Source organism: Amblyomma maculatum, chromosome 1 (genome assembly GCF_055883805.1).
Source record: "Amblyomma maculatum isolate TAMU_Amacu chromosome 1, ASM5588380v1, whole genome shotgun sequence".
In the NCBI taxonomy this organism is placed as follows: domain Eukaryota; kingdom Metazoa; phylum Arthropoda; class Arachnida; order Ixodida; family Ixodidae; genus Amblyomma; species Amblyomma maculatum.
In genome coordinates this window covers 419,301,175-419,445,353 of record NC_139344.1, presented here as the reverse complement: position 1 = coordinate 419,445,353, position 144,179 = coordinate 419,301,175, and the positions used below count along the sequence as shown (strand labels likewise).

The following is a 144,179-nucleotide window of genomic DNA, read 5'->3' as shown; positions in this document are numbered from 1 at the left end:
CCCTCGCTCTCGTGCGTGCGCGTAATTAAATACAAGTGCGGTGTGCATATTATAGCGATGTGCGTAACGTTCAGGCACGAGAGCGAGAGAAAAACCTGTCGTCATTGTGCATACCTTCGCAGCAGCAGCGCGAAGTGCCGCGCTGCACCCCACAGCCGCTGCGCCAGCCAAAGTCGTGGGCCGCATATTTTTGACCGCGACTGTGCAGCAACTTTCAGGCTTTCGTATTTTTCCACTGCAGATTCTGCAGTGCTCTCGAAATTTTTGATAAAACGAAACGGTTTATAGTGACGTAGTCTGGCAGCTTCCAGTGTGTATTGTAAGACGCATTGTACACTGCCGCGTCTTTATTGTAAACAATAAAAACAAAAACACATTCAGCTGGCATGTAGGGAGCCTAGGCTCTAGAGTCTAAAGGAAAAACCTGTTTAGTGCAGTAGTTTCTGTTCCTCGTCATAAATTACCGGCTTTGGATCTTGTCTGAAAATTTATCCAGTTAAAGATTGGTATAGAAGACGTCTAAGAGTTTGCTAGTATTAGCGAACATAGCTGCAAGCAATGAGCTAGTTTCAGAACGCAGCTCTTCGGCGCCCGTTCCTGGGTTTCGCGCCGGCGTCGGCCGCGTCGGCCTCGTGAACAGCACCGCCCCCCTTTTCATTCCCTCAGTTCGAGCCGGCGCTTCAGCAACCGGAGCCTCGCCGATGGGGGCAGGAGCGCGCGCAGCAACCGGAGAACATGAGGAAAGGAAGGGGGGGGGGGAGGGGTTCGCCGGAGGCAGCGCCAGCAGCGACTGGATGATGCCGCTGACGACGCAAGCGAGTCAAGGCAACGTGACTGTGTAGAACACCATCGCCGCCATGCAGAAAAAGGAGGAGGGGGTCCCCCCTCTCCCTGCGTGGCGGCGAGGGTGCTCTCAGGTTGCCGAAACGCCTGCACGCTATCAGCGGATCACGGTGCGTGCATCCCATTCTCACTCGCTTCACTCGCTAGTGGCGTCAGCGGCATGTCAGTCGCTGCTATCTGTTCGTCGCGCAACGTTCCCATGGGCCCACGCGCTGCCTCCCGCACCCTCCCGATAACATAGTTTCTCTCTTCATTTATCCGACTACAAAGCTTCTTTTATGACAGCCAAGAACGGTTAGTGAAGTGTCTCTTGAAGGAATACGTGTGAAAAATTAAAAAAGTTGTTTATAATTGTACCTACATCTCTTGCTCGATATCTCTGCCTCAGTCTGTCGAAAAGGTGAAACTGCTGATGAGCTGTGCTCAAATATCGCATTAGGAAGTAACCTAATCGTGGGCAATTTTTCTTTCTTCTCAATTTTCTCTTCTGTCTGCACGAGGCAGCGGAGGTGGCTCAGCTACAGAGCCAGTAGCAAGCTCGTGTATTTTATTTCCTTCTTCCTACAGCCACAACAACTGCAGCGGAGGTGGCTCAGCTACAGAGCCAGTAGCAGGCCAATTTCCTCCTCTAGGTGGCGTTGAGCAGGCCGTGCATTTTAACGCGATAGCGTTAAGGAGCTCGTGTCGCAGAAAAGCCGGTGTCGTCGGCATCGGCGGCGTTGGCTGTGAGCGATAAATCCCGGCATGAACTTCATAAATAAAAAGAAACTTCGAAGATGGGCTGGGTGGGAATCAAACCAGGGTCTCCGGAGTGTGAGACGGAGACACTACCACTCAGCCACGAGTTTGATGCTTGAAAGCGGTACAAAAGCGCTTCTAGTGAATGCGGTGTTGCCTTAGAAACGTGCCGTAGAACGTTATACTGCGGTGTATATCGGTAATTATGAGCATGTTACTTACAGAAGTCGCAGTTACACGAGCAGCGAAGTACGTTTCCGCTACATTTCTGCGCTCTGCGCACATGCAGAGCCATCTTGCGGCAAGCACAGAAGAACCCCTCCTCGCAATGTGCGGCGCTGCCCCGACACGTGGCGCGCCACTCGCCCCTGACGTTTTGCCGTGCACTCTCAAGGGTTGTAGAATTAAGCATATTTCCTTTCTTTCGATCACTATCTTCGCTCACACGCTTCTCCCCTTCGGGCCGCGCGGGTACCGGTGCGAGGATGCCCCAATACCCTTCCGTTTAATAAGTTTTCTCGCTCTCTCCCCTTCCAACATCCAGCGTGCGTCACTCGAACAGTGGTGTTTAGGCGACGCGGCTCCTCTTTCCGCTCACCGCGATTGCTAGGTGCAGCGTCTGATGCCGGACGCCTCTGACGTGATCGCTGCGCCGTAGCGCTTCTGCTGGGAAAGCGTCCCCTGCGATGTGTGCCGAGCTGCTTCCGAGGAATCATGCTTCTGAGTGGTGCTCCCAAGCGAGATAGAGGACGATCCCATCAAGGCGTCAGCCCCATGATCGCGTCCGCCTTCATGGCGCATCACTGCCCGGCTTTCTCCCTCCGAGACACCGAGCTCTTTGGTTGGTTTCGCTTGCTCAGGCGCACGTTTCGTTGCCGCGCCGAACGCTGCGTTGCTCGGCGCTCACCGCGTGATTCGTGAGTGCAAAGTCCGACGCGGGGCGCCTCATCAGTGATTGCTGCGCCGTAGCGCAGGTCGACGGGTGTTGTATTGCAGGGCCTTGCGCGCTCGCTCTTGAGACGCGTGTGATGGAAGCGGCGCCGTGTATGTGTGTGCTGACTGACCGACATACTCAGTGCGTGTGAACGCTAAAGGAACACGGGAGCAAAAAACGTTGTAGTGTGCACAACACAGTGCGATAATGTAGATTGTGAAAAGCGCTTGTTTGAACAAATAATTATAAAAAAGTTGTACAGTGCACTTAGAAGTGTTGAGTATGAAAACTATGTCTTTGTGTAACTCAAGAGCATACCGAGCGAGTGAGTGGGCGGCGCGAACGAGGTGCAATAACGCTATCACCTTCCACTCTTGAAGGCGAAGCTTAAGCGTCCTCAAAATTTTTCTTTTGCTTTTTCCTACAGCCACAACAACACTTTATATCCCTGCATGCCCTCGAAATTAATCTGAAGCCCTCCACTATGGCTCCTCTTTCTACTTTCACTGCCACGTTCTTCCCTATCCTTAAGGCTCGGGCCAGGTGTCCATAGAACAAGTGCGAAAGATATGGCGCCTTTCCTTTCCTGTGAAGCAATTATAAATTTTTTTAAAATATAGACCTCTACTTATCTTATTCACTTATCCAGATTCAAATCTTCAGAGTATTGCAATTTCTTCATAAAAATGGGCCTTGTTTTGCATCTTGTGATGACAACTATGTAGACTGATAGAACGAACTTGGGAACTTCATATTCTGGCTTCGCTAGGAAGAAATATTATTTCGCGGCACGATGTCAAATAGCGATTACTGCTTAAAAGTCAGCGTGTTTGGCGGCCTATTGTACAGGCACCTTAGCGTTAGTAGCGAGTTTTCTTATGTAGTGAGTTGCCTTGTTGCGCATGAAGAATGGGGATAAAACGGAAAATCTCACTAGAAGACTATCTCGCGTTACTCTTCGACCCACTGGGGTGGTGCGGACGGGGTGCATATACACTGCGACCCCGCCCCGGTGGGAACAGGCCGGATTGCATGAGCCCGTTGGCTGGGAAAAGCCCGCTCCCCGAAACAAAAAAACGGCATTGCCGGTGGTAGCCGTAGGATGATGATGGTCGCAGGTTAAGGTCTGTACCCTCACTGGAGGATCGCACCTAGTGCATCCTTCCTTCCATCTAACAAGGCAATACTTGGCCATTTGCAGATTATTTTTCCCCTGGAATAGCCTGTACAAGATGTACATAAAAAAACGTAAGTGCAATCAGCAAGTACCATCACTGAGGGTTTAGCGTCCCTGCGTGTTTTATGTTGGGGCGTCTCGTGGGTTTGTCACCATGGCACCTTTAACGCCGTGGAATCCTTCGAAGACTCTGGTCTTCGACATAGTCGTCCCTGCAGGGACAAGTCCCGAGACCGTCGTCGACGCCGCGGCCTCGATAGTGGGTTTACCCGAAGTTTACTGCGTTCAGCATATCGGCGCCCAGTCTTTTCAAGTTACAGTGAGGAGCATGGCATCCATGTCTCTAATCGTTGACGCCGGCTGCCTCGTCATCGGCAGCGAGCGTGTACCAATCGTCACTGTTGGGCCTCAAGTTACCACTGTGGCCTGCCTTTTCCTGCCGTCTTACGTTTCAAATGAAGCACTCCTCCAGGTACTGAGCCAGCATGGTAAAGTCCTGTCCGTCACTGTGGGCCAGATGAGCTCCCGTAAGGGTGTTCTCACTGGGACACAGTATGTGTGGATGGAGATGTCTGCGTCGTCACCAGTACCCAACTACGTGTCGCTGGGAAACACGTAACTTTTGACTATAAAGGTATGCAGCGTGTTTACCGGCGATGTGGATACTCGGATCACTTTCGGGTACACTGTTCAGCGCCTTTTTGTGGACGCTGCGGTATCCACTGTCATCAAGGTGAAGGCTACACTCTGCCCTGCCGACGCTGCAGTGATGACCACCCGACGGTGACGTGCCCGGTGCGCCGTTCCTACTCGGACGCAGCGGCAAGTGCGTTTCCTCCGCTTACACCCATGTAGCCTACAGGGCCGGCCCCATCTTCCAAGCCAGCTGAGTCGGCTAAAGGCAAAGAGGAAGTGCAAATGGACTCTATAGAGGGCGTGAGATCAAAAACGTTGACGAATTCGTCTACTGGTACAATGCCGGAAGGAACGGCCAGCAGTGATGAAGTGCCGTTGGACAAGCATACGACTGGTCCATCCCAGCCTGAGATTGCTTGCGCGACGGCGGCTGACGTCGTGGTGGCCCCCGGATCGTCGTGTGAGCCTACTGCTACCCAGGCAGCTCCTGCCACATCGTCATCGGAGCCTCCGTGCACGGCTAAAGTTCAAGGCTAAAGGCCAAGCATGGAGTTCGCGGAAAGAAGATGGAGTCGGTATCTAAGGCTTTGACTCCACCAAAAACCCGCGCTGCGCTCAGAACGCAGACTGGTCGTATTATGAAGCTGGCGGCGACGCCGGCCACTGCTGGTGTTACTAAGATTCGTGGAGCCCTGGAAAAGCAAACGGAGCGCGTGAAGAAGCTGCGGGATTACGAAAGGATTTAAAAAAGTCATCTGAGGCTGTGAGCCAAAAACAGGATGTGGATGATTGCAGCAGCTCTTTCAGCCTTGGTGTCGGACCCTCCCCGTCGCTTTCACCGCTCAGTGAATGTGTTATAGACGTCGAGCTCCAGCGAGAAGGGAATACGCGCTGCGTTTCATCGCCGACCTGAGGATCGGATGCGGCACAAGAAGGTTGCCAGGAGGAACACCCTCCCATAAAGTCCCGTCCTTCTTCAGGAGGGCCGCCAAACTCCGCCTAATGTGAGTGCAAAGCACTTTCGTGGAGCCACCTCAGGGCGCGCATCTGCCTTAGTGGCGTTCCAAATTCGACACCCGATATGGCATTAGGACTGAATATTCTTCTTTAAATGCTCAGGGGTTTCGTAATACGCGAAAACAGACAGAAATAGTAGATTTGGCATTTAGAACAAACTGTGATATCTCGTGTCTTCAGGAAAAAAATTTTACTAGTATTTCTGATGTATTGGCCTTTAAGCGTGATTTTAATTCGAAGTGCTTCTTTTCTTTCGCCACTTCGCGCTCGAGTGGCGTAGGAATTGGTTGGTTGGTTGGTTTGTGGGGTTTAACGTCCCAAAGCGACTCAGGCTATGAGAGACGCCGTAGTGGCGGACTCCGGAAATTTCGACCACCTGGGGTTCTTTAACGTGCACTGACATCGCACAGCACACGGGCGCCTTGCTTTTCGCCTCCATCGAAAAGCGGCCGCCGAGGCCGGGATTCGATCCCGCATCCTTGGGAACAGTAGGGAACAGGAATTGTCGTGCTAAACAGATCCCTTTTGCGCGATCATCACTTCAATTATGACGGGTTTGTGCGTATGCTGGCGTTCGATTGCTTATTTTCGGTTGTGAGCTTGCGCATCTTGTGCATTTATGCTCCGGCGGACTCCAGCCTTAGTAATAACTTCTTTAAAGGGTTGGATGTTTACTATTTAGACGACCGCCATGTAATAGCAGTGGGCGATTTTAATTGTGTCATAGATTCACAAGGCCCTGGTCGAGGGCGATCGACTTGGAACGCACGTGAGCTGCAGCGCCTGGTTCAGCATTTTGCGCTTCTTGATGCGCACAAACTCATACATGGGTCACTTCCGTGCTTGACATGGCGTCGCAGTTCATCTGCGAGCAGCCTAGACCACGCATATGTGTCGCAGTCCCTTTCTACGAATATGTCGGCTATGGATTTTGTAATCTTGCCTCAGATGCACATTCATATTTCTGACCACCGGCCAGTCATGCTCAGTCTGTCCTTTCCTAGCGCTGGCTCATTTCATCCGTGGTGTTTTGATTTGCGCATATTGCACGATTCGAGTACACGTGAGAGCTTGCCGCGAGCTTTACGCGTCTCCCTTTCTTACAGTGCTGAAAATGTATGGGGCACGCTCAAATCAGTTTGGCGCATACAGACTTAGTAGAAGGTCGTGCACTACGTCGTCGCGTGTTTCAGAAGCTGGTAGACACGGCTGCGAATATCCGCATCGCACACAGAGCGGGTTATCATACCCCTCTGATGCGCGCCTGGTGCGAAGAGTTACATAGCCGATATCAGTGTCTTAACTAGAGCCTCGTCCCTTTCGGCGGCGGCCTGGTGTGGAAGACGTAGTCCATCTGCACATCTTGAGGTGCTTCCATTTGCGCGGAGAACTTACATCCATAGCTCAGCATTGAGCGGAGCGCCCCACTCTGCGTACCATCAAACTAGGGATTGTATGCGTTTCTTGACGCACTTCAAGAGCATGGCGTCTTAGACGCATCCAATGTTAGCTGGGTTGGCGCTGGTCAGCCTAGAGATGCATGATGTGCTTTGTGCACTTCCCTCTTTAGAAGAGGTAAAGACAGCTTTAGAATCAATGAAACGCGGGTCAGCGCCTGGGCCTGATGGGCTTCCTGTGGAATTTTATTTGGGCTTCTGGGACGTCGCCGGTCCAGAACTGATTCCTTCGACAGTGCTTTGAGCATTCAGGTTCTACGACCGGTTTTCGAAAAGTGAGAATAATTTTGATCCCAAAACATGATCCTGGGCCACCTCGTCCAGAAGAGTGGAGGCCGATCACCCTTCTAAACGTAGACTACAAAGCTCTCGCAGCCATCGTGGTTCGGCGCTTGAGGGGTGTGATGGCCTCCCTCATTGGTTGTAATCAGGTGTGCTCAGTTCCTGGAAATACATAGGTTGTCGTATGCCACTCGAGACATAATTGATTACACACACAGACGCTTAGCTAGTAGTACCCTTGTTTCTTTAGATCAAGATAAAGGTTTTGACCGGCTAGAACATGGCTACATATTCGGCGTTTTGAATGCTTTTCAGTTTCCGCAAAATTTCATACGTTTAAATAAAAGCATGTATGATGGCATTCAAAGCACACTGGCGATGAATATGTGGGAAAGTGCCCCTTTCCCCGTGGCCCGCGGTGTCAGGCAAGGTTGTCCCCTCTCGCCTCTTTTGTTTGCTCTCAGCTTAGAGCCTTATTTGAGGGCAATAATTACAGACCAAAGTATCCGTGGCCTCCCTCTCCCAGGCTGTCAGACGCTGCGTGTGACTGCTTACGCGGATGATATTACGTTGTACCTACGTGATGAAGCGAGCCTGCTGCGCTGCCTTTATCTTTTTGACAGATACGGCAAGATGTCTGGGGCTGCTCTGAATTTTGAAAAAAGGAAATATCTTTTAATTGACAGGCCAGAAGCGCGTCTTAATGGTGCCCTACCAACTACGCACAGTGACATCATCCGCATACTTGGCATTGATTATGAGGAACGTGGGATAGCAGCTTCGGTGTGGACTACTGTCTTAAACGAGGTGCTCAGCAAGGTGACTACAGCCAGTGCCTTTGAACTACCCATGTTGGAGAAACGCTACCTTGTCCACACTGTTTTCTGCCGGCGAATATGGTACCTCGCACATGTATCGCATCCACCTCTCAGAATTTTACGTTCTCTTCAGGCCCTTATAAGTTCATTTTTTGGGCAGGTCGCACGGAACTAGTATGCCGTGCTGCACTCGGCCAGCCACGTTCGAAGGGTGGGTTTGCCTTCTCTTGTTTGTCAGTCTGCTGTGGGCTGCTGGCTCTACGCAACCTTCTTCGTTTGTTGCAGGGTGATGAGTGCCCAGCACGGGTGCTTGCTTTCTATTTTTTAGGCGCAAGTGTAAGGGAGCTTTTCCCTGACATACCACTCAGCAGGGGCCCTCAGGCTTTCCGGATGCCTGTTTTTTATTCGTGTATAGTGTCATTTCGTCGCCACGCCCCCCACGTGAGCCCTGACTTACACATCACGGCGAACAGAGTAGTGGAGTCAATGGGAACGTTACTACTTCCGCTGGTGCCTGCGAAACGTAGGCGAAGGGCGGACTCCACTTGTTACTTACCACTCACAGCGTCGTTTCTGTCAGGGTATTTACGTGACTTTATGTGGTATTTGGAGTGGGGGGTTTTGCCTACACGAAATCGGCAGCAACGATGAGTCATTGTGCGGACGCGCAGTGCCCCAACTGCCCACTTCAGGAATCCAATCGTCACATGGCCCAGCAATGCGTCGTTGCTCGTGTTTTTTGGAGGGCAGTTCATGCCAGTTTCAGAAGTCTAGGTATTAACCGATTTCAGATAAATGGTAGATGTTTTCGCGGTCGCTTTGCACGATTGCTGATTGTAGCTGGCGCTTTCAGGTTATGGCGCAATCGTTGTGAGGCTGTCGCATCGAGCCGGCGCCGACGTGCGCTTTTTTCTGTCCTGGCGCGTCAACTAAAGGAGACTTTCTGGCTGAGGAACTTTTCTACTATGGAGAGCGAGAGTTTCTTCGTCAATGGTCATGCCTTTTTGTTTCCGTGTCGGATGGACGTGTCCGGGTGGTTTTTAACCCACCTTAGTACCTGTAATATAATGTAAATATTTATGTTCACATCGCAACCCACATGTGCAATACATACTGTACATGCGATTGCTGTATATATTTATATCCATTTTATTTGGCAAATAATTCTACACTGCTTATACCTTCATGTATTTATTTTGCCATTCATGGTTGTATATGTCATCGTCACGGACTGCCAAATTTTATTCTGAATGTAAATACTAATTTGTGATGTATTTGTTCCTTAGGGTGTATCTTATGTGTACTTTCATTTGTTGTTAATCATGTGTATTTCCTGTTTGGGCTGAAACCCGGTTTTGGCTAAAAACCGCTCTGATTCGCGAGCGTAGGTGGTGGGATACTGCCGGCAACCATTCGCGGCCATCAACCCTGTAGTTGCGGTGATAGGTCGGCCGCTTCCATTGGGACCTTCCATTACCCAGAATGTAAATCTGGGGAGAAAAATTCAGCCCCTTGCCAACAGTCCAGCGCGTCGTTTGTTCGCGGAAGAGCATAGACGTCTGTCTTCGTAATCTCACAAAGTCGGCGGTAATCCACACAAAAGCGGATGGAGCCATTCTGCTTTTTAACGAGCACTACAGGTGAAGCCCAAGGGCTGTTTGAGAGCAGAGTGATGCCGTTCTGGGGCGTCAGGTCTAGTTGCTCTTCAAAACCTGGCACTCAGTTGCAGCAACACAGTAGGGTCGCTATCGAAGTGGTGCGTGGGCTCCAGTGTCGATCCGATGAGTGGCAGTTGAACTTTGGTCAAGGTAATTTTTATTGGAGTTAAACGAGGAGGGGAACTGTTGAAGTAGGGCGAGAAGTTGCGCTCGCTGAAGCGCAGGAAGACTGCCGTCGATGGAGTGGTGGAAAAGGTCTGTGGAAGAGGGAGCTGGTAGAGAAAGTGGAGGGCCGAGCGCAGTCATGGCGATGTGCGGCACGCCGTCGGTTTCTTCACGGAGAAGAGATGCGATGGGTTGTAGGCTCCCGAGACATTCACCGCGTCGCAAAGCAGGGTGGTAGTTAAACGGGGTAGAGACCCAGAGCGCAGAGGAGCCAGCGGAAATAGTGAGTAGAGCATAGGGCAACGGAAGGCACTTTCGGCGCAGAATTATATGTGCTGCCTTAAAGAGGAAACTTTGATCCCACACGGAGCCAACTGATATTTACAAGCGGGGAAATAAAGGAAGGAATGTCGATGTCTTCGGCGAAAAGGGCTTAAGAGCATAGACTAGAAGGAACGTTGTCTGACACGGGATTTGCCAGCGCAGAAACCCGACTTCAGTGCGAGCACAATCGATTACAACGGTGTGACACGACAGGAAATTCAAGCCTAAAATATCGGCATGTGAGCAACTTGGCAGCACGACGACTGCAGTTGTATAAAGGCAATTCTGGATCACTATTCGAGCGTAGCGCGCAGCCAAAGGCTTGATTTGCTGAGCGCTAGCCGTTCACAATGAAAGTTCTTTAATTGGCGTCTTCATTTTATTTAAACAGCTGCAACATTTTTCGTCCATTACCGAAACCGCGGAACCAGTATCATTTAGGCCCCGCCGGGGTGGTGCAGTGGTAAGACGCCCGACTACTGTGCCGGAGTTCCCGGGATCGAATCCCGGCCTCGGCGGCTGCGTTTCGATGGAGGCGAAACGAAGTGGCGTCCGTGTGCTGTGCGATGTCAGCGCACGTTAAAGATCCCCAGGTGGTCGAAATTACTCCGTAGCCCTCCACTACGGCTCCCCTTTCTCTCTATCCACTTTCACTCCCACCTTCATCCCTTCCCTTACGGCGCGGTTCAGGTGTCCACAGAGCAAGTGTGACAGATACTGCGCCTTTCCCTTCCTATGAACCAACCAACCAACCAGTATCATTTAGGGCCATGACAGAAACACCCTCGACCAAAATTTCAATAAAGTTGGCTGGCGATAGACGAGGACTAGGGAAGTTCGACGGGGTCGAAGTTCTCGCCTCAGGAACAGCGGCTTCTAGTTTTCCTCACGTGGAGCGTTAGGTCGACGTCACATCGGAGAGATAGAGCGGCGTCGCGGCGACGGTAAACGGCGGTCGGAGATGGCTGAGTGGTCTGGTGACAAATGACGGCTTGCTAGAGGCTCAGTAGACGCGGAATACTGAGGCGTCGAACACCAGTGGCCAGAACCTTGGATAGGTGGTGCTGATACTGGGAGATGGTTTCAGCAATGGCGGGAAATATGCCCGGCCAGCCCCCAAGTGTAGCAAATTGGCCGGTTATCTGTAATGCGCCAGGAATTGCACGGTCTTGGAGCCGGTCGAAAATAGAGTACTGGCCCTTGCACAGGCACTGACGGTAGAGTGTACGTTGGCTGCCGAGGTAATGCAACGATGTCGGCGTAAGTCAAGGGATCCGCGAACCGGCGACAGGCCTTGGGATGACATCATCATAGGTCATAGGAGTGGCGACAGGTTTTGGAACAGTGTCGGCGTTAGTCAAAGAAGCAGCAGCGACAAATGATGGCGGATGAACAGATGAAAGTGCCTCAGCAACCTGCTCCTGAATAGCCAGACCCAATGCCGGGACCAAATGGTGTGGCTGCTCTTTAAGGCAAGGAAGCAGAGACAGCGGACGCGCCACCTCTTCATGAATAAATGCTTTAATTTGCTGCAGGAACGATGGGTTGTTGGCTACAGGCGTCTGTCTGGCAAGCGAGTCAACCTGTGCTTGGGGCTGACGCGTCAACACCCTTTGCTTGCGCAGCTCCTCGAAGCTCTGGCAAAGTGTGGAGACTTCAGTGACGGCACGCAAGTCGCATGCTGCCAACATCTGGAAGGCTTAATCATCAATACCCTTCAAGATGTGTTTGATCTTTGCAGTATCTGACATGTTGGCGCCCACACGTTTACACAGGTCGTTGACTTCTTTTATACAGCTTGTAAAGCTTTTGCCGACCTGCTCCGACCGTTCACGCCAGCGCTGCTCGGCGTGCAATTTCCTGAAAGCCGGAAGACCAATGACCAAAGGCCAAACTGGAGCATGCTTGAATGAGCGCCTGGGGCAACAACGCACAACTTTGGGCACTGGCACAGGCAGCAATTTAGCCTTGCATGTAGGACTGCAAATGTTCTAGTTTTCACACTACGAGCATTATCGGTCGGGGGAAACCTAAACGTGAGTTTTCCTGATCACAAAGAATAAGCAGAAAGGCGTCAGTGAGCCATCCGTGATTATCACCGAAAAGGAGTGCAAGTTTTTATCATTATAGTAGCCATTTCACCATGCAGTGCGCGAAGTATATTGTCTGTAGGGTGTGTGCGCAGGCAGGAAGTTATTTTAAAATGAGCAATTCTTCATTGGAGTAAATCAGTTGCTAGTCCAGCGTTGTGGTGTGCGCCTTCTTTTTTCTTGTCTTGCGTCTATATTCACTGGTCTCCTTTCTATGCGAAACCAATGACTTCTGTGAGCGTTGTCTTCAATTCAGCCCACGCACAAAAGTCGCTTTCATGGTTGCGGCACCACAAGTTTTCCACGCCGGTGAGATAAAACATTACGTTGTTCAATTTCATCTCGTCGTCCCATTTATTGTAGGGGCTCACCCGTTCGTAACAAATGAGCCAATATTCGACATGATGCTCATCGGTTCCACTGAAGATAGCCTGGTCCCGCTGGTGAAGGGAGTCTGCGCAAGTGACAGTTGGACCCGCCTACATGCCTTGATGTTGGACGTTGTCTGGCATTGTAGGGGCAGGAAGAGTGCAGCTACGGAGCTCCAGGATTGACGTTTCTAACCCGCGACTCCAACAAAATGTAGGATGGGGGTTTATTAGAGGTACTGGGACTCAGTCTAGAAGCACGGCAGGAACCGCCCGCGTACAAGCAGGTCCAGCGCACACCGACAGGGATGTCACTGAAGACAGCGCACGAAAGCTTCTTCTTCCCCTTCGCACGTACACCTGTGCGCAAACGTGGATGAGACCACGCGTTTTGACAAAACTACAAGCCAGCTGTTATTTTCAAGTTATGCATAGGGTGGCCTCACTAATATGCTTGCCATCTCGCCCAAGAAAATTTGTCAGGTGCATTGTTTTTATACAGAAAAATGTTAATTGCAGTGATTCGCGTGGTCTCTCTACTTTTGCGGAGGGGTGTACATTTTCATATCTACCACAGTTATCAGTTTCATGTTTAGAGTGGGGCGAGTCGGGCTAGTTGATGCAAGTTCATTTTTTGTAAGTCGCTAAAACAGCACGAACAGAGAAAGAACAGACAAGAGCAAGTGTTATATACAACTACTTTATTCCGTGAAAGCGCTGGTGCTTTTTACATGTTCACAGCACTCATATGACAACATAGAGGTGGAACGAGGGAGTGTAGATATGTACCAAGCACTTTCGTTCTCACAAACAAAAAATCTGGTTGGAACTACTTCCGATCCTTGTCTTTTTTTTCTAAGTACATGCTATTTTAGCGCTTTGGAAAAATTACATTAGTGTTCTATGCGCATGATTCAGAAGACCACTTTGCAAGATTATGTCTGTAGGTTTACTATAAAGTGTTTCACTGATGATTAATTGCATTACCTACCAGTTGTGTGTTTTGCTGGCCGCAGATAAGGAATGTTCGGGAAATAGTGGCTTTTTTGCCTGTTCACTGGTAGTACTTGTATGAGCAGCACACGCAACCTGTCATAATTTTATGTTGTGGCTCTATCCCAAAACAGCCTTCCGTAAATTCCTAGAGTCTGTATCTTTTGTAGCGAAAGCACACTGCACTAGGTTTTCAAGCCATCGGCGTCACACCAGGGCATCTTGCCACGTGACCGTGTTGCCTAGCAACTGTCACGGTATAGGCTTCCAAAGCACCGTCGAGCGGCGCTGCTGCTCCTGACAGGAAGCGCCATCTCTGACAGAAAAATATAAACTGGGGATACACGCGGCGGCACCACCTATTATAGGCATCCCGTGCAAGTTTTCTCCTTTCGCTCGCTCGCTTCCGCGCACGTGCATACGTCTCGCGTTGCTTTGTGAGTGAGTGAATAAACTTTATTCAATTAAGACAAAAACAAAGCTAACGTAAGTGGGCCCTTAGTCCAGAGCCACAAAAAAACGATTCACACTGGATGCCGCCGGGTCAGCTCGCTGTCTTCACGGCGTGCGCCGCGCGCGCTCTCTCCCGCACGAGCACGCGCCTTGACGCGCCCCCGCAGGCGCACCGCGACATGCCACCTGCATTCCGTCTTGATTGAGCAATCTGACGTGTATTTTCATGAAGGATACTTAATTATAGGCGGGAAACTTTTTATTCACGTCTGTAGTGTAGAGCAGACAACAAACGGGGATGAGTAAATATTGATTGTGAATGCGTCCCACGTTAGCAAAAACGTAGGAAGTGTATCTCGAGGTACGTCCGCTGTGTAATTATATTGTAGTTTATAATATGTTTAAAAACTGCTAAAGTATCATCAGTACTGTGAAATAAAGTGGCCCGATCGTTGACCATCGTTTTGGCCTGTAGCATGCGATCTATATACGGATTTGTTTTTTGTTATTACGGCGTTACCAAAAGGGTAATCTTGCAGTAGAAGAATAAGTATATAGTCCGAAGGAGGTGTTTCTTCAAAGACAAGAACGCTAGCAATCTCATAAGTACATGCGTGCTCCGTGCGCTGCACGCGACATAACCGGCTCACTGGCTCGGAAGGCAGGTGAAATCCAAGCTTGTACTACATAGTCTTTTATTTCGGTTCTTATTAAATGGTCGTGCTTCATTTATGATATTTGGTTTGCACTCACGAACCCTGTGACGCGAATGGGGTGCTCCGTGCGAGTAGGGTCAGTCGAACCATAGCTTGGATCACTTTTTACTGCACTTCCGACATATCTTTGTTAATAATAATAATAATAATAATAATAATAATAATAATAATAATAATAATAATAATAATAATAATAATAATAATAATAATAATAATAATAATAATAATAATAATAATAATAATAATTGGTTCACTTATTGGCCAATTTGCGAAAATCTGTAAAAGCGCCTCAGCGAGGCTTGTTTTCCAACACCGCCCCCACCCCCGAAAAAAAAAAGACCGCGTTCCTAGATATATTCTCGGTCAATCTAAAAATGAAAAGGCAGCTGTGGACACTTAGGGCACTTTCACACATCAGTCTCGATCGCTGACGTCGCTTCTGTTGATTTGGTTGCTTTCGGAGCACTCACAAAGCAGGGAGAGAGCACAAAAAATCGGCAAAACTAGACACGCGGGGAGCGAAGAGCAGGATAATCCTCCATCCTCTTCACATGCATGGTGTTAAACCACTGTACTTTTTTGATGCCTCTCCGAGCCGTCTTTGTCAACTGTCAACATTTCTGAGTTTACGAATAAAGGGGAAATTGGCTCTTTTCGTTTCCAAAAAGAACGCGAGACTTCTCAGAACGCTGTCATGCGGTTGGAAAACAGGTCTTGCAGGGACGCTTCTGCAAAGTTTCACACGTGAGCCTCGTCTTTTGGTGCTTCGCCTGCTATTGTGGCTTACCATAACACAATGCTACTTAGTACATCCGTTTCGTACCAGCGGAAGCGTTTTTGTATTGCCAAATAACCGCCAGGCGGAACGCGATCGCCGCTCGTACACAGGAAGCTAGCGGAGCGTCTGCTCCGGCGAAGCCCCATCATTTCACATTTCGCCACCACGCCAGGAATGCGGCGCTGCCATCGCGCGGCAAAACTTGAGCTTGGGCTTCCTATAGACCGAGAGCTCGGCCAGGTGTTGGCGGAGGAAAGAAGAAAAAGAAGAATAAGGAGAATGATAAGGAAAAGAAAAAGAAGAAAGAAACGAAACAAGAAGAGAAAGATGAAAAAGAAGGCGCACTAGGTTCAAGACATGCTTAAACACCCCCAATTTTTTTAATGAGACATTTCTGAGCGTAATTCTTAACCTGCTGTTTAAAATCACTTTAACATTCAATATATTTACAGAATTTCCCTGGGTAGGCCTTCGGTTTTTAGTAATGATTTCCACAAACGCACTCCATTGATTTTCCTTGTAGGTTCGCTTACTTGTTGTTAGGGCAGGAAGAACTTCATACGCGCCGTGATCTTAGACTCTTTTTGTCAATAGGATCCTAATAGTATCTCAAAATATTCCATAGTTACCTCAAATATGTTTCGAAAATATCGTCCATTTTTTTCTATGCCAGATTAAACTATTTACTCTGAGTGTAAGAAGAGCTTCAATGGCAACTTTTTCCTATGCATCGACAGCTTAGAGTTAACCATCAACACGTGCCCTGGTTTTCTTGTTGGCTTTTCCTATTGTTCAGTTTCATTTCTCTTCTTTATTTTACAGTACTTCTTATGTTGCATTTGATATTTTCTCTTTCTGTCTTATATTTTTGCATGATAGGTTTCGATGTGTATACTGTGTTTTTAGATTATTTTTAGCTGGCAGTTCATTTTAATCTTTCTGCGTTTCGTTGGTGTCTAATGTTATGCATACGTTTACCGTTTTTACCTCCCCATCCACTACTCTACGCTCCAAACTGGGGTCTGTAAGGTATTTTTAATATTTAACTTACGATACACAATATTCCGCAGTTCCCTCATAATTAAATGATTTTTCACAGTTCTAGAATTGAGTAGTGTTGTGTCTGTTCCGGTATAGGCGATGCGCAAAACGCCGACAACGCCGCCTGTCGCCTAAGCCGCAAAGCGTAGGCGGGCTCGGTCGGGCGCTGTTCATGTCAGCCTCTATGCGCGCGCGTCGCGTTTTCGTCTTTGGTCGTGGTTTAACTGATATAACGCCGCTGTCAATCTTTAGCAATGTCCGGGAAGAATTGCTGCGTAGTTGATTTTTCAAACAGACATAAAACCTTGCCAGGAACACGTTTGTATAAGTTTCCAGTGATGCTTCACGAGAACGACGGTGGCCGTGAATCGTGGTTTTTCGAAGCAGAAAGCAAGCAATCGCACCGAATGACATTTGTTCAGGTTAATGCCATTTTTTTTCGACGCGCTGCTACACGACCAAAGCTAATGCCATTTCCAAAGTATGGTAACTGCGATTGACATGCAAATGTTGGTGCGCCTTCAATATGTTGCGAAGATCACTGCGCTGTAAACGAAAGCAGCCTTTAAATTGACATTCCTGTCTTGCATGCCTTGGAACCAACCTGTTGATTAGGACTATCAATTACGAAGTCAGCGGCAATGTCGGCGGCGTTTGTTTACGAAAGGGCACGGAAGGTGCACACGTCTGCGCTCGACTGCGAAACGCGTACGAGTTTCAACAACGCGTACACTTTGCGCACTAAAGCAAGTGTCAAGATCAACACGTAAAATAGGCAGTATCTAGTGTACTCTCCGAAGGCGCTTCTATAGAACCTTCGAGTATCGCCCTATGGCGCAGCATACTACAGCCCCGTTGACTCCCGTACGTTTTCGCCAGATCGTTCGCTCGGCGTATTAAGGCCCGTCGAAAAATGCCCTAGCTTGTCCTCATCAAGAAAACATATGGCAAATTCGTAACGATTGCCACATCGGATACCGCGAGCTTACCGCAACGACGCTTCCCGCGAAAGCAGCCGACGACGGCGCTCTGGCCGCGTGCTAGGCCCTAGTCGTCGCTATGCCTAAACGCCTAAACGGTTTCACATCAAAGCCGTAGCTGGAAGCGCTTTGGAAATAGTAATTTTTTTTATTCCTTCATGAAATTAGGCGCTTATTATCCATAATCAACAGAGCATGCGTTTCTGAAGGTGGCGAAAGAAATTCGCCGTGTCGGCAACTCGGCGCCGACAGACCGCGGCAGCAGGAGCGACCTGTTCCGCCCACGCTGGGTGCGGTGGCTACGGATTGGCTGGCAGCAATGGGTGCCAGTTTTTTCTTTTTTTTTTACGATGGCATTTGGCATATTTCACAAACATGACAAGCTGCACAATTATAGGAGCACAGTAGAATTTATTGCAGGTGGCATGTTTGTAGTTTATTTTGGGTGTATCTTCTCATCGAGTCTCTGGCGTCGAGATAACACATTTCCTCGTTGATCGCATTCGGATGAGTACCTCAAACTCATTCGATACCTAAGGTCGTTTTCATCGAATGTCATTTTATTTTCTCGGGTAGCAGCAAACAAATATCATTTTGAACGAACGTCATTCGATGGAAAAGGTATTAAATTTACCGTGTGGCTGAGTGATAACTATTGATAACTATGTTTTTAGTGTTTTCTGCTTGTCATTGCACCTTCCATGAACACTTCTTGTTTAAATTTGGTTGACTCCGCTACCGGGAATATACAATACGCATTAGATTTGTTAAATGCTTAGCCAGACAATCTTTAGCGTGCATTGACATCGCACAGCACACGGTTACATTTTGCGTTTCGCCTCCACTTAAACGCGGACGGCGCGGTCGACTTCGGTCCTGATAACTCGATCTTCCTCAGTAGCCTGAGCCGCTGCGGCAGGTTATTGAACAGACATTTTCCAATATGCGTTTTGAGACTTGCCATGCAATTACTTTGAAGACCAGAGCCAGTGTTCTTGTTGGCTGGCAAGATTACGAAAACATAACATGTCGCTGTACTTGATATTCAATCTAAATGTTCTAGAGCTTGTTATAAAGCGCGCTGTAATTCTGCAGTTGGGCGCGAGGGTGATACAAATGAAATCAACATGATATTACAATAATAAAATAGGATATAAAGTTTAAATCTAATATGCTCTTGGCTAACCTGTGATGCGGCTTGTCTGATATGCTGATATCTCATTCCCCCATGAAATTATCTACCCGATCTGCCTTTTTGACGACGGAATACGTGAAATCCATGCCGTACAGGCAGTGGTAAAGCGCAAGCATGAAAAATCTGAACTCTTGCTACAGGAGCCCAATATGCGCTATTTATCTGATGCTCAGAATTTGCAAGCTCGCTGGCTTTTCCTGCGGTCGCACCGCTACGAAACCGCTCGCAGTTTCGAAGACGCTACCTAGTTTTCTGTAGCAATTTATTGCATGTAAACGAAGCAAGCGTGTACCATGAAGCAAAGAAAGAGCATTCGTTCATAGGTCAAGGAATGAACGAATTAGGGTGGCGTTATAATGAAAGCGGGGCACCCAAAATGAGCTGCACTTCGTATATATACGCAACCTTGTTTACGCCAGTCTGCAGGAGACACTTGATGCATATGGAGGCGATGCAGTTTCAGACGGCCGTGATATCAAACACATGTCCGCTATTATAAAGGGCGATCCCCTTGCGCACACTGTCACCGCGGAAGTGCCCGCGAGACGCGCACAAACGGCAGATCGCACACGCGCACCACGGCCAGGCTTGCCGCATGAGGCCCGCCTCGGGTTCCGACGGCCGCCGCTAGGCGGCTTTCAGTGGCGCCCCTATAGGCGCTGCGCATGGCGTATATGTAGTGAGCAAAGAAATGCGCAGTCTCCGTCAAAATTATAGGGCCAAAAATGTCACCCAGAACGGTTTCGAATGAAATCCTCTGGGGTACTCACCTCCACAAAAGACCGAGCAGTTTCCAAGCTTTCTTACCAGACTGAACGCAATCAACAATTTGCTCCTGCACATTTCGCTCATTGCGGCGCAGAAACAAAACGATCCGCCTTTATCACAAGGCCGCTCTGCGCATGCGCTGCTCTCCCCTGGTTGAAAACCAACCACCAGCCCAAGCTGCACATGCGCAGTTCCTGGCCTCCGTGATCGACGCAGCCGTAACTTATCACGGAGGCCATGTGTAGTTAATATTCGTGACTGGCGTATGCGACAGATGGCGGTAGCTGTCTAGAACACACACCGTCATTTCTCTGGCGCCAAGGACGTTTTCAACCAGTAGCAGAGGAATTTTTAACCACTCCCAGAGGGCGCCACATTTTGTGAAGGTGGATTGTGTACTGGTGGAAAACCCTGACTACAACGTGTTTCTGTTTTTTATTTGTTTTTTTCGCAGAACGAAGTCTCGTCACTGGAACTCAAGCGGCTGATGTCAGAGGAGAAATAAAGATATGTACCTGGCTACACCCCGTTTCAAATATCTGCGCCAACAAACTTCGATTGCCTGCGCCGCTGAAGAGATGCTGGTTGCGTTGAATTGCTGCAAAGCTGCGCTGAACGCAGCAAACATTTTCAGTAAACAGCACCGCGCTTTTGAAAAGCGATAAATTGTTTACAATATCGACTAGCATGTTTTGAAAACAGCGCGTCAAGTGCGGTTAGGTGAAAGAAATAGGACTAACATACTGAAACAATTGTTCTAATACAACTTAAAAAGCAGCAACTATAGCATTATTTGATGTCGACTTCGGACCAAATAAAAGTTAGAGGCTTTAGACTCGCGTCGCTGGTTCCCTGTTTCAGCGTCTGTAAATTATCTGTTGAACAATTATCGAATTTTTCGCATACTTCAATAGATATATGCCTTTGTTGTCAAACGCAAATGGCCGCATTAAAAGGCTTTTTTTTTTCAGAGCATGTATAATATTTCATAGGTTACGTCATAGAGGCTGCTAGCTGCAATCCTTGAATCTGTAGTGATAACGCTGCTGCTTTCGCTCACCATTCTATATCCCAATACCAACAAAGACACAGTGGCATCGTTTGCTTGGTCATCCTTTCTAAGTCACCATACACTATCAGATATTTTCAAGAAGACGGGAAGCAAGATTTGGAACACAAGAAGAGCAAGTCAGGTGAAAGGACGAAGCGGAAGGGTGGGGCGCATGCGCAGTTGAGGCCTGCGCCCGGCACGCTGACCTTGGCTTTACACGGCGTAGTGAAGCTTTCACTTCAAAATTGCAAAACCCAAAAGCGTGAGGGAAATTCGACGGATTGATTTGTGACCAAACTGTCTGAACGTCTACGTGTGAATTATATGTAGCAGAAAAATGCTTCAGCCCCGAGTAAGATTCAAAATACTGGCAATGCAAAAAGCGCTGTTCTGTTTTCAGCTACTACCTCTGTTTCGGCCACCACCGCATCATATTTTTACGACAGCGCATACATTGTTACAACTAAATAATTAACTAAGCTTTTTTGAAGAGGTAGAACGAGGAGAAGAAGATGGCTTACACGGTATGAAAAAGCACTGAGCAAAAGTAGAGGGGAGGGGGGGGGGGAGCCTCAGTTCGCAGGTCAGGCCAACGTTTCGACGAATGGACTTGTCTTCGTCTGGACAGTGATGATCGTCCAGTGCTAATCGCTTTGCCCAGACAAAAACAAGTCCACTTGTAGAAACGTTGGCTCAACCTGCAAACTGGAGCTCCACTTCCCTCCCCTCAACCCTTGTGCAGTGCTCTTTCACACTTTTATTAAGAGGCATGTAATACTTTTCAGTAAGAGCTCTGTAGCGGTGTTAAGGCTGAGGATACCACTGTGAAGGAGTTCTTCTCCGGTTTAGTCTGTCTCGTAAGATGTTCCATGCCGTCATTAACCATTTGCCAGAAAATAGATATCTATTACACAACTGCGCGAATCCGTTGTTAGTTTTCCTAAAGGTGCATACATCAGGAAATCAAAGAGGTTCATCAACAGACTTCTCAGCGTCGAGACGACAGCACAGACGATGTAAACCTCACTTATTTCTGCAACGTAAAAGGAATATTTCACCAAAACAAAAACGTCCCTTTCTTCTGTAGCCCTGTCTTTACGAGCAATGTCTTCTGGCGTAGTCTACAGAAGAAAGTACTGACGCATGGTAAAAGTAAGACTTTTCGTATCGTGCAACTATAGTCATCACCGCAATGTACGCACCATGCAATAAATATTTGGTGTGGCTTAGATTGTGATCAAACCTGGAGTTACACGAGAGCTATATCTGCATGACTACGCTTAGGTTCGGCTTGAAAGAAGGCATGGCTTTTGCACATATAATAGTTTACTCTATGATTTCAGCTTTATTTATGTCATAAGGGGCATTTTTGACCGCTACAGTGCGATGAGGCGAAAGCATCGGTTGCGCGGTGGTCTGAAGCACTCCACTACGGCGCCTTTTTCTCTCTGTTTTTACTCCCACCGTCGTGATGACGCGATCGAGAACGTAAGCTACCAGTCAACATATAAAGCCGTGCTTTAAACAAGCCTTATAAACGTGCCTGCGTGGTCTAGGGATAACTGAATGCAAAGGTTTTGGGTAGCTATGTGATATCACCCTCCCACATGAAAGTAGAGGCTCGAATTGGCAGCTCCTGTCGAAACCAGTCCTGCCTACGTCCAGTTAGTGCTCGGTTACGCCAGCTGCCAGCTACCGCCTCCCTCTTCTTCCTCTTCTTTTTCTTTTCCTTCTTCTTTTCCTTCTCCTTTCTCTTCTTCTTTTGCTTCTTCTTTTTCTTCTCCTATTCCTTCTTCGTTCTCTTCTTTTTCTTTTCCTTCTTCTTTTCCTTCTCCTTTCTCTTCTTCTTTTTCTTCTTCTTTTTCTTCTCCTATTCCTTCTTCGTTCTCTTCTTTTTCTTCTTCTTCTTCTTTCTTTCTCTTCTTCCTCTTCTTTTTCTTCTTCTTTTCCTTCTTCATTTTCTTCTTTTTCTTCCTCTTCTTTTTCTTCTTCTCTTTCTTCTTCTCTTCTTCTTCTTCTTCTAGTTAACCCCTTCAAAGATGCGACCACAACAAAAGTGCGATCGCGGCGAAAAGCTAAGTGGCTACCGTAGTGTAGCTCTCGCTTCAAAAGCAGATTATAAATCACCCTACCGTTTTGGGATAACGCGCTTGTGTCCACATTTCGTTCGAGGTCTATGTGACTCAATGTCTGTTCAAACATTGGAATAGGGGGACCCAACGCTTGGGGCCCCCCAAGGAAATAGCGCGCGGCAGCGCAACGTGCTAGCCGAGCGCCGAGTTTTAGAATAGGGGTTTCCCCGACGCAGCGCAGCCGGGCTTGCGTTCCTCGATTGCAGCGCCAGGACGGTAGCCAAGGAAAAGCATTTTAATATATAAAAGCCAACAACGCTATCATATTCATCAAAAAGCACTATTATTCTGCAAACACTATCTAAAGACTACCGGTTATATAAACCGTTTTCGTCAGACAAGACGAAATCGGCCAATTGTCAATCCAGGCCGAGACCGGGAAACCTCATTTGAACCTTCCGCGCTTTCCGCCGTCTGGTCCCCATGGCAACCAAAGGAGGCGAACTCGCTAAGCCTATCAGCTCGGTAAATCCGGAAGCAATCTGAAAATATAGCGCGTTCTATCGCTAAAAGTTGGTGGTGCGGGCATCATGAGACATAGCATAAGCTTCGTTGGCCTTTCGTTTTCCATGAACGCGTGACACCATGGAGCGGTGACGACGAATGTGTGCCGAGGCGAGCGGCCCCGCTTGGCCGAACGCCGCCGCGTTGGTGAGAGTTTCGTAGCGGGCCGCGCATGCATGCATGTGTCGTAGTGATTCATGCTGTTGACAGGTGGCGCGCGTGTAGCGTCTTAGACGATATTGTGCTGCTAGCTGAGAGTCTGGCAGAATTGCAAACTCTAGTTAAGTATTGCGGAGACAAAGGGGACGCTCTAGGCTTCAGTTTCAGCGCGGTTAAGTCGGGTCTGATGATTTTCAACGGCTCAACTGATCAGGGTCTTAAAATGCAAGGCCTTGAAATACCTAGAGTAGCAGAATATAAATATCTGGGGGTATGGGTAAACGAAGGATTGGCATACATTGGAAAGCATGAGCAATCACTTAAGGCCAAAGGGCGAAGGAATGCCGGGATAATGAAGCATAAGGCATTGTTGGGAAACAATAGGTATGAGGTTTTGAGGGGTATTTGGAAAGGAATTATGGTGCCCGGACTTACTTTCGGAAATGCGGTTTTGTGCCTAAAATCAGAGGTACAGTCGACATTAGAAACAAATCAGAGATCCGTTGGACGATTAGCACTAGGTGCCCACGGCAAAACTACAAATGAGGCGGTACAGGGAGATATGGGCTGGGCATCTTTCGAAGTACGGGAAGCTCAGAGTAAAATATTATATGAGGAACGCCTGAGGAAATTGGACAGTAACAGATGGGCAGCTAAAGTATTTAAATACCTGTACCTAAAAAGCGTTGACTCACAATGGAGGAAAAGAACTAGGAAACTAACTAATAAGTATGCTAGTAACAAGGACGGAGAAATAAAGAGCATTAAGCAACAGGTGAAAAACACAGAAGGTAAAAATTGGATAAATTCGATGGAAAAGAAACATAGTGTGGAATTATACCGAAAGTGGAAAATGCAGATCAGGAAGGAAGGTTTCTTTGATAACTCAAGAGGTAGTGCCCTACTTTTTGAAGCTAGATCAGGGTGCCTTAGAACACGCAGCTACAAAAAGAAATTTAACAATGGAGATGACGCATGTGCTGTATGTGGAAACTCCAGTGAAACAATTGACCATATTATACTCGAATGTAATGGTATCCATCCGGAAGTTGGTGCAGGCGCAATCACTGTTCCTGAAGCTCTGGGCTTTAGAGATAACAGTGGCCGGGTGAATAAACCGGCAGTGCAAACTAGCAAAAAACGACTGGAAGATTGGTGGCTTAAAAGCAGAGAAGTGACATAATGTTAGTAGTGTAGGAACAAAATTTAATAAATAGAATGGTGGTTTATTTAACCATTCTAAATCAATAATAAGATATAGGGAGAAAAATGAGCATGATAGCTACTGCTACCACCCCGTTTCAAAGGGGACGCTCCTATATTCCATCCATCCATCCAGATGCCTCTCTTCGCTGGGGGACGTTTGTCAGGTGCATGCGCGTCTGTGCTGTTGTGCGGTTTCTCGCCGCGTTGCTAGCAATCTTTTTTGTTTTCTGATTACGTTTACCCAGTGTAACTTTAACATGTCCTGAGTACACGGGTATAATGGAGAGACGTGTCAAGCGTCAAACGCATTGTTTTGCGCCCGGATGCGCGTCACGATACGTCTCCGCCAGGAACAAAGGCAAGAAAGTCTCCACTTTTGCTGCCCCGAGCGACGAAGAAAGGCTGAATGTGTGGCAACGTGCGGTACCACGTGCAGACAGACCCCTGGAGAAAACATCTGTGCTCTGTGAATTGCACTTCGAGCAAAGGTTCATCGTACGAGACTACATCCACGTTGTAAATGGGGAGACCGTAAGGATTCCCCGCGGCCGGCCATGCCTGTCTGAAGACGCCGTCCCCACTGTGTTTCCGAACACTCCGGCATATCTTTCGAAGAGGCTGCCCGAGAAGAGGAATTCAAGAACATCGAGAGACGAGGTTCTCGGGAAACGAATAAAAGGGAGCGACGCCTCTCCATGCAAGGTTGCTTCATTCGGGGCTGACAGCACCCAGGACTCCGTGGTAACTGACGACGACACAGCAGCGGATGGCACAGCGATTCATTACGCCTGCAGCCGGGAAAAGCTGGACAAGTTAACGGGTTAAAATCTTCCAAGTGAATTCTGGTCGAGGAACATTGTCGAGGAAGCGCCCAAGTCACTTGCATTCAGTGTTTTTTCTGAGGCTGGTGACAGCGTGTGCTTTAAAAAGCTAGTGTTGTGCTCGGCGGAAGATACACACTATCACTGTGCCGTGTTCGTGCAAGGCGCGGCGGTGAAACAAGTCGATGTGTTTGACCCTCAAGGTGTGCAAAGCCTGCTTCAGCTGGTTGATCAAATGAATGTATGTCCTGGATTTGAGCAGAGCTTGACGCCGATTGTACAGCATCAGAGTCGCAGCCGAGTAAATTACAAAATGCACGGAAATAGGCTGCACAGCAAAGGCTGTCGAGGGGTGTCCCAAGGCGAAAAGCCATGCATTCAGTGCAAGCTTTTAGTAAATCAAGCTTGCTATAAGAAGAGGAAGGCGAAGGCGGCTCCTGTTTCCAACACATCAAAAAAACTTGTAAAGTGCAGCCTGCAGCTGCGTCGCGAAAAGGCGAAGGTTACTTAGCTGAAAGCAATTATGACAGCAATGAAAAAAGAAAATGCCTCTATTTAAGAGGGGAAGCTGGAGGAGAGCCTCTCTGAACTGCCTGAAAAGCAGCGGCAGCAAGTTCAAGCATGCTTTCAAGCTTCAAGAAGAAAAGGCACTCAGGGGATGACATATAGCCAAGAATGGGTATTGGAGTGTATCCTAATGAAAATAAGGAGCCCCAAGCTATACGAGTACATTCGTAAGCAAAAGGTGATGATACTTCCTAGCAAGAGTTGCCTGCACAAGTATATGAAGAGCTATAAGAGCTCTTTTGGCCTCAATGAGAATATGTTTGCTGCAATTGCGGAAAAAACCAAGAGCATGGATGAGTTTGAGAGGCATGGGGGCATTCTGATCGATGAAATGAAGCTTTCAGAAAGCCTGAAGGTTACAAACAGTGGTTTTATTGAGGGCTTCGTTGATCTGGGTGCCTATACTTCTCCAGACCAAAGCAAGGAGACCTGTGACCATGGTCTAGTGGTATTATTTCAGCCATTTTCTGGAAGGTTCCAGCAGATCCTTGCCACCTTTGCTTCACATAGCAATGTGAAAGCAGATGTTCTTTCAAAGATTATGGTTGACATCACATTAGCAGCTGAAAAGTCGGGCCTGTTTGTGGATTTTGTTACAACAGACGCTGCATCATGGAACAGGAGCATGTGGCGTGCCTTCGGCATCGAAGGGACCGCCAAGAAGACGGTCTGCAAGGTCAATCACCCTGCAGATGACAAAAGAAGCTTACACTTTTTGTCAGACTTTCCGCATCTTGTTAAATGTGTACGTAATTCTGTTGTGTCCAAAGGCTTTCACACACCGGAAGGATACGTTACGATGGATGTTGTAAGAGAAGCCTGGAAATGTGACAACAGGGATGTTGTGAGGCTAAAAGCCATGCCACATGTAACTAGGGCAGTCATTGAGCCGAATGGATTTGAGAAAAAGAAGGTCAGCTTTGCTTTTTCACTATTTAGCGACGAGGTACTGAGAGGGCTCTATACTTACCAAGATGACATTGAACGAGTGTTCGGTGCTGGCTCTAGTGCAGCAACAGCATCATTTGTAAGGCGGATGTCTAAGCTTATAGCAGCTATGACATCTCGGAGCAGGCGTGGTGCTATGCTCATTGGTTCCCAAAGTCACACAGAGGTGAAGGATTTGTTAGCCTACATAGACACCTGGGAAGCACAAATAGGAAAGGTATGCTTTCTTACGCAAGGCACAGCTGAAGGGCTTCGCGTTACGCTTAGAAGCGCGATATCCCTTCTTGATTACCTCACAGAAAAGCTCGACTACAAGTACCTAATGACCTCTCGTTTGAGTCAGGATCGCTTAAAAAATTTATTCTGTATCCTTAGGCAAATGTCAGGCAACAATGACCACCCTACACCGTCACAGTTCTTGATTTCAGTCAATTGTTTGTCGTTTTGTAGTTTAGCGAAGGCCCCGCCAAATGGAAATGTGTCGCCCTCGTTAATGAAGAGCCTGCTCTCGGAAAGCAGTGAAAGGCCAGGAAACATTCAAGGAAAACTTGATCAGCTGATGGATATTGGATGGCTCAACGAAGTGCATGATGTGCTTGCATCATGCGACCTACTTTCTGATCATGAGGCGACTGTTGCAATAAGAAGCGACTCGCGGATATCCTACTAAGTCGCAGGATATGTTGCTCGGAAGACCTAGCGACCTAACGGCGGCTTGGGGCGAACGCTATTTCCGAAAAATAGGGGCCGCCCCTATAGCGTTAACCCAAGCGCGCCTTACGTTCTGCGCATGCGCATTTCGACGCCCCAAGCTCCTTGGGGGCCCCAAAGCTCGGGGCCCCCTATTCTAAAACTCTCTATTAACAAATATATGCTGCCTTGCCCAAATTAGAAACATAACATAACATAACAAGCTCTAAATGCGAAGCTTGCAGGAGGTGTGGAGTTTTGGGCATAGAGATGCACACCTCGAGCGTTGTGCACAAGGACAACATAGAGTGTGCATCATGGGGCTCTGTCCTGATGGGGCTGGTGCAGGTGGGTCACCGCTGCTTGCGGCGGGGGCTGACCTGGCACCTAATTTTTATCTGTTGTAGGCGGTCATTGCACACGCCCCGCTGGTGGTGGACGACGGCTGTTGTTGCGGCGCGCGTCTTTCTTTCCCTCTTGCTTTTCTTTCTTCTCTATATTCTCTTCTATCTGCACGAGGCAGCGGAGGTGGCTCAGCTACAGAGCCAGTAGCAGGCCCGTGCATTTTCTTTTCCTTCTTCCTACAGCCACAACAACAACATGGGGCTGGTACAGGTGGGTCACCGCCGCTTGCGGCGGGGGCTAGCCTGACACCGAATTTTTATCTGTTCTAGACCGTCATTGCACACTTCACCGCTGGTAGTGGACGACGGCTGTTGTTGCGGCGCGCTTCTTTCTTTCCCTCTTACTTTTCTTTCTTATCTATATTCTCTTCTATCTGCACGAGGCAGCGGAGGTGGCTCAACTACAGAGCCAGTAGCAGGCCCGTGCATTTTCTTTTCTTTCTTCCTAGAGCCACAACAACATCAGGCCCCGATGAATATTCTATGGACTGGACTGAATGCTAACTTTTGTCATTTATGAAGGGTTCACGTCTAAGCAATCTGTTTTCTTTTAGTCACTAATGGAGGAATGTTGTTTTCACGTACATTTTCACTAAGGAAGGGATACATGGCGAAAAATGGGGACGGGAGAAAAAGCTACACAATTTTGGCAACGCTCCAGACACCCAGGCCGCAGTGACATGCTGTTTGGTAATAATATTTTCTTCAGTGAATGCAGAAAGAAAACTTATAGAATATATATTATAAAGAATATATTATATAATTATAGGTAAAATTCGCATTGCTTATTATACAATGAGTAAAATAAATATTATAGGCTGATTCGCAATAACAAAAAAAAATCCCACTTCTGACACCATGTTCCAGCGTCCAACAACGAACAAGCAGCGTGGAAGCAAGAAGAAGAAGAGCGTTTATTTTCGCAGTCGCAGTCTACAATACAGCCCACTCAGTTTGTGCCAAGGCGATCCACCCGACAAAAGAGACAGCCCAATCGTCTTCACTTGCAGACAGTCCCAATATGGCCTGGTTGCCCTTTTTTACAATGAAGAAGTCGAAGTACCCACTTTGGTCGTTCACAACCACTTGGAGCGTAGCCACGCCGATGTGCTTTGTAACGTCACCGGTGTATGAGTGGAGGACGGAGGGGCTTGCTCTTAAACCAGACTTCGCTTTGAGCCTTTGAAAAACGGAGTAAGGCAATAAATTCGCTTGCGAGCCTGTGTCTACTTTCAGAGACACTACTTGGGAAGCCACTCTCGCGTGAATGACCTACTGTTCCCAAGGACGCGGGATCGAATCCCGACCTCGGCGGCAGCTTTTCGATGGAGGCGAAAAGCAAGGCGCCCGTGTGCTGTGCGTTGTCAGTGCACGTTAAAGAACCCCAGGTGGTCGAAATTTCCAGAGTCCTCCACTACGGCGTCTCTCATAGCCTGAGTTGCTTTGGGACGTTAAACCCGACAAACCAAACCAAACCAAACCAAACCAATCAGCTCTGTTGCCTACGCAGACGTCGAGTATTTCAAAACCTTCCTGCTCGCCGCGTACTTCGCTTAATTGAGACACGTTTTTGCAACATGCCGAAAAGTGGTTAGCGCCACGGCACCGGAAGCATTTTTGCCGAACGCTGGGCATCTGCCGCTTTCGTGGACACGGTTGCACTTGGAGCATTTGAACTGCTGGCGTGTTTTTATACGAGCAACTTCCTGTTCTCATTGAGCCTCGTTACCTCGTCCTGCTCTGAACATTCTGCACACTGTTCACAGGCTGAAAAGTTGCCTTGCTGGCGCGTTTCAATTCGTGCTACTTGCTTCTCCGCTTGAGCCCATGTATTGTTTTGTTCGGCGCATACCTCTTCAGCCTTGCAAATTTCCTCCGCCCTCAGTAAAGTAATGTCTTTAACTTTCAGCATCTTTTCGCGCAATTGCAGCTTCGTGCAAGTCTCTTCAAGTCCCGTGAAAAGCGTTCGAAGGGTTCGCCCTCAGCTTGCGTTCTTGAACGAAAGACATAGCGTTCGTACACTTCGTTTTGCTGCTCTTTGCAGTATTCCTCGAACTGTTACTAAGAAGTGTAACTGCACTGCTGTAATGTATCAGTCGCGCATGCGCTCCGGGCGTTACCATGCAGCCGCTTGTAGGCTATAAATGCCAGCATGCATCTCGAATAAACGCTCTTCTTCTTCTTGCTTCCACGCTGCTTGTTCGTTGTTGGACGCTAGAACATGGTGTCAGAAGTAGGATGAATAGCGTTCACGTATGCAGTAACGCGCTGATCGAAGCGGTGGTATCACTGTGCACTGCACCATGGATTTAGTGAAGCCACCGCAGCCGCTGGTGCTGTCCGGTAGCACCGCGAAGAACTGGAGCCTCTTCAAGCAGCGGTTCGAGCTGTTCCTGCAGGCCTTTGAGTCGACGAAAGAACCACGAACGGAAGGAGCCAAAACCGCACTGCTGCTCACCGTAGCCGGGGAAGATGTCCTAGAGGTATTCAACAACTTTTTGTTTTCGGAGAACAAAAGCAAGGAAGATTATCTAACTGTTACTAAGAAGTTCGAGGAATACTGCAAAGAGCAGCAAAACGAAGTGTACGAACGCTATGTCTTTCGTTCAAGAACGCAAGCTGAGGGCGAACCCTTCGAACGCTTTTCCCGGGACTTGAAGAGACTTGCACGAAGCTGCAATTTTGGAACCTTGAGTGACTCCATGGTCAGGGACCAGGTTGTCTTTGGCACAAATATTCCGAAATTGCGCGAAAAGATGCAGGGAATGCATGGGACTGCAAGGCTGGAGTCATGGGCCTGGTAGCACCAAGGTCCTATCGCGTCCTTACAGAGGACAACAAAGTGCTTCGACGCAACCGACAACACCTTCTAGCCACACGTGAGCCATTCCGAAGCGACTTAACGGAAGATGACTCTGGCAGCGAAGACATTTCCCAGGAAAACGTGGAAGCGTCGCAGTCTACAATACAGCCCACTCAATTTGTGCCAAGGCGATCCACCCGACAAAAGAGACAGCCCAATCGTCTTCACTACGACCAGAATTTCCAACAAGTGTCGCGTATTGTGCTCTCAGACTTTTAAAGATTATACCGAGGAAGATGTAATGTATCAGTCGCGCATGCGCTCTGGCCGTTACCATGCAGCCGCTTGTAGGCTATAAATACCAGCATGCATCTCGAATAAACGCTCTTCTTCTTCTTTCTTCCACGCTGCTTGTTCGTTGTTGGACGCTGGAACAGGATAGAGACACTGTTTTCAGCTTTGAGCCAAGCTGTTTACAGAAATATTTTTTTAAGATATGCTTGTTGCTCAGCTCTATTACGTTTATGCTTTTTCTTTGTGAAGTCGTTTAGTGTGTTTAGAAGTGTGTCAGCAATTTGTTGACGGCCATAGTGCGCGAGAAAAGAATTTTCCATGGCAGTTGATGGTTGTGAGGGCAAGTATAATGCTGTGTAAATTGGCTAGTGTGAGAAAAGAGTCCAGCTTTCCTTGTACCGCTCTAGAGTAATTCCTTATGAATTTTACTTGTACATACTGTCAGCTTTTACAATTTTACTTTTCTGGAAAAGAATTTTAGTACGCTCATAAAACAATACATTTTTTTTCAGCAAGCATAGCCTGTTCGAAATTTGTGAAATGGTTTCTTCCTACACCAGGGTACAGTTGCTAAAACTTTTTTTTTATTTATTTATTTATTTAACAATACTGTTAACCCTCAAGCGAGGGTCCTTACAGGGAGGGTATGAAAACTTCGTAGAAAATAGAATCATTCACAATCACTAAATACATCAGCAGAAGACAGTACATTCGTTCAAGCATCAAATAGCACTTTCAAGCAGATGGTCATCCAGAGATCGCTCAAATTCATGCAGATCATTCTGTTCTACAACACTCATTGGCAAGTCATTCCACATTTCAATTACATGGGGGAAGAAGGAATTTCTGAAAGCTTCACTATGGGCGTAGTACGGCTGAATTATCCGACTATGATTTGTTCTAGAACTCCGTTTGCCTGGCGCTTGTATATATGTTTCCTTTTGAATGTTTACCTGTCCTTGGAGCATCTGGAATAGTAGCTTTAGGCGATTTTTTTCTCTACGTATTTCTAATGAATCCAGGTTACAGGAAGAAAGCATATCTGTAACTGAGGCTGTCCTTCGATATCGGCAACAAATAAAGCGTACTGCGTACCTCTGAACTCTTTCTAATTGTTTCTTTAAATAATTCTGTTTAGGACTCCATACTACTGACGCATACTCAAGGATTGGTCTCACAAAAGTTTTATATGCAATTAGTCTTACATCTCGTGTAGCATTCTCCAATTTTTTTCTCAAAAAACATAACCTCTGGTGTGCTTTAGAGCACACCTCTTCTATATGTGTGCCCCAATTTAAATTTTGTGTTATTGTCATTCCTAGATACTTAAACTGAGTTACGTTTACCAAACACTTGTCACCAATGAAATATGGGAACGAAAGAACAGATTTCTTCGTTGTAATGTGCATGTACGTTGATTTGGAATAATTTATTTCCATGTTCCATTTTTTGCACCATTCGCTTAATGCCTGTAAAGAGTTGTTAATTCTAAGCTGGTCTTCCGTGTTTCTAACTGTGGAATAAATTAAACAGTCATCTGCGAATAGCTTCAGTCGTACATTCGGTTCCATGACAGCAGAGATATCATTAATATACACCAAAAATAACAACGGTCCCAGAACAGAGCCCTGTGGAACTCCTGAAAGAACTGGTAGTGAGGCGGACACATGACCATCCATTTTGACCACCTGGTTCCGATTTCCTAAGTACGCTTTAATCCATTTTACAATATTCATATTAATTCCAACTCTTTCCAGTTTAAAAACTAATTTATTGTGTGGCACCTTATCAAAAGCTTTGGCAAAATCTACAGCGATTATATCAATTTGCTGCTTCGCATCCATCGTCATTGCCAAATCGTGAATTGTCTCTACAAGTTGTGTAGTGGTGGAAAGGCCTGCTCGGAATCCGTGTTGGTGAGGGTAAAGTAAACAGCTTGTTTCTAGGTAATGAAAGATATGCTTCGCTATAATATGTTCCATAAGTTTACAAGAAATCGATGTAAGAGATATTGGGCGGTAGTTATTTACAAGAGTTCGGTTGCCTCCTTTAAACACCGGAATTACTAGTGCATTGCGCCAATCTTGTGGTACACAATGGGTGTGCAAGGATTTTTGAAAAATAAGTTTAAGGTATCGCGAGGCCCACTCGGCATATCTTCGGAGAAACTGGGTTGGTATGTTGTCTGGTCCATTGGCCTTTTTAACATCCAAATTGAGGAGCTGCTGAAATACGCCCTCCTGCGAAATTATGACGTCATTCATTCGGCTAGGCAACAAGCGTTCTGAACTAAGGTCTATGTCATCTTTGGTTGCGGTGAATACGAACTGGAAAAAATGATTAAACTGATCTACTATATGCTCCTTTTTTATCAGTACCTGATTTTCGTGTTTAATCTCCTGTATTCTCTCCTTCCTATCACTAAAGTATCGCCAGAACTTTTGCGGTGACGTTTTGAGGAAACGGCTAAGCGTTTCATCGAAAAACTTTTTTTTAGCTTCTTTCAGCGCCTGCTTCAGCTCAGCACGAAGTCGCAAAACACGAATACGTTTATTTTTCTTTTTACGTAGTCTTTTTATTTTACGTTTCATATGAATTATGTCCCTGGTGATCCAGGGGCTTCGGAGCTTCGTCTTTTTAACACGAGTTGGGATATACCTGTCAACGCAGTGTTGTATAATTTTCTTAAATTGCTGCCACAACTCTTCTGCTGTTTTGGAACCATAGTCAATTTCAAAATCATCAAAGGCAGATTCCAGGTAGTCAAGAATGGAGGTGTCGTCCGCACGCTCATTATCCTTAACGCGCACAGGGATATAAGGCTTTGAACACTCACTGATTCTAAGCGGTAAGGAAACAATAATCATCTTGTGGTCAGAGACACCATCTTCAACATTAACGGTGTGTTCTTTTATATTATTTGACAGGAACACCAAGTCCAACAATGACTGCGAATCGGGCGTTATTCTTGTATCCTCATGCACAATTTGTTTTAGGTTATACGCGAACATAATTTCTAATAGTTTCTCTCCGTTAGACGAATCAGGACCAACAGAACATAGGCGTTGCCAATTTATGTGTGGGAGGTTAAAATCGCCAGTCATTATTAGTCTGTGACTGGAAAAGGGCGTTATACAATAGCTTTTTAATTTAGAGTGTAACCTCGCATAGCGCTGGCAGGCGGTAGCTGGCCGCTGACATGTGGCCGAGCATTAACTGGAATAATAACTGGCTGCCTGATATTACGTTTGGCAAGATCTGCTAACTCATGTCTCTCCTTTAGCATGGGAGGGTATATCAGAATCAGCCTACCAGGACCCTTGCATTCACGTTACCTCAAGGCTACGCAGACACGTTCATCCGGCTCGGTTGGAACGGAGCTTTTTATGTATGCTGGTAGCTTGCGCTATCGCGTCATCCTTAAATGAGGAGCTTAGGTGTCCGCCATATTTATTTTTTAACCGTGCTTTGCAATTCGTTTCTTGAATTTTATAGCAAGGCAGTGTTATCGGCGAGTCGTAGATTAATAAAATAATCAACTTTCGCTTATCACAAACTGCTATCAATGCAAGTCTCAATATTCTCTGCAAACAGAGAACAGGGTAGCAGAAGTCTTGCCTTCATGCTTGATAACGAGCGTTATTTGCATTTTTTTTTGCTATCTTTATGCAGGACTGCATTGGCCTTATTTCTGCTTGTTATAGTGAGATAAAGAGCGTCGCAACTCTTGGCGCGACGAAATTGCCGCTGATGACGTATTTTACCTGCGCGCTGCAGTCTACCCTATTCAAACATTTTACTCACTCTCAGCGACTACAGTTCTGACACCTATCAGAAATTCGGCATGGTTTAGCGTCCATTCCGCATTTGCGCTGTACTTTCTATAGTTTAAATTTTAGGGAGTACATGGTGGAAACCACGGGAACTACAAACGCTTCTCCAGATTTTTGTGGCCTCAAGATGTGGGAAACAGAGCTAAAGATGGTACATACTGGAGTTTAATGATAAGGCTATGACATCTGTGACAGATGACGTGATGATATTTACTGAAATAAAAGCAACCGTGGCTGGCGCAAGGAAGGTGTAATCTGAGCGCAATATAGAAGCGGCCTTTGTGCTGCTGCCGCATTGCTGCGAACGTCAAATGTGTGGTAACTTTGATGGTGATGAAGGAAAGTCTAGGTGCAGCGCGGAAGGGTTCCTGGATCTCTTTTAGCTACCGGTTGCTAAAAGCTAATACTATATAAATGCTTTTTTCTTTACTGTGCTCGACGCACATGCACTTACGTGTAATCCTCAAAGCAGGAAATGTCATTCTAGCTACACAGAGAAAGCGATGCCGCTCAACATTGAGATGAAGGATTGGAGCAACCATGTTTTGAAGATATTAAAATGAAATTTCAGTGCTATTTACGTCCTCAACCTCGTGAATTAAATCTTCTTTTCATGACTGAAATACTGGTCAATTTATCGTGATGTCTGGCAGGCTGTCAAGTTGCTGTCTACTGAAATTTGGCGATCAATAACAAATTAGTTTTCGGTGGTGCTCAGGTAGCAACTGTGAAGTTGACAGAGATCCGTTGCTATCGGTTATGCAGGGCTCACCGCAGAGGCGCACCGCTAAGGTTAGGGAATAACGCAGAGAAATTCTGCCTAGCAAGGCCGTGGACTCGGCATTGTACGGCGCGATTCTCAAGAAAAGCCGAGGTCCTGCAAGCCGTCGAAAAGCACACGTCTGGTCTGGGAGCGCGCAAAGAGGCTGCATCTGTCATCAGCCTCTGATGGTGATGGTGAGCAATACCGAGACGGGACCAAGGTTGTGTGGGTCTACAGTTTAAAGCCAAAAGGTCAAGTGCAAAGCCAAAGGAGGAAGAAACTATTAGTCGAATATGATTATGCTTGCTGTTAAAATTTTGCTCCCACATATAGCCAAAGAGTATAAGCCAGGCAAAAATTAAAATGTTAGACAAAGAACGAATGTTTTTTCCGATAAGATTTTTTTTCCTCTTACCTGACGCTCTTTGTTTTCGGTAAAGTCGAATTTCACCCTTATAAAATTCTACTAAACCAAATTTCAACTCAATAACGCATCTTCAACTCCATTTCATAGTGAGTAAAAAAGGAGGCAGCACATGACAACTGTAGCGCCGGTGCTTTGTATTCTTCAAGAGCGTTGCTTTCAACTAGCCAATAATGTTTTGGCTTAGTTTGAGCCCGAAAGCGACTAAGGCTATGAGAAATTATTATTATTATTATTATTATTATTATTATTATTATTATTATTATTATTATTATTATTATTATTATTATTATTATTATTATTATTATTATTATTATTATTATTATTATTATTATTATTATTATTATTATTATTATTATTCGTCCTAGTCAGTTCTGGCGTTACGTTCGCAAGCGTTCCATTAAATCAGATTTAAGTATCAGCTTAGTTGACTCTCAGGGTTCGGAAATTCGGGATGTTGCCGACAGTTTTGCACAACATTTTTCCTCCGTTTACAAACATCCACATTGTGATTCCGTTTGCCTCCCATCTGGTGCACTAATTCCATTCTCTTTGACGAGGAGTTGATAACTGAGAGTCTTAAGCGTCTGAGACCATCTTTGTCTCCTGGACCTGATGGCATTCCAGCTGCCATAATAAAAGCCTTCAGTTATATCTTCGTACCAGTACTGACTGCCATATTTAATAACTGTTTAAAAAATGCTGCCTTTCCTCGCGTGTGGAAAATGGCACGCGTGTTTCCTGTCTTCAAGTCTGGAAACAAAACTGATGTTTCCAATTATCGTCCGATTTCTCTTCTATGTGCAACCTCTAAGCTTTTCGATTTAGCTTTGCACAGCGTACTTTCCTTCCATCTCAAACATATCATAGTACCGAATCAACATGGCTTCATGTCGGGTCGCTCTACTTCCACCAACCTAGTCACGTTTATGACGTATGCCTCTGCAGCAGTCCTTCAGAGGGGTCAGGTTGACACTGTGTACTGTGATATGAGCAAAGCTTTCGACGTTGTTACTCACTCACTACTTCTTGAAAAACTTCTACTCTCTGGCGTTGAAGTCTCTCTCGTAGCCCTCCTACGCAACTATCTCCTTGATCGCTTCTGCTTTGTCAGTGTCAATGGACAGACTTCTTTCGTTTACCCTGCAACGAGTGGAGTTCCACAAGGTTCAGTACTAGGCCCGCTTCTCTTCTCCGTTTTTATTAATGATGTTTCCTCGGCGATAAAGAACTCCTCGTTTCTTCTTTATGCTGATGATATAAAAATATTCAAGGTAATACATTCTTTTCAAGATTGCGTGTTGTTGCAATCGGACATATCTGCTTTTTCTGATTGGTGTGCGATGAATCGACTTACCCTCAATTCTTCCAAAACTAGGGTTGTGTCCTTTACTCGTAAAACACATAGCTTTCTCTACCATTATTCTGTCAATTCTGTGCTGTTGGATAGGGTTGATGAAATTAATGACCTTGGTGTACTTTTTGACCGCACCCTCAGCTTCTCCTCTCACACTAAACGCATTGCTCAGCGGGCTATGCGCACACTCGGATTCGTTTGCAGACTTTCGAGAGAGTTCCATACTCCACTTCCGTTCCTAAAACTCTACCTGTCCATATGCCTCCCGGTCTTGGAGTATGCGTCGGTTGTTTGGAATGGCACTTGCAAATCGAACTTGGACAAGGTTGACAGAGTACAAAAAAAATTTTTACGGATATTTCATTATCGCTTTCCTTTCGCAACTTCCCCCTCTCGCTCCACCAGGAGCGCCCAACTGAATCTTCCTTCCCTTCACTGCCGTCGTATCAGACTTGATATCATATTTCTGTACAAACTCCTTCATGGCCACATTATGTGCCCTCAGCTCTTAGAGTACATCCTACTGCGCGTTCCGCGAAAGAGCATGAGGGAATTCAGACCATTTCAGGTTTCTCCTCTTCATTCCCACTCCCCTCTGGACAGGATGCAGTGGTTATTTAACTCTTTTTGTCCTCACCTTGACATCTTCCAAAACTCGCTCTGTTCATTTACATTGGATGTTCGTAGCGTTGTATTCTAAATAGTACTTTATCACATATAACTCCCGCTTTCTAGCCTTAAATTGTATTTACTTCACTTTTTGCTTTTTCTCCTGTTCAATGCTGTCTGTATCTTGAACTACTTTTTATCCGTTTCTTGCTTATATTTCAACTTTAAACTTTATATTCGAATCTTACTGTCCCTTGTTCAATTTTACTTCTTTATTGTATTATTCTGTATTTCTAGCCTGTGTTTTAAGTACCATGCACTTGTTGCGCCTGGAATGGTTGTTTATTTTATGTATATTTCTATATTACTATAATCAATGTCAGTCATCTGTTTTTTTTTTCTCTTCTACCTACCGTTCTTTTTTTTTTTTTTCTTTATTTCCTGGTGTGCTAAAAAATTCTCTCACTGTGTATATAAGTGATGATACTCATTGTTTGCTTAATTTCCGTGATACTTTTCGTCTGTTTCATTTCATGTATTATTTATTTCTTTTTTTTGTGTTCTCTCTGTGTGTGTAAACATGTTTGTGCTTTTTCATTTTTTTTTTGTGCTGCAGCACAAAGACCACATGGTTGTTCCTGCGCACATTAAATAAAGATTGCTTGATTGATTGATTATTATTATTATTATTATTAGTATTATTATTATATTATTATTATTATTATTATTATTATTATTATTATTATTATTATTATTATTATTATTAATATTATTATTATTATTATTATTATTATTATTATTATTATTATTATTATTATTATTATTATTATTATTATTATTATTATCAATACTATAATTATTATTATTGCTATAATTTCTATATTACTATAATCAATGTCAGTTATTTGTTGTTTTTTTTCCTGATGTGCTGAAAAATTCTCTCACTGTGTATATACGTGATGCTACTCATTGATTGATAACTTTCCGTAATTTTTTTCGTCTCAGTTTCATTTCATGTATTATTTATTTCTTCTTTTGTGTTCTCTCTGTGTGTGTAAACATGCTTGTGCATTTTCATTTTTGTTTCTTTTTTTATTTGTGCTGCAGCACGAAGAACACATGGTTGTTCCTGCGCACATTAAATAAATAAAGATTGATTGATTGATTGATTGATTGATTGATTGATTGATTGATTGATTGATTGATTGATTGATTGATTGATTGATTGATTGAATATGAAGATGGAACCCAGTAAGGACGCATGTGCGCTGTGCTCTCGCCCGTTTTTTTGCAAGCAGCAGTTTTTACGCTGTGTCGACTGTGAGAAACGTGTTCGCGCGAAGTGCGTCACTTAGGCGGATGATGAGCTACAACTGTTGAAGTCCGGCTCTCGGCCATTCGTGTGCAATTTGTGTGCGTCGTCGTCGTCTGACGGCGCTAGGCTTAGCGACGGTGGTGCGCCAGACGCTACGTTCCTTTCTGCCATCGCCCCGCTCCTTCCCAGCCACCCGACCGGTTTTCCCCCTTCAACCGCGACAGGCGAACATGGCGGTGAGTTTGCCTCGCTACGGGATCTCCTCGCTACGGGCTCTCCACCCAATTACGGGAGGAGAACGACCGCCTTCGTGGGGAGAACTCATGGGCTTTCGTACAACAAGCCGAGGTCATTGCCTCTCTACGTGCCGATGTTCGCGGCCTACGCCAGGAGCTTGTACGGCGCGCTGCTTCGCAGTGTGAGCGTCCTGTCGTCGAGCGTCCTCTCGTCGTTTCTGTGGGCAATCCTACCCGTGAGGAGCAGCCACCTGTTGACTACTCCGCCGCTCTTCATCGAGGGATGACTCTCGGCGATATTACCTGTTCATCTTCTGCCTCTCCTCCTCCACATGCAGTTAACCCACCTAGTGCAATGAAGAAGCATTGAAGTCGAGCCATCACTGGCGCATCGAGCTCATCTGTCCTGAACGTTGCCAATTACTAAAAGAAGCGTCCGAGGACTATTTTCGTCTCTAAGCTCAGTCCCGAAACAACATCGGTAGACCTTACCAACCATCTAAAATCTCTGATTATTACCCCCATTTCCAGCCGGCAGCTGAAAACAAGGTACGACTCTTACTCGTCCTTCCATATTGAAGTTGATGAAGAATCCTACAGTAAGCTTGTCGAGCCTTCGATGTGGCCGATGGGTTGCATATACAAGGACTTCCGTGGGAAGCATCACGATGACTTGCTGCATTCCTCCGAACTGACGCTAAATTGCAGTGGCCCCTAATTTGGACATCTGTTATCAAAACGCCCGAGGTCTTCGGACTAAGGGATCTGAATTCTTTTGTGGCGTTTTGGCCAGTTGTTACACCGCTGTTGTTGTTACCGAAACCTGACTGTCAAGCGATATCCCTTCCAGTGATTTCTTTCCTAATAATTACTCTGTTTTTAGAATTTTAGAAGCGGCCGCCCTGAAACAGGACCCAAACAAAGAGGAGGGGGAGTGCTCATTGCTATTGACAGTTCTCTGCAGTGTGTTCGACGTTACAATCTGGAAACTGTTGATGAATGTGTGTGGCTTGAGCTCACTTTAAATCGACATAAAAAACTTTTACTTGCAGCTTTCTACATTCCTCCGAGTCTTCCTTCTCGAGCCTATGATGATGCTCTGTTCTCAATCGAACATGTTATAACTCGTCCTAGCCAACACAACCTTCTTATTTTAGGCGATCTTAATACTCCTGGTATCAACTAGACCTCATTTACTTCTTCTCACAATAACCACTATATATTAAGTAAATGTAGCATGCTACTTGATTTTGTAGCCTTTAACTCTTTGCAACAACACAATTTCATTGAAAACTGTTGTGGTAATATTCTCGATATCTGTCTATCGAATTTAAAAAGTGGTCGCGTCTCGAGTTCCGACATACCGCTTACTCACTGTGACAAATTTCCCCCTCCACTTCTTATGACTACTTCTTTCTCTGCCTCACCCTCTACTAATTCAGATAGGGCGGGGAATTCGCCTTGTTTTGCGTATGCACGTGGTGACTATGCCGGTCTTTAAGATTTCTTCTCTTCTGTCGACTGGTTCCTTTTAAATGACATTAGTGATGCCGACGGACAAGTCAGTCGCTTCACTGAAATAGTTCTTGATGGTATGCATCAGTACATACCTCTGCATACTCCTACTCGTAGGAAGTTTCCTTTCTGGTTTTCCAGAGAACTGAGAACGGCGTTAAAACCTGAAGAACGGGCCCATCGTAAAGCGAAAGCCAACGGGTTTCACAGTTAGGCAAATGAGTTTCGCCGCTTGCGTTCTCTTTGCAAACACTTATAGAAGCGGGACCATGACTCTTATCTTGAGTCCATAGAGAGGAGTACCACTAATCGTCCTAGTCACTTATGGCGGTACGTTCGCAAGCGTTCCATTAAATCGGATTCCAGTATCAGCTTAGTTGACTCTCAAGGGTCAGAAATTCGGGATGTTGCAGACTGTTTTGCCCAACATGTTTCCTCCGTATACAAACATCCCCACTGCGATTCCGTATGCCTCCCATCTGGTGCACCATAAAATTCCTTTCTCTTTGACGAGAAGTTAATAACTGCGCGTCTTAAGCGTCTGAGACCATCTTTGTCTCCTGGACCTGATGGCATTCCAGCTGCCATAATAAAAGCCTTCAGTTATCTTTGTACCAGTACTGACAGCTATATTTAATAACTATTTGAAAAATGCTGCCTTTCCTCGCGTGTGAAAAATAGCACGCGTCTTTCCTGTCTTCAAGTCAGGAAACAAATCTCATGTTTCTAATTATCGTCCGATTTCTCTTCTTTTCTCTTTCTAAGCTTTTCTAAGCTTTTCGAACTAGCTTTGCACAACGTACTTTCCTTCCATCTCAAATATATCATAGTACAGAATCAACATGGCTTCATGTCGGGTCGCTCTACTTCTACCAACCTGGTCACGTTTATGACGTATGCCTCTGCAGCAGTCCTTCAGAGAGGTCAGGTCGACACAGTGTACTCTGATATGAGCAAAGCTTTCGACGTTGTTACTCACTCACTACTTCTTCAAAAACTTCTACTCTCTGGCGTTGAAGTCTCTCTCGTAGCCCTCCTACGCAACTATCTCCTTGATCGCTTCTGCTTTGTCAGTGTCAATGGACAGACCTCTTTCGTTTACCCTGCAACCAATGGAGTTCCTCAAGGTTCTGTACTAGGCCCGCTTCCCTTCTCCGTTTTTATTAATGATGTTTCCTCGCATCAAGAACTCCTCGTTTCTTCTTTATGTTGATGATATAAAAATATTCAAGGTTTTACATTCTTTTCAAGATTGCTTGTTGTTGCAATCGGACATATCTGCTTTTTCTGATTAGTGTGCGAAGAATCGACTTACCCTCAATTCTTCCAAAACTAGGGTTTTCTCATTCACTCGTAAAACACACAGCTTTCTCAACCATTATTCTGTGAATTCTGCGCTGTTGGACAGGGTTGATGAAATGCTACGCGCTCACTCGGATTCGTTTGCCGACTTTCGAGAGAGTTCCGTACTCCACTTCCGTTCTTAAACCTGTACCTGTCCATATGCTTGCCGTTCTTGGAGTACGCGTCAGTAGTTTGGAATGGCACTTGGAAATCGAACTTAGACAAGGTTGACAGAGTACAAAAATAAATTTACTTGATATTTCGATATCGCGTTCCTTGCGCGACTTCCTCCTCTCGCTCCACCAGGAGCACTCAACTGAATCTTCCTTCTCTTCACTGCCGTCGTATCAAAGTTGATATCATTTTTCTCTATAACCTCCTTCACGGCCACATTAATTATGTGCTCTTAGCTCTTATAGTACATCCTACTGCCCGTTCAGCGAAAGAGCATGAGGGAATTAGATCATTTCAAGTTTCTCCGTCTCTTCATTCCCATTCCCCTCTGGACAGAATGCAGTGGCTATTTTACTCTTTTTGTCCTCACCTTGACATATTCCAAAACTCGCTCTGTTCATTTATATTGGATGTTCGTAGCGTTGGATTCTAAATAGTACTTTATCACATATAACTCTCACTTTCTAGCCTAAAATATTGTATTTACTTCACTTTTTGCTTTTTCTCCTGTTCAACTGCTTTTTATCCGTTTCTTACTTATATTTCAACTTTAAACTTTATATTCGAATCTTAGTGTCCCGTGTTCAGTTCTATTTCTTTATTCTATCATTCTATATTTCTAACCTGTATATTAAATACCCCGCACTTGTTGCACCTGGAATGGTTGTTTATTTTATGTATATTTCTATATTACTATAATCAATGTCAGTTATTTGTTGTTTTTCTGTCTATCTACCGTTCTTTCGTATTTTTTCTTTCGTGATGTGCTCAACAATTCTCTTACTGTGTATATAAGAGATTCTACTCATTGATTGCTTCTTTTCCGTGACACTTTTCGTCTCAGTTTCCTTTCATATGTTATTCATTTCTTCTGTTGTGTTCTCTCTGTGTGTGTAAACTTGTTTGTGCATTTTCGTTTGTTTTCTTTTTTTTTCTTTGTGGTGCAGCACGAAGACCTTATGGTTGTTCCAGCGCACATTAAATATTGATTGATTGATTGATTGATTGATTGATTGATTGATTGATTGATTGATTGATTGATTATTGCGCTCTGCATCTTGGTGTCTCCGCTTGGCAAGACGTTCTTCACTTTGTTCGGGCGTCTGTGCTACGTTAGCAGTGGAGTCGGCACGCAGCCGCGGCAGCCGCGAGCTCTGTCATGCGCAGCGCACCTGTTTCTCCTCTCCGGTTTCCGCGCATGCGCACTAGGGGCCTGTCTTACGCACGGTGAAATCCTTGGCTGAGTAGCGTAGTGCAGGTATCGTTACAAAAGTCTAGGGGGCACCTTGGACCACTAGTGCAATGAGGCAAAAGCCTCTATTGTTGTTGTTGTGGCTGTAGGAAGAAGGAAAAGAAAATGCACGGGCCTGCTACTGGCTCTGTAGCTGCACCACCTCCGCTACCTCGTGCAGATAGAAAAAAACTGATTTATTTATAGGAATGGAAAGGCACGGTAACTGTTTCACTTGATTTCTGTGGACACCGCAACCGCGCCGTAAGGGAGGAAGATGGGAGTGAAAGTGGAAAGAGAGAAAGAGGAGCCGTAGTGGAGGGCTACGGAGTAATTTCGACCACCCGGGGATCTTTAACATGCGCTGACATCGCACAGCACACGACGCCTCTTCGTTTCGCCTCCAGATACAAGAGAATATAGAGAAGAAAGAAAAGGAAGAGGGAAAGAAAGACGCGAGCCGCAACAACAGCCGTCGTCCACCACCAGCGGTGGCGTGTGCAATGACGGCCTAGAACAGATAAAAATTCGGCGCCAGGCTAGCCCCCGCCGCAAGCGGCGGTGACCCACCTGTACCAACCCCATCAGGGGAGAGCGCGGTTGTTCGAAGCCCTCCACTACGGCACCCCGTTATCTTTATTTTCACTCCCACCTTATTTGTTCTCTTTACGGTAAGGCGTCCGCGGAAAATTGTGACAGATACTACGCCTTTTCCTTTCTGTAAACCAATATGAAACGCTGTTGATGCCAGCGGTAACAGTTTTGCTGCGTCTGCTTCTGCATGCTGTGTAGTGCGGCGTTCGAGGAAGCGCCAAGTGAAAGGCGCCACACGGACGCCCAAATCAAACGTCCAGTGGTTGGTTGGTTTGGTTTGTGGTTGTTGTTGTGGCTGCAGGAAGAAGGAAGAGAAATGGTACTGGCTCTCTGGGTTTAGGGCGAGGTGGTGAAGGGTGGTAGTTCCTGGCCCTATGGGGCTGGGGACGGTAGGTCAACGCCGCTTGCAGTGGGGGCTAGCCAGCCACCGATTTTTATCTGTTGTAGGCCGTCGTTTCACCCACCACTGCTTTGGTGGTGGACGACGGCTGTTGTTTCGGCCCACGTCTTTCTCTCCCTCTTCCTTCCACTTTTTTCTCTTTTGTGTGCCCCGCCGGGGTGGTGCAGTGGTAAGACGCCCGACTACTGTGCCGGAGTACCCGGGTTCGAACCCTACCTCGGCGGCTGCGTTTCGATGGAGGCGAAACGAAGAGGTGTCCGTGTGCTGTGCGATATCAGCGCACGGTAAAGATCCCCAGGTGGTCGAAATTACTCCGTAGCTTTCCACTACGGCTCCTCTTTCTCTCTTTCCACTTTCACTCCCACCTTCCTCCCTTCACACGGTTGAGGCGTCCACAGAAAACAATTGAGACAGTTACCGCGCCTTTCCCTTCCTATAAATAAATCAGTTTTTAAATAAATTAGTTTCTCTTCTGTCGTGGACGACGGCTGTTGTTGCGGCGCACGTCTTTCTCTCCCTGCCCCGCCGAGATGGTGCAGTGGTAAGACGCCTGACTACTGTGCCGGAGTACCCGGGTTCGAACCCGACCTCGGTGGCTGCGTTTCGATGGAGGCGAAACGGAGTGGCGTCCGTGTGCTGTGCGATGTCAGTGCACGTTAAAGAACCCCAGGTGATCGAAATTTCCGGAGTCCTCCACTACGGCCTCTCTCATAGCCTTAGTCGCTTTGGGACGTTGAACCCCACAAACCAAACCAACCATCTTTCTCTCCCTGTTCTTTTTACTTTCTTCTCATTTTCTCTTCTGTCCGCACGAGGCAGTGGAGACTGCCCCGCCGGGGTGGTGCAGTGGTAAGAAGCCCGACTACTGTGCCGGAGTGCCCGGGTTCGAACCCGACCTTGGCGGCTGCGTTTCGATGGAGGCGCGGCTGCGTTTCGATGGAGGCGAAACGAAGAGGCGTCCGTGTTGGTTGGTTGGTTGGTTGGTTGGTTGGTTGGTTGGTTGGTTGGTTGGTTGGTTGGTTGGTTGGTTGGTTGGTTGGTTGGTTGGTGTTGGTTGGTTCTCTTCTGAACAATGGACCGGGACGGTGGGGTGAACCGGAGCAGCTGCACGCCGTTGTATTGTGTCCGCGCTCCGAGAGGTGGCGTCCTTAACTCTTCTCAGGTAGGGGGCCTCGATGCCCGCGCCTCCGCTCAGGGTGAGGACAGCTGCGTGGTCTGCTACGGCGGCCGCCATTCTCGCGCCCGCGGCATACAGGTTTCGTTCTCGTGGGGGGAGGTCTGCTCGCTTCTGGCTTGCCGCGGGCGCTTAAAGTAAGAAAAATAAGGAATATTCTGGTGCGCTTTTGTTTTACATGAGAATATAATACTTAATTTTGTTGGAGAGCCTGCCTTGTGCTTTTAAAAACAGGACAAGCAGCCAACGTCAAGGCGTCGACAGTAACAATGAAAGCGGGTATGCAAGATATGCGCCAAATATGTCAGTGAAGCTCTCCTAGAATCTATCGCTAGAGTTCAAAACCTATCTCTTATGCACTGAACCCTTTGGTGCGTGGAAACAGCAACCCGTCCCAACATAAATTTGCGTCGTCAGGTCGCTTACTCGAGTGAAGCGACCATACTCCTAGAGAAGCAGAAGGAAAAAAAATCCTGAAAACGTTTATTTACCGAGGTTTGCGATAGATTCCGATGAAAGGAACCGTTACTAAGCAGAGGATCATGAAATAAAAAGTTTTGAGTCGCTTTTCAGTTAAATCCCGATGACGGTTATGACAAGGCGTATTCTGCATACCACCACGGGCATTGGCAGCCCTGTTGGTGTTATCATTCCTGCGCATGTTTAATGTCGAGAACAAAACGCTTGAAAAATGCCACAATCCACTGCGTGGAGGAGGGGGGGGGGGGGGGGTTGAACATTTATTTTAGATCACATCTCCCTCAATTGAAAGCATTTAATTCTGTTCACTTGTTTTGTAGTTAATTTCAAACTACTAAGTTTATTAGAACTGCTGGAACACATCGGGTGATTTCTGCCCAAGCTTCTTTGGCGTTCTTTATTAAATTTGTAGCTATCAATGTCCCAATACAGGTGACTGCAATGGATGGGTAAGAAAACTGAGCAGACGCGGTCAATGACACAGCGTCTTGGTTTCGCACGTTCTGAAAAAAAAACGATTATCAGCAACGGTAATAAAATATAAGCACTCGCCTGTTCGTCTTGGTATACCTGGATGAAAACAAAAACTGTTACCCAAGCAAACATGAAATCGTTTATCCAGTGGTTATGAAAACACACAATAAAGTTACCAATATTCCTGCTTATGGGAACGCGACCATTATTGCACTTTTTCAAAGTAGACATCTATGTTAAATAGATGACTGTAACTGACGAAACAGTTGTGATTGCATATATACATAGATGCAGAATTCAGGTTTCGAAGCAAAACTTTCGCGGAACTTCATATTCCGGCTTGGTTACGCAAGGCTGACTCCAGCACAAGTTTTGCTTCCGTGGCCACTAGAATGAGGGCTCGGAATTTGGCGAAGATGAATTCGGAGCCTCACTCTGGCATACGCAGCAGTCAACATTTTTCTTATTCGCTCTTTGTGAGCCATGCAAGTCTTCACAAGGGGCTTGTCTATCTGTTCAAGATATGCGATCAAAGAACGAAGTGGCGACTTCATGGTGAAAAATGTGCCGGTACACCATGAATTGACGGAGGTAAAATGCTCTTCATAGTTTTTCAATGTTTTCATTACATCCCTGCTAGGATATACGAGGTTTTGTCCATCCCTGACGTACTCCTTGAGTGCAGTGAGGGAAGCATACTCATCGTCAGGGTTGCCAAGGAGAGCAGCCTTGCACTGCGCACAAGTTATGCATTTTAGAATTCCTTTCAAAATAAAACCGCCAAGGTAAAACAAGATACGGCACTCGGTTGACGTGAGCTCTTCAATGAACAGGATTTCCGAATCATTGATTTCATCGATTTCGTTTTCTGTACCTTCCTTCTTGGCGTGTGCAAGCAGATCGACAAGGTATTCCCGGTCGTCAAGCTCGTAACTTGTCGACCTAGGAGTGTGAAGAAAGTGGCTGACGCTGATGAGTCGAAGTGCGCACTTCAAGTCGTACGCAGTGGGCACTGGCTTCATGAGCCGCACCACAGAAAAAAGGTTTTCTAGGCAGTCTTGCAACAGCCTGCTCGTGAGAAAGAATTCATACCCTTCACTGCCAAGAAGCACATCTTGAAGGCGAAGGACAGCCGTTGTTGCAATTAGGACCCCTGCTTGCGATGGCTTCCACTGAGATCCAGTGCCCATTTTGAGTTCTCTGATCGTGTCTATTGCCATACGCAGTGTGTCTAAGGCGGCATGATATTTAGTCATGTTTCTGCGGCTTAGCGCCATGGTGGGATGACGCGCTGACATAAGGGCGTACCACCTAGAAACGAGGTCCATAAACCACGCTGTTGTTTCGGCCTCTGGCTCAATCACTCCTTCTTTTATTAGGAACCGAATAGCTGGCGGGGCTTCGCGGAAGAGCTGGACAGCGACTCCAACTTTCATCTTGGTGAAGTGTCCGCCACTAATGTGGTTTTCTGATAAATTTGGTGCTACCTTAAGTTCATTGGCAGCATCATAATCCAAGACGGCCTGTACATGCTCTAGTTTCACCTTCGAGGAAGGCAATCCGTTCTCGCTTACTGTATCATCACTCAGTGTGAAAACTTTAGAGCTTAGAAGCTGTCCTTTCAGGTTCTTAAGGACATGTGCTGGGTCAGAGATGAAAAAAAGTTCCTTCCCATCTAGGGTTGGGTGGGGTATTGAGCACGAAGTTGTTGAATGGCGGTGACTCGAAAAGCCAAATTCTCTCCACATAGCGCGGTTTGCTGCACCCACGTCACAGGTGACTACCCGTACTCTTAGAGAAATCTGGCTGCATATCTGAACTATTTCCAGGACATATGTCTTGAGTACAGAGCCGTCCACGTGCCTACCAGTAAATTCATAGGCTATCACTTGCTTCCATCTTTGGTTTACCCCACCTAGCATAAAGACCAAAGCATGGTTGGCTGCCTCTTCAGGCTTCGAGGGCAAGGTCGTTCCTCCCAAAAGCACGTCTTCTCCACGGTCGAGTTCAAATCCGGGTGCTATCTCCATTTCATCTAGAAAGAGAACGCAGTCTTTTTCCACATCCTCCAATCCCTCTGCTTTGGACCTCATTACGTCGATCACTTCATGCAGGATACCTGGCAGAAACTTCAGGATCTCAATTCTTCTTGCTAACGTTCTGCTTGATGGGAGAGGGTAGCCAATCTTTCTGAGCGTTTCATACCCAGTGGTTCCACACGCAAATTTAATTTTTAGGCCTTGCTTTACTGTTTGCGCTGACCATGAATTGCCACGATTGTTGTTCCGAGAAAGGGCACGAATTTGGTCTTCATTTAAAAACTTCGTATTTCGTGAGAAATTAGCTGCCTCTTTCTGCAGCTTACGATTCTGCTTCTGTAGTTTTTTTACAGTGTTCTTAGATTCTCTGTGGTGTTGTTTCAGCTTATTATTGGCTGCTGTGAGATCTGCTATCTTCTTCCAAAGCTCTGCTGCCCCAGAATCAAAGGGTTGGGTCGCACGAGCCACTGCAGTTTCTTGAGGCCGTACATCCGTGGTGGTCGAAGTAAATTGCTCACTAGCATTGCTTTTTTCTGTAGCCACCAATGTCCCATTTATCACTCCGTCTGACGATGAATCTGCTGGAGGATCTTCTTGCGTATTTAAGGGAAGGACGTTTGTCACTTCTGGTGAAGAACCTTGTGCGGCAGCGTCATCACTAAATAATGCAGGCATGTGCACACTTCGGTCCCTCGGTGGTCTTCGCTCTTTAGGAAGTTCTGGAAGCATATAAATAAGGAAAAATAGCACATTACATATTTAAAATAGTGGTCCTTTTGCAAAACTCCGAAGTAAGCTTTTCTGCATTGCAAAGGACTCTTCACCATGGCGGCCCATCCTAAACGTCAGGTGCAGCTGTTTTTCACCCTCCTTCAAAAAAAAGGAGTGGCTAGGCAAAACTGGTTCTAATCCCTTTATCCCGACAGCGTATCGTGTGAAGGAAAGGAACGCCGCATTGTTCAGACTATATATGTTTGCAGCATTCTGCATTTTTCTGACTCCAAAGCTGGTTTGGCGGCCAAGGTGAAGGAATTTTGCTGTGCCAAGAAGCTGACCTCCAAAGTTTTGAAAAGGGTCCATAGAAGACGCGGCAGAAAATTTAACACGTATGCAAATCAACCACTTCATCACGTAAAATTTTCAAATGTAGACGACGAGGCGATAAGCAACATGGTAGCAAACACCAAGGTTAGGAGGTATCTGACCTTTGAATGGGAACACCGTTGGGACAGCATTGGGCTTGAGTTTTTTCCAACCGTCCGCGCGGTTTTGTTCGAAGCTCTTGTCTTCGAAATGAGCCTGCAGATGAATGTGTTATTGGAATTAGCCCCACATTGCCTGCTCGAGAATGAAAACAACAGCACGCAAGACAACAGCGTAGTCCAAATATATCAGTCGAATCAATCGAATGAGCTCCTTAATCTGCACATAACAACATATACTGTTTATCTCATTCACTGAATTAGTGCGGTGTCGTTGGGCGAAGCATAGGGCTAACAGGCAGCGCAAGCTACCCAACGCAGCATACGTGTCAAAAACTCAAAAAATCGTAAGTAAATGAATTCATGTTGGCTCCTAGACGACCCAGATGCAGAGTAATTGCCACAGCTTATGTGCCCTCGCTTGTGGTCGTGCTCTGTGCCTTGATTCGTGCCGGCCGCGGTTCTCTGACAAGCGCCTCGTAAAGGCAATTATTTTTTAATGAACAGAAGCGGCGAAAGCACGTTTGGTACGCATTCACGAGCTTAAACATTGTGTCATGCAATTTCGGATGCAAACAGACAAGCAGCAGACAATGACCGGTTCGGCGCGGAAGCGTGCCTTTTTATTTACGCCGAGCAAGACGAATAGTTCGAAAATGACATCTGACCAATACAAATCTTGTACTACACTTAGCTGGCTAAACGCAAAAGCGGTAAATCGCAACAAAAACAGCACTGAACCAACATGCGGCACTTACACTACAGACACATGAGGAGCTCGTCGGTTGCCACTTGTCACGCTTGATCCGGACCAGCCACAGAAGCCTTCTTTTCGGGTCTCTGGGAAAATGAAACATCCTCCAACCATTTCTCGCATGGTTGGAGCATTGAGGAACACAACATCCAGGCATTGCACGGCGATGAAAGCCGCGCGAACGCAGGCACTTAGCAGTGACGCCCGCACGACAGCAGAGCGGCGAGGTCGGCGCGGGCAATACAATGGCGGAGGGAGCGCGCGAAAACAGTTTGAGGCGGCGTCGAGTGGTTCAAAGGGTGACCTCACCCTAAGCGGGGGCGCGCGCATCGAGGCACCCTATTCTCAGGTAGGGTGCCTCGATGCCCGCGCGCGCATCGAGGCACCCTATTCTCAGGGAAGCAGTTGTGGATTCAAAGAAGATGCTGCACGTGTCGCTCGATGGTCATTAAGGCGCATTGGCTTGGGCCGGGTTGGGGTTATCCGGGGCTCCAGTTTCACGCCAGAGACCCTGTCCAGAAGCTGTGTGCCCTATCGCGTGGCCGCGCCGTTGCAGGAAGATTTACTGCTTGTGACTGGAATCGTCTGAACAATGGACCGAGAAGGTGAAGCAAAGAGGAGCAGCTGCATGCCGTCATATTGTGGCTACCCTAGGGAGATGGCTTCCTTAATTAGTTTCAATGAGGTGGCTATGGATTCCGAGAAGCTGCTGCACGTGTCCTTCGATGGTCTTAAGACCTGTTGGCTTGAACCAGGGTTCGTGCTGGTGGAGATGTGTGCCATATCGCCTGACCGACGCCATTACAGCAAGATGTACGACTTATGGTTGTAACCAGCGGTGACACCGCCGCTTCGTAGAGGACAACAGGGGTTGCCTAGCTTTTCTACAGTGCTATACACTCTTCCCCGGTCAAGTGAGCGGAAGTGTGTGTGTGTGTGTGTTGGAGGGGGGGGGGGGGGGCATCGTGCGTGATGTACTGATAGGAGAGTTGGGTAGAGCCAAAAAGCTGGGTAGAGCCAAAAGAAGCGGCACAGCGCCAATTAGACGGGTGAGAAGCTGTGGATTCCGCAGCTATAGGGATCTTGGACTGAATGGGAGATTTAAGCAGCCTACGAGAGTTTCGGCTTCTTTCATGTGACTCGCCTGTACTCGCAGTTTATTAGGAGTTAAGTCGCTCCCTTCAACGTGCTTACACGTTTACATATATGTTGTAAATATGTAAAATAAACTTTCAGTTTACTCTTCTGAAAGACTACTTTCTTCGCCTGCCTTCCTCAACGCCTTGCGGTGATGTCCTAGGCCCCGATCTTCCGATCATATCACTGGTATCTAGTGCGGTTAGCCTGTTCATTAGCCATATGCAGTTAAGGACAGGCACAGAGAGAAAACAGTGTTCATATTGGCTAATTATACCTTAGTTTAAGCAACTGGCGAGGAATTCACATAAGCACAACACGCTTGGGTAAAGGATATATCCAAAGATACTTTATCTCACCGAATAGGGCTATTAGAAAAGCGAAAGGACGCAGGGACGGTGGAGAGAAAGGCAGACAGATGAGGGCGAGAAATTTCGTGGGTTGATGTGCTGGAACAAACGATGTCAGACGATTTGGCCTTGGATAGGACTATTTGAAAATTGCCGTGGTGAAGCAAATATCTGTCACTGGACAACACAGGACAAATCTTAATTTGGGGTTTTCAGCGCTGACTGTACATGATTGGAGCCGGTGCACAACAAATATAAACAAGCACCTTGTGCAAATCGCATGATAAGGTCACGCGACTAGGGTAATTTGCATTATTTTTACAGGTGAGTGGAAACACATGCTTTTTGAACCGCTGTCAACATGTGCTGAGCGCTCACGATACCTGTTGCGCCAACCCACCAACATGCGCTGTCAACAAACGCTTCAGGCAGCAGCACGGAGACTCGTGTTAGCGGGTCTTTCGAATACCTGTGGGTGAAATCTGTGGCATGTAACCTGGATTTCGCTCTGGTGTTACAAAAAGCTACCGCCAACCTTACGAAAGGGAATCAGACACGTCCTGCATATATTTCTGTGGAGTCAGTGGAAACACCAAGGTCCTTAATGCAATTTCCAGAGTAAATAGTATTATTGCACCGGAATCATCCTTTTTTCTTCAGAGTGAAGGACAAATGTTATTAGAATTAACTAAAAGTCATTGTATCGAGAAACATGCGGCAGAATGACTTGAATATTCACAGAAATCAGCATATACCGCAGATATCATATAATCTTTCCGAAGTTGTTCCGAATAAAAATTGCCATAAGCTTTCAGGTAATGATGAGACATCATTTTTCAAGAAACAATTGGCAGGTGTCGTCTCTTTTACACAATCACAGTGCGAAAACATGGGAAGCAGACGTTTCACCTTTACATGCGGCAGGAGCTGGGAGCCCTCGAGTCAACTCACGGAAGTTTAACCGTGGCCTCCGTGATCAGCTCCAGTGCAACGTTGCGCATGATCGTGGAGGCCAAAGGCTGTGGCCAATTCGGGATCCACCGCGCTGAATGGAGGATGTTTAATCCTATTACAAAGATCGAAAGCCTCCGCCGGGTTGCTTCAGTGATTAAGAAGCTCTGCTTGTCTCGGCTACTAAGCACGATTGCCAGGTTCGAGCCCATCCGATTCGAATTCACTCCGACACCTTCGCTCCGTTGCAAAAGCACCGGCAGAAACAAACAAGAACGATCGGAGAAGACTCTTAGTTGGTGATAACGGGCGTATGAGTCCTTTCACACCGGAGCAGTAAATATGGAGTTCCGTAACCATATTTGTGCCTTGCTGCCTGTTTACTAGCGAAGAAGGAGAGAATGACAGCAGACTGGCGATACTGTACGATATCAGGACACACTGAGTGGAGTGAAGGGGTTTCCCAGATCTCTCATACAAAAGCGTTTCCCTACTTCGAATGGCAAGTCAAGCACGGGTTATCCCTACGGTGTGAGGCGCCTGTGGAAGCAAAAAACGGAACGAGAAATTTCATTTCGAAGCATTGCAGAGATAACCCTTGTGTTGTAATGCACTGTCCCTTTCTGTCTACACCTGAGCCACAGACTGTACTGCGTGCCTGCGGGAGCGAAGTACAATTGGCAGGCAACAAGCAGAGAACAAGGTTTCGTCTGCGCCTCCTTGCAAACCACCCTGTGCCTACTCGCACCTTCCTTGCATCCGCGTCTTGACTGGGCTTGCGCAAAGCACAAGTGACCGCGAGGCTGGCCGCTATCAACTGTTTATATGGTCCTGAACGACGCGCGAATGACCCGGCGAATCGCGCCTCTTTTGCGTGCTCCCTTTACCGTCCAGCCACGTGATAACTATTCCTCACAAGTGAACACACGCAACACCTGTACCTCGCACGTCCCTCACCGACCGCGCACACCGACGCCCTCGCTTACCCCCCTCTCTCTCTCTCTCTCTCTCTCTCTCTCTCTCTCTCTCTCTCTCTCTCTCTCTCTATCTCTCTCTCTCCTTGGAGAACAGTGGCTCCTTGTCGTGCCGAGAGGATATGACCAATTCGTGTGCGCATGGAGTCCAGGCGTCAGTCCTGCCGGCGACCTTCGCTCGTCTGGGACCTCCAGACACCACGGCTGCCATCAGCCACGAGGAAGACCCGCTGAAGTTGCCACCCACCAACGGGCAACCCCTGCAGGGCGAGTGAAGCACTACCGTTGGCTTTCTCGTAACATACAAGGTCTGAGCACTTTTGTATTTTGCTTTTTTTTCTTTCCAAAATCAAAAGTGAGCACCTAAAGTTTCTTTTCGGCCTCAAGAACCCCCCCCCCCCCCCCACCCCTCCCTTTGCTCTTTGTCACTTGCCATCTCTTTCATGTGTTAATTTTGAAGAGTACTTCGTACAGAATGCTGTATATCTGGAAAAAAGAATATAACAAAGTAACTCAGACAAGTAAAATGAAAGCACACTCGTCCAATGAAAAATCTTGATCAGTCAAAGTGGCGTAAATGGCAAAGGCACGGGATAAGACCTAGTATTCTATCTATTTAGGTTAAGCGCTTGGTATACATTCTGAAACAAATATTGGTTCTCAGCGCTTGATATTGGTGAAATATCGAAGAATGTAAGATTTTCTCAATGCTCAAGTTTGCTTGGGCAAGTTTTGGGGTACTTTAAATACTGTAGCGAGACAATTTAACTCAACTTTAATAGAGAAAAAGAGTTTGTAAAGAGCCAAATTTGCTCACCGTCTACACCCACACTATGATATTTTGCATCAGTACTTTATTCGCAGCTGCTTTAAATGTCTTCCATTCAATTCAGTACCACCAGTAGAGGCCAGAACTTCCCTTAATGATTCGTTCAATTCTATAACCTACGACATTTTGGAGACAGGCGCGTGTTTATGCATTTCGTGAAATTGTTAAGTATCTAATTCATTTATGCAACGTCTGATTACGACCCTGATGATGATAACTGAGACCTGCTAGCGATGTGTGTCTCGCAAAGTTCGCAGTCATCAGAATTAGTGCACGCGCAGGCTTGAGAACTATCCCTCACCCGTGAGGGCGCGGACCATGCTGTCTCGGCGAACGCACTGCTCTTTTTCAAAGCGGCTTTGCCGAAAGGCTAAAAACAAAAATGTTCCAAATCTATCCGGCTCAATATAAGGCATGAAGTAGCGCATTTGTTTAAATTAAGGCACGGAAAGCTGCAAAACACTTGTTGATAAAACTTAGAGATGACCTCAAACATGAATTTAACTCTTTTTTAATGCGCCATAAAAACTTCAAAGTGTAAAAGAAAAAGCGCCCTTATGGTAATTCCTCAGATTAACCTTCTTTTAAGGAGTTTTTAACTGCACCACTGTTTAAAATTTAGTGAATATCAAGGAAAATTGCGTAAACACAGTGGTATAGACTAAATTTATAAATAAACAAGAGCTAAATTTGATAAGCATAGCCAGTCTACAAATTTAGACTAGAATGTGTTTTGACTAGAATTATATGTTGCACAAAACATCGGAATGCATTTAAAATGACCCTGTGGTCCTGCGTTAAGAATCCATTGTTGCTTGAGCGTCCTCAGCTACAGCTTCTTGTCACAATTGGAAACGGATATCATGGAGCAGGCCAGTTTGATCCCGAAATAAGCCGATATCGGCCTGAGGATCTGGGCAGTGAACAACGTGTATAATAGATTCTATCTACTCTATGGTGCTACAGAACTAACATTCGTTGACATGTCAAAACTGTAAATAAAATCGAGGTGCTACTTCTGGCAGCCGGGTAAAGAATGACGTTACGCGATGACAGATCTCATACCTTTCACATGTTCGCCAAAGAATGCCAGCTTTACCAGTCTTGTGGATAGAGAAACATGAAGACAGCACCTGGCACAAAAATCGTGTAGTGGCTCCTGAAGGCCGTGAACGCGCTAAAACAATTTCTATCTTCACTCCGAAATCAAACAATGACTTCTAAAATAAAATCTGACGTTTCTGTCAACCGAGGTACCCTCCTCTTATGGTAATCCCGATGTTCAGGACTACCTTTTTTTGCTAATTTTGGCCCACATATGCGTCACAAGATATAAAACGTAGATGAACTCTCAATTTAGTCGTAGACGCTAGCCAACTACCATAATGACACTAGCATGGCCGAGGTTGCGGCTAAGTTATCTGAAGCGAAAGCTGTATTCTGCCTTTTTTAAAACGCTTTGCAAAAATGCGAAATATAAAGGTCCTGTAGGCCAATCAGGATCATCTACGCATCAACTGCTGTGTAAAAACTGTGGTATTTATTGCCCTGAGGCAATAAATATCGACTAAAAAAGAATAATCACGCTGTCTGCATCATACTACTCATAAATGCGGCGCAACGAACACAATCACGTGAATAGAAAACATAACACAGGAGCACACTACCAACTGTATTATAAAACTGAACATGCACTTCCTTCTCTTCTACGCCCAAGTACATCTTCTTCACCTACCTGCGACTTCAGTTTCATATTACAGTCGGTAATGTGCGCCTGTGTTGTGTTTTCTATTTACGTGTTTGTGTACGTTGCGCCGCATTTCTGTGTACTATGCAGCACCAACTCGCCCCTAAAGCTGTTATTCTGCATCATACTGATTATCCCGGGTCGTCTATGTATTTCGTACGGCTGCAGGCGACTGGTTAAAGGCTACAAATTACCTGGATTTTAAAATATTTATAGTCGTCATGCTCAAAGCTGACAAACATTAGGTCGTGTTCCTTTCCGACGTGCTATAACGCTATAGTAGTGTGGACGTGACCCCTATAGTTTTACGCTTACCCACTGAACATCTGTCTTTCTAAATCAATAGCCAACAAAATAACATAATTATCGGACCTAAGCCGTAGGCTACCAAAGCCGATGATTTGCATATCAAAAGTGGGACTTATATGTATCGTTTCGAAACTCTTGTCGGCAACATTGGTCTTATCCGCTTGAAATGTCCTGTACAGATGCAAACATAATATGGCCGTCTAAATGCTGCCGATGAGATAGGAAACGTTACAAGCAGCAAATTGGTCATGATAGGCCACTATAACCTCTAGATGCGATTTCGGCTGGGCCATTCACCTTAGGACGAAGAGAGTGGTCGCAACTGTCCTGATCAAGTTATGCTGGGTTTCCTGACGATGCTAACCGCCACGAGCCGTACATTTCTTGTCTTATTCGGGCAATGCACAAGACACCCGAAGGATAGAGCACGGACTGCAAGTGAGGCATGATTGAGGGTCGTATCTATTTATTTCACGGAGAGTCGTTGTGACATCACAAGCCCGAGACAACCATGATGCAACGTCAATCAAGGCTGTCTAGCGCGATCGCCCCAGACGCATCAGTTCGGGGAACACCTATTGCTAAAGAGAAGCGACAGAGTGTCGGGACCGAAGTCACGCGATATAGCGGCGTTCCGATTACTAACAGCCGTCCCCTGTGTAACTGACTGAAGCAAATCGCTTTTGTAAAAAGATATTAGAGAGAGCTTAATACGTCGCTTTTCATTTTCAGCATGATTCTACTGTTTCCGTTTTTGTGGCTTGTGTTTATGTTTAAACAGGAGAAAGACGTTGATTCTGAAAATGCATTTGAAGCTGACATTTTTTTTCCTTGAGCCTCAATTCCACCTTAGTAGTTTATTGTTACATTCCTCACCCACGCACTCGCTGGTCATAGGTTTAAACGTTCACTAATTCGATGTCAAAGAAAAAAGTGGTCACCAGCTAGGTACCCACATAGAGCTTGCAATAACGGTGTTTTGTGGCAATGGGACGTACGCATCTGAACTTTTTTTTAGCTTTTCCAGCTGTTTACAAAATCATAAAGCAGGAATCAGTCGCTACATTAACGTCACGTTGTATTCAACGCCGCTTTAATGCCAAGTAGTTTGCACTCTGATCTTATCAGTCATAATTTTATTGTTAATATGACTCTGCCTAACATAAGCAATAATTACTGCACAGCAAGGTCAGCTTAGTTGACTGCAGGCTCCTTCGATCATGTAAAAAGTAAAGAAGCTCTTAAGGAGAGCACACTGTCTCAAATTTCAAAATAAGCTTGTCCGCTAGCCTTCTGGCGTTTAAAGTGCAATTTTACTCAACAGCTGCACCAACACGCTGTGATAAAATACAAAACAAAAGCACCGTCAGGTATTGAGGTTTCAATTTCATCAACTTCATCAAATTTCATAAACTTAACGATGCTTGTATTGCGAGACGAAACACACAAAATGGGCATATACAGAATCGATACATTTTTCAATACTTTGTGAGCAATATTTAGTCGAATCCGGCTGACTGGACGCTTGAAATTAGTAATGATTCTTTTTTCACCCCTTCATTGCTTCTTTGGTAGAGTCAAAATTATAACACTATTCTTTCAAGATTGATAATCATTCTTGCGGCTTATAACGGGTTTCCTCCCCGATCATTTGCGCAAATGGTTGGTCTCTTAACTTACAAACTGGCAGCGATATCTTTGGCTACGGCAACTTAAACTGACTTCAAATTCAGCTCATTCCGTCATCGCCAGTGTTACAATTTTGGTAATTTGAGCATCACACTCACCTAATTAACTTCTGGCGTGCCGACTGACCGCATCCGCCCTTTGCCCCTCTTGGAACTCCGACATGCCTTCCGGAATCTCTAGACGTAGTGAAACTACAAATGGCCATCGATGGCTGGGTCCCATGCCTGTGAATTCTTATCATTACACATGACTGGAATAGCTGACAGTTCAAAGTGCGAAGGCAACAAATGTTAGGCTACCATCGTCAACATCATTATATCGTGTCTTTGCATCTATGCTCAAAGCTTTGTCATTTGTTCCGTGCAGTCGAAGTCGAATTCAAAGCTAATAAAAAGAATAACATTGAAGCAGCGAAACCAAATTTCGCTTCAATGAGAGTTGATACTAGAACAGTTGAATACGTTTGATGGCCAGAATAAGTTGGTTGGTTTGTGGGGTTTAACGTCCCAAAGCGACTCAGGCTATGAGAGACGCCGTAGTGGAGGACTCCGGAAATTTCGACCACCTGGGGTTCTTTAACGTGCACTGACATCGCACAGCACACGGGCGCCTTGCTTTTCGCCTCCATCGAAAAGCTGCCGCCGAGGCCGGGATTCGATCCCGCGTCCTTGGGAACAGTAGTCGAGCGCCGTAACCACTGCGCCACCCCGGCGGGGTCGATGGCCAGAATAATTTTGCATGAATGTTTGAATCAAAGTAGCCTCTGTGTCCTGCAGAACAAAGAATGTATGGCTTCTGTGCAGGCTTACATTTACCTGGTGCATTTCGTTGGACACAGGTAGTAAACTAGACTTTCGCTAACGAAGTCAGTCGAATCCATGTATCCAGGAACTGAAGTCAAGAAACTTCAGCAACTGGTAATAGACCTCTCGTGTTTTACGTTCTGTTCTGTTTAGCAGCGTATAGGCAAGAGACGTGCTAGCATGGACGTACACCGGTTTAACGGACGCCGACTGGAAGGGGCGATTGTTAGTGGTCGGTGCACAGCAGTTATTAGAATGAACGGGGTGCACGTGTACGCTAGAATTCATCTGCTATCCTAGAAGTCTGTATTGCTGTCTGCAAAACAAGATAGAACGCGCAGTAGAAACAGTTAATCTCCGATGCCCTCTTTTCGAGCAAACTGATACAGTCTGTTTGATTGAATTCTCTTTGTTGTGACTGGTTATCTCAAACCCCATCGGCCTTATCTGTGTCAAGATTTCGACGGTATATAAATCCTTTTGACTAAATAAGTCTCTGTAATTTTTAAATCTCGTAAAACTTTGACCTCCTCGCACATGCCCTCAAGAAGTTGCATAAGAGAAGCATCGAAGACTGTTTTGGTTACTCGTTACTCGCTTGGACATTGCCATGTGTTTACGCTTTTGCAAGTTGGAGAATTATCACGTTGGAGTAAAAGAAAAAAGAAATTTGCACTGCCGTTAAGGTTTATGAGTGTATACACGCAGCATGCTGGAAGGCTCGTGCTTCATATTCCGAATTGACAGCGGGTTAAAGAAGTCATGCTCATCATTCGGAGCATTTTATCACACATTGCTATCCCTAAAAATCTACATAATATTTGAACGAAGATAATTACTTCTGTTGCTCGCTCAGCTCAGTTCAGCCGCTCAGTCGTGTCCGACTCTTCGTGACCCTATGAACCATATCATGCCACGCTTTCCGGTCTCTCACTATCTTCCTAACATCACATAACTTCATCTGCAGCGCCTCGAGGATGCCATCTAACCATCACGTTCAATGCCTAACCCTTGTCCGGTGACCCTCAACCTTTTCTAACATCAAATCTTTCTCCCGCGACTCCTCTCTTCTCATCAGATGACCAAAATAGCTGAGCTTTAACTTTAGAATTTGACCCTCCAATGAGCATTCAGGGTTTATGGTCGACAGCATCGACTGATTTGATCTTCTGGCCGTCCAAGGAAATCTCAAGAGTCTCCGCCAGCCCCACAATTCAAACGCGTCAATTCTTCGTCGGTCAGCCTTCTTCACAGTCCAACTCTCGCATTCATACATCACAACTGGGAATACCATAGCACGAGTTATACGGATCTTGGTTGGCAGTGTAACGTCTCTGCTCTTTACTAGGCGGTCAAGGCTAGCGATGGCTCTCTTTCCCAAAAGCAGGCGTCTCCTAATTTCATGGCTGCAGTCTCCTTCCGTGGTAATTTTGGAGCCCAAGAAGAGAAAATCTGTCACAGCTTCCACTTTTTGTCCCTTGATGCTCCAGGATTCTCCTCGCTACTGCCTTGAAATAAAGGCACGTTCAAGCATGTTGAATTCTCTTTCCGTTGTGCGGTTCTTTGCCACTGCTTTGCCGCGGTTTCATACCTAATGGCGTTCAAGAGAGGCTTTTCATTAATTAAAGTGACAATGTTTTGATATCCATTAAAAAAAGACGGCTGGAAGCTTCAACTAAATTTAGAAATTCTGCTTCCTTTTCACTAATAAAGAATGTTTATTTTTGTGATGGTTTCAGCAGAGCGGATCTTCAGGAGGTGCCCGCCCTTCGGTTACCAGAAGCGCTGAAGACTCGAGGACCATTTTTGTGCGGCTTGAAGGCTTCGGAATGAAAACGGATTAGCCGTTACGATTGTCATATGCAGTTAAAGAAGAAGGTTTGTGCTCTGACTGGGAGTTACGCAGTGGTGGCTTGGTGGGAATGGTAGTTAACCTCTTTTTGCTCCACTGCAAACAAGCAACAGTGAAACTCCCTGCACCTCGTCTGAATCCAAGGCTTCGGATACATGTTTCTTGAAAGACGGAAAGAAGCGACCCCACCGACTAAACTGTAAACGCTCACCAAGTGCGGCCCTCTACGGGCACAAGCAAACACTGACAAGAGGACACGCAGCGAACAATTAACCCTGACAGAGTGCCAAAAACTGTCCGAACGCGCGAGACCGCACTACTCAAGCGGAAGAAAAAATATACGGACTGTACGCCGAACCTGTGCACAGAGCCCAAGAAGATAAGGAAAGACTACAGGGATAAGATCAAATACCTGAATGACCTCACACTAATGCGCACTCGACAAATAACTGAGCGACGAAACTAGTCATCGCCGTAAGCCCACACGCACGATTTCAGTGGCACTTGGTACAAGAGTACAGACAAACTTTTTATAGACATCCTTCGGAGAAACCAGCAAATACAAGAAGTAAAGAGTGATATCGTGGTAGGCAACCAAAAGACTAGGGCAAAAGTTTATTGTATAGCATCGGGACTGTGATAAAATAGCTGAAACAACAGATGAGGAGGCACAGAAATTGAAGAAAAGCTCTATTATTAGCCAGCAACAGCAGCGAACTCGAACCGCTGTTGAGTATATGCTTACCAAGCTTAAGCAAGGAAGCTTTAATTTTACAGGAAACTATTGGTAAAGGCTCAAATTCACGATACACGAGCTCCGATTAGCGCAATATCTACGATCACAGCAATTTTACCAGATCTGCGCGAAAGGACGCGTGGTTGCAAGACGTGAGAAGTCAGAAAAAAGGTTATCCATTCAAGACAAGTAGAGTCTTCTGAGCAGAGGGACACAATAGCGATTGTGGGCTTTTAAAATACGCTCTAGGCACAAATATCAAGATGACGGCCGCTCAGTTCGCAGTGCTAGACTATGTGGTGCTCGTTGGATTTCTCGTGCTGTCGGCTGGCATCGGCGTGTTCTTCGCATGGCGAGACCGGCGGAACAAGTCCAACAAACAGTTTCTGACGGCAAACAAGGAGCTAGGCTGGCTGCCAGTGTCCATGTCGATGATGGCCAGCTTCTTGTCCTCGATTGCTATTCTGGGGCTTCCCTCAGAAGTTTTTGTGCGTGGCGCGACCATCTGGACAGGTGCCATATCATCCAGCCTGGCCGTTCTCGTTGCCGCCTTTGTCTTCTTGCCCATGTACTACAAGATGGACATCACGAGCATCAACGAGGTACGTAGCTATACAGTTGACCAAGTCTAAATATATTTAAGTGTAACGCTAATAAAAAGGGAAGAGTAGCTATGAAAAGGAGGAGAGAAACTCAGGAAGATTACGAATATTTGCTGAAAAATGATGAGGGATATTCTACCCGAAAAACTGCCCACTGTTTATGAGCAATGCCTCATGTCCTCGACGCTACCAGAACCTTGAAAAAACGCTGACGTTATCTGAATATATAAGAAAGGAGACATTAAGGATGAAAAAAATTACAGGCCGATCATTCTATTATCCGATACGTACAAGGTAATCCCTAATATAATCATGGCGATCTTGGACTACGGTCGACAAAGGGATCACGCCCTCTTCAGTAAAGCATATATTCTACATCAGATCACATACTTACTATCACCAAGGTGGCAGAAAAGCATTCGGAATATAACCAACCCATATAACGGTGTGTGCACACGTCGGTCTGCATTCTTTCATAATAAAATAATTCCTCAGATTGTAGCACGAAATAATACATCCCGAGAAAAAGAATCACCTACGCCTGTCTCTGGAATACTTCGCACTCCGAAAGCCCCCATGAACGACAGTCTATAGAAAATGGCATGGTACGTTGACGCGAACGAACCACATTAGTACATGGCAGGTAGAAACAAGCACGTGGTTATTCTTTCATTTCGCTTGACATTTTTTTACCAGCAGGTTCTCAATATTTAGCAAAGCAAGAATACAGTGCAGCTCACGTTACATGACTTAATCTTGATAGAAAGCGTTCATTTGTGCTGCCAACGATATAAGCAAAAACAAGCCATGCTTTTGTATTCGACGAATTTGGTTGACAAACACTAAACCTCATAAAAATACCAAACTCATTGTCTCGCAAGCTTCGCAAGAAACTCATGTGCCGCCAGGAGTAACCGGAAGGCCAGTATAGAATAATAGGAAGACGATGGCAACACAGCATGAAAGAGACCTGAACGAGGATTGATTCGGAGCCTCTGTTCGCAGGCCAAGCCACCTTTTCGACAAAAACATTTTCTTTGTCTGGGCAAAGGCAAGTCCTCTTTTCGAAACATTGGAGGGAGCCTGAACTCGTAAGCAAGCATTTCGAGAAGAGGACTTTTCTCCGTCGAAACGTTGTCTTGGCTTACGAACTGAGGCTCCCTCTCAACCCTTGTTCAGTTCCCTTTCAGACTACTAGCAGAGGCATCTAGCACGAGGCCATATTAATTGACAGCACCCATTGCCCATTTCCTTCCAGTAATCAATTCATTCAGCCTCGTTCTGTCTAGTAGTCTTTTGGTTAGCCGACGCAGCAGAGCGGCACTGCTTGCGCTGCTTGCCGCTTAGGTCGAGCAGTGTGACCGGCGCGATCATTGTTGTTCGCGCGAGAGCGCGAGGAGCCAGGATGTCTTTGTTTCAGGACAGCTTCCTGAGTCCAGGTAATGAAGACCGTTCATCTTACCACTGAGTTTCTTTACCTTGTGGGTTAAGTCCTTTATAGCATGAGTGTCCGCTTTCATCACCAATGCCTTTGTACAGTTTGATCGTCCTGTTATAAGTGTTTGTTTGGATGTCGCGTCATATCTCTCAGCGCGTTCACGCTGTCTTATTCTGTTTTCTATTCTGCCCATTATGAAATTGAAAATTATGAAAATAGCATGTTACTGCCATGCATTAAAACACCACAGATACCTAACTGTAAATGATGCTGATTTTTTTCTTGCTGGGTAGTTTACTTTCAGAGTCATGTTTTCTCGATGCCACCTTAACTTACATGCGAAGTAAATATTGACTTTTATCTAGTGTGCAAATTACGCCCTCCGTTTCTTACTGCATATTCCCGTACTTCCGATTTCTTAAAACACTAATGTCCCAAGCATCTCTCAAGTGCGGTAGAACAAAGTATAGCAGCACATACTTTTCTGCGGGCTATTACTAGGTAAACTCTATGCAATACATTTAGATCATATTACGGAAGTTTAACTCTTACTGTTGGTTCCAGTATCTGGAGAAGAGGTTCATGTCAACTACAATCAGAAACATTGCGTCGGGTGTCTTTATTGTGCAAACGGTAAGTTTCCTTTGTATATTTACTGTCGTTAGCTTTCCATGCCCCAGGACAGAAAACCAAATAGCATTTAGGCTAACGCGGCTCAAATTTCGAATTTCGTTACACGGGCAACTATTCTCTGCCAGACGAGTAGATGCGATTTCCGAGGAACCAGAATGTCTTATAAAGCGTGTTTGCATTCAAAGTATTTGCAGCCAGAATGGTGTTTGCCAGCCTCATTAGCTACATGTTTGCGCGTCTCCTAGCATACCCCTTAATTGTTTACATTGGTTTAATTGCTGAAGTGCCTACATACTTCACACTATTCATGTCTTCAGCGTGCATAAGTTGTCTCGGAGGCAATAGCACAGTTGTGTCAAACTTGTGCATTAATTCATTCAATGCATACTCTGTAAACGACACGTATTTATAGCCTTATACGCGCAAACGTTATGCCGCAACCTCACTTGGCAATGGGCACTGACTTTTCATGGGCTTGCGTTGACCAGTAAGTCCACCGAATTCTAAGTAATGCACCACTCGCTATGTCATTAACACCAGTTATAAATTTGCCAAGCTTTGCTCATGCATGCTGATTTTGGAATACTTCATCATATGGTAAGTTAGGGATTCTGACGACCCAATATTTTTTTTATTGAGCGTAAGCGACCACCCTTCTGAAAGTTTGTAGCTCCCGCTATCTTGAACATCCTTTTTTATTGTCAGGCAGCGATGCAATATTAGATACAGCTATGGACATACTGATGTCAACGGTGTAATCTTCTGAGGCAGACCAAAGCTTTCCGTACCGAGCCAACGAGACTGCTATAGAAATACAGTCGGCTGCGGTTAAGGCAATAAACTGCGCTGAAACCTGAAAGCATGTGGAAAGGATATTTGTAGACATTTCGATTGCCCTGCATCAATAGATGGGTCGTGCGGGACAGGTCCTCTTAGGCCTCCCTTCATGGTCTGTTTCGGGGTCTGACGATAGGTTAAAATTGCTTTCATGAACAAATTTTCATAAAATCTCCTCATGGCAAGAATTTCTCAATATACAGTAGATCGAACTTTCAAGATACTTGTAATTCTGTCTCTGCCTTTTTTCTTTGAGACCTTGTCGTTATGGGACATTCAGTGGTTAGGATGGGAACAGTGGGCAATAATAATAGACCCAACAACAAAATACAGGCTTCTAATCAGTATTGTTAGCAATGTCAATAACTATGATAACGCTGGTGTGAAGTTAGTCCCAATCTTCTGTACCTCTAGGCTAAAAAGCACGAAAGAGCTTACACTGAATGACTCAATGCCAACCTTAGATGCGTATTCAACGCGCTTAGAAATATAGTCCAGGAGAATGAGTCCATCATTAACTGCAAAGTGTTAACACAGCTTACAAAGTGCGGGCCCGCTTACTGTATTTTTTCTACTTTATAACATCTGTCCCGAAAATATGAGAGATTAAGCGAATATACTCCTCTCACGACGACTTGAGTAGTCAATAAACTACTTCATCAGTTTTACTTGGCTACGTTCAGGCAAGCTATAGTCTTATAGAGTTCAAGAAGGACGTGCCGAAAGCCACGCAAACTAGGCTGTCCAACAAATAGTGTCAGTTTATTGCTGCGACACCGTGATAGATGCCTTTTCGTCTACTAGCGTTGCATCTCACGTGGCTAGCGGGTGTAAGTCAGTTGACTGCTATATAATCACAATAGCTCGAAGCCATCGATCTGGCAGCCTCTTTTAATCTTTATGACCCGCTTCTAAAGCTGCGCACGACTTCAGAAAATCATAAAATAGATGCACATCGCAACAAGTAAACGCGGATTTAAGCAGCGGTATGCAACAATGCACAAGCTCTGCAGTTATACAATAGCTGCTCTCATTGAAAAAAGGAGAGATTTTCCCTGCTATGCGAAAATAAAATAACTGCCAAAATCTTGTTCCAGCTTATTATTTTTTTTTTTTCCCGAGAACATGCCGTTTGAACACTGGGGTGCAGAGGTGTGAAAAATGTGTATTTACGCTTAGAAGTCTTATTTCGTATAAAACGGCAAAAGTGGTGGGTAAGAAAATATTTGCCTTATAAAAAATTGCCATAAGTCACGGTGCTCACTAAAACGTACGCAGTGCAATATTACAAGTGTTTAGTGAACGCACAGTTCTGCGATATTATTGCAGTACATACAAATAGCATGAAAAAAGGGCAACAATTAACCACTTGCTTCGCATTCCAGCTCCTTTACATGGGAGTTGTACTGTACGGTCCTTCGCTGGCTCTTGGCTCTGGTAAGTGGAAGGCATTGATTTATTACTTTCTAAAACAAATAAAACTACCCGCTTAGACATTTGTTTTACTCGTAAGCTCATGCATGCATCAGCGGGAGATGTAAGGCAGACCTGAAATAAATTGTTAACACTTGGATACATATCATATCACCTGGTTCTTCTGTTGAGAATATATTTATACCTGTGCGTTTCTTGAAAATTTGTCGAAGAAAATACACCACGGCTGAAACAATTAATTTTACTTGAACTATCGTTAACAATCTTCGGCTCATTCTGTTTAAAGCACGGTACTTTTAACAAAGTAAAGTTACCAAGAACTCACTAAAATAATTCCTATGAAAACAGAGTAATATAACTTGCATATTCCATTAACAGTATTCCTGAACGGATTGAATGTATGCCAAATTAAAGTTACCAGTTAAGCTTTTTTATTCATACGTAGCAATTGGGTTAGTAATTCTAATTCCTATGTAACAATTGCGTAAAATAAAAAATCAATCACGATTACTCAGAGGCCTAGAAACCGTATAGGTATATATGCTTTTTCGGCTCTAAAGAAAGCGCGAATGCGAGGCAGTCGTTACTCATACATTTTTGCGTGTGTGTGTGTGTGTGTGTGTGTGTGTGTGTGTGTGTGTGTGTGTGTGTGTGTGTGTGTGTGTGTGTGTGTGTGTGTGTGTGTGTGTGTGTGTGTGTGTGTGTGTGTGTGTGTGTGTGTGTGTGTGTGTGTGTGTGTGTGTGTGTGTGTGTGTGTGTGTGTGTGTGTGTGTGCGTGTGTGTGTGTGTGTGCGTGCGTGTGTGTGTGTGTGTGTGTGTGTGTGTGTGTGTGTGTGTGTGTGTGTGTGTGTGTGTGTGTGTGTGTGTGTGTGTGTGTGTGTGTGTGTGTGTGTGTGTGTGTGTGTGTGTGTGTGTGTGTGTGTGTGTGTGTGTGTGTGTGTGTGTGTGTGTGTGTGTGTGTGTGTGTGTGTGTGTGTGTGTGTGTGTGTGTGTGTGTGTGTGTGTGTGTGTGTGTGTGTGTGTGTGTGTGTGTGTGTGTGTGTGTGTGTGTGTGTGTGTGTGTGTGTGTGTGTGTGTGTGTTTGAAAAAGTAACGAAGTTTGCGTAGACAATATGCGCGATGTGCGGCCGCGTGAGACCTAGGGAAATATAGCAAAATCCTCGCAGAAATTATGGGCAATTTCTGTGAGCATCTCGGCTCCCGAGCATTCAATTCATCATCACGAATAATCTATGTGCTCGATGCATTCTCGCCTATCGATTCCTTTAACGTGATATATTACACGGCAAACTGACTGCTTCCTTTGGTTGTGCCCCAGCCGATAGTAAGGATTTCTTGAAATAGCGACTGAATTAACAGTGGGTACCTTGAAATATATAATATATATCATTTCCTCCCCACATATTTTTTCTAAGAACATTTAGATTGACAAGCGTTCTCCTCGGCATAATGGAATAGGCTGACCTGTTTGCATGCTGTGGTTTAGCAATACCAAGTTCCTGTCGGGATTACCATTTTTGGAAAAAAAAAATGTGTCTCCATCCATCTAGCATTAATTCTATAAATAATTACATTTTATTCCTACACTTTAATTTAAAAGCCTGTGATGCTTTATTAAAAATTTTCTGCATTCCTCCAGATTAAAATACTTTCTTTATAACAGCGTGCACTATTTAGGTATATTAATAAAATGGCGAGCAGTGATTGAAGGCCTTGTTCAAAGCGATTGATTACAGACCTCTTTTTCGCTGTGCAAACCTCTTAGCAAGGACGTATAGGCATAGCAGTGACCGCTCCAGAAAGTATGCTACTCGTACAATGTTTGGAAACAAAGTGATTATGCTACAAACCATCTTGAGCCACACGTTTTCCTCCACATTTATTTGCCGTTGCTGTCATAAAGCGACCCGGGATGGCGGCTTATGGACATTGCAGGGGGGACATTTTGTGTCATAGCAGTTGTTGCCGTTTATATGGCACGGGCTCGTAGAAATGAAGACTTGTCCGAATCACAGGAACGTGGTCACACCATATTGCATTCATATGGCGGCAGCCCTCGGTGTCTCGCGGCAATGATCAAAAGCACGACGCGCACAGTGGGCAGGCAGGTCAGTTCTGTAGCCATATAACGGCGGCCAGATAACACTATTTCTGGTGTCCTGCCAAGTGCTTATCATTTTACCATGCCGCGACCATGGCATCGTTCACGACGCCATGGCACCCAGACAACCTACACAAATGTCGTTGGTGAGGCACTTTCGCAAGGTCGGGCCCCAGATCTTGCGGCACAGCGCTAGAAGTGCGTGCAATTTAAGTCCAGCAGAGACCAACAATCTCCGAAGTCTGGCGCGTTTCATGCGCTAAGGCAAGCACATGAACGTGTAGCCATGTGCAGCTTAACCAAATGTTGATTATAGTTGACCTGGACTTGATCACTCAGGCGAATTTAGTCTTAGAGTCACTCACCCGTCGTAGTCAACGTTTTTTTTTTATTTGTATCAGTAGCGCGCACACAATCAGAAAAAAAGAAAAGGAGATAGGACAGAGCGCTGAACTTACACTTTTTTTAAATAAAACTTAACCTGCACTTGTATACATACGCCGAGTGAACTTACTAGATTATTCTCTCTCCCTTCTGGCACGCTGCCCGAAAGGTCGTATTTCATCTACTTTTACACCAGCACTTTACAGCGGAAACAATCTTTTTTTATATTGTTTAAGCCCGTAAGTACATATAGAGAATGACAGCTACATATATCCACAGCATAGTGGGGCAATTAATAAAGGATCGCATTGCAGGTAAATACAGGTGTATGAGAATCTGGCAGTTCACCACGACAGATGAGAACCAGGACTTGGCAGATCTTATCTGGTACGATTATATTTGAAACATAGTGACTGAACCTATCCTTTGTTGGTGGGACAATAGTGGATTCCGCGTTGCCAGTGTACTGGACATTGTAAGGATAACAGACAAGAAGCAGGTGACGTGTGCTGAAGTGTACAACTGGACAGCACTTGTGGCGGGTAAAAAATACAATCATTTCCTTTGCAGTGACCGGCATACCTGTATGGTCATCCATCCTCCTCAACGGCATCGTTTGTACCTTCTACACCGCTATTGTGAGTAATAACGTACACCGTGCGTACATCTAAGCTCCCTTTTTATGTGAATAGCATTGCCAGTACGCATGCATTACAGGTCCAAATTTGATACCTTTTTTGGAGCTTAACATTATTGGCGCTATCCCCTAATTTTCTGCCGGAGCCAAAGAACAGAGCGGCAAGCACATTATGCAAGCATTTTCGTTCGTCGTAAGCAAGTGTGCTTAGCTCTTCGTGTATATTTCCCAATTACATCTATAAAATGTTGTCGGAGATGTAAATATAAAAATATCAGCAGATGACCCAAACAACCAAGCACCTAACTCACATAACCTGATTTCACTTGCGCTTCCTGAACAAATCATGGGTATTACGAGGTAAGAGTTTAAAAGACCGGGTGTATTTTGCAACAGTCAGGCCTTTGCTGTATTGACAAAACCTGTCCAGAACAAGCAGGCTAAATTTCACTCGTCAATGAATTCCTTAATACGTTACGCATAATTCAATATATATTTTAGACTGCTCGAAATGCGAAATACGTTCCAAACAAAAGTAAGCAAAACGTTAGAAAAAGAAAGAATGGCGAAATTCTTACAATAGTTATATAATACCGGGTTTCTAAAATCAATAGTAATCCCTGAGTGACAAAACCGTGATATGCTACCCTATCAAATATTCGCGAAAACAAAAGATGCCGTTTAAAGTTACCGCGTGTTACTAATCCATTTACCTCTTAAAGTTTCCGGAGCGCTGTGCTAGCATTGTGAGTTCATCGAGAAGCCCGCAGCCACGTTCTTTGAGACAGGCCTGTGAACAATAACGGAGGAACGTACACCTAGCCCTAGGCATTTTCTCTTCGCTTGAATTTCTATACGTAATTCTTGAGCAACCTAGAAAAATGCAAGTTTGAGTAAATAATTATAAGCCGTATTCTACCAAGCGCGGTGTTGTGCAAGTTTCAAGAATATTTCGCTCTACGCAGAGCCTGAAATTTCCACGTCCTGAGATTTCGGTTCACATCAGGAAGCTCCAGATAGTGCGTATATTCAGCCGTCAACTGTGACGAGCAGGGGAATAACTCGCAACGTTTACCAAATAAACGCCACCGACAGTTCAAACTACGCCTCAGACACAGGCATACGGCAAGTGTCTCAATAAAGCGAGTGAGTACAATGTTGGCGTTGGCAGTGTCTCTAACAGCATCACCCATAAGCTCACTCTCATATTTCGGAAATGTAAAGAAAATTTTCTAGACTAAATCATTCGCACAGGTGCCCGAAGAAATAGTCAGTTAAAAACAAATTGCTGGGCTAGCTGGTGAAGTTCACAGAAAAGGAAATATTCCACGGCGCTGTTCTGTCTGTGTCCACTTGTCAGTTCGTATTTGCTAGCGCTCCGGAATCTTTCCTTTTCTGTGCCCGAAGAAGTGATCAGGAATTTCGATAGCGCACTAATTGACGTATGCCAAAGTTACAATTTTGGTTAGCCGGAAGGAGCAGCGGGAGAAAATACCCGCCAGAATAGGGACGCATCAAATGTCATTTCGTAAAGCATCTAACATTTCGTCATGCGCCTCTTTATGAACGAGAAACGACTGTAAAATGTTCGACCTGTAACTTTCATCCCATAGTGAAAGTTCGTGAAGTCAGGAAAAGAGCTCGGCTCCTGCTTACGCTTACGCTAACATCAACAGCGACTGAGCGTGGCCACACCATGTCCTCGACCTGCATAAAAGCATTGGCTGACATGCGCTAGCTGTTTGAAACGAAAAAAAACACACACACACTCAAGCAGTTTAATTCTACCGCTAAGAAAATTGCTTTCTTTAGGGTTTTCCATGACGCTCTCAATAATTCTCGTCTAAAGGTTACCATGATAAATTAGTTGATGAATTCTAAGTATATTTAAAACAGACATAATAAAATTAGTAGTCCTGTTTGCTCTAAACGAATGCCACCAGTACTAATTCGTTTTGTTTCCCACCAAACTTAACGCTTAATTTTAAAACATCAGTTCAGGCTTAGTGGCACACCCAATGTTTGTTTTCAAGCGTGAAGCTCGTAAGTTTTCCTTATGCTGAATTTAGGAGCGTAGTGTCAGTGCATAAATGTCCGTCCCAGAGTCGCATGTGCGCACGCTGATTGCTGCGATTTCCTTTTTTGTTTTGCTTTCAGGGCGGTATCAAGGCAGTGGTGTGGACAGACGTAGTACAAATGTTCCTTATCTATGTGGGATATATCATGGTGATCGTCTCGGTAAGTAGAACGTCGTTTTGGACAACATTGGTCACAAATGATCGTACTTCCCGCGCATCTAGTAACACTTGCTGTTGAGCTATTTGCTTAGTCTCATGTTATGACCTAGCACAGAGAAAAAAATTGTGAAGTACAGCGCACCTGTTAAGTGCCTTCATTTTAGCTTAATCTATAGGCGTATGCGCCCACCCATAGACCTCAATAGATTCCTCAAAAATGGTGTATATTCACGGACTTGAAGACTGCATTACAAATTTTGGAAAACTTCTTACGCCACACTGCCTATCAGTGCCTGGCACTAAACATTATGGAGCTCATCACATCTGCCCAGCTGCAGGCCACATGATAATGTTTCAATGGGTCCCTGCCCACTGCGGCCTCCATGGGAATGAGCAGGCCGATGTTGAAGCGAAAAGCGCACTCATCAATGGCTTCCAAACAGCTGTGCCTTTTTCAAGATCGGATACGACGTGTATTCTAAAGAGTTGTATGAATATTGCTACAGCAGCTTACTGGGCTCAACCAGACGCCCGACACATCCGTCTAAGAAGGCTCGATCGAACATTTAAATTTAATGTTCCGCATGATATTCCGCGTCATCAGGCATGCTTGATACATAGACTTCGTTCAAACGTGGCTTTCACGCGCAAGTACTTACATTTAATTGGACAGATGGACTCACCGGAATGTTCAACTTGTGGCATCCCAGAGACTGTGGACCATATATTATTGGTGTGCCCAGAGTATGCGAATGAAAGAAATGTGCTAGCTGCTTCCTTGAAGCGTTTAGACAAAAGGACTCTGTCGGAAGAACTGCTGCTGGGCGCTTGGCAGGAAAAGGGGAAGGGCGTCCAGGCAGTGCGTGCTCTTTGCCGTTATTTGAGCGCCAGCGGACTTGATTCGCGCTTGTAAAGCAAGCTGCTGTGTCTGTATATATATTTCATATGCCTTCTCCCACATCGTCACCCATCATGACCTTCTTTCTTCTCTCCTTCCCCTTCCCCAGTGCAGAGTAGCAGGCCAGATTTGAATTATTCGGGCCAACCTTTCTGCCTTTTCCTTTCAATAAATCCATCTATCCATGGACCTCAATTCAGCGTAAACTCTCTCCCACGTGAAAGAGTGCAATGTTGGTTAATGCATGGCACCTCTAAGAACGGGCTTCGAGCTGTTATAATCCAGCTTCAGCCGTTTTGGGCATTAGTTTGCCTGTTTGAAGCAAAGCATTAGTTTGCATGTTTGCCTCTCACCTTAGCGATCTACAGAAGTCTCCCGATTGTCATGTGACGAAAGAAAACAAGCGTAAACTTTTCCAGAAATTTTGTCAATAGCTTTCTGAACAAATGATGGTAAAGTTGCGGCTGTTTGTCTCATCCGAACCACTAAATTGTTTTTGTAAAGCGCCTCCTAGAAAGTGGGAACGGAATGTGGTAAAATACAGTCCTGTGGTCTGCGTGTCAACGCAACATTGTTTCGATCCCAGGCGCATCAAGCAGTCCGCAATGAAGCCCGTTTGGACACCTCAGTCCGCTTACTCTTCCCAATGCGTCCTAATATATATTTGCTCACTTGTTTGCTTGAAGTGCCGGCATGATTGCCAAATATTGGTCGATCAAAGCACTGCTTGCGGTAAAAAAAAAATAATTCAACTCATTTCCAAAGTCCCTACACCATTTATGGAAAATTCTATGCCCCTTGCTACATGTGCTGGAGTAGCGAAATCAAGGGTAGTAACAGTGCCCGGTGCGCACAAATCCACTGACCATAATGCACTGAAGTGAAGGGGGCGTTGGCGAAAACAACCCGTTTCGAAAGATTGTTCTGAGACCTCAACTTCTTTAGCGCGGCAAAAGCCAGAAACGTAGGCCCTCTGTAAGCATGCAAGTGAGATGTGGCCAGTTACATAACCCCATTATATTTTCTATACATACTAGCGGCATTCGACCTGCAATGGGTATAATCCGCCTGGTGGTGACGATGATGATAATGATGATTCCTATATTTCAGCCTGGTCATTGTCCCATGCTCACTAATCGAAACGCCAGCAGACATTGAAACCAGTTCCGGTCCTGTATCACGCTTCATCCTCACTAATCGATCGTGTGCTCACTGTCCCAGCCTAGATATATACTGGCTGTTCCTTATTTAGACCGACAGCACTCGTGCCAAACTGACTGAAAGCTGTGAAGGAATCGTTTCGCTTTGAAAGTTTTGTGTGCATGAGCTAAATGTTACATAACTCGTGTACTTTACGGTAGATAAAGTAAATGAAAGTTTTGATGATAGCCAAAGCCTACAAGTAAAAGCCTAAACGAAGGAAAGTACGTCGAGTTTGTAAGTACATTGACTAACCCCCTATTACAGGGTCTGTATCATCTGGGTGGCTTCGGCAACATGTGGAGGATCGCAGGCGAAGGAGGCCGGCTCATTTTTTTCAAGTAAGGCTAGCTATAAAGTGGTCGAGTTTCGTCATTTTACCTCCTGTGTGCTTCTTCCGTGCTGACCGACTGAAAGGGATATTTCTGTTAGCTCTTCTAACTACACCAGAGAATTCAATTTGAATCACTGTTTCTAGCAACCTTTGCTTGAATGCCGAATGGTGTTGCTTCAGGTGAAGCGGACAAAAGCACTGACATGCAGTGAAAGAACCAATAAATCTACAACAATGCTTTAAAGAACCAAAGGTCATAACGTGAACTGCAGAAGGGTGCAGTTTCGGGGTATATGCAGCACCGTATTATTCTCTGTAACGTTGCCGAGTTGCTGCAGGTGGAGCCGGAGCCGCCACTTTAGCATAAGCAACAGAGGACTCCTGACTCTTTAAATGGAGGCACGGCAGTAACTGACCGCAGCACTGTGTTCTTTCTACCTAGATATGTGCGTACGTAGCCAAACGTTGACAGAATGACAGATCGTAACTTCTGAAATGCAGCGGCTTCACAGCCACACACAAGTACAGAGATATAAATTTCAATGCTCTAACCAATGACATATTTCGTATATTTGTCCCATTCTGCCAAAAACGCATATGGTATAATTAGCTTCGTCGTGAATCATTCATCGTTAGCTTAGCATGAATTAAACTTTTCGCTGCAGCATCTCTTTCTTTATTCCAATCTTGGATTTCTGCTCCACTCCAATATTTCTGGTAAGTTGGAAAAAGTATGCTTCAAAACTGAGATTAAAAACACCAAAAATTAGGAGCCCCATAAGCTGCGCCTTTGAAGGTATGGCGCGATAGCGTTTCACACACACAAATGGTGTTTTTAAGTTTATATTGTCGTGTTTATTTTTATTTATTTTGCGCCCAGTACTCAGTATCAGCAACTATTAGCTTCCTATTCTGAACAGTTTGTCTGGTTTTGTTTGGTTTGGTTTGTGGAATTTCACGTCCCAGAGCGACTCAGCCTATGAGAATCTATATTGCACGGCTCTGAAAATTTAGACCACCTGGGGTTCTTTAACGTGCACTTGAATAGCACAGCACACGGGCGCCTTGCTTTTCGCATTCATCGAAAAGGGTGAACGCATTTTTCATTGTATAAGTAATTCATTGAATTGATTGATCAATTAAATCTCAAACTTTTATTTGCCCTAATCAAGCATTCGCAATTTACTCTCAGCTGTATCAGACCTTCGAACCTCTTTTCCAATTTTTTTTAATATTTTAGTTATTCATTGATCAATTGCATCCTCTAAATTTTCTTAATTAGCATCATCAAGCATTGCCTTTCATTCAGAGTATTTTTAAATATTTTGAGCTCTTTTTCAATTATTTATTTGTGGAATCATTTCATTTACTTGATCCATTGCGTTCTCCAAGTCTTCTAAACTAGGATTATAAGGAATTGACTTTTCAATAACATTTTTAAACTTTTGAATGCCCTTTTTCCAATTTCTCATTTTTTACATATCTTTTCAGTAATTATTCAGTTGCACACCCCAGATTTTCTTAATTAGCATTATCAAAGATTGGCTGCATTGTGAGCATTTTGACACTTTTGAACCTCATTTCGCGATTTCGCTCATTTTTTTATTTCTTTAAAACCTGGGAAATGAATTAATTACAATTTTTTGTGAACTCGTCATCGCCTATCACACACCAATCAATCATAAATCACTAGAACTCCAAATTACAATGATACCATTTTTATAACGCCGTCCCCGATTATTTCCGACAAGCGATGCCGACAACAGCTACTATGATGCCGATGGCTCTTCAGACAAACTAGCTGTATACTGTAAGCTATTGCTTAATACGAACACGTGCTTACTCAATGTTCCTTTAGTAAAAGAGCGCTCAGTTATTAGTTTTTGCTTGTCCCGGATGTTTCAAAATGATGTCACTATTTGATCCTGGCGTACGCCTCAACTGTGTGGTCCCTTCATTATGCCTGCGACATCGACCGTTTAGAATCAGTTAAAAAAAAAAAGCAATTCGATTCATCTTCGCCCAGTACGATCGCTACTTTTCACCTTCTTCACATATCCACACCTTATCATTGCAAAAGTTAGAACATACGCGCACACGTGCACGCATCATCACGCTGCACAAGATCGTTCACACGTCATCTGGCGTCAGGGTACCCTTCTCATTTGTGCCCTCAAGTGCACATGCAACCCAACGGAACCACCCAATAAACATTGTTCCTTTCAAACCTTGTATAGATAGCTTCAAATTTTCCTTTTTTCTACTAACCATTGAAATTTGGAATCGACTGGACGGCCCACTTCGCTCACTGCCAATTGAAGAGTTCGTTGTTCAGTTGCATTACAATTTCATCTGTTGATCTGTTTTGAATATTTCTATGTCATCTATTTTTATGTTACTGATGTTATTTTTTCTACCGTTATATTTACCCACTCCTGCTATGTGTCCCCTCCGAGACAGCTGTATTTATAAAGAAATAAAGTAAAATCTATATGAGCAAACATGGCAAACTTACTTTTAAAAAAGGAGTTACATTTCATTACTAATTATGGTTCTAAATATCACACGAAGGTGGCTAAAAACATTACCATAACAGCTTCAGAAAAGTAATGACATTACGTTATTGTTACCTCTGATTAGTAGTGAAATTACTCTAAATTACTTTCTGCTTTTCGGGCATATACACGTTACAATAACACGGTTTAAGCGAAACAGCGACCTTTCTCCATACCCGACGCACGAATTCCTTTGCCCTCCCGCCAAATTCCGTTCTAGGTAATCATTCTTTTTTTTTTCCTTGGAGACATTACAAAATGACAGAACGAGAAAGAAAGCAAAGAAATGAGAAGCATTTTCGAATGCTCGTCACATTCATTGCGTCGTTGCGCTCGAGACACAAACGAGTGGCGAATCCATCGCCTTTTTGCCCGGAGCTGTGTCCGATTCCTGAAGCCCTCGAAGCAGGTTATTTATTGATTCCATGGTGGCAGGAATCGATCTCGGCAGCTTCCCTCGGTAACATTTTCGGCATGGCCATTTCTTCCTCGTTAGTGTTGTGTACTACCAATGTTTGTCTAAATTTTTAGTACTATCTAATATTAGGCATGGAAGTGCGTAGACGAGCTTGCTTAGTAAATATGCTTGTATTATTTTGCACAACTCTCCAATCCTTGTGTTGGCAATTCGTCTGATTAGCCTAACGTCATGTTGATGGTTGTTTTGAGCCTTTCGAGTATCTACGTGTTCCTCTTGTTCGACTGAAGAAAGAGTCCCAGGATATTTATAGTTTCACATTCCTTTACAGAAAGCCCTTCCTCCCTGATGTTAAGTTGAGGCGGAGTTTCACCATTTTTGCATGGAGGGCTCCTTGGTTTGTCTCTGAAATTGAATGATTAGAACTTGGAGGGTGAGCAGGTTAGCCCTGATTTACCCGTCAGGTCTTTTACTATTTCTACAGCTTGTTGCAGAGTACCATCCATGTGGCCATCGCTGCCAATTGTCCGTAAAGTAATATCATATGCGTCTAGTGCGCATTGAAACCTCGGCAGGGCTGCTAATTCAGGAGGAATTTTCCATAATGGGAGGTTAAAAAGAAAGGGGGACAGGACTGAGCCCTGAGGCGTTCATTTACCGCTTAGTGAGATAAGGCATGATGTGATCTCTCCTGCGGGCTAGCTTTGCAATTCTGTTGTTTATGAGCGAGTTTTTGTCATTGAAGTTCTTTTCCCTGTGATGATGTCCGACAGATTCCGTCAAGATAGCATCGTGCGTGACATTAATAAAAGCCTTGTTTAAATACAAGCCTAATACGGATTTGCTTCCTCTGCCACTTTCTGGGTTTATGTCGACCTTGAGTTGCAGCATAATGTCTTGAGTGACAAGATTAACCTTGAGGCCTAGCATATATTTTGGAAGTAAATTATTGTCCTCCACGCATTTTTGTAGGCGGTTTGGAACTACATTTCATTAATTTTCCTGAGCACTATGTCAAAAGGAATGAAATTGACAGTAGTGTAAAGGAATCAAAAGTTCCGCCTAACGAAGAACGCGGTTAGGGCAGCTTTAAACGCTATGAAAAAGAGAACGCAGCTGGAGAGGATTACATAAATGCAGGTTTGATGAAAGACGGTGGGCATATACGGCTAGAAAAGCTGAGCACCCTGTATGCGAAATCCCTCATGACCTCGACGATACCAAAATCTTGGCAGGACGCTAATATTATTTTAGTCCATAAAAAGGGGAACGCTAAGGATTTGAAAAATTATAGACCATTCAGCTTATTATCCGTGGAGCACAACGTGTTTAATCAGGTAATCGCTAAAAAAATCAGGGCAACCTTGGACTTCAATCAACCAGAGGTTCAAGCCGGTTTTCGGAAAGGATACTCTACCGTCGATCACATTTATACTATCAATCAGGTGATAGACAAATGCTTGGAAAATAACCAGCTTCTATTCATAGCATTCAATGATTACAAAAAATTATTTGACGAAAACCCAGCCATGCAAGCATCGCGAAATCAGGGTGTAGATGAACCATGAGTACAAGTACTAGAAGATATCTGCAGTGGCTGCTCAGCGAGCATATTTGTTCGTATAGAAACTAGTAAAATTTCCATAAAGCAAGGTGTTAGGCAGGCCCATAAAGCAAGGTGTTAGGCAGGGAGACGCGCTCTCTCCAGTACTATTCATAGCTTGCTTACAGGACGCACTCAGAATCTTGGGATGAGAGCAGTTAAAGATAAGGGATGAGAAATAATATCTCTCTAATTTGCGATTCTCTGATGACATTGGCTTGCTAAGTAAATCAGGCAACTAATTTGAAATAATTGTAGAGGGTGTGTTTATTCGGTGAACCCAGATGATTCCAGCCGCTCAGGGGAGACTCGCAGCGAAGCGTCAGGCGTGGCGAAAGAGCAAAGCAGCGAACAACTTCTTCGTCCTTGAGAGCGGCAGCACGCGACGCATGTCAGTGGTTATATCGATGAAGATTACCACACTACAGTTTCCCCCCGGGCAGAGAAGGAGCCATCCTGGCGACTCATGGTGCCGAAAGGACAGACGGATCGTAGTAGGGCTTGATTCGGTCCACATGAACTATTTCGCGTCCACGGCGACGCAAGTCTGCAGATGGCGTAACGGGCTCAACTACGTAGTTCACAGGAGATGTTTTTTGAAGGACTCGGTATGGACCGTGATACCGAGCAAGAAGCTTCTTTGACAGGCCGGCGGTTGTGGCAGGAACCCAGAGCCACACCAGGGAGTTGGGCGCATATGAAGGCGCCTCACCAGTGTCACGATGGTGTTTTTGTTGCCAGAACGAGCGAGCTGACGGCATTCTTCTGCGTACTGGGCGGCGTCCGAGAGTGGCGTCGATTCAGAAATATCAGGGCGGTAGGGAAAAAGCGCGTCCATTGTGCAGGTTGGCTCGCGCCCGTAAAGAAGAAAAAAGGGAGAGAATCCAGTGGTGGTCTGTATCGCAGTGTTGTACGCGTAGGTTACGAAGGGAAGAACGTGGTCCCAGTTGGAATGAGCGACGTTGACGTACATGGCCAGCATGTCACTGAGAGTACGGTTGAAGCGTTCTGTCAGGCCATTCGTCTGAGGGTGGTAAGAAGTAGCGGTGCGATGAATGATGCGACATTCTTTCAGTAGGGCCTCGAGAGCGTCGCACAAGAAAACGCGTCCGCGGTCACTGAGCAGTTCCTTCGGAGTCCCGTGGCGAAGAATCAAGTTGTTGAGAATGAACAAAGCAACGTCTCTTGCAGAGGCAGAGGGTAACGGTGATGTTTCAGTGTAGCGAGTCAGATGGTCTACTGCCACAATAATCCACCGGTTTCCAGCAGGAGTAGTCGGAAGAGGGCCATAGAGATCTATGCCAACGCGGTCAAACGGACGAGCAGGGCAGGGTAACGGCTGCAACGAAACAGAGGACTTCTGAGGAGTTTTTCGGCGTTGACAAGATTCGCAAGCGCGCACGAAATGTCTTACGAAGCGGTACATTCCACGCCAGTAAAATCGCAGACGTAGGCGCGTGTAGGTTTTCAATACGCCACCGTGAGCACATTGTGGGTCACCATGGTACGCAGCACAAATGTCGGCACGGAGATGACGCGGGATGACTAGAAGCCACTTCCGTCTATCAAGCAAATAATTGCGGCGATAGAGAAGACCGTCACGAATGGAGAAGTGGTGGGCTTGGCGGACGAGCGCTTTGGATGAATGACCGGGAGTAGGACTTGAGAGAAAATCCAAAAGTGCATTGATCCAGGGGTCATTCCGCTGCTCGGTAGCCATGTCGATAGTTGTAAGAGTCGACAAATCGTAGGCACAGACGTGGTCAGACGAATTATCTCTAGGCAATGGCGAGCGGGAAAGAGCATCCGCGTCCGTATGCTTCAGGCCTGATCGATAAATTACATGAATGTCAAACTCCTGGAGACGAAGAGCCCAGCGAGCAAGGCGACCGGACGGGTCTTTCAGAGAGGCAAGCCAGCACAAAGCGTGGTGATCGGTCACAACGTAAAACGGTCGACCATACACGTAAGGACGAAATTTTCCGATAGCCCAAATAATGGCCAAACATTCCCTTTCTGTGACTGAATAATTAGATTCTGCCTTTGTCAATGTTCGGCTGGCGTATGCCACAACATACTCGCTGTAACCAGGCTTACGTTGGGTAAGGACGGCACCAAGCCCAATACCGCTGGCATCAGTGTGGATCTCCGTAGGCGCAGCCGGATCAAAGTGGCGTAGAATGGGCGGCGAAACCAAAAGGCGGCGTAAAGTGTCGAAGGCTTTATCGCAGGCTGGAGTCCAGGCGGAAAGGTCGGAGCTGCCGGCAAGGAGCTGGGTCAGGGGAGCGATGATAGAGGCGAAGTTCAAGATGAAACGTCGAAAGTAGGAGCAGAGGCCGATAAAGCTCCGAAGTTGCTTCAGGGAGGTTGGCTTCGGGAACTCTGCAACTGCGCGAAGTTTGGTGGGGTCGGGAAGAACGCCGTCCTTAGAAACTACGTGGCCTAAAATTGTGAGTTTTCGAGCGGCTAAGTGGCACTTCTTCAAATTCAACTGAAGCCCAGCGCCGGCGAGACACGTGAGGACATCCTTTAGGCGGAGAAGGTGAGAAGAAAAGTCGGCAGAAAAAACTACGATGTCGTCCAGATAACAAAGACAGGTCTGCCACTTGAGTCCACGAAGAACAGTGTCCATCAGGCGCTCGAAAGTAGCCGGGGCATTGCAGAGGCCAAAGGGCATAACGTTGAACTCGTATAATCCATCCGGTGTTATAAAGGCAGTTTTCGAGCGGTCATTATCAGCCATCGGTACCTGCCAGTAGCCGGAGCGCAAATCCAAAGAGGAGAAATACTCGGCTCCCTGTAAACAGTCCAAGGCGTCGTCGATTCGCGGCAAAGGATAGACATCTTTGCGCGTGATTTTGTTAAGCCTACGGTAATCGACGCAAAACCGGATGGAACCATCTTTCTTGGTGACCAAAACAACCGGAGAAGCCCATGGACTGTTAGATGGCTGTATGACGCCCCGGCGAAGCATGTCGTCCACGTTGTCAGCAATGACTTGGCGCTCAGAGGCCGACACGCGATAAGGACGCTGTCGTAAAGGTGCGTTTGTACCAGTGTCAATTGCGTGCGTAACGACAGACGTGCGACCCAGATCAGTGTGAGGAAGGTCGAAGGCAGAAGTGAAGTTCTGTAGAAGAGCAGCGAGTTGATCGCGTTGTGCGGGTGGGAGATCTGCGTCAATAGCTTGTTGAAGAACATCGGGTGGTGTCGAAGCGGTCGCTGTATCGCAAGAGCTGAGCACATTAACGTCTAATGAAGTAGGCGTTGCAGGAAGAGTATTTACAAGCGCGAGATCAAGTTCTTCAATACGACCGAGACACTCGCCGCGTAGCAGGACGGACGGGCACGAAAATGGATTTGAGACGTACATTGCACTAAGGCTATCTTCGAACTTGAGGACAGCAAATGGAAGCAGGAGGCAGGGATGGCGTGAAGCGGCGTCGGAAGGTGTGAAGAAGACAGTCGAACTAATAACGCTTTCACAGGAGAGTGGAACGAGGGCAGCAGAAAATGGAGGAATGTCTGTGTCACTGGCGACGAGGAGTTTTGCAGACCGGGTAGGGACGTCACACAAGACGGTATCACAAAGAGGTAAAAAGGAAACTTCCGCGCGGGCGCAGTCAATAACGGCATGATGAGTGGAAAGGAAATCGTAGCCCAGGATGATGTCGTGTGAGCAGCGAGACAGTACAATAAACTCAATGGTGTATAAGACGTCTTCGATGAGAACACGGGCCGTGCACGCCGCTGAAGGATGAATGCGCTGTGATGAGGCGGTGCGAAGCGAAAAGTCGGAAAGTGCGGTGGTCACCTTACGAAGACGACGGCAAAGAGCTTCACTGATGACTGATACGGCAGCGCCCGTGTCGACTAGAGCGAATACTGCGACGCCGTCGACAAACACTTGAATTACGTTAGTGGGAGAACACCGAGGACTTGAAGAGTTCGAACCAAGCGCAGTTCTTGCCCCGGGAACTGCGACTGTTAGTTTCCCTCAACGGTGCCGGTAGAACGTCGGAGTGGGGACGGGGAACGGCGACGAGGGGAAGGTGATCGGCGAGTTGTGTACGTTTGATTGTCACGAGATACAAATTCGGAACTGGGCGGATTTCTCGGCGAGGGCTGGTCTGTATTGTAGGAGTAGTTCCATTGTTCAGGTCGAGAAGGTGGAAGGCGTTGTCGGCAAAGGCGTGCGACATGGCCCGGCAGCCCGCAAGAGTAGCAGATTGGCCGGTTGTCCGCGGTACGCCAAGGGTTCGTAGGGCGTTGGCGTACCCTTGGAATAGGGACATGGAATGCAGACCCAGGCAAAGGTGAAGGAAGGTTGGAAGGAGCGGCCTGGTAGGAAAGAGATGCTGATGGCATGAGCGGCCTGGCCGCAACTTGGGCGTAAGTCAGTGGTGCCGTTACTTGCGCCGGCACGGGGCTGGGCGGCAGGACAGGGCTGGGCGGGAGCATGGAGCTGGGCGGAAGGACGTCAGCAATGTGATCTTGAACGGCACGCCGTATGGTAGGGGCCAAAGACGGAGCCATGTCAGGAACAAGGCGGCCACTATCCTGTAACTGAGGGACCAGCGATAGCTGGCGGGCGACCTCTTCTCGAACGAAGGCTTTGATTTGCTGAAGTAAAGGGCTGTCCTCTGATGGGGTAGAACCGCCCAGCGCAAGTGTAGAGATGGAGTCGTCTCTAACACCGGACCGCCGGGTAGAAGCGCGCTTCTTACGAAGCACGTCGTAGCTCTGGCAAAGCTTGATCACGTCACTCACCGTGGCAGGATTTTTTACCCAGAGCATTTGGCACGCGTCGTCAGAGATGCCTTTCATGATGTTCTCGATCTTATCCGCTTCAGTCATTAGCGGATCGACACGCTTGCATAGGTCCACGATGTCCTCTATATAACTAGTGAACGACTCATCGACTTGCTGAGTGCGCTCACGCAAGCGTTGTTCTGCCCGGAGCTTGCGAACAGCAGGGCGGCCGAACACTTCTGCAAAATTCTTTTTAAATACAGACCAAGATGGCAGGTCTGCCTCATGGTTGCGAAACCAGAGGTTCGCCACGTCAGTCAGATAAAAGATTACATTGCTTAGCTTGATAGCGTCGTCCCATCTGTTGTAGCTACTGACGCGCTCATAAACCGCCAACCAATCGTCGACGTCCTGGTCGGCTGTGCCACTGAAGAAGCACGGATCACGCTGCCGTAGAGCTCCAGAACACAGCACGGTGGTTGGGAGGGGCGACGATGTCGTGGCAGTGTCGTCCGGCATGCTGGAAGCCGAGGGTAACGTGCGGCTTCTTAGTTCCAGGGTGGACGGGAACGTACCCAGCAGCACCTGCACCAATTGTAGAGGGTGTGTTTATTCGGTGAACCCAGATGATTCCAGCCGCTCAGGGGAGACTCGCAGCGAAGCGTCAGGCGTGGCGAAAGAGCAAAGCAGCGAACAACTTCTTCGTCCTTGAGAGCGGCAGCACGCGACGCATGTCAGTGGTTATATCGATGAAGATTACCACACTACATAATGATTAATGACCTAGACAGGAAAAGCAGACCGGTAGGCCTAAAAATCAATATGCAGAAGACAAAATTAATGTTAAGTGCGGGGGAAAGGAATGGCATTTCACGGCAATTAGTGAAGCACTGGCAGTGATAAGCGTGTATGTGTACTTAAGACCGGTATAGTAACTGCAGATACGGACCATGAAAGGGAAATAATTATGATATAGCAAAATTGGAATGGCGCGTATTTGCAGGTACTCGCAGGTTATGACTAGCAGCTTACAGGAATCTCTCAACAAGAACGTACAGAACAGTTGTATCCTACCAGTACGCATAAAACGCGGAAAATAAGGAAATGGGTTCTACTTAAGTTGAGGACAATGCAGAGATCTATAGAACCCAAAATGGTAGGTATAAATTTAAAAGACTGGAAACGCGCAGAGTGGGTCAGAAACATGACGAGATAATGACGTTCTAGTGGAAATCAAGACGGAATGGCTATAGCCAGGGCATGTAGTGTGAAGGGAGGAAACCCGATTGTCGCTAAGGGTAACACATTGGATTCCAAAGGGAAGGGAAATGTAGCAGTTGGCGGCAGAAAACAAGGTGGGCGGATGAGGTTCGAAAGTTTGGAGGGGTCTGGCGGATGCAGCTAGCACAGGACCAGGTTAATTGGAGGAGTATGGGAGAGGTCTTCGACATGCAGTGGTTATAGTCCTGCCGATGATGATTATTATAGAAGCTTACTTCAAAAATAAAGCTTGGAAAAATAGGTCATGAGAGCTTCCTACACTGTCGTCCTCGATTATTTACTTATTTTCATGCGCTAGCACTGAGGCTTCATTAAGCCAAAACGCTATTCTCGGCGCAGTCCCGGGCGGCTGGCAGCTGTAACTTGGCGGGCAGTTCAAATTCGCATTTTCCGATCTCGCTGATGTTCGTCTGATAGCAGGTCAAATATCTGGACACTGATAGGTTTTCGGGTTGCGTAACCTCAGGAGACCACGTGTCATAGCCGAATCGGGCACACACGAGCCGACGCGTTACCTGAGGGTGCGAAAAGAGCACTTTATAAACAAACAATAATAGGCCTACTCTAGAGCAGTACTGGGGGGTCCTCCTGACCGACCCCTACCCGAGATCACAGCTCATGCTGGCTTTGAGGACCAGAGTGGCAGCGGAGGATAAAGGCATCCTAGACTAGATAAAAACGACCACCGAACCTCGAACTCTCCCTCCATCCCCCTCTTCCATGTCCTAACTATTCCTTACCGAAATAAATGTTTTGACTACTGTTTCAAAGGAGCCACACGTGGCCGACTATAATGCTCAAACGCGGACCCTTTTGCCTGAAGAATCGAGACTAACTTTGTACATTTGTTTTAAGTATGTGCGAAAGCATACAAATGCGAGTGCTTGTTTATAGACGGGTGAACGTTGCGCTTTCGGAGTCAACGTCAGCAACTCACGGTTAACGGCGTAAAAAAAAATGTAGGTAAATTGCAGCAACTCCTGCGGCATTTCAAGGGCGCCATGTCTACGTCTCCTTCTGCTGTGCTCTCTTCCTAGAAACTCTCGTGGTGCGTTTTATTGTGTATGCCATGGCGGTGCCCAACGCTGGGCACTCGTACGGGACCGGTGATAGCGCACGAGTTTATGGGGCTCACCTTTTGTCTCTGCAGCAATACGATTATCTACATTTGAGCGATAAGTGCCATATCAGCCACCCCAGACACGGCAATAAACAATTCACTTCATGTACGACCCTAATTTTTCAGTTATCGGCTGACGTCATTCCAGATTGTCATTATTCTACAATAAAAAGCAATTTTTGTAATGGACTTACTTAAACACACGAGGTATTTTGACGAGGTACAAGACGTAGAACGTACGGCGTGTTCTATATACAGTAAACGAGGTATATGTTCCTGGCGGTAGTTTTTACATTGGGATAGCAGGTCATTCAAAATGTTCTGGCAAAGTAGGAGAGTTCTGGTACCTTATGGTACGGCGCCAAATGCAGATAACACTAAAACAAACCGAGAAAATCTGATGTTTTATCAGACTCCTGCATTACTTCATTCTTATTTTGCGTACTGCTAAACCTTTCGCATGCAATGATAGTGTTACACATGCAACTACACAGAAAAAAATGCTGCCTTTAGCGTAATGTTGTAACATCACCGGAAAGAAGAGCCACTCGCCTATTCACCACCTTAGCATGATACTCAGTTAAGGACATACATATTCCAACGGTAAAGAAATTGGTTCAGCATAGAAAAGAAACGTTTTGTGTCGTCATTTATAGCGACCATTTTCCGAACTTCGATTAGAGTATGTTGTGACAGTCCACCAGAGCAATAAAGAAGGCAGTCGCGTGCAGGGCTTACGCAGCTTTGACGTACCGTTACTGCATGGGTAACTCATTCTTGATGACTTGCAATGCCAGTCAGATCAGCTAGTTTCGGAAAGTCATCTACTAATTTTTCTTCCGCTGGCCCTTACGCTCCTCCTTGCATACAAAACTCCTAATTGCACAAGCGACATGGCATGGGAAACCAGCAAACAAATTTTCATTGACCAGACAGCGCTTTTCAGAGCATTGCTTACCGCATTTGTGCCAAGAGAAGAGTATAGGAGGTAACACCTAGTTTAACTATAAGGACTGAGCGCCTACGTCACAGTGCTCGCCATTTCGCGATGTATGCAGCATGGCCAAAGGCTGTAGGCATATCTAATCGCCTTATCTGCACGTGACCCGGCTTCCACTGCTGAAGCTGCGCTTTTCACCATAAAATGGCGCCAATGACTTCACTTGAATACCTCCACAACAGAAAAACCAGCATAACTTGCAATGGCGCGGTCAGCCTCCATTCCACAGAAGTGCCCAGCCGTGGTGGTGCAGTGGTTAGGGCGTCCGACTACTGTGCCTGAGGACGCGGGGTCAAATCCTAGTCGCGGTGGCTACTTTTCTGTGGAGGCGAAAAGCAAGGCGCCCGTGTGCTGTGCGATGTCAGTGCTCGTTAAAGAACCCCAGGTGGTCGAAATTTCCGGAGACCTCCACTACGGCGTCTATCATAGCCTGAGTCGGTTTGGGACGTTAAATCCCAAAAACCAAACCAATCCATTCTATACGAGTGCTGCTCATATTGAGAAATTAACATGCTGAGGCCTGCGAAAGGGGTGCATAGCCAAGGGAGACACACGGCGAACGCTTTGTAGACAACGGAGCATACGCACTTGTGATTCGCCAAGAGAAAGCCAATCATTCGTTTTAGCTCATTTAAGGCAAAAGTCTCGTATGCACCATTAGCAGCGGAGCCCGGCGTCCGACGTACACAAAAATTGGGCCGGAAAACCTCGGACTTGTGAAGCATAAACTTCATAAACCTGGAGGTCAATCAGTAATATAGGCGTAAATTCGAAAGGACCTCTTCTCACGCATGACGTTACGTATGAAAAATGAGGTTGGATTATGGTGGGAACCCGTCATACTAAGGATGTATTGCGTTGGACTGAGGGTGCATTTCGTTGTACGGAGGAAGATTAACTTGAATTAGTGTACATTGTGGTGTGTAATGGGTTGATTCTGGTAGGTTTCAGTAGAGTAAGGGTAGACTACTTTAAATTCAGTGATCATGGACATCACTGGAGGATTTCAATGTGTCGAGGGTGGGTAACGGTAGATTCGAAGTGATTTGCGTAGTGGTAATTTGCAGTAGCGTGCATTCTAGTGGAATAAGTAGGGATAATTCACACTGTCTTGCAATAAAATTAAATTCTAGTGGATCAAGCGTAATAAGTGTTTTCGCCTTCAAAGCACCAGGACTAATAGATGTGAATCGTCTCCCTTCCCCACCTCGTCATTTTTCTGGCAATTTTCACAAAGCTAGACTTGATGACGTCACGCCACATGTCGAGTAAACCCAAATTGCCAAAGCACGCGTTTGTCCGCACACATTTAAGAAAGCCTAAGCAACTCGCCAACTTGGAGTCGAAGATGAAAGGACGAAACCTGTGAATGTAGCGCATTTGGCGAAAATAACCAGCTGCCATGAACGCGATGAACTCGGCCGAGCCGCGGAGGGCCGACGCTCAAGTCACCAGCCTCGTCATTTGCTACACAAAAACCTGCATGAAGTACACCTGTGTCACTGCTGCCTTGACCTGGAAGGTATTTCCTTTTATGTTGCCTGCTTTTACATACATGCAGTAAAACCAGTAAAAAAGCAGGGGGACGTGCCAAACATGCTTTTTCACATACCGCTAACATTTCTATCTGCAGGTAGAATCAGCCTTTTTCACAAAGCCGCTGACGCATGCGCAGTTCTTGGCCTCCGCGATCGGCGCAGCCGGAGTACGTGGCTACTGTAGCCGAAGCTAGTCTCGGGGGCCATGCGCGGTTCATATTCGTGACAGCTGTATGCCACAGATGGCGGTAGCTGTCAAGAACTAACATCTAGATTTCGCAGGTAGCTACGTCTCACATGGACGTTTTCAGTCCGTAGCAGACGAATTTTCAACTACCTCAGAGGGCGCCACATTTTGTGAAAAAGGCGGATTAGAAGCGCTAAAGCAGCTGCTTACTTGCTACAAAGGTTAGTTAGTTAAATGTGTTAAATGGGTGGTTTGTGCGGTTCAACCTCCCAAAGTGAGTCATGCTATGAGAGACGCCGTAGTGGAGGGCTCCGGAAATTTCTACCGCCTGAGGTTCTTCGGCGTGCATTGGCATCGCAAAGCACACTGGTGCCTTGCTTTTCGTCTCCATCGAAAAGCGGTCGCCGCGGCCGGTATTCCCCCCAGCATTCTTGGTGCACAGTATCGAGCGCCCTAACACCTGCACCACCACGGCGGGGCTTCTAACAAAAGAGGCTGTGTATACAAAACGTCGACAAGAGTATATTCATGAGTTTACGGAAAGCAGAAACTCACGGAAAAGGATTTTGCTGAGTAAGCTATTTCACTAAGATAATGGCCACGTCCTGGTGTGCTGCTCTTTTTTTTCGGCAGATCATACAGCAAAACAAAAAACACAGAAGAAGCCACGGAACACGTTATTTCGAAGGAAATACCCAAGAATGCACTGACATCCAGCTGTCAGATTGATTTCAAGTTTCTTTGCCTCCTCGTCATAGCACTGTCTTTCACATCAAACTAGCAAAAAGTTGAGGACACCAAAAATGCAGTGTAACCGATTCCACGGACGTCGCATTGTAGCGGCTGCTGATAGTATGCATCAGCATTGGCGCAGCAGCATTTTTCATCTCAGCCTAGAGTAGAGCCCTGATGCGATGCAGACAAAGTGCGAAAATGTACAGAATGTCAGCGCACCTTTGGCCATGTCAAAAAATATATGTGGTTGCTCGCATTCCTGCTTTGGCCCGTAGAATTTCGTGAACTATTATCCGAGGCTTCACGTCCCCTCATAAACCACTCATAGCTTTTGGATGGTACCTGTTGGGAAACTCCGCTTCAAAAAGTTATTAATTTTTGTATGCATTTTTCGGGTTAATGAGTTGTCTCGCCATCTAGAAGCGGTCAATAGAAGCTTTCTGCTGTTGCCGTTATTGCCTCTTGGAAATCACTTTTTCTATCTTCTTTTTCATCCTAAATCTACGACTGGTATATCCAAGAATTGTTGCTAGTGGAAGCCTTCAACTAATTTTATTTTTTCTGTGGGTGTGCATTTATCAACAATCTAAATGTTTGCAAGTTACACGCAGTTTCCTTTAATGGCCGCGGGCACCGCCACTATTCGTACACAACCGAATTTTGACCGGTCAAAACCGTCATTTTTTGATACGTCGCCCCTATTGGAAGGTTCGCAACTGGTAATAATGAAAGGCTCCGATTTCACATTGGAGAACAAAGGCTTCTTCGTTCGAAACTTATAAATGCTACGCTCGAATATCTCAGAATCGACGCGAATAGCCTTTTCTTTTGTTTCATTCTTATAAGTGGTTTCCTCATACGCTTAGAGATAATAGATATTACTGAAAATGTTTTATCTTGAAGCTGACACGAATATTTCGTGACCTCCAATTTAGAACAATTCAAGATCTAACTTGATTGTGTCGTGCAGGGAAAGAATTTTGCCATAGCGACCTAATCAACAACACTCTACACCGCATGCTTGTTGGCAGGAAATGGGCAATAGCAAGAAGTAAAATTATGTATTTGCTTTATTTTTTGACCGCCAGCGATAAACGCATGTTGAAATTGATAACAGCCTAGAATAGGGTAAACATAGCACTATGTTCGGGGAACTGTAACTTGCGCTTTGAAAAATAAACTGTGCTGCAGGGTAAATAATTCAATAATTTGGCTAATTTCATTATTGTTTTATAAGCTTCGTTTTTGCCTCATGGTAAAAAGTTTCCTGTTGGGATGCAAAAAAAAAACAAAAAGAAGTACATGAACGAATAAAAAGTTTCGCCAATCTAATGAAGTCGAGGAGAGCGATGATACTGTCCCTGCATCCCAGCAGTATATGATGCACTGTTTGGTGAGAGAAAGGCTGCTGCCTAGTCTCTTTGGTTTCAGTGCAAAGCAACCCGACAACGGTTGGAAACGTCTAAGAGGCACTTTAAAACACTAAACTGCGATGAGGCGAAAGCCTCTATTGCTCGGTGGTCCGAAGCCCTTCACTACGGCACTCCTTTCTCTCTTTTTCATTCCCACCTTTTCTTTACGGCTCAGTTAAGGTGCCCGCGGAGAAATGTGACAAATAATGCGCCTTTTCTTTCCTGTAAATCAATTCTAAACGCCGATGATGCCTGCTGTACTGCGTCTGCTTCTATATGGTGACTGGTGCGGGTTCGAGGCAGCGTCAAATTAAAGGCGGCTCACGGACGCCTGAATCGGACACCCGGCGGGGTCAGCTTTGTACATGCGGGGTTGGTTGGTTGGTTGGTTGGTTTAACCTTTTTTATTTTCATCGGAAATGGACGTCATGACCGAATATGACGTCATCATGACGCCAGTTCATGATGTAATGTGATATCATGTTCATGATGTGATGCGAGGATGTGACGCCATCATGACGTCACATCTGATCATATCTCTGTTATGATCATCACTGTCATAATCACTAACTACCACTATTATTATCCTCACTATCTACCACTAACTAACAGCGGCGGTCTCCATGCTAACTGCACTGGCATGACACTACACAAGAACTAAGATATGATTCTCATGCGCCCGGCGTGGCTGGCAGGATGATTGACAGCTATAGTGTACCCGAACGGACGACCGTATGAGCAATTAAAAGATTTCGCCATAATATGTAATAAATTTGGCAGCCCATGGATAGACAATGACGACAGACGCGGACAGAGCAAAGGATACTTGCAACTGTCTTCATTCTGAACCTTCTGATCCGGTGACCATTATTCCTGCGAAGACGAGTATAGCAACAACTGGCTCACCGTAATCGCCAAAGGTAAAGCAGCCAACCTGCAATATAAGGGTAGAGGCGCCACGCGTGAGCGTGCTACTAAATGGACAATAAGGAGCTTGGCCGATCCGCCAACTTTGTCAGCGCACAAACCACAGAAGTAGAACACACTGGCAGTTTCACTTAAAACTATCACACACTTGAAAGCGAGAGCACCTTATCATTTGCCGTCGCTTTATTTTTTTACCTAGGAGAGAGAAACAGTCATCTGACGCTGTCGCATATGCAACAAGGCGGAAGCAAATCTGCTTTGTCTAGGCGGTTTGTATTTACCTATCTCGAGTCCTCTACATTCTCCAGCAGGTGCTCAACAAGGCGCATGGAGACGCAGGCACAGTATAACTGTTATCCAGGGACCGTGAAAGAGCGACGACAACCTTCCCAGAACCGTGGACGGACTGTTTGCATTCCGGCTACCGAGTGAGCGGCACACAACCCGTCCATAGTCCGGACGCCAGCAATTAGCTGCGCGCGTCCCAAGATAGAGGAACTGCTATCAGACCTCACGATGTACTGCTAGAATTACGGGACTGCGGCGGCAACCCGCCTGGTGTCCGTGCTCAAGCCTTTAAGCACCCTTGAAATAACTTGCGATGAAGATATTGCCTGTAGCAGGAATATGCAGACACGCAAGGACAAAAATGCAGATTGCAAAACAAAATGAAACATCACTTTAGTGTTACTGTGATAAACTTTTCAGATGCGTAGAGAGTTAAAATAAATATCACTAGTAAAGTGAATCGCAGCCTGCCTACTGGCAGCCGACATAAGTAGAATAGTCGGGCCCTGATATATCGATCTCTTATACTTTATTCAGCATAAAAGTTATCGTTTTTCAAAATTTCTTTGAAAAAATATTGGGAAATTGCGTGGTATACCAACCTTCAGTTTTAGCTGTCTTTCGATGTATCAACTAGTGCCCGACGCCTTTGCAAGCTGCACTTTAAATGGTGCCTACCAGTCCACTTTCGCGCTTAGAAATGAATTGGCTGCTGCTCGAAAACAACGTGCCGATGGTGGGAACCGAACCCACGACCTCCGAATATCGCGTCCGGTGCTCTGGTGTTTTTCCTTCTACTTTGCGTTCATTTATTTTTTCCCTGAACAGATTACATTACTCATTTATGTGATTACCAAAGTAAAAATTAAAAAAAAAAGACTATCCCCAATGCTTTCCTTGGCCTCGCCGACTGTTGGCTTCTTTCCTTCCTGTTCCAGATAGTACTACAGTATTTTGAAGCGCACTGTTCTCTTGTTGACGCAGTATACGAAGGTGGTCTAGCAGGTTGCCAACTGTAAATCGCCGTTTGTGCGCAGCAGCGGTGGCATTTTATTCTGGAACTGCCCCTCACATATTATAAATGCACATGTTTTGCTTTTTACTTTCTTGATTCTGCGCATGAGAATGTAGAATTTTGAATCGGAATTAATCAACCGGATCGGCGCGCTTCGCGCTCAAGGTTACTTATGCAAAATATGTGTCCTCGGCCACAAGTGGTTTGTGTTTGGATTTCGTTTACCTTTCTTAAAGGGAGTGTAAGTCAAGCTATAACAGACGCTTGGATGAGAATCCATGAGTGCAGATAGCGCAGATAGTGCACTCGGACTACAAGCAATCCAAATTGTTATTTCCTTATTTCAGAGAGCAGTCGGCGTGCTGAACGGTTGAGCGTAATAGCTTCTTGTTGTTATAGTACCCGCCTGAGGTGCAACAAACACAATTTCATTACATACCATGACCTGGCGACTAAACAGCCTTTCACACGCGCCGAAAGCATCGAAATAAAATATACTCATACTCAGCTGCTACTGTGTTATTGGGGCCATTTTTATACCAGATTTTTTACACCAAAAAAGCTGCTAAAAATATGGTCTATACCAAGCTTTTTCACGATCTCTTCTCAGTTTGAAATATCTGGTTGCGGCGGTGGTTCCAGTGCGTCGATACGATATTCTAGGTTGCTGCCCGAGTGAGATGCTTGAATCGTTTCCGACTGCACATTTATGCCAACAAAAATGATCCAGAAGGTATGAAAGTATAAACGTGTGACATCCTTCTAAGGGAATAGTGTCTAGTCGTTTTTCTTCCTCGGCATCTGCTCTCTTTCTTTGCGCAGAAAAACAGTGAGGCTGTTATGGCCTTGCGAGTCGCTGACGCACGACTAGCTATCTTCATGGCGGTGGGGCAGTGACCGCTTCTCGCGAGTTGCACGCGATATCCCGGTGTTGGTCAACGACTCACGTGCACTAACGTGCACTAAGCAAGCGTGCGGTGTGACTCAGGGTGTTGTTCCGCTCACCCCATCACACACACACTCCTCATGTGAATTTTTATTGCATGTTTAGTGATTGCAAGTGGCAGCGGCTTGGTCCTAAATACAGAACATGAGGGGACTGAAGACTTTAGGCAATGCTGAAGCTACAATGACCGTGCACAGTTAGCAGGGGCTAAATTTGCTCTGAAGGGGGGGGGGGCAATGGCTCTCCATTCTCGAACAAAAGTGGCGACGCTCACTAAGAAGAACGGCCAAAGTTGCTCATTTCAAAACAGTATGTTTTTATTGGAAGTTATGGTCGAGCACTCCAGCTGTGCCTCCAAATATCACGTGCGAGCGTATTAGATAACTGTGTACCTGAGTTTAACTTGCGGCACCATTATCTAGTCACGTGGTTGAAAATATTTATGACAATTGTGACCCACAGTAATTTAACACATCATTCGCACCTACACAATCAATTTCCCAGTGGTACGGTGCTCTTCGAATTTACTTTGAGCATTGTTACGTAGCGTTTAAACGCTATCACTCTCCCTCGTGCTGCATGATTTATGCACTTCTTTGTTTTATTTATTTACCTATTATAGATTTACTCACCTCTCCTGAGGCTACAAACACAAGTGCAGTAAAACGAAGTCAATTTTGAAAAGAAGCCAGGTTTCGCCAAACACCCGTGTAAATCTATAGCATCCAATTCTCGTTAATGAGGAAACATTGACCGCGCATTGGTTTGAAGGTGTTTGCGTGTGCTTAGAATACAGGATAGATATCGGTTGGCGTTGGTAAGAGCGCCACAAGAAATCTTACCAACTACTGATCAATGTCGCCTATGTCCAATCTAAATATCAAGTACTGTATTTTTCGTTGTCATAATTATTAGAGAAGTTATAAAGGTTGTTTTGCTATTTTCTGTCGTTCATCGCTGTTTTGTTTCCCAACCTTAGTTGGTGCTGGCTTTAAAAAAGGAACGTCACAGAGAAATACTCCCGGGACTTGGCAGAAATTCTCCGGTATAGGCTGATCGCAAGGCACCCACAAGGCCACAACTAAATAAGCTCCTCTCAAATATGAGCAGCAGCGCCTACTCAGTACCTTCTGTACCTGTCAAACTTTCCCAGATTCGAGGCGGATGCTGTAACCTCTAGAACGGTCTGTAACCTCTAGAACCTCTAGATGGCCTAAAGTTTAGAGCATTCATACCAATGGATCAACTATTTCTTCGCAATCACAAAAGAGCTAGCCTTGTATCATTAACGTTGAAAACTCATATATCTCTTGTAGTTTTCTTTTTTCTGAAGTTCACTTCACCGGCCTTGCTGTCAGCATTTTGCGGGTCATCTAGATCCTGTAATTACTTTACATTAGGTCGTGCGTGTCTGTGCGGAGTGAACTTCGTTTTTGACACACTTGCGTTTCGGGCGCGGAGATTTTCGATGTCACTAGCATATTAAATGACATGTTTGTGCTGGTCATGCGGAAGTGTACACGCTCTCTGTCATTAGCATCCACAAAACGTCTAACTCGATCGTTTCTCAAGAAAATAGAAATAAAGGTCTCAGGACATAAGAGACTTGATTGCCGTTTTATTTTGCTGATGTTTTTGTTGTTTGTTATGTCAATGACTAGGCAATCGATTAATTCGCTCATTTCTGGTGCTGCCTTCAAATCTGATTCAACGGTGTTTTACTGCAGGGAATGCTCCTTCTGGCGTGCTCAGCGTGAGATACGGTCATGGTGACTGGTGACAAAAGCGTGCTGTGCTGGACGCCGACGCGATTTCGTCTCCGTTCTTAAATATTTAAGAGTGCAGAAACAGGAACACCACGGAAAAAATGATGGGACGAAGCACCACTTCCAACTAGTTTATTGCACATACAAATCGTAAATAAATGGATTTTACCATCTCATGCGCAGACACTTCACCAAAGATCAAGTTTTAACATAACACACGCTCAAGCAAAGAATTTCTTTTCCGCTTTGTGCATAACTATTGAAGCATCAAGAATGCATGAGCTGCCTTTCTGATATAAAATGCTTCTATCAGCTCCCTATCTGTCTTGTATTTCCTTTTATCAAGAATTCTCACATCAGCAAAACATGGCTCACAATTATAGGACGAGTCCCCTTTAATATGCTTCGGCAAATGCGTGCCTTATGTCATTTGTTTCATTTGTTTTGTAAAAACATTCGGTATGTGTAATAAACTCGCCGGAAGTGAGCCTTCGTCCCGTCGTCTTCTCCGTATTTGTCCGGTGTTTTAGTGCTTTTAAATATTTTAAATTGTACTCTAACCAACTCTCCTAACAGCAATTTCTCTTCAAACTTACAGTCCAACTACTTCGGAACAAATGAGACCAAGCGGAGTGAAATTTTCTGTGTCCATGTCCAGAACGTTACGATGTGACAGTACTTTACGTCTCCCTGCAGCTTCAGCACAAGCCTGTATGACACGTACACCACGTGGAACGTGGTGCTGGGCTGGACCATCGGTTGGATGGGCGCCTACTGCGCCAGTCAGACGCAAGTGCAGCGCTACTCCAGCATGAAGTCGCTCAGGCGCGCACGCAGGTTAGTGGTCGCCTACATCCTCTTACGAGCATTAGGGCATGCTTAAGGAAATATTAACGGCACCAATAACACAATTTAATGAAATGACGTTTCAGCTCTCTCTCATATTGTAACCTGGCTCCCATTGTGAATGTTGTGATTGTGAACAAGCCTCCCGTGTGGGGCTGAGACGTCAATTCATACCCTTTTTTTTTTGTCGATCTCGTTTATTTTTCCTCATGTTTCATCCCGACCAGACGGGTTTCAGTCAAACTCTTGACTTCGAGAATTAGTGTTCTCGTGGAGAAGCGCAATTCTTCAAAACTTCCACCGACTCTTTGAATTCGGAGAAGCTTTGTCGCGAACGAAAATCAGAACGGCTGTCAAACAGCCCAACGGCATTTAGGCTGACTATGGTTTTCTTAAAACTCGGGACCATTGTAACAACGCATAAGCTGTTGACAGCGTAGTTTTTTTTTTCTAATGCGTAGGAACGCTTACTCTGTTCGATACAAATGACAAAGCCTGTCTTTATTGCAAATACGTCGCAGTGCAGAAGCAAGCTTGCTCACCGTGAACAGTTAGCAAAATGTTAAGAATCTCTAAAAAAAAGCGGGCTATCTTATACATACACCAATTTAGCTGCTTTTTTAAGTAATACAACTCTAATAGCCTTTTAATATCAGCTTTTCATAGACTCCCAACTTACCTAGAGTAACGGTACGCGCCCTCAAAACCTCAGAATTCGCAAACAAGCCGAAGTCTAAGCGACTTTTGTTAAGCAGCGCTGTTATGTCAGCCGAAGATAGCATTTCAGAGATGTGTGTGTGTGTGTGTGTGTGTGTGTGTGTGTGTGTGTGTGTGTGTGTGTGTGTGTGTGTGTGTGTGTGTGTGTGTGTGTGTGTGTGTGTGTGTGTGTGTGTGTGTGTGTGTGTGTGTGTGTGTGTGTGTGTGTGTGTGTGTGTGTGTGTGTGTGTGTGTGTGTGTGTGTGTGTGTGTGTGTGTGTGTGTGTGTGTGTGTGTGTGTGTGTGTGTGTGTGTGTGTGTGTGTGTGTGTGTGTGTGTGTGTGTGTGTGTGTGTGTGTGTGTGTGTGTGTGTGTGTGTGTGTGTGTGTGTGTGTGTGTGTGTGTGTGTGTGTGTGTGTGTGTGTGTGTGTGTGTGTGTGTGTGTGTGTGTGTGTGTGTGTGTGTGTGTGTGTGTGTGTGTGTGTGTGTGTGTGTGTGTGTGTGTGTGTGTGTGTGTGTGCGTGCGTGCGTGCGTGCGTGCGTGCGTGCGTGCGTGCGTGCGTGTGTGTGTGTGTGTGTGTGTGTGTGTGTGTGTGTGTGTGTGTGTGTGTGTGTGTGTGTGTGTGTGTGTGTGTGTGTGTGTGTGTGTGTGTGTGTGTGTGTGTGTGTGTGTGTGTGTGTGTGTGTGTGTGTGTGTGTGTGTGTGTGTGTGTGTGTGTGTGTGTGTGTGTGTGTGTGTGTGTGTGTGTGTGTGTGTGTGTGTGTGTGTGTGTGTGTGTGTGTGTGTGTGTGTGTGTGTGTGTGTGTGTGTGTGTGAATACGCGCACTGTAACTTCCCTTGTGTTCAATTTGTTCCCTGCAATGGAAGATTGAGGCCTATCGCATCTTTGTATGTGCATACTTAAATATATATTTCTCACTGAGAGCAAAGCTTGGTGGTTTAGGAGAGAAATGTCCTAAATACTTTAGAAGCTAGCTCTGCCTGTACGTTTCCGCTATTAATGCAATAACGCGTACGTCTGATGAACACCTTAACGCCTGCTCACCCAGGGCTCTGCTACTCAACATTCCTGGAGTGGCTATAACCCTGCTGCTGTCCGTGCTCTCAGGACTCATCATCTACGCAGTGTACGGAAACTGCGACCCAAGACTCACAGGCGACATTGAGAAAGCGGACCAGGTTAGCCACACTGCATTACGCAATGATTATGGTTCGATTTGGCTTGTAGGGTTTACCGTCCCAAATACTCAGGCTATGTGAGACGCTGTAGTGGAGGACTCCGGAAATTTCAACCACCTGGGGTTTTTAACGTGCACTGACATCGCACAGCACACGGGCGCCTTGCTTTTCGCCTTCATCGAAAAGTGGCCACCGAGGCCGGGATTCGATCCCGCATCCTTGGAAAAGGAGTCCGGTGCCGTAACCACTGCGCCACCCCGGCGGCTGCAATGAATCTGAAAATATATTTCGGACTGCGACAACCACCACACTAAGCCCGCACATTTGGTCCACATAGGTATCAAAAAATGGCATGTTTAACTCCCGCAAGATTATTTAACGGCTTGTAATAGTTAACCCCTACTCGCTTGATTCATTGTGAGCTATCAACAGATTACTCCCGCTGTCAACTGCGGGCGCAGGAACGTTCCCAGATCAAAAGGCAGTTCACCTGCATTGCATGGTGCCGAGACTCTTCATCTCGGGACAATGCAATGCAGGTGAACTAGATTAAGGAAAGTATTGCCCTTTCTCTACATTTGAGCCACCCTTCCTCCGATTCCAGCTGATGCCGTACATCGTGCAAGACCTGCTGCGAAACTACCCTGGACTCAGCGGTCTCCTCGTGGCCTCTGTCTTCAGTGGCTCCCTCAGGTGAGTTTGCGCCACGAGAAGCTCGGTGCTGCAAAATTTGTCAGGGAACACAATAACGTTAACGCCAAAGCCCATTTAAGCTAAGCTGATTCACACCTTAAGAAAAAGCAGCGTGAACGGCGAATTGAAAAGAGACAATCTCGGTCTCGCCTTTTTCTCCTTCGCGCCGTTGTTCTTGACGTTTGAAACATTGAGCGTTTCTACAAACATTTACTACGGAGACTTTGTATGATCAGCTGCAGAACATTTTCGTTTTTGCAAGTTTTACTTGGTAACCACCCAAAGCAAGCATTATGTACCTCAGAAAGAGCTTGTTCTATAAAGCAGTGCTAGCATAGCTAGTACAGTCTATTCATGCGATGTATTTTCGTTCATATTGTTACTCAGCGGTATTCGCTGGCCGTGCTGACGAAAAAGAAGTGCGACAGACTCCGAGAAGGAGAAGACGCAGACGAGTGCTTTGCTGTGCGAGTGCTGTGCTGTGATTATCCTCAGTGCTGTGGACAACTGCCGTACTGTGAAATACTTCCCGTAACATCTCTTGGTGGCGGTGAATCTATTCGATCCCCTGTCACAAGCTGGATCTCCGCAGCGGCCGCCACATAAGAACCACCACGATGACTACTGACGCCTCTACCTCTACAGCCGCCGCACCTGCTGTTGTAATGGCCCACCCCATTGACCCCGGAACCTTCTGCGGGACCAACGACGTCGACGTAGACGATTGGCTAGCCCTATACGAGCGCGTGAGCAAGCACAACAGGTGGGATGCCACACTCATGCTCGTGAATGTAATATTTTACTTGGCTGGGACCGCGCGGGTGTGGTTTGAAACCCACGAAGACGACCTAGCATATTGGGATATTTGTAAACAGAAGCTGCACGACCTATTCGGAAAGCCTATTGACCGCCACATTGCCGCCAAAAAAGCGCTCGCCTCTCGCGCCCAAACGTCTACGGAGTCTTATCTCACTTACATCCAAGACGTGTTGTCTCTATGCCGCAAAGTCGACCAAGGCATGTCTGAAGAGGATAAAGTCGGCCACATAGTAAAAGGCATTGCCGACGATGCTTTCAACCTCCTTTTATGCAGGGATTGTTCCACCGTGGACTCTGTACTACAAGTGTGCCGACGTTTCGAATAAGCGAAACAAAGGCGCATATCTCATCGTTTCGACCGTCTACCGAACACGGCTGCAAGCTCTTCCTGTGTCGATCTTCCGCCTCCTCGACCACCAACTAATGACACTCCTTTGACCTGCATCGTCCGCCAAGAGCTTGAGGCAATGACTCCTGCAGCTTCACTCTCGCATACCCCCGACAATACCTTGGCTACAATATCACTCATTCAGGCTGTTGTTCGGCAAGAGGTTGCCAATATGGGTCTTCCTTCTACCTGCCGCACCGACACCGTGGATTCAGGACCTGCCCCTCCAGTAATTGCAGCTACCTCACCCACCACCGGTTTCTCGCCCCGATATCGGTACCGCAATCCAAATGAGTGGCGTACCCATGACAATCGTCCCATCTGCTTTACTTGCTCCCGCGTTGACCACATTTCCCGTCACTGCCGTAGCCGTTGATACACACCATCTCGTCAATTTACCTACGTCGACCGCCGCGGAGACTACGCCCCTCGCTATACCTCACCTCGCCCCGACCAGACCACCGTTGACCCCGATGTCCCTGCTCATGCTGCCAACCGTTCACCATCCCCGCAGACCCGACGCTCGCATTCTCCTCTCCTCGCCGCCGTTTGTCCCCGTCCTATTCCAGCCACATACCGGAAAACTAGCCAATGCAGCTCCCGGAGGTGACGCTGCATTTGTGACCCGGACTGAAAAACCTCTGCTGACCCCTGCCTTACAAAATAATCGCATCGACGTCCTTGCGGATGGTGTTCCCGTTTCTGCTCTCATTGATACCGGCGCACAACTGTCCGTTCTGAGCTCCTCATTTCGCCGTCGCCTCAAAAAAGTCCTTACTCCAGCCGTCTCGCCCACAGTTCGCGTCGCCAATGGAAGCCCTGCCGCCGTGGTTGGCATGTGCACAGCGCGAGTTACCATTGGTGGTCGTCATGCTCCAGTGTTGTTCACCGTCCTCCAAGAACGCCCCCACGACGTTATCCTTGGCACTGACTTTTTAACAGCCGACTCTGCCCTCATTGACTGCTCTGCCGGCCTATTTCGCTTGGACCTTCCGCTCTGCTCTGAAGACCCCTCCTGCTCACCCCGCCTCCGATCAGCACAGTTCTGCCGCCTTCCTCCTGAAGCTGCCGTCTACATCCCTATGTCACCATTCCCACCCGTCCCAGACGGCGACTATCTTGCGTGTCCCATTACTGATGTCATCTTGCAGCGGCACGTCACTCTTCCTCATCTGATTGTGCATACCTCCCAGAACCGTGTCACTCTCCCGGTCCTTAACTTCAGCTTATCAACTCAAGTTCTGCCCGAGGGAATTTCACTAGCAGAGCTGTCACCAATGACCGATTGTGCCATTTCAGCTCTGACTACGGATAATCCAAATGCCGTCCCTGCAACACCTCCCTTGTCCTCTACATCGCGCCCTGATCCTGTTAAAAGCATGATTGCTGATCTCCAGCCTGAATTCGCCACAGAGTTAAAACAGCTTTTGCTCACCTACAGTGACCTTTTTGACTTCGGTACCCGCCCATTGGGTCAAACCACAGTTGTCAGTCACCGCATTAACACGGGTGACGCCAGTCCTATTCACAGGCGGCCCTATCGTGTTTCGCTTGCTGAGCGACACGTCCTCCAAACAGAGGTAGACAAAATGTTGGCGAACGACATAATTGAGCCTTCCAGTAGCCCCTGGGCATCCCCTGTTGTGTTGGTCAAAAAGAAAGATAACAGTTGGAGATTCTGCGTTGACTTTCGTCATTTAAATAAGATAACCAGAAAAGATGTGTATCCTCTACCGCGTATAGACGACGCGCTTGATACTTTGCACGGAGCCAGCTACTTTTCGTCCATCGATCTTCGTTCCGGCTACTGGCAGATCTCTGTCGACGAGAGAGACCGTGAAAAAACAGCGTTCATCACCCCTGACGGCCTTTATCAATTCAAAGTCATGCCTTTTGTCCTTTGCAATGTCCCAGCAACCTTCGAAAGTATGATGGACTCTTCGCTCCGAGGCTTCAAGTGGACCACTTGCTTGTGTTATCTTGACGCTGTAATAGTTTTCTCGTCTACATTTGAAAGCCATCTCCGTCGCCTTTCTACAATCCTAGCGCTTTTTCGCCGCGAGGGACTGCAACTAAAGTCCAAAAAGTGCAGCTTTGGTCACCGACAAATCAAAGTCCTTGGTCACTTGGTTAATTCTGCCGGCGTTCAGCCTGACCCAGACAAGATTCGTGCCGTCAGCGATTTTCCTACTCCACGTTCATCCAGCGATGTTCGAAGCTTTATTGGCCTATGTTCTTATTTCCGACGATTCGTCCCGAATTTCGCAGCGCTAGCTCGTCCTCTCACCAAACTCCTAAAGAAAGACGTTTCATTCTCCTGGGGGCCTGAACAAGTTGCAGCTTTCTCGGAACTTATTGCTGCTCTCACAACTCCACCCGTCTTGGCCCATTTCAACCCATCTGCCAATACTGAACTCCACACCGACGCAAGTGGCCATAGCATTGGAGCTATACTTGCCCAGCGACAACACGGCCACACAAGGGTGATTGCGTATGCCAGCCGCCTCTTATCTACGTCCGAGCAAAATTACTCTATCACAGAGCGAGAGTGCCTGGCACTCGTTTGGGCTATTACAAAATTCCGCCCTTATTTGTTTGGCAGGCATTTTACTGTTATAACAGACTATCATGCCTTGTGTTGGCTTTCCTCCCTAAAAGATCCTACAGGCCGTTTGGGGCGCTGGGCGCTTCGATTACAAGAGTATACATTTTCCGTCGTGTACAAGTCCGGCCGGCTTCACCAAGATGCAGACTGCTTGTACCGTCATCCCGTCGACTCCCCTAGTCCTACCGACTCTGACGATGACGCATGTGTTTGTCTGTGTCGGCCTTTTCTAATATTGCCGACGAACAACATTTAGATCCTTTGCTCCATTCCATTATCCTACGTCTGACCTGCGACCGACCTGATCCATTTCTTGCCTTATATGTACTCCACGAGAACACCCTATATCGACGCAATATGCGACCAGACGGCGCAGATCTTTTGCTCGTCGTTCCTCAACATCTGCGTTCCACCATCCTTGACCAGTTTCATGATGCTCCAACGGCTGGCAACCTGGGTGTCTCTCGCACATACGACAGCCTGCGCCGACGCTTCTACTGGCCGGGGCTCTACCGCTCCGTCCAGCAATACATTGCCACATGTGAATTGTGTCAGCGTCGAAAGAAGCCCACAATTTTGCCTTCAGGCCATTTGCAGCCGATTCCCATACCCACTGACCCCTTTTCCCGTGTAGGTGTTGGCCTTCTTCGGCCCTTTCCAGTCTCCGCCTCAGGGAACAAATGGATCGCCGTCGCCATCGATTATGCTACGCGGTATGCTATAACCAGAGCCATCTCGACCAGCTGCGCCACAGACGTCGCTGACTTCCTCTTAGAAAACGTGATTCTACATCATGGTGCCCCTCGTGAACTACTAACTGACCGTGGCCGCTGCTTTCTCTCGCGAGTGGTTGACGAAATTCTCCGTTCGTGCTCCGTACGTCACAAATTCACCACAGCCTATCACCCCCAGACCAACGGCCTCACGGAACGCCTAAACCGTACCCTCACAGACATGCTGTCCATGTATGTGTCTAACGACCACCGGGATTGGGACGTTCATCTACCCTTTGTGACATTCGCCTTCAATTCATGAGTCCATTCTACCGCTGGATACTCCCCATTTTATGTTATTTGGCCGACACCTCACTACCCGCGGCAGACGTCACCAGTACTTACGCCAGTGATGCCGTAGCCTGCGCTCATGATGCCCGCCGGATAGCTCATGCCAGGCTCACTGCATCCCAAGACTCTCAAAAGTTCCGGTACGACAGTCGCCACCGTGATGTCCACTACCCTCCTGGGTCACTCGTCTTGCTGTGGCTCCCGTGCCGTCGAGTCGGCTTGTGTGAAAAACTTTTGCCCCGCTACACAGGCCCTTACCGAGTTTCGCGCCCCGTGACAGACGTCACATACGAAGTGGAATCTGTGCCTCCGAAATCCTCGTCCAGAGCGCCATCCTCTGAAATAGTGCATGTGTCCCGCATGAAGCCCTGTTATGCACGTTCTGTTTCACAAACGTAGAACGCACCGGGACGGTGCTTTTCCCGAGGGAGGGTAGTGTTACTGAGCGGTATTCGCTGGCCGTGCTGACGAAAAAGAAGTGCGACAGACTCCCAGAAGAAGACGCAGACGAGTGCTTTGCTGTGCGAGTGCTGTGCTGTGATTATTCTCAGTGCTGTGGACAACTGCCGTACTGTAAAATATTTCCCGTAACAATATCTCACAACACTGTGGCCGACAGCATGTTTGCACGCGTGTTTCATTCTGATACCCACCAAATATCAAAGTGGATAAGGTGTATACTTCCTGGTACTATATATATCGCGTGGCCACCAATGCGTATACGCAAGAAGATTCGGCAGGGCCAGGTATAGCGTTGGTAAATTTATTTAGGATTAGTAATAACCGTCATTAATGGACGGTATCCTAATTCTAGGACCCGAGGCTGATTCGCAATCCCACGCGCCCGCTCCATCAGCATTTGCTCCTCGTTCGAGTCCAAGCCGGACAGGCCACTTCATAGAAAGAACACAAGAGGGAGGAGATGAGTGTCAGGTTTCCTAGTGGTTTTTGGCGCTCCCAGCGCTAGTCTGCAAGTGACTCATTGATGTTATTCGTTATTGCTCTGGCTTTCAGGCACTGATAGCGCCGCGGGGAATAGGTTATGGTAAGGCTTTATATATCTCCCTGATTTTTGATGATGAGGACAGGCTGGGAGGTTAACTGGCAAATTAAACCGGCTTCCTATCCTGAATGGGGAGAAAAAGAATGCAGGGATATAAAAATTGAAAAAGAGGAGTCAAACATGAAAAGAAGTAACTAATTATGGAGTCCCATAAAGCATCAGTGCAGGGTTTAATCAAAATCTCAGCTAGGTCAAAAGGATAAGACGTTATGAAATGGTTGGGCAATTTTCTAGAACGAAGAGGACTGTCGATTATTTTACTGCATAAATTGCAAAACCAGGAAACTCGTTAACTAGTCGCCTGCTAAAAAGTGGACAAAGCAAAAAAAAAAATAAAACTCCCGATCGCAGTTGCTTACTGTGCAGTAGCTTTACTTCGAAAGCTTTCTTTATAATATTTTCAACAAATGCTGCAAAATCTAGTGTCCTGCGAATGCTTTATTCACAGTGTTTTGGAAAACAAACACTGCGAAGTCGAGAGTCTCCTCGAAAATCGCACATCTTTGCAACACCAAGTTTCTGATTATGCTTGTTTACTTACTAGAATTTGCGTTAATTATTGCGGAAAAGTCTCCGGCATAAGGACGAACGGCGATCCTCGCATGCGTTCGCTTTGTTATATGCGCTTATTTCACGATGTTTAACTATAGCTTTCTCAGTATGAACTTAGCTAAAGAATTGAATCCCTGAAAATTCCATTTCTTGTGAACAAAAAGGAAACATTTTCCGGCGCTAACAAAGAAGAACGCACAAATAGACAAAACAGGGCAGGCACTGAACCCAACTGGTTATACTTCTTTGAAGCGAACAAAATGAAGATTTTGTGCACATGCGTAAAAAAAATGGCAAAGTAAGCGCTCACAAACGCCTTCAGACTGCCGGAAAGGTTAGGCATATCACTTTAGGCCATTCTTATCTAATCAAATTAAGAAGACTACTTTCGCCACTAAAATAGATACCAAACCAAAAAAGGAAATCGGCTAACATCGCCATACGAGTGATGGGCGCTGAAAGAAGAAAACATTCGAACGGCCGCTCTAGCGAGCACGTTCAGCCTTATGTCAAATGCGCCACCGTGATAACTGATCAAATCCGAAGAGGACAAGCTGTCTCAGGCTAGTTGGTTTTAATAGTGTTTACAGCGCGTAGCCGAGCAAGGACCTGTCTTACCTGTTCCTACGTCTTTGTCCTTTTCCGGCTACGCACTGCAAAAACTATGATCAAATCCTCTTAGCATGTGCCAAGGTATACGTCAAACAAACTAGCTGATATGTGAATTATCGTGGCGCAGAACATAGGCGTTCCTAAAAAACAGTTCAAATTACTTCTACCCGCCACTGCCAATCGTGCGATTTTAAACCAAAGGGCTTGTAAACCAAAGCTCACGCAAATCAGAATTTTAAGCAGGGGCAGGGATACTCCCGCTTCGATTCCCAATTTAGGCAGCCGCTTTTCGATGGAGGCGAAAAGCAACGTGCCCGTGTGCTGTGCGATGTCAGAGCACGTTAAAGAACCCCAGGTGGTCGAAATTTCCGGAGTCCTCCACTACAGCGTCTCTCATAGCCTGAGTCGCTTTGGGACGTTAAACCCCACAAATCAACCAGGGATAATCTCACTCGTGAGTTGCTCGAAGCGTCTTATATCAAAAGGCTGGTATCAGACTCCATCAGTGACACCTCGGACCTCTTTCTAATGGTGAAAATCATCTTCTTAACTTGATTAGAAAGTAATGGACCAAAGTGATATTTATAACCTTGCCGGTAGTGTAGAGGCATTTTTGTGCGTTTACTTCGCCACTTTTTTACGTATGCGCCTAAAATCTTCATTTTCATCGTTTCGAAATAATATAACCAGTTGGAGTTCAGCGCCTTTCCTGCTCTTGTCTTATCTGTGCATTCGTCTTTGTTAGTGCTTTGAAAGCTTTCCTTTTTATTCAATGGAGCAACTAGCCAGCAATTGCTTGTACTTTTCTTTAATGTTTGTAATTCTTCGGTTAAACTTCGGACGTACATATTAAAAGCACTTTGAAGATCACCATTTTAATTTTTAACATGAGTGAGCGAACGTCAACCTTTAAGTTGATAAGCGCCGTATCTCGGATCGTAGCGGCGACATTTTCGAGAATGCATGCGTTCGCCCTCTACACAGTGTGATGCAGTTGTCTTTGATAGGCAAGTCGGAATAATGGATCAAATCTCGCTTGCTATGGGTCCCTTGCCAGCGCCTTCTATTATGTTTTTCGCGCGGCTCAAAAGATATTAGGAATACAAACTTTACTGCATACAACAACACCTTCCATCCTTTTTTCTCAAAAACATGCCTTTAGTGTAGCATCAGCAATGCCTCCTCGGTTACCAAAGAAAAGGCGAGAACGTGCAGTACGCGTGTCAATGAATAGCGAAACCATTGAAAAAAGAAACAAAAATAAATGCTTTGTGAAAAATAAAATCTATGCGCACGTAGCATAGCCAATAAGTGTATAAGGTTCTATTCAACCAAACGCTTCTATGCGGTCTTTTCTCTATAAATTGATAGCGTTCTTTGAGAAGAGAAAGAAGTAGAAGGCTGTAACGTATTTGAAAGAAACAGGCTTTGGCTGTCCTTTCCGTAACTGCCTAGCAGAATTCACTTCCACTTGATAGTTCATTGCGCGCACACACGTTTTCTCTCACCTTTCAGTGCTGTGCTCTGAGATACAGCGTTTATCGACTCGGCGGTCGAGGATCGCTGGCTTGTTGATGTTGCACGCTTGGAATGGCGTACATTTTATTTTATTCGATTGTTTCGCGCCAAGCAAGATCATTCTGGCGCAAAATCGATATAGATATTCTGAAATAAACATATCCTATCATTCGCTATGCAGCACCCTCTCCTCGGGATACAACGCATTGGCAGCCGTGACATGGGACGACTTCGTTCGACCACGGGTCACCATGACCGAAGTTGGCGCGCTCCGACTCACAAAGGCAATGGGTAAGCCTCCTGTAACCTTAGCTGCCTTGCATATCTGTGGCCCCAAAATCCAGGGAAACAAGTAAATATAGTTATGTTCTCCAATTTCAGCCGCCGCCTATGGCCTGCTCTCCATATCCATCGCTTTTCTCACTGGTACCATGGAGTCTATCATACAGGTCAGTTCGCCTCCCTTTTCCAGTAATTAGAACTGCGATTGCAAAGTGAGGCCAGGTTGCGGGAACCAAATCATATATTGTATATTGTTTTTCAGTACTGTTTATTGGCTAAATAATTATATGCATAAATCACTCCTTGTATACGCACGTTTCATTGAGTTATCTTCCTATTAAGCGTCAGAAGTTTCAATTTCTTCGCTCGATGCTTTCGAATTTGAACAGCCGGGCCGTAGAGATGTTTAAGGGCCTTCCAGCACAATGTCCGCTCTTGTGGCGTTTGCCTTTAACGGTATATTACGACGCAGTAGGCATGATGTCGGTGTCTCTTCCTATTCCGAAAGGTATAGGTGCACGTTTTTGTACCGGCACCTGATCTATTCGTAAGTCCGAAGCTTTCGCATGGCTGCTAGATAAAGCTGTACATAACAAATAATGTGATCTTATTTTCTAACTTTATGAACTTGTTCATACGAATGCCAAATTGCTGTTTAAACTAGGAGAGTCAGCAAAGAAATTTAAGAAAAATGGAGGACTTTTTATGAAATAAAGAAGGGAGCCACAAGCTAATGACGACAGGATGTATAGTTGTGAAGATAGCTGATTAGAAAGAATAAGAAAGTATCATGCAGCAGGTTGGACCTGCACCCACGATCTCCCAATGTCTTGCCTGGTGCTCTACTTACAGAGCTATTGCGACGGCAATTCAATCTTCTATTTTCTTAAGTATTTGTGTTACGGCTACCTCATCCTTGAGAGTATATTCACCGAAGCCACCTTCGTCCTTAGCGGCGGAAGTGGAACATCCTTTGTTACAGTGAATGTGACGTGGAATTTGCATTCCTTCCCTTAGACTGGGAAGCGCGACAAAGGAAATGACTGCAGAGAGCTACTGGAAAATATTAGCTCGGCGATTACTGGTAAACTTAACGCGCAGCATCAGTAGACGGGTACTAGTGGCACCAAGGTGAACCAAGCCCGGGAGCACGCACAGCGCAGTGTAGAATAGCAGATCATAGAAAATGTTGCCAGGAAGTTTGCAGCAGATTAAGAGACTGGCGTGAGGGATATGAAAAGAAAACTTGATACTCTTGTCATCCGTAGCAACACAAAAAAGCTACGTTTTCTGTGAAAAATCCACCCGTGCAGACACGCATAGGCCCATTAGATATCACATGGGTGCTTCATATTAGTAACTATTCGAAACGCGCCACGGACGTTCCAACTACACAGTCCAGATATCTCAACACTTGTGACTGTTGATGGTTAGAACATGGACTGAAATGCGAAATAATCATTTAATGTTTCATTTTTAAGTTTTAGTGGGCGAAAGAATCAAACGATGAAGAGCTGAGAAGGTGGTTTGGCAATTTAAACGGTCCTACTATTTTGCATTATTGCAGATCAGAGCGCAATGAGAACATGGCGGCAATCAATAGAATAGTTTTATAGTCCCACAACTCGCGATTCAAAGGATGAGCAAAAGGTCAAGTTTTTGGCGTAGGAGTCCAAACGACTTGTGCGGAATAGACTTATCATGAGCTTAATCACTTATCATAAGCCAGTCTTGGATACGTAACAAAAAATAAGAAATCGTATCCTATTCAGTTACAGTAACTTCAACTTAAATATTACTTATTTTTGCGTCTGTTTAATACACCTCTTGAAATCTAATGAAACCTTACACAAGTCCCGCGAAAGTGCTGCCGCCGTTGGCTTGGCTTGCAGTCTGTTGGAGTAATACGCTGATAATTTCACCTGTGCCGTTTACCGCCTAACTTCGTCCTGTCATTCTCGTCTGCATAGCAAGCTGCTTTTTCCTCAATTCAAAGCAGCTGGCATTATTACGAGAAGCGACGACATGAATCACGAGCGCGTGCACGTGAAATATGAGATTTTGTTTCTGACAGACAAAATGCTTAACACTGGATGGCGCGAACGCAGGCCTCCGCATCGCTGGTGGGCGCCCTGTCTGGTCCTCTGCTGGCCATCTTCGTCTTGGGAATCTTTTTTCCTTGCGTCAAGAAAAAGGTTGGTTTGACAAAGCGCGGTAGAAGCCTGCGATATCTGTGAATCGCACAACGTGAAAATAGGCGGGTGCGGAAGCGCTTCATCGGCGGAAGAGGTAGAAGGGGGCCCAATAAGATTACATGAAATGGGGTGAGGGAGGGGGGGGGGGGGGGGAGGTCGAGAGGGACTAAATGGCCCTGATTGTAAGCGTCATCTGCAAAAAATCTCAGCAGATCGGATGGTTGGACCTTCAGAGACACTATAGATGTCACCAGCATAAAGATGCCTCCGAGCCGTTTGTCTCACTGAGGCGGCCAGTTTTCAAACAACCTTTTACCTTAAAAACGTTGCAAAAGTTTGTCGCATGCGATATCTCAACCCCTACAGTATAACCTAAAGGTATTATGGCAGCATTAAGTGCGCGTACTGCAGTGAGATAGCTGGTAAAAGACCACTCTACAGTTAAATAATTAACATTTCATGGTACTAAACTTCTTCGTCGGGCACTTCATCTTTTTTTTTTTTTTTTTAGCAAGGCTGAGCCGAAAAAAAGGCGAGTGCTGTCGACGATTCTTATTTTAGTTAATATTCTAGCAGACGACAAGATAACGGCCCATAAAACACTGGCTTGTCGGTGGAGATAAACGATGCGCTCGAATTTAGCAGTACAGACTATGAGGTTCCCCGTTTAACCAGTAGACGAGGTGACCACACCGTCGTGTTTGTGGCTGGCTGAGAGATGCACTTCTATGTTTAGAACATGTAAGCTTGTACCTGGATACTATAAAGTGAAGCCACGTGATAAGGTGTGATCAACCGGACAGCAGATGGTGCTTAGAAAGTACTATTACTAAAACTATCCGCATTACAACAACAGGCAAAGAATCTCAGAATGTTCAGTTGAACGTCTTCGACACAAAACATCAATGGGACGTTCATATTTGAGCAAATCCATCTCCTCGACGATCTCAACAGGCAACGCATTTGAAGACTCAATCGCGTCAGGAAAAAAAAAAAAAAAAGAATAGCGGAAAGTATCAACGCGTGTGTTTTAAGGCTTGACTGAGCGTGGTTTGTTCACGCGCTCCGTGTTTACCAGGGGACTGAACATATTGTAACAATATCTATATTTTCTTATCCTTAAATGCCCTTGAAGTGTCTGAAAGAAAAGCTTTAATCTAGATTTTCGCCTTGAAATTTCAAATGACTCGTGTCGACATGAATTTGGTGTTTCCGTCATTGGAATCCATTCTTCTGTATCTAGAAATATTAAAATGATCGGTCGTTATTTGAATACGTTCTAGTTCATCTTCTAAAAGTTTTTGGTGGGGGCTCCATACAACTCAGACGTGTTCCAATGATGGGAGGATGAACATTTTGTAAGCAATTAATTTGACCTCTCTTGTTGCGTGTTGGAAATGTATTCTCATAAATTAAAGTTTTGTGGAATCAGTTAAGCACAGATTATTACAATGTTTATGCCAGTGTAGGTTATGTGTAGTTGCGACTCCTAAATACTTGAAGGTATCAACATTCTTCGAAGTATTTGTTCCTATGTTATAAGAAAATACCCGGACACTCTTGTTAATCGTAATATGCGTAAAATTTATTTTTGTGTAACTAAATTTCATATCCCATTTCTCGCACCAAAGATGCAAAGAATGAAGCGCTAGATTCAGTCTGATGTGGTCGTCATCTTCTGCGACGTGAGAATAAATTAAGCAGTCATCTGCAAAAAGCTTCATTTCTACAGGAAACTCGATAACCACGTTAATGTTGTTGATATAAAATAGGAACAGTATTGGCGCTAAACTCTACCCTTGGGGAAGACCAGAGAACACTTTTAGTGTCGATGAAAACAGACAATCACCCACGCGTACTACCTCCCTGAGATTGTTCAAATATTCTTCAATCTACATCAGGATGGTTGCGCTAATTCCTGTTCTTTGTAACTTGGACAGCAATTTACTGTGTAGAACCTTGTCGACTGCTTTTGTAAAATCTACGAAATTACGTCGATTTATTCTTGGGTGTATGGCTGCACTAAAGTGATGTATCATTTTTATGAGCTGTGTGATGGTAGATAACAATTTTCGGAACCCGTGCTGGTGCTGACAAAAGGCCCGGTTATCCTCAAGAAAAGCTAATATCTGTTTGCTTACGATATGTTTTAAGAGTTTACATCTGACACTTGTAAAAAAATTGGGCTATAGTTATTTGTAAGTAATTGGCTACCGCTTTTGAAAACAGCTAGGTGTTTCGACTGCGCAGCGTCAATTTTGTGACAACGAGTAAGTGTGCAGCCACTCCGGAAATATTTTATAGAAGAAAAATGACATCCACCCATCATATCTGCTTAGAAACTTGTTGGCATTCTCTCTGACCCGCTGGCCTCTTTGGTATCTAAAAAGTAACAATTTATTACAGACCCTAGCCTTTGTCACGATCAGCTCTCCAATAGAACAAGAAATGAAAGAAGGCAGATACCAGCCAAGGTAATCTCTGCCTGATATATAAAGAAAATGCAAACTGGAAAAAGAGGTTGAAATGATCTGCTATTTTTTGTTTCTTCTGTCACTATTTTATTGCTAATTTATATTCTATTTATTTCTTCTTTATTGTCACTCAGGTAACGCCAAATCTTACGAGGTTTTGTTTTTATGAAGCTATTTAGTATTTTTTATTTAAATATTACTATTTCGATTCCATCAAAGCCATTTATTAAAGTCCTTCGCAATTTCAAGACATCAGCTGGGCAATCTTTCTTCCTGCTTAACCGCTTTATTTTGAGCTTGATGTGCATGATAGGTCGGTTAATCCAAGGTTTGCGGGATTTTTTTTTTTCTCGAGTGAAGATTAATCTGCCAAAGCAATGTTTTATGGTATTCTTAAAGCGTAGCCATAGCTTTTTAACCGATTCACAATCGCAGGCAAGTTCGAATTTACCAAAATATAGCTTTGAAAAATCTAACATGGACATATCGTCTGCCTGTCCATAATCCTTAACTTGCACTGGTATCAAGGGTTGGAAATGAGGCTTGTCTAACCGGGATGCGCACGGAAACCACCTTATACTCCTTCTTTTACTAACACAGTATAGGCACTCACTCTACCCGAAAACCCAAGTCTGATAGTGACCAGAATTTCAGCGTTACCTTCGTGTATTTTCATTTTTTTATTCAGGTTACCCCTAAAGGCCCTCCAAAGGAGGGTATTACATAGAGGGGAATTGGGGGGTAATACAATTGTATTAAGCCCGATACAATTATCAACAACAATTACAACAAGAAAACATAAAAATGTTAGGCATAACATGAAAAGAAAGAAAAACAACAGCAAAATATTCTACACAATTCTGTCACAGCGAAGTAGCTCTTGGAATGTTTTATGTCAGTTTATGTAGCGATGTACAAAGGCAAGTTATTTAATTCAGTGATAGTGCGAGGAATGAATGAATTGACATAAGACGATAAATGACACTTTGCGCGTTTACCTTCTTTGCCCGTTTCTTCCAAGATTTGTTTCAAATTGTGTGAAAACATTATTTGCCGCAGTGATTATGAACTAGAAATTTCTACGTTTCGAGGTAGTAAACTATCCCTGTAAATATTTGGCAAATCGAAATGTCCTGTCAGTATTAGTCGGCCGGTATGGTTCACATGAGTGCATAAGAACAGGTTCAGGTCATCCAAAAGCACTGGTGAAGTAGCAGGTTGCCTGTACACTGCGCCAACAAGGTAAGTCGCACTCCCATACGTAACCTTCCCCCAAACTGTTTCAGGTACAGTGCACTCAAGCATTACCCCATTAATGAATGAATATTTTACAATAATTTCAACACCACCTTTACGAGTGTCTCTATCCCACCTGAACGTCTTGGTTTGGAGGTATGAAGGAAAGAATCCAACAGTCGGCGAGGCCGAGGAAAGCGTTGGGGATGGTACTTTTATGTCTTTTTTTATTTTTTTTTTAATGTTTACTTGGATAATCACAGAAATTATTAATGTAATCTGATTAGGGGAAAGATAATTAAACACAAAGTAGAAGAGAAAACAACGTGCTGATGGTGGGAACCGAACCCACGACCTCCGAATATCGCGTCCGGTGCTCTTCCAACTGAGCTACATCGGCCGCTGTCCCCCCTGCTACTTTCTTGGATATTTATGTTGTCTGTATACGAACCTTGAGAGTGTTCACCAGCGCCACCCTCAACCATAGCGGCGGACGTGGAACGTCCTTTGTTACCGCCAGCGTCACGTTGAACGTGAACAAGAGCGAGGGCGAAAGCTGTGCTAGTACCCTCTTACGCTACCTACGGCTTCAAGACTGCCAGAACCGAGACCCCCGTATGCTACAAGCAGAGCAATTAAGGGGAAATGAGGGTGCTCGTTATAATACATGAAGGAAAGAATCCAACAGTCGGCGAGGCCGAGGAAAGCGTTGGGGATGGTACTTTTATGTCTTTTTTTTTTAATGTTTACTTGGGTAATCACAGAAATTATTAATGTAATCTGATTAGGGGAAAGATAATTAAACACAAAGTAGAAGAAAAAACAACGTGCAGATGGTGGGAACCGAACCCACGACCTCCGAATATCGCGTCCGGTGCTCTTCCAACGTAGCTACATCGGCCGCTTTACCCCCTGCTACTTTCTTTGGTATTTATGTTGTATGTATACGAACCTTGAGAATGTTCACCAGCGCTACCCTCAACCATAGCGGCGGACGTGGAACGTCCTTTGTTACCGCCAGCGTCACGTTGAACGTGATCAAGAGCAAGGGCGAAAGCTGTGCTAGAACCCCCTTACGCTACCTATGGCTTCAAGACTGCCAGAACCGAGATCCCCGTATGCTACAAGCAGATCAATTAAGGGAAATAAGGGTGCTCGTTATAATACATGAAGGAAAAAATCCAACAGTCGGCGAGGCCATCAATGACAGCTGCCTTTAATTCCGTCTGTTGACGCTGATTTTTTTTCAGAAACGCCAAAAACGAGCATATTGTTACGCTGGCTCTGTTTTTTATATTCTAGTTTTCTGACCTGTTGCCGAACTGTTGCCAGTATATTCTTTTGTTCAATTTCTGTGTAACTACCAAAAACACAGCTAGTCGATCAGTCTTTTCAGTTAGTTGACCAATATCCTTGCTGATATTAGCCAACCGGCACTCAGGCGTGGCTTGATTGTCTATAATTGTCTCTAGCATCTTAGCAGTTTTAGGCCCGAGGATTCCTTCTATGTACATTAGTAGCATCAACATAGACCAAGAGTCAACAGCAATGCAATGAAGCTCACCAGGCCCATGGCAGAATAACTAAAAATATTTTGTCATTCCGGCAGCAACAGTATATGGACGGGGAACCAACCTGCACACATAGCAGCAAAGAGTGAGCTATGCTTCCCGCAGGCCAGATGCCGTGCCTTCTGATCTGTTCGCTGTCGCATCGCTCCTTAATCTTGCGGTCGGTATCTTTAGAAAATGCTTCTGCTTGTGACGCGGTCCGGGCAAGATATCGAGGGTGTTATCACGCTGAAGTTCATCGTTGCTATCGAGGTGCGCATCATATGCAAATTACACGGCGAACCTGCACAAACAGCAGCAGCGGTGAGCGATGCTTTCCGCAGGCCAGGTGTCGTGCCCTCATACATTGCAGTGCAGGAAGCACGCACATATAAAATCATAACCTCTGCAGCAAACAGCACTGCACGAACTTCACCGAATGATGTTTGTGCTTGTAGCTCCAGGTATAACCTATGCAAGTAAAGTATTGCTGGCTAATATTGCTAATAATAGCCGACATAAAGCATTGGCGGATATTGAAGAAAACAAACGTGACACTGAGTTTGAATGTTAGCGCTAAAATCAGGTTCTATGGCAAAAACGATTAATCATCTGTTCTAACAGTGTTATGTGTCAGGAGAGCGAAGGTGCAAATATTCCATGCACGACACTCGGCTCTGCAGGATAAGTAAGATGCTATGGGGCATACGGAAAGCATTAATCATTACTCGGCTTCACTTAAAAACACGGCTTCGTGCATGCGGTCATAAGTGAGATATGGGCTAGTAGGAGGCCAAAGATCTGGACCAAGAATATTATTAGGTGCCTAGCGTAACATTACAACTGAGGTTGTGCAGAAAATATGGGCGAGACACCGTTTCACACAAAGACAACTATTGTATGGTTTACAGAACAGTCTAAAACGAAAAAGAAAGCAGTCTTCTATGAATAAACGCACGAGATGTCCCAGGCTTTTTAAAGCAAGATCAGGGTGCCTTAGAGCTCAAGAGTTAGGAAAAGAAAAGAAACTTTACGCCATTGTCTGACGTAGCGATAACTATACTTTGCTAGAGAACCCGGTCAGCAACACTTCGACAATCTGCATGGAGCGACGATTCATCATACCGTGCGCTGCTAATTGAAGTGATAAACGTTCGGAATAAGTGTATCACCTTGCGTGTCCTCCCCTGTCACGACTGACTACAGCGCTTGACAGAATGACGAATGTGAATGGAATCTTCATAACTTTCTCAATCAGTGACTTATTAGCGTAGGCGAGTCTCCAGATACTTTCTGGAATCTAATAACCAGATGAAACTTAACTCTAGAGTGGAGCGCCGTTTGCACTCAAGACCGCCATATTGAATTGCCCAATAAACACGAAGCTAATCCCAAAACCACATCATGAGCTCAATACAAGCGAAGTGTCTGCCTTGTTTAATATGACCGGGCACTAAAACGTTGATCTTGTTTACTGTCATGTTTAGTCAGTTAGTCTATGGAGTAATCCAGGATCTATTGTTGCGAACTGATTTTTAAGCTGTATCTTGCTGTACTTCAGGTTCAGTTCAGTTCAGTCGTTCAGTCGTGTCCGACTCTTCGTGACCCTATGAACCATGTCACGCCACGCTTTCCGGTCTCTCACTATCTTCCTAACATCACATAACTTCATCTGCAGTGCCTCGAGGATGCCATCTAACCATCGCGTTCGCTGCCTACCCCTTCTCCGGCGACCCTCAACCTTTCCCAACATCAAATCTTTTTCCAGCGACTCCTCTCTTCTCATCAGATGACCAAAGTAGCTGAGCTTTAACTTTAGAATTTGATCCTCCAATGAGCAGTCAGGGTTTATGGTCGACAATATTGACTTATTTGATCTTCTGGCAGTCCAAGGAACTCTCAGGAGTCTTCGCCAGCACCACAGTTGAAACGCGTCAATTCTTCGGCGGTCAGCCTTTTTCACAGTCCAACTCTCGCATCCATACATCACAACTGGAAAGACCATAGCACGAGTTATACGGATCTTGGTTGGCAGACTAATGTCTCTGCTCTTAACTAGGCGGTCAAGGCTAGCCATTGCTCTCTTTCCAAGAAGCAGGCGTCTCCTAATTTCATGGCTGCAGTCTCTTTCCGAGGCAATCTTGGAGCCCAAGAAGAGAAAATCTGTCACAGCTTCCACTTCTTGTCCCTTGATGCTCCAGGACTTGATAGGGCAAGACGCCATGATCTTTGTCTTTTTAACGTTCAGTTTAAGCCCAAACTTCTCACTCTCTTCTTGTACGCGCATCAGAAGTCTCTTCAGTTCCGCTTCACTTTCTGTCATTAAAGTGGTATCATCCGCATATCTAAGGTTGTTGATACGTTTTCCAGCAATCTTCACTCCAGCTGAAGACTCGTCCAGACCGGCCTTCCTCATGATGCACTCTGCATATAGGTTAAATAGGCAAGGCGACAGTATGCAGCCTTGCCTCACTCCTTTCTCAATCGGAAACCAATCAGTAAGACCATGCCCAGTTCTGACTGTGGCCTCTTGCCCTTCATACAGGTTCCTGAGGAGACAGATAAGGTGAATTGGAACTCCCATCTCTTGGAGAGCTTGCCACAATCTGCTATGATCTACGCTGTCAAACGCTTTCGCATAATCAATAAAGCAGAAGTAGATGGGTTTCTGAAACTCTTGCTTTTTCCATGATCCAGCGAAGGTTGGCAACTTGGTCTCTAGTTCCTCTGCCCTTGCGAAACCCAGCTTGCACGTCCGGAAGCTCCCGATCCACATACTGCTGCAGCCTACCTTGGAGGACTTTCAACATCACCTTGCTAGCATGCGAAATAAGCGCGATCGTGCGGTAGTTAGAACAATCTTTGGCACTGCCTTTCTTTGGAATGGGGATGTAAACTGACCTCCTCCAATCCTGTGGCCACTGCAGGGTAGTCCAAATCTTCTGACATAATGTATGCAGAATGTTAACAGTGTCATGGTTGAGGTTTTGAAGCAACTCAGCTGGAATGCCATCAATTCCGCTAGCTTTGTTCTTAGCAAGGCTGGCTAAGGTCCATTCAACTTCACTCTTCAGGATGCCCGGCTCGAGATCAGTGATCACAACCGTCTTATGTTGGGTTTGCACATTCGGGTCCTTCTTGTACAGTTCTTCTGTGTATTCCTGACACCTCTTCATTATCTCTGAGGCTTCAGTGAGGTCCTTGCCTCGTTTGTCCTTTATCACGTCCAGCTTAGCACAGAAGCTTCCTTTGATATCTTTATACAGAGCTCTTGTGTTCTTTAATTGGCTGTTGTCCTCAACTGCTTGGCACTGTATGTTCAGGAAGGCATTCTTATCTCTCCTTGCTATTTTCTGAAAATCGGCATTGAGAACCTTGTATCTTTCTCTTTTCCCCATAACTTTTGTCATCCTCCTTTCCTCAGCTATTTGCAAAGCCTCTTCAGATAACCAGTTTGCTTTGTTGCATTTCTTTTGCTTTGAAACTACCTTAGTAGCAACTTCTTGTATTATATCACGAACATCAGTCCACATCTCTTCGGGCTCTTTGTCTTCTAGATCTAATTCTTGAAATCGATTCCTCACTTCCACAACATATTCTAATAGAATTTGATCCAGATCATACCTGAAAGGCCTTCTAGTTTTCTGCGTTTTCCTCAATCGAAGCTTAATCTTGGCAACAAGAAGCTGATGATCGGTGCCACAATCGGCCCCAGGCCTTGTTTTTACTGCTTGTATAGCGCTTCTCCATCTCTGCCGGCAAATAATATAATCGATCTAATTCCTGTACAGACCGTCCGGTGAAGTCCATGTGTACAGGCGCCTATGTGCTGTTGAAAATAAGTATTCGCTATGGTCAGGTTGTTTTCTTGACAAAACTCTACTAGCCTCTGCCCAGCTTCATTTGGCTCACCAAGACCGAACTTGCCTGTAATTCCGGATATTTCTTCACTTCCTACCTTAGCATTCCAGTCTCCTATGAGAAAAACGACGTCTGATGATGGGGTGCGGTCTAAAAGGCATTGTAGGTCCGCATAAAATCTCTCAACGTCAGCTTCTTCAGCAGTAGTGGTCGGTGCATAGACTTGGATAACTGTTATGTTGAAAGGGTGACCTTGGATCCGAAGTGAAATCATTCGGTCGTTTTTTGGGTTGTACCCTAGCACTGCTTTGCCCATTCTTCTGTTTACTATGAGAGCGACCCCATTCCTTCTCTTGGATTCGTGCCCACAATAAAAGACATAATGGTCGCCGGAGTTAAATTCTCCCATTCCGGTCCACTTGAGCTCGCTGATACCCAAGATATCAATGTTCAATCTGTCTATTTCTCGCTTGACGACATCCAGTTTACCTTGTGTCATAGATCTTACATTCCATGTTGCTATGTGATATATCTCCTTGAAACATCGGACTTTCCGGTCGCTTCCCGACACATCCACAACTGAGCGTCCTTTTGGCTTTAGCCCAGCCGCTTCATTCGTCCTGGAGCTACTAGGAATCGCCCTTTGTTCATCCCCAGTAACATGTGGGACGCCTTCCAACCTGGGGGGCTCGTCTTCCGGCGCCATATCATTAATGGTACTATGACTGGCCATGGGGTTTTCTTGGCAGGAAATACTGGAGCGGGTTGTCATTACCTTCTCCAGTGAATCACATTTTGTCAGAACTCTCTGCCGGGACCTGTCTATCTTGGGTGGCCCTACACAGCAGAGCTCACGACTTCATCCAGTTGCGCAAGCCCCTCCGCCACGACAAGGCAGTGATCCATGAAGGGGGTACTTCAGGAACCTGGAACTAAAAAAAGGAACAGTTTCAAAAATATTGAAGCCTTGGCCATATTTTTGAATAAACGTGATTCGACTTCTGTGCTCTCATTTCGAGTGTACTGAGTCAAATGTACTTAGTGAAAATAAAATCAAAGTGACCGTCAATGTCCTTACTTAATAAGGGTGTAAAGACAAAATGAGGTTTGGTATAAACGTGGCAGAAAATAGCACAAATAAGAAAAACACGACTGGAAAAACAATCAAATTAACAACATCAATTGCGTCCAAAAATTAAAACAAATATAACAGAGTTAAAAAGTAAAGGGGCAGACAATTAGCACTAAGTACATACGTACAGAGCGTGTATACAGCACGGAAGGGGTGACCATGGGTACGAGTAAAGAAGCACGGCTAGTATTGGACGTTTCCAAAAAGTATTTGTGTTGAGACATGGCTTCATCATATCGTAAAACTTTCTACTTCGACGTGATAACATGTCATATTACCTAACTGCGATATTGTTTTCTTTGTGAACCAACTGAGTAGTCTGATTAGAATCGCCTCATACGCAGCCTGCCATCAATGACTTTTCACTTTAGGAATTCTTAAAGTCATTGTGACGATCAATGAACAAGAGAGATTCGGAGTATTTTTATATGATATTTATTGCCTCGTGGCATAAAGGGATGAGTAATGGTGAATAAAGATAAAGTATGAATATATAAATGAAGAAACATTCGATGACCAAATGATGCTGAGGAATGAGCGGTGATGCGGTCCCTGCGTCTAAGCTGTATATTGAAACAATCGTTCGGCGAGAGCCTCGCTGCTGCCACATGTTGGGTTTTTTCGTCTTCAGAGCAGAATACAATTGCAGCGGGTGGCGGATATCGGCCTCAGTGTTCCGATTTTGCGTATGGGGTACACCCTAGGCGGAGATATAATTCTCAAAATCGAGGACACTTTCAAGTTAGTGCAACCATGCGGGCAACCTTGGTCAGGATCCTCCGAAGCGCAGTTTATTCTGCGCGGCTAAGGTCGTTAAAAAGGTTTGCCTGCCATGGGATGGGCGAGAGGACATTTGCGTCGAAGGAGCTGCTTATATTTTGTTAAAATGAGGGTAGCATCATCCAGAATGGGTAGACGAGCAAAAGCGAAGAGGTAATAAAAACTTACTGAGGCCACTTGAACATTAGCTCTTGGTCTCATATGAGTCATACACTACTTTTGTACATTCTTTCTACGTTTGTCTAATGGCAATACTTCCCCATTGGCTTCGAGTTATATATCCAACTTATTATGCACTGCCCAATACACTCGTATTAACCTTGCTTTTAAAAGCGGGCTTTTTTCTTTCCTGAATCACGTGAACATTAATCCACTTCTCAGTAGCCTACACATTGCTAGGGGCGAAATCGGGAAGACATTTATAAAGAAAAAAATATTATTGAATCGGAGCGGGGAAGGTAGTCACAGGCAATGGAGAAGCAGAGGGGGCCTATTTTTCCAGCTGCCGTTCCTCGCAAAAATGTAAGAGTGTCAAGTACTCTTGAGCGCGTTTATCATTATGATCCCTGTATTACAGGCGCCTCTATTATTTATGATCCATAATTCTGTTGATGGTTAGGGGTTATCGCATCATTTTATTCTCTACAGATGCGCTCACTCGTAACTCTCCTCATCCTTGCGATGACAGTCGACGGAGCTGATATCAGCGCAAGCGTAGACATCAAGTGCTGATAATGTCAACGTATGATGGTAATCACGCGCAGGTGTACCATTAATGAACGCTCACCACTTGCAGGGTGCTCTGACGGGCATACTGCTGGCTATCACAATGTCCTGGTGGCTCGCTCTGGGCTCCATCATTTACTCGCGAGACGCGGACGACTTGCCCACGTCAACGGCCAGATGCACAGAGTACAACCAGACACTCACGGCTGGATCATTCGACCCGCCGCCGCTACCCACGTAAGCACGCAACCTTGACCGTGCCTGCCTGTCCATAATCTTATCGAGTACCATTCAATGCGTAATTTCATGAGTTGCAGTGCGTCCGAAATTCGCGATGAAAATAATCTCCCTACACTCCGAATACGAATAAGCCTAGAGGGGAGTAAAAAGGGCTAGGGGCACTGGTTTGTTTCGCTTCGCCGCTTCCGCGTACGGTAAGAACATCTGACTTCTTTTAACTGAATCAGACAGGTACGCCAAACAAATTTGGGATTAAGAAATACTAACAACAAAATGACATTTCTGCGCGAAATTTGAACTGTGGGGATTCCGCGGTTTAGTTGGGAGACAAATTCTACAGCGCGGCTTTAATTATGCAATCAGCTATAATGCCATGGTATTTTCTCCAAGCCCAGGTGGCAGATTTTCACCACTAATTGTAAGGAATGCTATACCTTGGTAACTAGAAAATATTTTTGTCTAAATAGTAGTTATTTTATTTATTCAGCAATGAAAGAAGGATTTTATCCACTGCACAGCAATCTTCATGTTATTAATTAGAGGACGCCGAAACCTCGTTTAAAATCTTCGTATTATCTACAACTTCGCATATTTTAAAATGAGAATTGGTTTCCATACTTCTAGGGAGAAAAAATCTGCCCCAAGATCAGGTAGCTTTCCCTGACATCAATAGGAAGTGCGCTAGAGGGCGAACTACTCCCTTTTGTTACTTATTAATAGGCTTATTTGTATTTAGAGTGTATGGTCTCTACTTTTCTTTTTATTTCAATAAGTAAATCAGAACTTAGATACAAGCTAGTACTTGACGCTCTCTAATTCAATTCTTGCCCGTGTGCGAATTTTGCACGACAGGACACAAAACAGCGCATGTCCGCATGTAGGCATAACGTAGAACATGATCGTGCTAGTAGCACTCTATGTAAACTTGTGTCTTGATAGTGTTCAATATTGTGTATTAAGCCACCCACTTGAGCCACCCACTCCCCGCCACGCAGTGGAATCTTCCAGTTCTACCACATCTCGTTCATCTGGATCGGCATTGTTGGATTTATCGTGCACATGGTCGTCTCCCTCACCGTCAGCCTCATCTTCGGTGAGCGTCCAGCGATGAGTCCTTCTGCATGCTTGATAACTAAAATGTAGGCTATCAAAAAGCGATAACCATAGCTGACAATACGCAGTAATTCCTGCAAATCTGGTGGTGAGGCTTGTAAGTAGCAATATAAACAGTCAAAAAACGTCGCACCACTGCAATGGGCTACCGAATGGCCTTGAATGCCATTGTTTATTTTTTTCTTTGCCATATACTTTCAGCATTTCGTGGCTAGAAAGCCATATGCTGAGATAACTATTTATTTGCATATGTCTGTACGCTCAGTAGAAACACGGAATCAGCTTCTGTTTGTCTCCAAACTATTGGTGAACGAAGCCACGCCAAAAAAAGCAGCCTGTTTCTAAACTAAAACTATGCCATCAGAAAACGTACTTTCTCTAAAACCTAATTCAGTTGCTCTCAGAAGGTTTCATTTCGGTTATGCTCTGACAAACGCGGAACACGAAAGTTATCCACGGTTGGTCACGGCTGTCAATAGGCCTCACGAGGGGTAAGATGTTTTGTCTCCACGCAAGCGAATTTCAACGATAATTCCTAACAATAATAATTTTCAACAATAATTTCAGGGTTCCTACTGCTCTATTGTTATTTGTTCCACACTTAGCTGTAAATAGTGCCCAGTCTCAGAATTCTGCAACGTGTCCTTACAAGAAAAACAATACAATTGGTTACCATTTACGCTTGGTCAGAAATTCTGCTGGTCTTTTCTGATTTAGTCACACAGCTTATGTTCCTCCGAATATTCTGAAAGCATGCTTTATCCTCGATATGTCGACACACATTCGGAAGGGTGGAGTACCTGCTTTACATTTCCAAATATCTAGAGCTCTCATTCGCTATTCCCAAAAATATATACCCATTTTCATTTCGCTGTTTGTTCACGTTTTCGCATAATTATGAATTACAATATCAATCAAAGGGTCATGAAGCTTTGAAGCATATATTGAACAAAATGACAAATTATGCGCTTTTTTTTTCTCTCGTTCCGTGGTGGATGGTGAACTAAAAAAGATTTCTTAGATGCAAAACTAGTTAATATGTTCCAAAATGCGACAGAAGGTCCTTCTTCCGGAGCATTCTTTTTAGTTGCTGAAACACTGGTATCGAGGGTATGCGCCTGGAAAGCGTAAAGTGGGTTAGGGCCGAGCGCTATGTTATCGCAGAAGATGGTGCGTGGTGAAGCGTGTGCCACTAAAGCTCGCAGTATAAAAAGAAAGACACCGAACAAGGGTAGAAGGGGAACCTCAGCTCGCAAGGCGAGCCGACGTTTCGACAAGTAGACTGGCCTTCGTCCGTGTGACACAAATAATGACACCAAAAATGGCACTACTCGCTAAAAGTGACACTATATATATATATATATATATATATATATATATATATATATATATATATATATATATATATATGTGTGTGTGTGTTTTTTTTTTTGTTTTTTTCAGTTTGAGACGACTATAAATCCGCTAACCTCTATGTTTTGCATAAGCGGAAATTGCCTTTCTATTGACCTGAGCACCCAGCAACCAATTCATTTAGCTCCATACAGGCCGATGGGCGTTAAGTCGTGGCAGCCGACACAAACGGAAGCCAAAAATTCATTCAAAGACTGCTTTTCACATGAGGGAACAGCACCTTTTACGTTGCCATGCTTCACCAATAACTTTAAAAAGCGGTGAAACGTGTTGGTTTACAAACAAAAGCGTTCTGACATATGTACCCATCATTCACTTTCACAGGGCCAATACACATTCAGACAAAAAAAAATAGTCTGTTTGGATCGCTTTTTTAGCCCTAAAGCCATAATTTTCATACTTTTGAACCCATTAGGGATACTAATCAGCGATAATAATCAATGACGTGTTCTTAGCGCAATTCATACGGTTTATCTAGTTTAAAATTTAATAAAAAGAGATTACATGTAGGCAGCTCCTTAAACATTTTACATTGCTCTTTTTTATTCTGTAGGCTCTTAAATCAATATAAAAATAATGATTTAGGCCGAAAGAATAAAACAATGCAAAGCAATATCTTCCTACTAAACATTTACTCCTGTGCAGTACACAAGCGCAATATTTCTTATGTATAACAGGTTTCAAGCTTAGAATTCAAATATTTTTGTAAGCTTATAACAACGCATTTTGCACTCTCCTGAAAATTTGAAAAGTTCACCAGGCAACTACAAAATTAATTTCTCTTGAGACAAAAGCAAAAATTGCTATCGATGGTCGAATAAAAAGCCACAAACTTCACGAAATAAATCGCTAGGATCAAACGAAAACTCTGGTTCATTTGAAATGCCATGACCAATGCGCGATATATAGAACATTCGAAAGGAGGGATACATTTACTAAAGCACACTACTGCGTGCACGCGCCACACTTGTCAGCTACGTTTGAATAAAGCAAGGATTCTCGGTAGAAATAAGGTCCCTGATGGAAGCGTTTTGAAGGACATCTTGCGCGTTGCCAAAACTTCAGTGTCACTGTATACGGCCAAGAACAAAATTTTTAGCGTACTTTATCATACGTCGTTTTCGATTCATAGTTGACTTGTCTGCGTGTCTGGCAGCAAAGTGCGCATCGTGGATGCAATAAACGAGTTGAAGATGGCACTTTGCCCAGTGATTCTTTTTCCTTGCTTCGTCCGGTTATTTCAGCGCCTTTAGAATTAGGAACGAACAATGATGGAGTCGTCTAAAATATCGTCCCACGTACGGGCCGGTTGGCTAGGTTTTCATATTACATTAAGCTCTAGTTATTCCCCGTTTTAATGAGGCACTAACCTGCAAGTTAAACACTGCGAAGCAAAAGTAGCTCATTGACAACAGCTAAGCACCCAACGCACTGATATCAGGAAGCACGGGAGCAGAAAAGGCGATATCTCTTTAGTCTGCTGCCTATCATGCCTACCCCAATGGTCACAGTGCAACTCATTTTATTTTTGTATATAAGTGTTCTTTCTCTCAATGTGTTATCCCTCCAGGGAAGTCAGGGGTGGTTAAAGTAAAAAGTACACATGGTCTATGCTACTAGTGTGACACAGCATGCGTTAACATTGACTTTACCCTCAGACGGAGCAGCCACTTGCCGCTAACGCGTACAGACTACGCGAGAGGGTATCGCTATCCAGTCTATATGAACCACTGCGGGACATGATGTCCCTCATTTCACACTCCCTATGCAGCCTAGAAGTCACGGCCGTACCCATTCCCTTACTCCACAGTCGCCAACCTTCCTCTCGCACGATCTCTTCAACGTCCTTTTCTCGTTTTCTTTCGTTTGAAAGAGTTGAGAGAGATATTTTTCCTCTATTTGCTTTACTTCATGCTATCCAAGATTTTAGAAAAACGGCAGGACGTTTTGAACAGGGCGTAATAATAATAATGCTAGCGCATTTAAATAAATTTGACTTATTATAGTACCACTTGCAGATAGCCATCATTTTATAAACGTAATGTAAATCACTTCTCGCTAATTTAATTTACTATTACAATCAACTGAATGGCATGCGCAAAGAGATACATGTAGGTCGTAACTCGTTGGAAGCTAGTCGTGTTTACAAAATTTGTGTCGTGTGTGGATGTTATTAGAGATGAAATATGCCCTTCACCGCTTAAATGTCGAGCTTCAGTTCAGCTCCAATAAGCCTATATCACGAATTCGCAATCCATTTCTTGTCCTCTCGCTGGCCTTAACGTATACGTCTTCGAAACCTTCTGTAGCCGCCCGTTCAACGTGGTGCAAGAAGAAGACATGTCTTGAATTCAACGCAGTATGATGGGTGGGCTGTATGAATAATAACTGTTATCGATGTGCACTGAAGTCCGCACCTCCAATTAAAGGGCTTTTGTACCAAGGGTGAAAGGTCATCGAAACTATTCGCAGAAAGCTTAAAGGCGGAAGACGCACGCATCTTCCTAACTACATTAGAGGGAACACTCGCGATCTAACCGAGCGTCCCCTGTTTTCTTCCGTACAGAACGAAACGAGAAGGAAGAGGTGAACCCCAAGCTAATCTGCCCATTCGTACGGCAGTATATGAGCAACTACGTCAAGAAAGACAACGCAAACGGAGTCAAGGAACCTCTGGCAGCGGTAAGAGCAGACGTGAATACGTCAACAGCGAACCATTCTTTCTGCCCCGCCGGGGTGGCGCAGTGGTTACGGCGCTCGACTACTGTTCCCAAGGACGCGGGATCGAATCCAGGCCACGTCGGCCACGTATTAGCAAACCATATCCCGTAGGAGCACTCGAGCAGACGATGCTTTGGCGCGTGGATCCTCTGAGCAGCGCCACCTGGCAACAAATAGCGCATATATTGCCTAAAAACGAATAAGAAAGCATTTAAAGGCCGCTATTCCAACCTTTTGGTGGCGCAATGGATCAACGTCACCCATCTATGCACTGATGCCGCTTAAGCATCTGTTCGACTCCTGTGTTGCGATTTCTTTTTTCAGAATATTTTTTTTTTTTTTGCAGTTACCTTCACCGCAATTATATCCTGCCTTCAGTGAGTGTATGTTACCTTTGGATTGCGTTCAGAAAGACTTTCAGCAACAATCGTCCTGACAACAGTAACACTAAGCAATTACATTTCCCATAATCATTTTCTGCATCAGTGAGTGTATTGTTACCTTTAGGTTGCGTTCAGAGACATCTCTCAGCAACAATCGCCTTTTACAGTGAGTGTATGTTACCTTTAGGTTACGTTCCCAGAGACCTTTCAGCCACAATCGCCGTTTAACTCGCTCAGAGCGTCGTCGGCTCCAGTGCGCCTACGGGATATGGTATGGCAATATGCATCCCGGCCTCGGCGGCCGCTTTTCCGTGGAGGCGAAAAGCAAGGCGCCCGTGTACTGTGCGATGTCAGTGCACGTTAAAGGTCCCCAGGTGGTCGAAATTTCCGGAGTCCTCCACTACGGCGTCTCTCACAGCCTGAGTCGCTTTGGGACGTTAAACCCCACAAAACAAACCAAACCAAACGGAATCATTCTTTCATGCGCTGAAATTGTGAATTCGTAATACACGTTAATGTCGCCATGACGGTGTAGCTTCAACAGAGAGAAAAGTGTCGAGAATTGACTCCAGGGTAGAGCTAGAGGATAGCATGAGCATCAAAGACACAAAATTGTAACTCCGCTGATGTGCTGTGTATGTAATTTATGGCCTCATGTGCCGGCTTCTCGCATAGCTCATAAGACCCAACGGACTTTAATCAAACCATAGCATACATTACCTCCTAAAGTTAATACACGTAGCCTGCCTACTATGCATCCTTCGATTTGTGATCCCTCGGAAAGCGCAAACTAGAAGTACGCAGCTAAATGGCACATCGTTTTTCCGATATTTCAGGGTAGAACAAGAGAAACAAAATGGTTGTACAGTATAAAAGAGCACTGAATAGGGTTACAAGGGTGACGCCTTAATTCGCAAGCCAGGCCAACGTTTCGACAAGTGGACTTGTCATCGTCAGAGCAGTCCACTTGTCAGAACGTTGGCTCAACTTGCGAACTGAGTCTGCACTCTTTTAACTTCGTTCAGTGCTCTTCCGAAGTTTCGTAGCATATTTTACGTTTGTCGCCCGAGTACGAGCACATTGCTAGAGCATTTACAACAACTGAATAATTAGTGGGCGCCACTGCGAAGGCGTCTGCACATGGTCGGTGTACAGGCTTCGATGACGCTTTTCCGAACAGCTCAATCCAGCTGCAGGGCTTTTCTAGTATCGTGATAAAGGTCTAAGTAGCCGTAAGAAAGAAAGAAAGAAAGAAAGAAAGAAAGAAAGAAAGAAAGAAAGAAAGAAAGAAAGAAAGAAAGAAAGAAAGAAAGAAAGAAAGAAAGAAAGAAAGAAAGAAAGAAAGAAAGAAAGAAAGAAAGAAAGAAAGAAAGAAAACTTATGACAAACGATCAAACGATTGTAAACGCATTGTTCACCGTGAAGGTTACAAATCTCAACAGACATGAGAGAAAAAAGCAAGGGAACAAAGCGCTGTATGCTCGGTAGCAAACAAAAAAAAGAAAAAAAAAGAGAGAGCATAGTATGATAGCTAAGTATAACCCTGTAACTGTATAAGGCCGTGACCATACACAGCTGTCAGATAAAATAAAAGATCCGCATGTGTATGCGTACCGCGAATCACCGGCTTCCCCTCTTTCCATCGAACCGTACCTCTGAAAGAGGGGCGGTGAACATTTGGTGAGAAGCAAGCGCGTAAAGTGTATGCTTTTTTTTGCCCCTCTGAAGCGCTAGCTGTGGTGCTTGCAAGTCGGCAAAGCAAGTGTCAAATGTATGTACCTAATAACGATACTCCAGTTGCTGTACTCGAGGCAAAATACTTATAATCGCTTCATGAGCGGCACGCGTTCGTTGATGACGGTAGCGGAGCAAAGAACTGGCGAAGCGCCAAGATATCAGGAATCGATTAGAGCCGTTCAGCGAACTATGCAAATAAGCTCCTTCTCTCTGTTCCTAGGCACCATACCCGTTGGGCAAGCACATTGCTTAGGTTACTACCACGTTGCCGCTAACTTAATAATTTCGACTAGAGCGCAAAAACCTCAGGCGGACAGTAGGCGTAACTGCGAAGACCGGTGAAAGGGAGCCTCGCCAGTCTACAAGGATAGTTTGCAACAAGCAAGGGCGCCCTGTTTCTTTGAATGCATAACAGCAAAATCTACATCGCGAAGGAGAAGAAGGAATATCTTTATTTGGTGTGCGGCAGGATTTAACACGACCGGGCATAGGTCTGCCACGTGAGAACGCCGAGATCTTGTCTCTTCGCCGCCACGAGGGCTTGCTGGATGTTCCTGAGTTGGTTGTTGAGCACGCAAGTAGTTTTGAGAACATTAAAGGGGTGAGATGCTGAAGCATGAATCTGCACTCGGGATATCCGCCGTACCGAGTTGCGTGCTAAGCAGCTTTGAAGTACAAGCCATGCAATTTTCAACAACGAAGGAGTAATTAGCAGTGCTCTCCATGAAATGCGTAAGCAAAGAGTGAGCGCACTTCATGCATCTAAGTAATAAGCCTTCTACAGTTTGTTTCAGTTACATTTTTTTTGTGAAGCACACTGTCGCAAAGGCATGCTGAATGCTCAGTGAAAAAACAATTTTTAAATACTTTGTTGTTACAACACAATCTGTGTGCGATTTTTGGCCACGAACTTGTGACAACATTTTCTGCAGTAACGACGTCGTTTTGCATAGTTCCAACAGAAAGTACTGCAGAACTACAGAACAACGCAGAAGTACAGAAGCAAGAAATGCAGATTTACAAAAAATTAGAACAAAACGACAAAAAAGTATGACGGTACTACAGAACTCCTGCATATTATGTCGTATATTAGACATAGATGTGGATTTTTTATTTTTGACTAAGACAACTATCAATCGCATATAAGTATTGAAAAATAAAATCATGATTTTGTGTTGTCCCGTAGGCTCATCAGCAGCAAACACGCTGCTAATATATGCCAGTGCGAAGGCCACAGAACAAGATCGCAGGTGCCGTAAGCAGCGTGCAGCATAACGCAGAAAGGGTTAGGAGGTGCTCAAATGGAGTTCGTTGATTTCAATTTTAAAAAAAAATAAGCTACTCGGACAATTGTGTCCTGAAAAAGCACACTTCACCATTCGCTTGCATGTTACATAATCGGAACTGGTCATTTCTTCAGCGTAAATATGACCGTCCTTTTTTCTGGACACTGGACATGAAAAAATTACTACGGCTTAGCTCGGCTAAGTCCGGCTATGCAAACGAAAGTATTGGTATTCTTGGTTATTATGTATTGCTAAGCCAGGTTACACTAACATAGACTTGAACCTCGTTTAGAGAGTGGAAGCTCGATTAGGCATGTTTAGATAAGGTTATCTATGGGTTTAACTTCTCCATGGCTGTCTGAGAACGCCAAGAAAACGCAGCCTAAAACCTGATTCCCGCACTTGGCCCTTCCATGGCTGTCTGCGAACCTCAAGCGCACCACAGACAAGTATAGACGAAACGAAAGCGTCGAGGGCGTTTTGAAGGGCAGGTGTCAGGAGGGAGCCAGGTGTGCAGTGTCGGCGATGGTGGGAATTGGTAGGCAGAGGACTGGAAAGCTATGTGACGTTATGTGAGGCAGTGTTGTACGCGCAAATATGTACATGTACGAAATAATTTTCCCAGTTGCGTGAAGAAGCAGCAGCCGGTATTTAACGTAGAAGTGAGCAGCAGCAGAAGAAGCGAGTGCAACCTGCTTTTGGCGCCACACCTGAGGTCAAATTGCCGGCGCTGATGAACTTGGCTCGGCGAGTCTAGAAACTCTCTCAATTTAAAACTTTTATGAACTTCAAAATATACCTCAGAACAAGTATTTGCGTGTGTGAAGGACTAAAAACATGCATAAAACTTGAAATTTTAAATATATTCCCAGCACGCAGAAGGGTGCCAACTTTTGTCATTCTGTAAAATTCAAGAAGTCGTAGAAAAAACCATGACTGCAGCAATGCTATGTCTACGTTTCATTCGATATTGTTCAGAAATATGCGATCACATGAATCGCGGCGCTGTCATGTCATATGTATAAAGTCGGCTCCACTCTTCGGGCCAAGCTCTGCCCAAAGTAAATATGAAGTTCGCAATGCTTCTGTGACTGATGAGGCGCTCTTCATATAAACGCTGCATAGATAACAATGTCTCTATGCCATACCGGTGCCTTTACTAATCTCTGCGACCGATTGCTATCTATTCTAAAGTCTTTAGGGGGGTTGCAGAGGCAAGTGACCTAAATATTGATACAAGCTATAGTCGACGATGAAGCGGAAACAATCAGTGGCTAGTTGGTGTAGACGATGAAGTGGTTGCTGGTTAGCGTAGACGACGAAGTTGGTTGCCTGGAACCGCGCTCAGACCGCTGCTCGGACCGTTCTCGGACTTCGGCAGTCTTCTAAGCTCAGGGCGCTGCCTGAACGTTTGGCTCAATACCCGTTACAGTCTGGTGGAGGTCCTGGGTACGCTTTCCCACGTTTACACGCTTCACAACGGATCTGACTCTAGTCCACCAGCGACTCAGTCGCCGCCTCCGCGGACAGTCGCCTGAGGTTGAGCCCCTTTCCACCCCTGCAAGGATCACGCAGCCGCAACTCTCGAGCCACCTCGACATGGCCACTGATCTCAGGCTCTCAGATCTGATCCTTTGCCACCAGTCGCGAACACCACCATCTTTTCACGGCGACGTCTTCGAAGACGCTGAGTATTGGCTGGCGACCTTCGAGCGAGTGGCTCGGTACAACGGCTGGAGTGACGAGCGAAAGTTCAATAATGTTCACTTCGCCCTAGAAGAGTCTGCGCGTACGTGGTTCGAAAACCACGAGGGCGCCCTTACCACCTGGCAAGCATTTTGCCGTGAACTTCTGACCACCTTCCCAAACGCCGACCGCCGCGAGAAAGCTGAAGCTGCACTTCAGTCCAGGAACCAGCGGCCAAATGAAAGTTTACGCATGTTCTGTGAAGACATGACCCGTCTTTTCCAGCATGCAGACCCCAATATGAAAAAGGAGACGAAGCTTCGCCACCTCATGCATGGAGTTAAGGAGGAGCTGTTTGCGGGCCTCGTTCGCAGTCCACCCCGTACCGTTGCTGAATTCCTCGCGGACGCAATTAACGACAATGGAAACGACGCTCCAACAACGGGCCCGGCAGTACAACCGAGATGTCAGCAGCCTGGCCCCAGATGTTTTTTTGTCGTGCCATGGAGGCGGTGTGGACGCCTTACGTGACCTCATTCGGTCGGTTGTTCGAGAGGAACTCCAACGTTTCCGTCTGCCTCAGAGTGCGCCAGTGACATCACTGACCGAAGTCGTCAGAAATGAAGTACGCCAGGCTGCTCGTGAATTCCCGGTCACCAACGTACTGCAGCGCGTCGATGAAATGCCCACGCACACATCCGTTGTTCGTCAGGCAGCTGCTTACGATCCTGTCGCTACCATGCCTCCACGGGTCGACGACAAACGAACGTACGCGTTCGTTGCACGTCAAGCAGCTGCCTGTGGTCCTATTGACCCGACACCGGTGGTTAGCCACATCAGACCGTATGACGCATCGGCTCAAGCTGTGGTGCCTGTCACACGCCCTCGCAAGTCGGACGTGTGGCGTACGCGGGACCGCAGGCCAATCTGCTACCACTGCGGGGAGGCCGGCCACCTTTACCGTGCATGCCCGTATCGCCGAGTGGGACTTCGCGGCTTCGCACACGATGCGCCCTGTCCACGGAACGGCGAACGGCCGCTTGAAATAGAAGCTCATCTGTCGGCCAGTCAGAGGCCTGGGAGATACATGCGCTATGACTCAGGATCGTCATCTCCGCTGCGGTACCGTTCCCCAAGCCCTCGCACAGACGCCAGCAATACTGAGCGGCGTTCTCCAAGTCCACACCGGGAAAACTAATTCCAGCGGTCTCCAGAGGCAGGGCCGCTGCTGTCGGAAACATTGAAGATCCTCCGCCGCCGATACACCGATACGCTGATTTCTCACAGAGGCAGGGTAGCGACAGCATCCGACGCGCTACTTCTGATTTGTGCGTGACACTTGACGGAACTGACACGATCGCTCTACTTGACACCGGTGCAGACTATTCAGTGATGAGCCACGCCCTCGCCCAGGAATTGAGCAAAGTTGTGACGCCATGGTTGGGCCCCAGCATTCGCACGGCTGGAGGTCACCTCATTAGCCCGGCCGGAAGGTGCACAGCCCGAATTGGCATCCGCGGTTTCGTCTACGTCGGGGAATTCGTTGTCTTGCGCGAATGTTCGAGAGTTTGATTCTGGGGCTCGACTTTCTGCGGGCAAACGGTGCTGTGATCGACCTAGACGAGGCACGAGTCGCATTCTCGACTAAACAGGCAGTGGCACGCCTCGACACCCGCGATCCCTGTAGCCATGCTCTGCGTATTTTGGAAGATGATATTATCACGGTACCATCACGGTGCAGTGTCGTAATGCACGTGCAGAATGACCTATTTCATGACTTTGAGGGCATGGCGGAGGGTCATATTCCGCTGCTGCTGGAGAAGGGTCTCATTGTTGCCCGAGGTCTCGTCCACCTACGGGATGGCTGCACTACCGTTCTGCTCACCAACTTTTCGAACGAATTTCAGCACCTCGTCAAAGGCACGGTAATCTCCTTCCTCCAAGACGTCGCGGAGTGTCCCCATTTGTGCACCGTGGAAGAAGCCCTTCAAGGTGACACTGGACCTCGCCATGTTCTGCCACCCGTCAAAATAAACACCGAGTTATCACCGGCTCAGAAGGATCTGCTTTCGGCTGTCTTAGCAGATTTTGCAGACTGCTTCGCAACGTCTTCCAAAGTGGGCCGAACTCCAGTCGCCAAGCACCGTATAATAACAGACGAGACCACGCGCCCCGTATGCCAACGCCCATACCGCGTTTCCCCAACGGAGCGAGTAGCGATTCAGAGACAGGTCCCCGAAATGCTTTCCGACGATGTCATTCAGCCGTCTACAAGCCCGTGGGCTTCGCCGGTTGTTCTCGTCAGAAAGAAGGACAACACTCTGCGGTTCTGTGTCGATTACAGAAAACTTAATCTCGTTACTAAAAAGGACGTTTACCCACTTCCCCGCATAGACGACGCACTCGATCGACTGCGAGATGCCCGATACTTCTCGTCGCTAGACCTAAAAAGTGGGTACTGGCAAATAGAAGTGGATGAGAGAGACCGGGAGAAAACGACTTTCGTGACACCCGATGGCTTGTATGAGTTTAAGGTGCTACCGTTCGGCCTATGTTCGGCACCGGCCACGTTCCAACGCATGATGGACGCCGTTCTGTCCGGTTTGAAGTGGCAGTCGTGTTTGGTTTACCTGGACGATGTCGTCATATTTTCGACCACCTTCGACCAACACCTAGAAAGGTTACGCCTTGTGTTAAAAGCTCTCCGAGACGCCAACCTGACAATCAAATCGGAAAAATGTCACTTCGGCTTTGGGAACTTCGCTTCCTTGGTCACGTGGTCAGCGCAAAAGGTGTTCGCCCGGACCCTGAAAAGACAGCTGCCGTTTCTAGTTTTCCGCACCCTACTGACAAGAAAGCTGTTCGACGGTTCTTAGGTTTATGCTCCTATTACAGACGCTTTGTACGAGACCTTTCGCACATCGCGGAACCGCTAACCACACTGACACGAGATGACACGCCGTTCCTGTGGGGAAGTGAACAAGAGGCCGCTTTCCTTGAGCTTCGCAGCCGCCTACAGAATCCCCCGATACTAGGCCATTTTGACGAAAACGCCGCAACTGACTTTCACACTGATGCCAGCAACGTTGGGGTTGGTGCAGTACTAATTCAGTGGCAAGAAGGTGCAGAACGGGTCATCGTTTACGCGAGCCGAACACTTACCCGCTCCGAAACCAACTATTCAACAACTGAGAAAGAATGTCTGGTGGTAATATGGGCCCTCACCAAGTTCCGACCATACCTCTACGGCCGACCTTTCCGCGTTATAAGCGACCACCATTCATTATGCTGGCTCGCGAGCCTCAGAGACCCCTCAGGACGATTGGCTAGATGGAGCCTTCGATTACAAGAGTATGACGTAACAGTCGTATACAAATCAGGACGGAAGCATCAGGATGCTGACTGTCTGTCGCGCTTTCCCATCGCCATATGTCCAGAAGAAACTGCCGATGATTTTCCCTTTCTGGGGCTATTAGTACAACCCAAATGGCGCAGCTGCAGAGAATGGACCCAGAGTTAGCGTCACTCGTCGACTATCTGCAGGGCGTCGATGCCCGTATTCCCCGTGTTTTTCATCGTGGGCTTCAAACGTTCACTCTGCGTGGTAACGTGCTCTACAAGCGAAATTTTGCTGACAGTGAAGAGCCGTTTCTCCTTGTTGTGCCCTCCGAGTTGCGCCGAGATATATTGAGTGCCTGTCATGATGAACCCACCGCCGGCCACCTGGGGGTGAGCCGTACACTTGCACGAATTCGTCAAAAGTATTATTGGCCCAGGTTACTCCCATCGGTGCGGGCCTATGTACGCTCATGTCGTGACTGCCAACGTCGGAAGTCTCCGCCATTGAAACCCGCTGGATTTCTTCAGCCGATTGCTCCGCCGAAGACCCCTTTCCATCAAGTGGGCATGGATCTTCTCGGTCCTTTTCCGAAGTCCTCGTCTGGAAACCGTTGGGTAGTCGTCGCGACAGACTACCTAACACGGTACGCAGAGACAGCGTTCCTTGTTAAAGGTACTGCAGCCGAAGTTGCTCAATTTTTCGTTCATAACATTGTCCTACGTCATGCGCCCCCGCCGTGGTAATCACTGACCGTGGAACAGCTTTTACGGCTCGCCTAATCCGGTTGGTCATGACTTTGACTCACACTAGTCATCGACGTGCGACGGCGTATCACCCTCAGACCAACGGGCTGGTGGAGCGCCTCAATCGCACCCTCACCGACATGATTTCTATGTATGTGGACGCAGAACATCGCACCTGGGATGCGATTTTGCCCTATATAACTTTCACGTACAATACCGCCACTCAAGAGATGATGCGACTGGCCCCGTTCCAACTTGTCTTCGGTCGCCAAGTGAGCACGCTGTTGGATGCCATGATGCCAGTTGGTCCTTCTTGCGGCTCTGACGCCGAACTTGACGCCGACATCTTTGTTCAGCGTGCTGAGGAAGCGCGGCAACTAGCACGCCTCAGAATCCGCCGACAACAGGCGAATGACGCTGCTCGGTATAACCTCAGCCGAAGAATTGTCACTTACGAGCCGGGCGATTTCGTCTGGGTGTGGACACCTGTTCGTCATCGCGGCCTATCTGAAAAGTTACTACGCCGATACTTCGGCCCTTACGAGATTGTTCGCTGTATCAGTGACGTCACCTACGCCGTTGTTCCTGCAGCTTCAGCTCCATCCCGAAGGCCACAGCGTCCTGAAGTCGTGCACGTGGTTCGGCTGAAGCCCTATCATGATCGTGCATGACTGAACTTTTCGTCAACGCCGCTGGGTCCTTGTGACACTTTTGTGCACCCTTTCGCTAACTTCTTCCTAGCAGTACCGCGTCGCATCGAGTCGATGCTACAGAGGAGGGGGGCAGTGATACAAGCTATAGTCGACGACGAAGCGGAGACAATCAGTGGCTAGTTGGTGTAGACGATGAAGTGGTTGCTGGTTGGCGTAGACGACGAAGTTGGTTGCCTGGAACAGCGCTCTGACCGCTGCTCGGACCACTCTCGGACTTCGGCAGTCTTCTAGGCTCAGGGCGCTGCCTGAACGTTTGGCTCAATACCCGTTACAATATATACTAGAAACGGTGAAGGCAAGCAGTGTCGTTAAAGCGATGCTGAGGTATTGATGGACTAAGGGTCCTCCTGATGTTCCTTGCTACAAAACAACCGGCACTTGTTGTAAACGTCTTGCAGCACCCTGCAAGTACTACTGGTTGTAGCACCACTTGTGGAGCTTTCTAGATTAACGACTTCTTTCTGCGCGCGAAACACACAGGAGCAAAAACCACGAGTGTTAGCCAAGCGTCGGTGAATCCTCGCTTTCCAAGAACACTGTAATAATGTAGCAAATTTTAGAAATTTACCCGCAAATCTTGGAAATTTAGCCGAACTAAGCAATAAATAATCAACCTATCCAACAAGACATTGTGAAGAATGGACATGCCGACACCTAGGCTAAATCTTGGTGAAGACTTCCTTCAGCACACTGTTCCTTCTCTTTTGAATGCATATATCCGCATTAATTTCTATTTATTTTCCTGTTTACGTCGAGAGCTTCACAATATGTTTTTTGAATAACGTGATTTAATTTACTTATGCGCACGTTTCGCTGTTTCGTGTACTCTGTGGTATTTCCTTCAACTGCTTACTTTAAAATTGCATACGCTTTTGTGTTGCTTCTATGCTAGTCAATAGGATTGTGTGCTCGTCAAGCTTCCCACGGGCAGCTTTTTTCTATGATTCCTCCATCTATATTGTTATATGGAAAACAAACCTTGAATTGATTTACGCCTGAAATTTTTTTTCCTCTTTCCATTTCTTTCCACTTGCAGAACGGAGTGTCACCAATGGAACTCAAGCGGCTGATGTCAGAGGAGCAATAAAAAAACATATGGCTAGCCGCATCCCATTTCAAATGCCTGCATAAACACGCTTCTTCTGCCTACGCCACTGGCTAAGGTGACGATTGCAGTGGGGCCCCATTTTACTGAAAGCATGACATACCTTTTAGGCTAAGCAGTCAATTTCAACAAAAATTCTATCAGCTTTCTGCGCACCGTTAAGACCGAAAGCTTATCCATGTTCTTCGGCTTGTTGACAACGAGATTATAGATTATAACTAACTAGCGTTCGTTCATAATCTGCACTAGTTGTTGCCTCTTTGGCACTTATCCTTACTTATATCAACGTTCTACGAACTGGTCGTTTCACGTCCCTCCGAGTATCTCAAGACATTTTGTCTCTGCTAAGTTCATGCCATATAGATGAGTGCTGGAGAGTTTTGATGTCTTGAAATGTTCTCGATTTTCAAATAAAATGAGACATGCCGGAAGATAGCCCTGGTAAGTTCTCGGTGTAACACAGGACTCTACCTAGGAGAATTATTCCAACTCTCGAGACGGCGTAGCGCGTACACGAAGGACGAAACTACACATACACGTACACAGCGCTCACAACGTTTACTTGCGGTGTCAAGAGTGTAAAACATGACATTGATTAGTACGATGCGGTGCGCCTAACGAACCGCTTCAGGTTGGACACGTGGATAACTTCAGAACCACGGTAACGGTGACACGCCATATGGTCAACAGGTAGGCTGTCATGGAAATTGACGGGGAGACAACGACGTCCTGTGGATATTCTGGCACAATGAGACCGCTACAAGAGCGACAGACTAGAGCAAAAAACGAAAGCTAGAACGTGCAGCAAGGCATGAAATGACTTCATTGCCTGAAAGACGCTCATATGTGCATGCACACTTACCCATGTGTAAGTGTGCATGCACAGCGTAGCAACAAATCTAATGCATATCAGTCGTGCATGCTTCAATAAAGCATCCTGAAGCTTTTTTGAATGTGGTTACGGGAGTCGCATTTTATGTCGAGTAAATGCGTGTAATCGTTCTCAGCAAAAACTGATATTCCCGCATCTCGCGGCGTTGTTCGGTAACGATGTCTCACGCGAATTTTATCTTGTGGTGAATTGTGACCCGGATGACGTCCGCCATGAGGGGGCTATTATTGACACGACAAAAACCGCATATATGTTCATCGAAAATGGCGGTGAGTGGCTCCCTTCAAGTCTTCCCTCCACTGTCGTCCCGTAATCATGAGCGAATCAGGAAAAAAAATATTTTCCGATGAATAAAATGCGCCTTTGTATAAGACGAAACACTCATATCTAGAGTTAGAGAATGTATAAGACGCACCTCATTTGCTCATCGAGTACAACAGGACTTGAATACATGATTGTGAAACCATCGTAAAATAAACCGTGCCGATGAGAACTCTCTTTACGCGACGCGGAAGGCGATGGAGAGGCGATACTCATGCCCCCCAAAAAACTCTCGCACAGGCAGAGCAGCAACACCTTCTGTTTATCAAATCCTCCAAAGACTTCGCCTTCTTATGTGCTATCAAAAAAGTCCACCGATTTCAGGCGGCAGCCCTCTAAAGGCATAGAATAGTCATTTGTTGGGCATCCTCTTCAAACGCAGCTCTGATTCGGGCTTTGGTCGCATTACATGCTGTAAGTAGAAAGCACACACGTGCAGTAGATACCAGAAAGTTGCAAACGCTGACTCGGTAGTGTGGTTGGGCAAGGAGCGCATCGCCATCATGCGGTATCTTACTTAGTGGCTAATACTAATGCGTATGACATCTGAAACGACCATGGTTTTCGTAGCCACGAAAGTTGTCACCGCTGCAGTTTTACAGTAGATTCATTTTAGAGCTTCGCGCAAAACAAAACCAAAAAGAAACGATGACGCACCAATGTAAGCATGATGCCTCAAGAAAGAAAACGCGCCTTCTAACCTAAGAGTACGGTAGTTGGCATTTCCAGTCTGTACAAGAAGGACCCGGATGTGCAAACCCAACATAAGCCGGTTGTGATTACTGATCTCGAGCCGGGCATCCTGAAGAGTGAAGTTGAATGGGCCTTAGCCAGCCTTGCTAAGAACAAAGCTAGCGGAATTGATGGTATTCCAGCTGAGTTGCTTCAAAACCTCAACCACGACGCTGTTAACACACTGCATACATTATGTCAAAAGATTTGGACAACCCTGCAGTGGCCACAGGATTGGAGGAGGTCAGTTTACATCCCCATTCCAAAGAAAGGCAGTGCCAAAGATTGTTCCAACTACCGCACGATCGCGCTTATTTCGCATGCTAGCAAGGTGATGTTAAAAATCCTGCAAGGTAGGCTGCAGCAGTATGTGGATCGGGAGCTTCCGGACGTGCAAGCTGGGTTTCGCAAGGGCAGAGGAACTAGAGACCAAATTGCCAACCTTCGCTGGATCATGGAAAAAGCAAGAGAGTTCCAGAAACCCATTTACTTCTGCTTTATTGATTATGCGAAAGCGTTTGACTGCGTAGATCACAGCAGATTATGGCAAGCTCTCCAAGAGATGGGAGTTCCAATTCACCTCATCTGTCTCCTCAGGAACCTTTATGAAGGGCAAGAGGCCACAGTCAGAACTGGGCATGGTCTTACTGATTGGTTTCCGATTGAGAAAGGGGTGAGGCAAGGCTGCATACTGTCGCCCTGCCTATTTAACCTATATGCAGAGTGCATCATGAGGAAGGCCGGTCTGGACGAGTCTTCAGCTGGAGTGAAGATTGCTGGAAAACGTATCAACAACCTTAGATATGCGGATGATACCACTTTAATGGCAGAAAGTGAAGTGGAACTCAAGAGACTTCTGATGCGCGTACAAGAAGAGAGTGAGAAGTTTGGGCTTAAACTGAACATTAAAAAGACGAAGATCATGGCGTCTTGCCCTATCAAGTCCTGGAGCATCAATGGACAAGAAGTGGAAGCTGTGACAGATTTTCTGTTCTTGGGCGCCAAGATTACCTCGGAAGGAGACTGCAGCCATGAAATTAGGAGACGCCTGCTTCTGGGAAAGAGAGCAATGGTTAGCCTTGACCGCCTAGTAAAGAGCAGAGACATTAGTCTGCCAACCAAGATCCGTATAACCCGTGCTATGGTCTTTCCAGTTGTGATGTATGGATGCGAGAGTTGGACTGTGAAAAAGGCTGACCGCCGAAGAATTGACGCGTTTGAATTGTGGTGCTGGCGAAGACTCTTAAGAGTTCCTTGGACTGCCAGAAGATCAAATCAGTCGATATTGTCGACCATAAACCCTGACTGCTCATTGGAGGGTCAAATTCTAAAGTTAAAGCTCAGCTACTTTGGTCATCTGATGAGAAGAGAGGAGTCGCTGGAGAAAGATTTGATGTTGGGAAAGGTTGAGGGTCGCCGGAGAAGGGGTAGGCAGCGAACGCGATGGTTAGATGGCATTCTCGAGGCATTGCAGATGAAGCTATGTGATGTTAAGAAGATAGTGAGAGACCGGAAAGCGTGGCGTGACATGGTCCATAGGGTCACGAAGAGTCGGACACGACTGAACGCCTGAACTGAACTGAATGCATTCTTAAGCGAGGTATACTCCCGGGCTGTAATTGCTATTATTTTCTTGTTAAATGCAGCCTATGAGTTAAAGAAGAAATTGGACACCTCAATTTCCATCGCCTTTGTGCGCCTGTTTTGCATCTAATCTCCATTACGGTAGATGCAGTAACTTTTTTTCGTAGTCATTTTTATTAATTTATTTTATGCTGTATGTTTTCATCTATATGCCTAAGAGCATATTTATTTCAAAATATTACAGCTTGCAGAATGTTTTCCAGTAGCTGACATTGAGAGATTCGTTTACAATAGCCTACTTTTCCGCATTTGATTCAAAAAATGATCCCTTAGCTCGCGCTGAAAGTGGGCGCACGCTGAAAACAAAATCAGGGGAAATGGAGAGCTTTAGCATAGCGCTAGTGGAAAATCAGAATAAACGGAAGTTGTGTTAAAGGACCGCAAGTAATGTATCCCACAAGGGAGTTTTATTATAGCATTCCGAAATCGCTAAATCCGGCATCATTTACACGTAGACAAGGATTCTTTACGCGTGGTTATATATTGTAGATAATTTTCCAAAATAATATATATACGGCTATTTTGCCGCCAATAAATGCAGTAACGCTCATTTGCGCTATGAAAGTACCTAAAAGTATCCCGACGAATAATACCATTAAAAATAATAAGCGTAACCATTACAGTGACCTCTAATTTTAAAAAATTCAGAATACAGACCGCTTAAACCACTTTCAATCGCGTGACATGTAATGCTCGAAGTAATTACGTAACTTTAATAAAAACAGGCGTATCTAATTGCTGAAATATATAGAACATCTTCACAAGGCTCTAAGCCTATTTTCGTTGCGTTCCCACCAGTTATGTACCGGTCTGAGTAGTTGCAGATGGCAGCAGGGCTGATGGAGGCTACTTTAGGCCTTTGGGGGCCAGGGTCAAGAGTGTATTTCCTAAACTGCGTTATTTACAGGCTCAACTTGGTCGTCGAAGCAAGGTGAAACGTATCGGAAGGCAGCAGCACCAGTGGTTGCCATTAAAAGTACCGGCCAAGACCGATCGCAGCGCCTTATTATTCAGTGGAAGCAGGCGGCTCTCGCTTGGAAGGGCCAAGCCATATGCTCACATTATGTATTCAGTCAAAGAAATGGAAACTACGTGCATACGCCAACGCGATCTCTCGGTTCGTCCTGCGCATGCGCGCTTTAGATCCGTTATTCCGCTGAGCGAGCAATTATAGAATTAAAGCTCCCTGTAATAAAACCTTATAGATTAATGATAATCGCGAACAATAGGTGAACTGAATATTCTAGGATCAATA

The 144,179-nt window shown here is 45.8% G+C and overlaps 2 protein-coding genes across 2 annotated transcripts in view; both read left to right on the top strand.

Annotated features, from left to right (window-relative positions):
* The window catches only part of LOC146209216 (sodium-coupled monocarboxylate transporter 1-like), a 110,482-nt gene extending 90,230 nt beyond the window's left edge, over positions 1-20,252 (top strand). The window contains exon 16 of the mRNA XM_084587372.1: positions 19,886-20,252. Within this exon, the coding sequence (XP_084443498.1) occupies positions 19,886-19,936 (51 nt within the window). The 3' untranslated portion in view covers positions 19,937-20,252. The remainder of the gene's footprint in view (positions 1-19,885) is intronic.
* A 34,196-nt stretch (positions 20,253-54,448) lies between these two features.
* On the top strand, positions 54,449-139,459 carry LOC146209215 (sodium-coupled monocarboxylate transporter 2-like). The gene is made up of 17 exons (XM_084597198.1): positions 54,449-54,648; positions 61,460-62,907; positions 64,910-64,978; positions 67,201-67,252; positions 70,305-70,372; positions 72,529-72,609; positions 74,974-75,047; positions 97,280-97,420; positions 99,176-99,305; positions 99,910-99,998; positions 108,801-108,910; positions 109,001-109,068; positions 111,010-111,096; positions 122,926-123,092; positions 124,091-124,188; positions 128,188-128,303; positions 139,267-139,459. Exons 2-17 carry the CDS (start codon positions 62,569-62,571, stop codon positions 139,315-139,317), a joined length of 1,740 nt encoding a protein of 579 aa, XP_084453324.1. The 5' UTR covers positions 54,449-54,648; positions 61,460-62,568; the 3' UTR covers positions 139,318-139,459.
* The last annotated feature ends 4,720 nt before the right edge of the window (positions 139,460-144,179 follow it).

What these genes read in the sequence shown, in the direction of transcription:
- LOC146209215 (XM_084597198.1), top strand. Translation starts at nt 62,569, where the DNA reads ATGACGGCCGCTCAGTTCGCAGTGCTAGACTATGTGGTGCTCGTTGGA. An exon ending in ATATCATGGTGATCGTCTCG is followed by an intron (nt 72,610 to 74,973) that starts GTAAGTAGAACG and finishes CCCCTATTACAG; the next exon opens with GGTCTGTATCATCTGGGTGG. An exon ending in TTCCTTGCGTCAAGAAAAAG is followed by an intron (nt 111,097 to 122,925) that starts GTTGGTTTGACA and finishes CACCACTTGCAG; the next exon opens with GGTGCTCTGACGGGCATACT.